Source organism: Myotis myotis, unplaced genomic scaffold (assembly GCF_014108235.1).
Source record: "Myotis myotis isolate mMyoMyo1 unplaced genomic scaffold, mMyoMyo1.p scaffold_m19_p_8, whole genome shotgun sequence".
In the NCBI taxonomy this organism is placed as follows: Eukaryota; Metazoa; Chordata; class Mammalia; order Chiroptera; family Vespertilionidae; genus Myotis; species Myotis myotis.
In genome coordinates this window covers 27,959,002-28,103,180 of record NW_023416390.1, presented here as the reverse complement: position 1 = coordinate 28,103,180, position 144,179 = coordinate 27,959,002, and the positions used below count along the sequence as shown (strand labels likewise).

At 43.5% G+C, this 144,179-nt stretch overlaps 2 protein-coding genes across 10 annotated transcripts in view; one reads left to right on the top strand and one right to left on the bottom strand.

The window, feature by feature from the left end:
• The window catches only part of COL4A4 (collagen type IV alpha 4 chain), a 112,602-nt gene extending 91,514 nt beyond the window's left edge, over positions 1 to 21,088 (top strand). For 2 of the 4 annotated variants that reach the window (XM_036320241.1, XM_036320239.1), the window contains 11 exons: positions 26 to 97; positions 2,773 to 2,901; positions 2,993 to 3,106; positions 4,405 to 4,560; positions 5,334 to 5,441; positions 6,727 to 6,735; positions 9,348 to 9,473; positions 14,052 to 14,168; positions 16,198 to 16,386; positions 17,871 to 18,157; positions 18,529 to 21,088. In XM_036320241.1, coding sequence (XP_036176134.1) covers positions 26 to 97; positions 2,773 to 2,901; positions 2,993 to 3,106; positions 4,405 to 4,560; positions 5,334 to 5,441; positions 6,727 to 6,735; positions 9,348 to 9,473; positions 14,052 to 14,168; positions 16,198 to 16,386; positions 17,871 to 18,157; positions 18,529 to 18,792 — 1,571 coding nt within the window. In that variant the 3' untranslated portion in view covers positions 18,793 to 21,088. Of the gene's footprint in view, positions 1 to 25; positions 98 to 2,772; positions 2,902 to 2,992; positions 3,107 to 4,404; positions 4,561 to 5,333; positions 5,442 to 6,726; positions 6,736 to 9,347; positions 9,474 to 14,051; positions 14,169 to 16,197; positions 16,387 to 17,870; positions 18,158 to 18,528 lie in introns of those variants that run through there. The other 2 variants (XM_036320240.1, XM_036320242.1) reach the window with 2 other exon arrangements.
• A 7,997-nt stretch (positions 21,089 to 29,085) lies between these two features.
• RHBDD1 (rhomboid domain containing 1) lies at positions 29,086 to 130,418 on the bottom strand. 6 transcript variants are annotated; one of them, XM_036319799.1, is made up of 7 exons: positions 130,394 to 130,418; positions 107,726 to 108,221; positions 106,340 to 106,472; positions 77,239 to 77,327; positions 74,170 to 74,226; positions 66,540 to 66,683; positions 29,086 to 30,410 (listed from the first exon to the last, which is right to left on the bottom strand). In XM_036319799.1, the coding sequence occupies exons 2-7, from the start codon at positions 108,156 to 108,158 to the stop codon at positions 30,316 to 30,318; spliced, it is 951 nt and encodes a 316-aa protein (XP_036175692.1). In that variant the 5' UTR covers positions 108,159 to 108,221; positions 130,394 to 130,418; the 3' UTR covers positions 29,086 to 30,315. The 6 variants fall into 6 exon arrangements, with proteins under 6 accessions (XP_036175692.1, XP_036175693.1, XP_036175691.1 ...); XM_036319800.1 differs by lacking the exon at positions 130,394 to 130,418 and adding an exon at positions 110,985 to 111,009; XM_036319798.1 differs by lacking the exon at positions 130,394 to 130,418 and adding an exon at positions 113,840 to 113,996 and having other exon boundaries at positions 29,088 to 30,410.
• Between the last annotated feature and the right edge of the window lie 13,761 nt (positions 130,419 to 144,179).

The following is a 144,179-nucleotide window of genomic DNA, read 5'->3' as shown; positions in this document are numbered from 1 at the left end:
GTCACAGGCCTGTGATGTGTTGCAGGTCCCCCCGGGTTACCCGGCCTGAATGGCTTGCACGGTTTAAAGGGTCAGAAAGGAACCAAAGGAGCTTCAGGTAAGAGGAAACCCTCCATGAGAGACTTACCTGCAATCAGTGGACCTCTGGTAGGTATCTCCTCACTTCTCACAATGTGGGTTGTGACACAAGGAAACTGGCTTAGCACAGAGACACAATATGGGACTCATTTTAGTGCTGAAGATGACTTATATGAAAAGGACACTTGAGAAAACCCAAAGTAAGAGGGGATGGTTGGTAACAGTGCCTTTTGTTGATGTTGCTTAGGATGATCTCTCTACTAAAATACACTGGGTAATTGCTTAGGTGGGGCAAGATTTCACAATGTTATGAAGAACAAATAAATAGTCCAGATTTCTTTTTGTCTTGTTTTGTTTTAGGTGAAGTATTGCCAAGTACAACCATGTGGGTCTCATTAGCACTTTTAGCATCTCTCAAACAGCCTGCTGCTGAAACAAATTACCTGAACAAATTACTGTTACTTTTGACATAGCAAATAGATAATTATCAACAACTGCATTTTAGTTTGTTCTGGTATCTTACCTAATAATAGACAAACATGTAAATTGACCATCCTTCTGATACATTCACCAGCCAATCAGGAGAGTATGTGAATTAACCCAACAAAGATGGCCGTTAATTTGCATACATAGGTGCCCAGTGGCCTGGGTCCCAGGAACATCATCAGCACCCAGGTCACTCCGAGGTAGGCCCCGTGTGGGCCCTGAGCAGTGTAGGAAGGGCCTGAGCCAGGGGGCTCCTGGGCAGGGGCAGAGCCAGCCATTGGAGCTGCGGGGGGGGGGGGGGGGGGGTCCTGCCCAAGCCTAAAGCCTTAGCCAGAGGCGTTAGGCCTGGGTGGGGGGGGAGCCGGCAATCGGAGGGGTCTGGGGGTCCCCTGCCCAGGCCTGACGCCTCTGGCCGAGGCGTCAGGCCTGGGCGAGGGGCCGATCCGGCAATTGGAGGGTGATGGGGGTTGACACCTTTGGCTGAGGCGTCAGGCCTGGGTGGGGCACTGAGCTGGTGATCGGGGGGAGATGGGGGTCCCCTGCCCAGGCCTGATGCCTCTGGCTGAGGCATCAGGCCTGGGCAATTGGAGGATGATGGGGGTCAACACCTCTGGCTGAGGCATCAGGCCTGGGCAATTGGAGGATGATGGGGGTCAACACCTCTGGCCGAGGCATCAGGCCTGGGCGAGGGGCAGAGCCGGCGATCAGAGGGTGATGGGGGTCGACACCTCTGGCTGAGGCATCTGGCCTGGGCAGGGGGGCCAAGCTGGCAATCGGTGTGAACTACAGAGGAAACACCTGTTCTGACCGCTCATTGGCTAAGCTCCCTGTTTGCCACTGGTAATATTCTTAGTAACTTGGGTAATAAGAATCCAAAAAGGTGATCTAGGGTTTTTCACCACACTCCTGGTGAAAAAAATAAAGTCTGCTGCTGGAGGGCTAAGAAATGTCATATCCTGCCCTAGCCGGTTTGGCTCAGTGGATAATGCCTCAGCCTGCTGACCACAGGGTCTGGGTTCAATTCTGGCCAAGGGCATGCACCTAGGTTGCAGGTTCCTCCCTGGCCAGGGCCCAGGTCAGGGCTCATGCAGGAGGCAACCAATCAAAGTGTCCCTCTCACACTGATGTTTCTCTCTGTCTTTCCCTTTCTCTTCCACATTCTCTAAAAATTAATGGAAACATATCCTCAGGTGAGGATAAAAGAAAAATAATAAAGAAATGTCATATCCTATGAAAGACTCATCTTGAAAATACCTAAAGAAAGTTGTCATTTTTTCATGGTGAAGGGACTGGAGTCCATGTTGATGAAAAAACCTTGGTGGCTGAGGTGACTGGCAGTGGCTGCAGCAGTGGGGTGATGGGGATGGTGCCTTCCCCTGATCAGCCCGGTCACCTCCCACAAAGGGAGGCCAGACTGCGGCTTAGACCCTCTCCCCAAGGGGAGCAGGGAGCAGGCCTAAGCCATCACTAGGACATTCCCTGAGGGCTCCCAGTATGTGAGAGGGGGCAGTCTGGGCTGAGGGACACCTCCCCCATGCACGAATTTCGTGTACCGGGCCCCTAGTTTTAATATAATGCACATTTGTTGCATGACTTTCTCAGAAAAATAGCTTACCATCAGACAAGGTAGCTGGAGTCAGACACACAGATTTGAGGGACTGTGGGAAAAGGGTTGAATTGCTGTGCTGCTAGATTTGAGTCTGTTGAATCTTTATACAGTTTAGAAGGCCAAGAAGTAAAATTTGGGCCATGTAGGATTCATTTAGTGGCTGTTCTAAATAGTCTGATAATATGTGTCCCCTCCAAACAACCAATGATGCTCTGTCTTTTCAATGTGAAAGTTTACAATAATTCTATTTACATGTCAGTTTCCACCTTCCATTTCAACCCAGTTTATTCATAATTGCGCATTGTTGGATCTCATCTGTTTTTACCCTTTCCATTGTAGAGGTTAGACAATTGGTATTGGCACTGGGTTGTTTTTTTAAATATGGAAAATAATTATAAAGTAATAATTATAAAGCCTATGGTTGACCAGTATGATGGGTTTTAAGAGAGTAGATGGTCACCTGGGAAACGTATGCAGCCATTTGGGTCACCATTGAAGCTGAGGTTGGTCTCAGCAGAACCAGCTGCTTCCCGGTCACACCCCGACCACTGGGACAAACAGGGAGAAGACACAGTGCTAATGCTGTCTTCTACATTAAGGTTTGAATGAAATGGGCCCACCCGGCCCAATGGGAATGCCTGGGCTGAAAGGGGAGACAGGTGACCCCGGGAACCCAGGAATTTCTCCTCCAGGCCTTTTTGGAGAAAAAGGTCCGCCAGGCCCTCCAGGTAAGAAGCAGAATGCTTTGACCCCCGCCCCCCTCCTGAATCAAAATTTCCAAATATGATGAGGCTCACATCTGGACATGTCCATCCTCAGGGAGACCTGGACCTCCTGGTCCTGCAGGTGCCACAGGAGGACCTCCTAAGTGTGATTTTCCTGACCCCGGTCCGCCTGGAGATCAAGGACCTCCTGGCCCCGATGGTCCAAGAGGTACGGGAAAATCCTGGCAAAGGTTGGTGATGCCCCTTTCCTGAGATGCTGCCAGCTCTGTAGGGAGGGAGGACCAGAGGATGGCAGAGGAGAAGCCCCTTAGCAGCCCCGTTATTTGGGCAGATGGAAAGGTGGGGGGGAGGGGGCAGCGGTGGGCTGGCAGGACCATACCCAGGAGAGCCCAGGCCCCTCACTCTTCTATGACACCCCATCAGACCACCTCTCTGTGAGTACAAACTCTGAGTCAGAGCAAGCCCTTCCCATCACCAGCCCGACGTTGTGTGCAAGGCTGTAGCAGGGGTAGGGATCTCATCCTGCCTGTGGGTGTCTGCACCTGCCCCCTAAACCTCTGCCACTGGCCCAGAGTGACAGGGCCCAGGCCTGGCGTACACACAAAGACAGAGCTCTCCCTGTGCTGCCCACAGTCCATTTAGCTCCTCTCATCACTTCCCAGGGACAAACTCCAGCAAGGCCATATTTAACCAATGAGTGGACCAGAGCTGGGCAGGGAATGGGGGAAGAGCGTGGCTCAGTGCAGTGTTTTGCTAAATGCAGATCATCACATTCCTCCTAATCAAAGAGAGACACAAACCACCATCTTTAAGTGTTAAACATTTTAGTAAAGGTGGGGTTACAGTATTATATAATTCTATTTTACTACAAAATAAAACTGCTTAAAACAGCATAGTTTTAGTAGAATAAAATTTGGGCTCAATTATTATGTGTAGACACTTGTTTTCAAATATGATTATAACTGAGTGAACATTTCTTTCACATCAGCCAGATTTTCTCATAAGTATATCATTTATTCATCTGTGTATCTATCTATCTATCTATCTATCTATCTATCTATCTATCTATCTATCCATCCATCCATCTCTCTATGTAATCTACATACTTACCTACCTACCTGCCCACTCACCTATCTATCATCTACATCTATCTATCTATCTATCTATCTATCTATCTATCTATCTATCCACCCACCCACCTATCCTCTACCATATTAAAGCAATGGGATAGCAACGCAAACAAAAGGAATGGCTCGGAAGGAAAGGAAGGCTTTGCTTGGGTTCATTTTGTCCAACAGCCACTAACAGACTACTTACACCATTTCTCAGGCTCCACGAGACCTACTTTCTGTTTCACTTCTGACGCTATTGATTTTCTTATTTTTCTAATTCCTTCCATCCCTTGCTTGCAAACCATTAAATTACTTCCCTTCGGAAGCTCTCAGGCAGCCAGCACCCAGGCTTATCTTTGACTGAAAGAATCTCTTGCCTCCTCCCTGTGGCCAGGACCCCCCGGGCCTCCAGGGCCCCCTGGGAGCATTGACCTTCCGCAAGGGGATCCAGGAGACTGTGGTCTGCCGGGGCCTCCAGGTCCCCGGGGCCCGCCAGGCCCTCCGGGACCCAAAGGCCTCCCAGGATGTGATGGAAACGATGGCCAGAAAGGTATGAACGCGAGTTGTTCCTTAAGTAGTACGTGAAGGCTTCTGCTATCTTGCCATTGAGGGTCTGGAGTACTGGACCACCATGACCTAATTCTTACTTTCTGTTGAATCAGTGGCTGTATTGCCCAATTGTCCTTCCTTTCCAGAGAGTCCTAAAGTTCAGGTAATTGTTGGACAAGTAAAATGAGAAATACAAGTTCATCTTTAGCCCCTAAAAGCATACTTGGTAATCTCTTAGACCAGAACTGAACAACAGAAATATAATGCCGGCTACATGTAATTAAAGACGTAGGGGGAGGTGAGCTTGATTAAGCCGTGCAGGATGAGCAGGACTTCGTGGGCGGGAGGAGGAGCTGAGGCAGCACGTGCCCGGCACCGAGTGGCTGGTGGGGGAAACTGAGAGTGAGAAGGAGAGTGGTGGGGACTCAGGTCTGGGAGTCTGTTCCCCAGGTAGCGCAGCGTCTTCCCTAATTTTCCTTCACTTGCAGTCCTTTGACTGTCTCCAGAGGAAGTTCAGGATTGCAGGGCCTCTCGCTCTCATTTAGTTTTGTCTTGATCATGGGATCATTTCCCTGAGTCCCTTTGATGGATTCTGGGGTTTCCCTCACACATAGGCAGTTCTCAGCTTTACAAGAGAAAGTGAGAGACTGCTCTCCACCCTGAGCGAGCTTTGCCCAGCATTTGTTGGCGTGAGCCTCTGAATCCAGTCCATCAAACTGTCATCGCCTGGTATTGCTCCGTTCCACTGCCCTTGTTTTTATATGTTCCTTTTAGGACCAATGGGGTTCCCGGGGCCACAGGGGCCACATGGACTTCCAGGGTCACCTGGAGAGAAGGGTGTACCTGGCCCTCCAGGCAGACAAGGGCCCCGTGGGCCTGCAGGTGAGCTTCTGATGCCTCCTCTTCTCCACCCAGCAGCCCACACAGGGCGCTTCGCCTGAACACTTCCTCTGACAGTCATCTTTCAGAAGCAATTCTTCTGAAGGCAGCAAATTCTTCTGAGTTCAGTCCTTTTGAAATAAACGTTGTGTTTACTTCAGGCTGCACTACAAAGTCTCCTGCTTGGTAAACTAATATTTATTATTAAAACGGGTAAGTTGGAACATTAGGGGTGGATTTTACACATACTATCTCAACCACGGATCAATCTGTGTTCCCTCACCCAAGAGGCAAAGACTGAGTTGGTTATTGTTCTGTGAGGATTGCATAATCAGTTCCTATCCCTGGCTTCCCATTGGTTTTGCTAGATGTTTTATTTAATGTTTTCTGTAAAGTGCATTAATGCCTATGAAGTTGAAAGGCTATTTAATTTAAACCCCATAGACAACACGTTTTCATCACAGTGTCAAAATAAGCCAAGGGATTGTTGAAAGGGCAAACAGACGTGTGTATCTGAGATGGGCAGAAGTAATATCTCTCAAGATCTTAAATCAATATTATGATAATGTGGTGTCAGTTCAGAATATTTGGCAATCTCCTAAATTAGCACTCTAGTCCAAAGAATAAATAAACTGCACTGCTCTATAGTGGATCATAGTTCAGCATGACAGAGAGCTTATACTCTGATTCATCTCATATTTCCTTTCTTTACATAACCTATAAAACTTGGCAAATTAATATGGAATTTTCAGAAGCCTTCAAAATAGGCAGAACTTCTAAATACATTAAATTGGGGCATATTTTCCATTAAAAAATCAACTCAAATTTTATGTTGCGCAAAAGAGTTTCATTTCAGGTTTTTCTAGATATGAAAACTCCATTACTAAATCGTAGCTATTCTGGTCAGTAACACTATGGGCTATTTTTTTATGTTTATTGATTTTAGAGAGAGAAGAAAGGAGAGAGAGAGGGAAACATCGATTGGTTGCCTCCCTTACATGCCCTAACCAGAGGTCGAACCCGCAACCTAGGTATGTGCCCTGACTGGGAATCGAATCTGCCACCTTTTGGTTTATGGGACGATGCTCCAACCAACTGCGCCACTCGACCAGGACACACTATATGGACTTTTTAATGTCATGCTGCTTGCCTTCAACGCTGTCTTCAACTTACTGTTTATGTTCTCAAACAATCTATTTCATGTTTGTCCTAATTCATGATTTAAAATCTCTTTCTACCATATGAAAATCATTGTGTGGCCTTGGATTTCGCCTTTGGATCTCTCCAGGTAAGAGAGGTAAGCATTGCTATAAAATGAATAATTTCCTCTAAATCTTATTTCCAGCCATCTCTATACTTCCATTTTTCACTGCATTTGGGAGTCAAACTTGTTACATATTTATATGCGGGCGTCCTGTAATTATATTAGGTTTTAATGCCTTTGCTTGCTCGTTACAGATATAGTAACCCCATATTAGCCTATCCTCTGCTGAGCCTCATTGCAGGTTGTCAGGGACTGTGCAAACGCAGCTTCCATAGTTTCAATTCAGGCACAGAGTGTGCGGCTTTCTCTGTCAGATGCCACGGTACCCACCAACAGAAGCTTCTTTTATAAACTCCACAGTGGAAATGCCTAGAACACCCCTAAAATCAGCGGTATTAGCAGCATGAAAAGACGGGTCCTTAACACCCAGTAAGGGGCTGCGACAAGCCTTTCCTGGGGTACCAGAAGGCCATTTTCAAGGAGCAAATTTCTTTGTGTGTTAAAATGAAAATGCTATTATTCCTTTAAACTGAGTGTTCGTTTAACCCCCCACAATGCAAAAGCAACATGTTATTTTCTGTCTGGCATTTTCAAAGAGAATGGAGTTTCTCAAAAGAAGGAAAGCAAAGCTGTGAACGCTCGCATTTCTTCCTTCCTGGCACCTGGTATTAACCCCCATGAAAGTTGCCCTGGATACAGGTGCCGTATATTATCTCTACGGTGCATAAAAGAGATGTCTTGGCCTCTGTCTTTCAGCTTGTGGTTTGTTAAAAAATAAAGAAAAGCAAAATCATAATTTTAAAAGGTCCTGCTCTTTTAAATGTTGATGTTTAAAAATTACAGTTATATATTTAATGAGTTTTCACTCCAACCCTTTTACTGTCTCTCCCTGACTGTCTGTATCAACTCATTTGAAGAAACATTAAAATCCTAAATCTGAAGCCCCAGCCAAATGCATCCCCACCCCCACTCCCCTTCCCCGCTTCCTCCATGCCTTCACCACTGGTGAGCGACCGGATGACGCAGGGAACATGGGACATAGTCACCTGCATTTCTCTCAAGTTGCTCCCAATGGAAGAGACAAGTTTTATGTTCAGTTCTCCATACAGTAAAAACAGTAAAAACACATGCAGCTCTGTGTTGCTGTGGTTTCATACAATATACAAAAGAGGCTAAATTCCAATGTCCTTTTGGGTTCAAATTTGATCTGCACAGGCACATTAACCACTGGGTAGACTAAAATGATGTGATTGTGGCATTTTCTTGCTGCTTTATCATTGCTGTTCTTAAAATTATTTTGCACGTTTGTATGAATTTTAAGAAAACCTGTAAACAGGTTTTAAAATATGCTGCATTCCTTGGCATTTACCATACAGATGTTAAGAGCTCTTAAGGCAATATGGTGTGGCCGGGAAGAACACAGGTTTGGAGCCGGAGCATACTGGATTCTAATCTAGACCCTGCCACGTGCTAGTTCAGATACGTCACCCATTTAGCTGAGCCTGGGCTTTCTTTCCGGTGACACCCTAGTAACAGCAGCACATATACACAGGCTGGGAGCATGCAATTGTAAAGCACTGAGCACAGGGCCTTCAGTGCATGTTAGCTATTCCCATTATTGCTTAGGGTCATTCTTTCTTCTTCCTTGTGGATTGTTTGCAGGGAGATTGAATGAAGCTTTAGAAAAAAAATGCCTTAAAGATGTGAATGTAACCAAGAAGAAAGACATCTCAAACCTTTAGAACAGTGGTTCTCAAAATGAGAACCCAGGGGGCACCACTGGCCTCATGGGAACATGTTAGACGTGCCGTGGTTGGGCCCGCCCGGCCCTGCTGCCTCAATGCTCTGGACTCTAACAGTCTGGCCAGGTGATCCAGATGTGCTAAAGTCAGAACTGCAGCTTTGCCCTGGTGCTTCACAGTCCTGGCCCACACTGGAATCATCTGGAGAAAAATTACTGGTAGCTGGGCTCCATCCCCAGAAATTCCTGTTTAATAATTCTAGGTGGGTCCCAGCACCAGTACTTTTTAAAAACTCCCCAGCTGGGTTTATTGGGCAACCCAGCTTGCAGGCACTGCCCAGGCCACATCTGTACCACTTCAACCAGAATTTCTGGGGCGGGATACAGACATCAGTATTTTATAACTGCCCTGGATAATTCCACTGTGAACTCAGGGTTAAAAGTCATGCTTTAGCACCTATATTAACCCGAAGGTTTCTCTCTCTGAGCAGCAGACACGATGGAACGCCTCCTGGCTGCAATGTAGAGTAATGAATTAGACAGATGTTAAGCTGAGTGTTAGGAATACACCAGTACCTCTCCCACCACCACCTGTGGCTGGGTCCCCAGTAAAAAGTGGCCTAAAGATTGAAAATCCTGTGAAGTTCATCAAATTATTGCTGATTCAACCAACTTTCATTATTTCATACTTTTTTTTTTTTTTTTTTTGCTTCCTAGGAGGTCCCATTCACTTAATTATTCAGTCAGTCAGTCATTGGACAAAATGCTTTCTGGAGCTTACAAGGGCTGTCAGACATTCTCGATAAGTGTAGTGTCAGGAGCCCGTCTGTCTAACTTGAGATGGCAGAAGGAGCTTGTTCATAAGCATTTGAATTCATCACAAAAGTGGCGATTCCAATTTCAGGTGAACAGGGGCCACCTGCAGATTTGGATGCCTGCCCCCGAATCCCGGGGCTTCCTGGGGTACCAGGCCCCAGAGGACCAGAAGGAGCCATGGGGCCCCCCGGAAGGAGAGGCCCTCCAGGAGCAGGTAGGAGCCTGACACTGATTGTTCATTATTGATATATACTAGTACATATTGCTGACGTGAAAACTCAGTGTTTTGCCATGTAGGGTTTGTTTGTTTGTTTTTTGAGCCTAAACAACTAGTGAGGACGAAGTAATGAAAATTTCCTTCCCCTTGTATATCTTTTTCTACATTTATCCCAAGGTTTAATCATATACTAACTGGATCGTCCTGCCCCTTCCATTTCTATGTTGAAATTCTACTTAAGTCTTCTATATTTGGGCAGCTTGTGGACATGAGGTTTTGAAACTTCTTAGCACAAAAGAGTAGATGCTCTGTTCAATGTCATTAATAGCTGCTGACTTGATTTTTCAATGAAGAACAACTGAATTTGGGCTCCCTGGAGCAGAAACAGTGTACAAGCAGAGAGAAGGAGGTGCGTCCTCGGAGGAGCAAGAGGGAGAAATGAGGGAGGTTCATTCTAATTATGGCAATGACTGCATTGTTTATTTAATTGATTTGAGCATTGCTCAGTCCTTGTCGGGGCAGCAGGATCCTTCTTTAAGGATTTAAACTAAACCATTCCTTTGAAAAGTGTCCTCCAAATCATTCATTTTCTCTTCTCATATCTCCACGGCACTGGGTAATTTACTTAGTGGTTAGGGAGTCTGGGCTGGTCCTCTGGTGGTCACTGATCTTTTCGGACCAATCGGCAGTGCCCCTGATTCTAGAAACCTGTGTGCAAATGATCCTAAGAGACACAAGGCCATGACAATCTCATTTCCCCCACCGCCCAGCTGTGGTTTTAGCTCTTTTCGGTTTAGGGCCAAAGGAATTGGGAGCAGGAATTTTGCACCACCTGCTTTTCTCCCAGGTAGTGGAGGGCCCCCGGATGTCTCCTCCGCTGGAGTCTGAGTAGTTCTTGGGCTGTGTCAGCTTCGGACCCCTCCTGGAAGTGGTGGTGGTGGGGCTGTTGTTTGTACTTGCTGCGTTGCATCTGTGTTTGTGCACCAGGTTAACTGGCGTCCACTGGAGCCACTTTCTCTGACAGCCCACAAGCCCTGGGAATTGGCAGTCGCTTTCCCTCTTTGCTTTGGCTCTCAGCACAAGGATAAAGCTCTTAGTCAGGCAGGGTAACTCATCTCTCAAACTGCTTTTAAAACCAAGCTGCCTTGTTGTATATATTTTTTCAGAAATGAGAGCTGCCCTCCCCCCAAACTTTACAAAATAACTTCCAAGCAGAAGGTATAGCCTACAATGGGGTTCTACAAATTCAGTTCATGTAATGCTTCCAGACTCTTTCTACTCTTCAGAAAGTAGTAGGTGTGGGAAGTACAGATGTGGGTAAGATGTTCTTTCCTGCCCCCGCCCAGGGTCTCAGAGCCTCAGGGCAGACATGGCCAGCAGAGCATAAGTCATGCTCAACGATGGGAGATAATACTTTGTGTTTTAAAGGAGTTTCAAGGAAAAGGCATTATGAGAGTGATACCAGGAGTGGTGAATTCTGTGTGGAGATTGTAGAGCTGCTAAGACCCCAGCAAGGGGTGGCATTTGAGTGGAGCCTTTGAGAAAAGATTGGGCTTAGAGGAACCGGAATTGTCCAACAGGGAGACGCAGGAGCACAGATAGGGGCAGGTTGGCCTAATAACCTGGTAACAAAGAGCCAGCTCCATCCTTTCCACTCAAAGTATGGTCATGCCCCAGACCTACTGAATTACTAGTAGAATCTGAATTTTAACAAGATCTCCAAAATATTGCAAGTATGTTCAAGTTTGAGAAACCCTAACTATATTATATGAATGCTGTCCTTGAAATTCAGTTAAGAGTGACACCTTCCCTCATGGCTCACAGTCCTAGCTGTAGGTTAAAGTCACCTACTGGGGCTTGCAAAAGGCTGATGTCTGGGCTTCATCCCAGACCAATAAAATGCAGAGGGAAGCAGAGCCCGGGTGTCAGGGTTTTAAGGAAGCTCTCCAGATGGCCATGGCAGGCAGCCAAGGTTGAGACCCACTGCTTCATGGTGGCTTTGGAAAATAACCAAGGAATGTAACTGAGAAGAAAAAAAATCATCTGGGCAAATTCTGTACACTCTAACTTAGTCGCGATCTTGGGCATATACGAGATTCTCTCTTCATAGTGAGCTTCTGACCGGCCGACAGCCTCTGGGCCCAGGTGTGCTCACCTGTTATCTCCGATTCCGCCCGATGTGGGGTCAGATGGGCTCATCCAGCTGCAGGTGGCCACAGAGGTCCTTCTCTGGCTTCCTGTGCCCGCCCCTTATTGATGCCACTGACCCTGCCTACTGGCCGGGGGAATTCCCCGAGGTCACAGCTTTGCCACAGAATGTGATGATGTTAAATCAGGGCTGCCCCACTCCATAGCCCAGCTTCCTCCTGTGTACCCACTTACAAGCCATGCTTTCTTCTGGGCTCCCCTTCTTTGATGGGTGCCCCTGACCACTATTATAAAGGACCCCTCTTTTCCTTGGTCCCCTCTTCCTCTTCTTCCTGCTGACCACCTTGGATCCATTGGTCATACTGTCCAGTTGCTAAAAAGTAAGGAGTCTATTCTGAGGGTCTGAAGTGGCCCGGCCCTGACTGACCTGGGTCATCTGCAGGTGGGAGGGGCTGCAAACACCCCCCCACCCCCACAAGGTTGGCTGTGAAGGATCAGCTGCCACTAGGAAGTCCCACCTCTACTTTACAATGACATTGTTAGTTTCCTCCTGTTTTCCCTTCACAATCTTTCTCATTGCTGAGCTGATGAAACCAGGCACATAACCAAGTGTTGCAGCTGAGATCTACATAGGAAAAAGCCTGCCTGCTCTTTCCTGCCCCAGTGAGCGTGCGTCACAGCCACGCTCAGCATCACTCGGGTCTGTTGAGGGGCCTCCACCACGGAAAGTCTAGAGCTTTTCTCTTCACACGTCTCTGATCTACAGCCTCTCCTTCCCGGGTGGCTTCAAAGGCTGAGGCTCCCGGTGACAAATACCAGGCAGTTTCCATTGTGGTTGGGGCTGTTACTGCCTAATGGACGTGCCCACATCCTGTTGAGGTGTGTTTCTCTTCAAGTCACATGGGACCCTCTCAGTGGAGGTCATCCGTCGAACACTGGCGGGCTCTCAGATGTCATTTTATTTTTTAAAGCAAGTTCCAGGTAGAGAGTAAGTCCAGGTAGTGGGAAGCTCTGGGCACACAACTCGGGCTAGCAAAAGCCTTCCTTCCCATCTTCGGAAATGTCACCCACCTGACTATTACTCTCTCTTCCCTAATGGGAGCAAAGCCACATGATAATGTCTGGTGAGAGAACTCTTCTCCCAGATCCACAGAGATCTCCCCACTCGACATCTCAGGGGGATGCCCTTGATCTCTTCCATGAGAAGCCTGGTCACTGGCTTCTCTTATCAGCACATAGGCAGCCCCTTCCAGAGAGCACAGTGGCCACTTGTTGGAATCATCTCGTTGGGTGGAGAGAGAAAGGATGCTCTGAGTTCAATAGGGTTATTGTTAGGGTTAGGGTTAGGGTTGGGGCCCTGTGTCCCCCCAACCCCCCACAATAACAGATATGTTATTTGAAGATAGCTGATTTGTGGCAGAGAGAGAGGACAGAGAAGGAGAGAGAAGAAAAGAGAGGGAGAAAAGTAGGGAGGTAGAGAGGTTGAGAGAGAATGAGAGGGCGAGGAAAAGAAGAAGGGAGAATAATAACTAAAGACTGGAAGCCTTGAGAGGGCTAGTAAATTGGGGAACTAGGGCTATTGGCAATACACTGCTTCACAGCAAGGACCATGTCTGCTACTCTGAGCAAAGGGCATTGTGGCAATGAACTGATGTCTTGGCCCAAAGTAAGCAAACACTTAAAGAACCCTTTGAGTACCAATGTGACCGTGCCTGGTCCCCCAGCGCACACCCGCCAAGGAGTGCACCTGAGCTCTGTGCTTGTCATGAAGCAGGTGGCTGAGGTACAGCCTCTGGACTCGGCCAACCTGGGCCCCTTTCCTGTCCACGTGTGACCGGCTCTGCAGCAGGTCTGAGCCTCAGTCTCCCCACCGGTAGTCTGGCACATGAGAGTACCTGGGCACATGACTGCTGTCAAGGCTGAATTAGATCATCCACCCAACAGGATTGTTGTGGTACTTAGCACTTTATAAACATTCAAAAAAGCCTATGCAAAAAAATCGCTGTTCTTATCTGGCTCCAAATTTAACTTGACCTTTAGCTGAATCCTATTAAATTTATTCATTCCTTCATCCTGGCTTTTTAAAAAATCAGTATTAGGATAATATTTAATGGTAAAACCCATACATGTTTAATGTAAAAAAAAGTAAAAGGTCAGATATATAAGAATATGAAGAACATGTGAAAACCTCTCAACACTTCCTGGTCTGGCTTCAGATCCTGCCTCTGCCCCTTATTGGCTCTTTGGCCTTGATTAGCAAGTTGATTGGCCTCTCAGAGCCTCAGTCACCCCAGTGCCAAGTGGAGACAGTATTCACTGGAGAGTGAAATGGGCTGCTCAGTTCAGGTGGAACAGGTGTACACACAGCAAGTGCTGCGGCCAGCAGGTGTCACACGGCCTCACACTGCTATCGTGGACTTTGTGCAGGGTGCAAAGGAGAGCCCGGGCTGGATGGCAGGAGGGGCGAGGATGGCATCCCAGGGCCTCCTGGGCCTCCAGGACACAGAGGTGACATGGGAGAAGCCGGCTGCCCTGGAGCACCAGGTAAAGAGTTTCAGTTTCTTGTCTTTCCTCTGACAAGCAGATCTGAGAACTGGGTACGGGATCCCCAGCTTTCCAAGCTGATCTGTGAAAAGCATTGGCCTTAGACACCAACTCTCCAGGTGTCAGGGAGATGGAAACAGCAAGAACAAACCAGGCGGTATCCCCACGTTGTGACTCTCACCCACCCTACAAAGGAGTCAAGGCCCTGTCTCCAGTCCAGTCTTTTCCCAAAGCACTGCACCTTATCACAAGAGGCTCAGCCATCTCAGAGGCCCCATGTGCCAAGGCAAGCCTGGCACCTGCCGTGTGACCACCTTTGAGAGGCTGTGCTGAGGATCCTGGGATGATGGAGGGTTCTCACCCTCGATTCACCCGGCCTCTGGTTTTCTGAGTTTACTTCATCCGAGTGTACAGCCATCGGTAAATGTATATAGCATGCACGGCTCCTTCCTAAGGAAAACGTTTGGGAGCGGGCATTGTGTGAGGGGAGAGAGAAGACTCTTCTGGACAGAAATGTGAAATATAAGGCACCAGGATAAATGTTAGGCTCCAGGGACCTAAAGACCACAGGGGTGAGGAGGGCTGGGCGGGCTCTGCAGCCAGAAGGAGCCCCGCCTGAATCCGCAGCTCAGCCTGGGCCTGTGGTTGCCATGTGGACATGCAGCCCCCTGTCCCCTACACTCTGCTTTTCAAGCCCAAGACCTCACCTTGGAAACCCTGATTGGGTCAAACAAAACCCGGCAGCAGGCCTGATCCAGTCCACAGCTATGACTTTGCAAACTCTGGTGTGCAATGCAAATGGCTCGGAGAGACTGGGGGTCTTCCAGAAACAAGTTAAAACAAAAGCCTTTTGATTGTAAAGTCAAACTTCCCCTTTTGCTCTTGGCAATTAGAAATCACCATAGGCTTCTTCAGTCGGTCAGTCCCTGAAGGACGCCAGAGGGGACAGGCCCTGCTCGCATGCTGCAGGCCTCATTATTTCCCACCTGCCACTGAGAATTTTGGTACTAGGCCTTCCTCCCACGCCCCCCCTTATAAAAGATCAAAAGTCCAACATGTGGCTCCCAAGCCTTTGTCCTTCTTAGAATGGGCCTGACACTCTGCCAGAACCATGAGACAGGGTCTGATAGTTGGGAAAGACCAACTTTCCCCCGCCCAAATATAAGCAAAAGTATATTTAGAAAGTCACAGAATGTGAGCAGTGAGGAAGTGAGCCAGCTGGGCTGCATGGGCACAGGAAACAAGTTAAAGAGACAAAAGAAGGGCCCTTGGAGCTTAAGAGAAAGCAAAGAGGCACACATGCCTAAAGGGAGAAGGTGCAGGTCCCTCTAGAGCAGTGGTTCTCAACCTTCTGGCCCTTTAAATACAGTTCCTCATGTTGTGACCCAACCATAAAATTATTTTCGTTGCTAATTCATAACTGTAATGTTGTTACTGCTATGAATCGTAATGTAAATATCTGATATGCAGGATGGTCTTAGGCGATCCCTGTGAAAGGGTCATTTGACCGCCAAAGGGGTCGCGACCCACAGGTTGAGAACCGCTACTCTAGAGAGAGAGAGAGTGTGAGAGCAGGCCAGGGAGACCAACTTTGAGAACCACCTTTTTGGCCGGGCAGGTGCCCTGTCCAGGCTGGAACAGCTGGAAGATCACACATAGGTGTGCCATTACCCTGTTCTAGTTCTTAGCGCCCATCACTTTCTAACATATTTCACACTTTACCTCTTTATATTGCGTATTGTTTGTCATTTCTCCAGGTAGAGTGTAAGCGCCAGGAGGGCAGGGCGTTTTGTCTGTTTTGTTTTTATGCTAACACAGCCCAGTGCCTGGAGGTTGGTTGGAGTACACGTTTGCTGAGTGAGCAGTGTGCACAGATCGCAGGGGTGTAAGGGAGCACTCTGGCAGTGGGCCCTGCTGTGCTCCTCTCTCTGGTCTGAGTGCTTAGCGATGCACCGGACAGAGGTGCTCAGAAATGTTTGTGAAACTGACCCCCCTAAATGGCCTTCATTGTTTTCCTTTATTCCTCCAGGCCCTCCTGGGCCCATTGGGGATCCTGGGCCCAAAGGGCTCGGCCCTGGATACCTCAGTGGCTTCCTCCTGGTTCTCCACAGTCAGACGGATGGAGAGCCCACCTGCCCCATGGGCATGCCCAGGCTCTGGACGGGCTACAGTCTGCTCTACGTGGAAGGACAGGAGAGGGCACACAATCAGGACCTCGGTACGTACAGAGCATTGGATGCCCATATGCATTGCCTAAAAGTAAAACTGTTGGGTTAATTTTATGAATTCGAAAACATCAAGTGATTACTCATCTTCTTTGGGATTCTTTTCTCTATTTATACTGCCATGTTAATCCTCAGTGAAGACTATTAAATCTGTGATCCTGTGACGTGCCAAAGGGATCATTCTAGCTACCATTATTATTATTATCTGGCTGGTTATTAGTTTTTAAAAATTTATACTTAGTGAGTTGTAACTCTGATATAAAAGGGGATTTTTCACTTCCCCGTGTAAATTATTTGAATGTAAAAGGTGTATTGGCAGCATCCCGATGCTTACATGGTGTGGCATTCCCCAGCACCAACTCCCTGCCCACTCCCACTGAGTTTGAGGCATCCTTGGTACGTCTTGTCAGTTTTCAATAGCAGATTTATGAGACTGACTTCAAGCCAAGAGTTTAGGCACCCAGGTGCTGGCAAACACTGTCATTCCCAGATAATGAAGGTTCTGGGGGGTGGGGGGGAGAGGAGGGAGATGCCTGCAGGGATGGGTGACGGGGTGAGGGGGGGGTGAGTTTTGTCACTGCTTTCACTGGGCCTGACCCCTCAGTGGGCTATTATGGTCAAAGGGTGCAGGCCTGGAGGTGGCAGCTACTGACATGTGCCTCTCTATCTCTCCCTGGGGTTCAGCCATGGCCTTTCCCATCAGAGGGGCCAGGGGAGAGGAAGTACGTTCATATCTGACTGTGCTTGCTTCTCTTCTCTCCTTTTTGTTGCCAGTCTTTCTTGCCTGGCCTCGCCAGCAATCTCACTTCTCCGTCCTGGTCGAGCCAGAGCGCACATCACAAAGCTCTGCAGAGCTAATGGGGTAAAATCCAAGCCCCTTAACCGGACAGACAGCCCACATGCTGTCTGGTTGACCTCTGGTTGAGAGAGAGACACACGCAGACCTCCTCTCCCACCTCTCCGCCCTGAACGCCTGAGATCCCCGAGCTCCATGCTCCCTCAGTATCTTGACCTTGTTTACTCTGCATCTTCTTTGAATAGTCTTCACCATCTCCAAACCTTCGTCTTTCAGGTCCTAGCTTCAATCTGGTTAGCCTTCCCGTAAATCCCAGCCCACAGTTCTCATCCATAGGGCTGGTCACGCTGCATTTTCATGGCCTGTGTGCTCCTCCAGCCTCCCCCCAGGCCAGGCCAGGAGCCTGGGGAAGAGAGGGGTGCTGTGGCTCTTCCTCCCGCACCTGGCTGTGTGCTCGGCTCAGGGGTGATGTGTGGCTGTGGGAATGAGGGCTGGCCCACGGGACCAGGGAGGTGTCAGAAATGGTCAGGCCCATACCCACTTCCGCCAGCACAGAAGTAGACTTTGTCCAGGGCCTCCGTGTGCCCAGACCATATGTCTATACACGGCACATGCAGGAGGGTCGCTGGGCACACCGGGACAGGTGGCTCAGATGCCAAGCTATCTCTTCTCTTTCCCAAGGTCTGGCGGGGTCTTGCCTCCCGGTGTTTAGCACACTGCCCTTTGCCTACTGCAACATCCACCAAGTGTGCCACTACGCCCGGAGAAACGACAGGTCCTACTGGCTGGCCAGCGCCGCGCCCCTGCCCATGATGCCGCTGTCGGAGGAGGACATCCGCCCCTACATCAGCCGCTGTGCCGTGTGCGAGGCCCCGGCTCAGGCGGTGGCGCTGCACAGCCAGGACCAGTCCGTGCCCCCGTGCCCGCGGGCGTGGCGGAGCCTCTGGATCGGGTACTCCTTCCTCATGGTGAGTCCCCGCACCCCGCGGTCTCGTCACAGCCTCTGCTGTCCCCTCTGCACAGTAATTCTGTGAACTCCGGGCACATGGGCACAGCAGGGCATGCGGTCATTTTCCCTCCCTGTCAATTAGGTTGTTTTTTTAATTCTACTTGGGTAGCATTTAGAAGCTGGAGATGATTCAGGCATCGGTGAGAGTGGTTGAATTTTGTGTGCACCCAACTGGTCTCCACTGCACTTGCCCTCAGCAGAGCTAGTCTGGTTTTCGTGGAACCATTTCAGGAAAAATGAGAAAGTCAGGCCCAGATCTCGGCATGTCCCCGACTGGGTCTGGGGTTGTCTGTGTGTGTCTGAGCCCTAATTCTCTTGTTGTCCTGGCAGCACACAGGCGCTGGGGACCAAGGAGGAGGGCAGGCCCTCATGTCACCCGGCAGCTGCCTGGAAGATTTCCGAGCAGCTCCCTTCCTCGAATGCCAAGGCCGGCAGGGAACTTGCCACTTCTTTGCAAACAAGTACAGCTTCTGGCTGACGGCGGTCAAACCACACTTGCAATTTTCCGCAGCACCTTCGCCAGAAACCTTAAAGGAAAGCCAGGCCCAGCGCCAGAAAATCAGCAGGTGTCAGGTCTGCATGAAGGTTAGCTAGAGAACCCAGGACTCACCCACGTGCCACTGAGAGACACTCCCCAGGGGCTCAGTGGTCCCGGGCCGTGCTGGGATTTAATGGTGCTCATTTCCGACTCCTGTGATAGCAGTTTGTTCTGTTGGATTGCGTTTATTCCCACAGTACTGTATTTCTCTGTTCTGGACAGATTAAGCAAATGCTATGTGTATGGATATGGTTGGACCCACCAATCTAGATGAAACCCAGATCTCCTTATTTTATTGAGGAGGATAGAAGAGCTAGCTTTATCATTTTTAAAAAAATGCACAGAAAGGCAAATAGGTGATAAAGGCCAGATGGCAAGCTACATTACTGAAAACTCCATTCATTGCTTAATAGCACCTCAAACAATTAAAGTCAGTTACTCTGGAGTACAGGGGGGCTTTGGGATGGGTTTTACAGGAAAAAAATACATAGGCCAACAAATGAAACTGGAAAGTAGAGATTTCCAACATTTCAAAACGATTTCCTCTGTAATCTATTTTTTCATGTACTTTAAATAATGGTAAAACCATGACCCAACGAGACTTAAACACAAAAAATCCACACAGCCAGCGTGAACAGCTCATTTCAAAGCACACTGAATTGCTGTGCCAGAAAGGACCACGCGGCCGTATTCTGGAGACGTAGCATTAGCATAAACACACTGCAGATGAACGTAAAACATTATGTTCTCTGCTGCATCTGTCAGAGAATGGAGATGCCTACTCTGGCAACCCGTTTGAAAAGCAGCAATTATGGAAAAAATATATTCAATGAGGGATTAAGAGCCTAAAAGCTGTTAATGAATATTAAGACAGTGATTCACAAAAATTGACTTCCATGGCAGCGAACTTCCAAACAGGCAGCTTTTCCCCAGTCGGGGTCCAGCTTGTCTTCAGTGCGTGCGTGCTAATGGGACGGGAGCCACCTGGGACTTCCTTGGGCAGCACGCGGCTCATACAAAGCATCGCGCTCGGGTCCCCAGCGGCCCCTGCAGAGCTGGCTCGCAGCCCACAGTGGACACTCCGCTCCCTGCACATAATAGCATCTCACCCAGGAAGTGACAGAGCTATTATTATGCACTTCCAAGAAAATGAAGGGCCGACTTCATTAAACCTAGGTAAGAAGATTCATTTAAGTCACGGTCACCCCACCAGGAAGAAGAAAGAACAGTATTATCTTGAAATGCAACAAAGACAGCCTACAATTTGAATTTTATGTTCTTGTTATTCATTTTCATAGGATCATCCTGGTTTCCCAATTTTAAGAACATTCTTATATGTTCTATCAGTATTATACCAAGGCAGCAGTTTGACATTTGGTATTAACATTTTCTACAAAAGTTTTAGGAGTTATGTCCATTTATAAGGAGTAGTTTTCTGAATAGCAAAGGCTATGTTTTCTGTTTTGGCAGGATTTCAGTGGTCTAGTCACAAATATCAAAAGGCTTGTTGAAAAATATTTTTAGGAAACTTGCCTTTCTCATTTAAAAAAAAGTCACTTTAGAGAAAATGAAAGACATTTCTCATGAGAGAGTGACACTCATTTTAGTGCTATTTCAATGCACTTAAAAATAATTGAGAGAAGGAAAACTCAATTAAAAGTTTGTTTATAAGAAATAGTTTCCTGGCCAAACATTGATTAGGAATGTGCCCTTATACGCAGAACACATTTCAAATGAGTCTTGTATGAGGTGTCCCTGAATGATAATTTATTTTAAGAATACTTTCTGGTAAAAATAGAAAATATGTGCATTTTAAGATGAAACACTTTCTTGAGTTCATTTGACCCATTCATTGATGTTCTTAAACTATGGTATGGCATAGTACATATTTTTAAGCACCTGAAATTTAAGCCAATTTCAACCTTATTTATACTTACAATTTTCTGTCTCCAAAAGCTTTATCATATATTACCAAAACTCAAGCACTCTAAAAATTTGTCTTGTTCATTCATGAGCTTGGTCTGAGAACATTTTCTGAGAAGAGGTAAGGGTGAAAAAGGAAACATGAGAAACATATTTAAAACACTTTAACTTCGGTAGCATCAACTTTAATAAGCTTGCCAAGTAAACTTTGTAAAAAATAGTTTGCTCCACGGTGAGCCTGGGATGTTTTGAATAATCTGAGATTGTTCAAAATACTGGTTTCATACATAAGAGCCCTTTCTAAATGTAACAAAATGCTGCCTTCTGATTTTCAATATATATATATTTATTGATTTCAGAGAGGGAAGGAGAGGGAGGGAGAGATAGAAACATCAATGATGAGAGAGAATCATTGAATGGCTGCCTCCTGCATGCCCCCAACCGGGGATCGAGCCCACAACCCAGGCATGTGCCCTTGACCGGAATCAAACCTGAAATCCTTCAGTCCGCAGGCTGACACTCTATCCACTGAGCCAAACTGGCTAGGGATGCTTTCTGATTTTTTTTTTTTTGGGGGGGGGAGCATTTTAAATTATCTAGATGGAAAAATAACTTCTTGGAAGAGAAGACCGAGTTGTTTTAAGCCATTACTTTCTCCTCCTGGTCATATATCAATGCACTTTGAAATGTCCTTTCTCTGTGAAGGATGGACAAAGCTCTCAGGCTATTCTAATCCATCATAGATGGTTATCAGTACCAAAACCTCCTTCCCAAGAACCCCTCTCCCGCTTGGCTGGTTGGACCGAGTCTGGGTTGCCCAGTGGGAATTGCTCTGGGTCACTAGCTGGGGACTGCAGGTTTCCTTTGCGGTTTATGTCCAGGCTGTGAGTGGTGGCTCATTTCCTGCTGCTCTCATATTCCAAAGGCCTGAGCTTCGTCACCACCCCTTGTGGGTGCACCCTTCCTCTCCAGCCTCATTGTACCTGCCTAACAGCCTTGTCTTTCACCTACACTCTTGCGGTAGACACCCGCCACTGATGCCTCTGTGTGCCCATCCCAGTTGTCGTTTATCTAAGATGCAAATGTGATTGTTATTCTTTGGCTTAAAACCTCTTCCAAGACTGCCCTGCCTATGGAGTGCAATGACTTCCCACGGGGTGCAGGGGCCTGCAGGGGCTGTCTGGGTTGCCTCTGTGCTCACCAGAGAGATGGGTTCTGATCGCTGTGACTTTCTTTGCTCCTGCTCTTTCCACCAGCCCCAGAAGTTGACCTGCCAGACAACTCCTTACCTATAAAGACTGAATGAGTTGAGGAGATTATGTGAATTTCCCCAGAGAGACTAGGACCTGTCCACTCTCCCCTGTTCCCACATGGCTCCTGTATAGTCTCATCACACTTCCTGCCTTCTCTTGCTAAAACGGAGGGCAGGACCAGGCTCCACTCATCTTTGCACGCCCAGTGTCTCCACAGAGCTGACACATTATTGACATAATTCTTTTTTCAATGACAACTCAACAAGCGTCATCAGGCATTAGATGTTTCACTCTGCATATGGGGTTCCTTTTTTTTAATGGGCAATGACATCTATTTTTAAATGTTTTTTAATTGAATTCATTGGGGTGACATTGATTAATAAAATTATATAGGTTTCAGATGTACAAGTCTATCAATTGGCTTCCGGTGAATAATTGTAAGAAGAGATTGTGGGTGTGCACATATGTTGTGAGAGTAATTTTAACCATCACTCCCTCCTGAAGAATAGCTGCTTTCCCAAAAATTGAAATTTCAGAAGTAAGATTTGAGAGATTTGGCTGAGAGAAGACTCTTCATTGAAATGTCACGTGACTTGACTTGGGCTGAAATCTCTGTTCCCTGGTGATGTGAGATCTTCCCGGCACAAGGTCGCCTCTAACAAACTTACACATGTTCTCGGTGCTTAGGAAAATAGTCAATGGAATGGTGCACAAAACTGGATTTTATCAAAGATTTTGAGCCTCTGATTATAATAAAGCAGATCATTCTATATGTTCCAGGAAAGTACATTAGATTTGTGTTTTTATTAGCTCAGCAGAGTAATTTGATAATTGTTAACTTTTATGGCTGCAGTATGGCTGCAAGAACAGTGGAAAAATGTGGACTTTAGAGTTGGTTGAACCCAGGTTTGAATCTGGTTGGGTCACTTTTTGCTATTACTTTGGGTGAGTTACACCAATTCCCTGAGCCCCAATTTTCTCATTTATAACATGGGACATAACATATAACATATACTCTGGCATTGGAAATTAAGTTTGGTTATAAACCTAATACATAGCAGCCACGGTGCACTGATTATGGTCACATGTTCTATTTAAAACAAACCATTTAATATGAAAAATATATTTTTATATATAATTATATTATGATTCTCACAGGCATACAAATTACTAATTAGAATTACTTAAACCTGGTCAATTTCTAATGTCTGGGAATGCTATTTTATTTCAATTCTAAAAGCTACCATACCACACCAAAAAAGTCACGATTTCCAACAGGGACATTATCAGGAAGTTCTGCAGGGAACAAAACAATTGACATTAAAAATCAGTACTCTGCAATAGTCACTGTTATTATCTGCCAGAGACTCTGCATAATGCATTTTAAACCGCCGAGGCTGGCTGCCACACCAACATGAGATGCTTGAATTTTATGGTGCTTAAATATTTAATGGTTCATAGGAAAAATGTGAAACGGGTCCAATAAATTGCATCCTTTTCTCTAACCTATGGTTGTAAAGTTAAAGACTTTTGAAATGTACCATTTGCAAGGTGCCTGGTCTGTTACTGACAATTCAGTCTTTGTTGTATTACAGGTTATAATTTCATTTATTATGTATAAAATTCTGTGATGACATCCCCAAACAACTGTGATGTATCTGGTGCATTTATTTTCTTTCAAGCCAACGTGAGTTCACTTTCTTACCTACCTCGGAATGCTGCCTCCCTTGCAGCTGGCTCAGTGGGGCAAACAGGAGAGAACACAAGGCAGAAATGGGAGCAGCCAATGGGAAGAGCATGGGCACCCTAAAACATGATCCCCTTTCCCCGGGGAAAGGATGGGATTCTGGGGCTCCGGGCAGCACTGTCCTGTGCATGGTGATGGGCTGGAGGATGGATGGGAAACCAGGCCTCAGGGTCAGGGGTCTACATCAACCTGCTGAGTTGCTTGGGCAGTGGGCTGGGGTGCAGACCCTGTGGGTTGAAGTTGCCCCATTAATTGAAGGAGAATGAGACCACCTGCTTCACAGGGTGGTTCTGAGGATTTAAAGTGAGAGATACAACTACAGAGAGATTAAGTGAAAGTGAGGTACGGTTACTGATAACCATGGTAACTGGAAGGTAGGGGTCAGGCAGGGATGACAGTCTCCCGCAGCAGAGCGCAGGGCAGGCGAGGTGCAGGCATTCAGTGACTGTGTCAAGGAGCCACTCTTGTTAATTAGAGGGGACCTTCAGTGGTCCTTGGGTCCCCCTCTCACCTGGTGGAGATTTGAGGATATTTAACCTTTCTTGAGCTGTGTGTTAGGGGACAGGAGCTGAATTAACCCTGCTGCTGTGCTCCTTCTCAACCTCTCCACTGTCCTATTTTGCAGGTAAGGAGGCTGAGGTTTAGACAGAGTAAGCGGCTTGATCGGCTTGATCGAAGGGACACAATCAGGACCCCGTAGAATCTAAAGCCTGCTCTGTCACTGAAGATTGTGCCTTTACCTACACCATTGCCTCCCAAGGGCTTCCCCATGTGTGGTGGCTTAGAAAACAGAGGGCCCCTGGGGCTGTCACTCGGGGCCTGAACGGATGCTATTCCTGCAAGGCCCATCATGAGTCCTCAGACCCCCACCCAGCTTGGCTCAGAGACAGTCTGAAGATGCACTTGTTGGGAAGGGGGCAGGGAACCCATGAGGTCAGAGCGACCTGGGAGACTCCAGAAGGCCTGTATTGCAGGGTCCAATGCAAACCAATCAGGCCTCTGGAGCCCCCTGATGTCCAAGGTCAGCAAATCAGAACTACCCTGAGCTGGAGAAAGAAGTATCTGGAGGCCCTTACCTGGCGGCCCAGCCATGGCAGGGCCGGCTGACCTAGACATTTTCATTGTCCCACTTGCCAGCAAGGCACTTCCTGTCCTAGGGGGTGGCTTGCCTCCTTTATGATTATATACTTTGGGCATAATTTTACCAGCCTAACACAAACTTTTCCATCAGTAATCAGTTGGAATCCACGTGTCTGGAAAACTAGGGAAAACTTTAAAATCAAGAGTAAGAAGTTCCTCTGCTCACAAAGCAGTCAGTCTGCTCTACAACACACACAGTGAAAGGTGTCCAACCTGCGACACTGTGTGTGGGTTGGATCCCCCATTTACTCTGCTCTGGCAATGCAGGAGGAGTAACTATGGCAACTCCCACACCTGGTCCCCGGGGCCAGCCCATTTCTGCTGTGCACAGCTGCTGGTCACAGCCGGGGATTGGAATCTTCTTTGTAGGAGGAATGTGTGCAGCCCCAGGTAAGCTGTTCTTTACACTTATTCCTTCTGCTGCGATCAGGTGCTCCTCTCTGCTCAGCACAACAGAAACAGGAGGCGCTGCCCTACTGTGTGCTGGTGGTCTTGGAGCCCTGAGTTCCCCTCTCTGAGCCTCCGTGACTATATTGAAACAAGGCTATGTGTTTTTGTTTTTTTATTTATCTTTATTGTTGAAAGTATTATGTGTCCCCTTTCCCCCCCCCACATTGACCCTCTCCACCCGTACTCCCCCCCCCCCTTCACGCACTATTATCTGTGCCCATGGGTTATGCATGTATGCATATAAGCTCTTTGGTTAATCTCTCCCCACCCCATTCTCCCCTCTTCCCTCTGTGATTCATCTACACATGGAGTACTACGCAGCTGCAAAAAAGAAGGATCTCTTACCCTTTGAGACAGCCTGGAGGCACCTAAAGAGTATTATGCCAAATGAAATAAGCCAGTCAGAGAACGACAATTATCACCTGAAACAGGGCTATTTTTGATAGGACGATTATTACAACCCTAGCAGATAAGTGGTGGGGTCATCTTAAAATGCATTTATGCACCTGAAATTTGAGCAGGACTCTGGTGACTATAAACCACTTCAGATCAGTTTTCTTTGATTTTTCTTCTACATCCATGTTCTTGTTTCTTTCCCCCTGTGGTGAGAACACTTGAGGTTTACCCTTTTAGTAAATTTCAGTCTACAATACAGCATTAACTAGAGCAGTGGTTCTCAACCTTGGCTGCACATTCGAATCACCTGGGAATCTTTTTAAAATCCTGATTTCTGGGCCTCATCCTCTGAGATTCCCAGGTGATTCTAATGTGCAGCCAAGGTTGAGAACCACTGAACTAGAGTCTCTGTGCTGTACATTGGATGCCAGGCAGAATTCATTCATCTTCTCACTGGAAGTTTGTACTCTTTGGCCAACATCTCCCCATTTCCCCCCACCCCCTGGCAACCACCATATTCTATTGCTTCTAGGAGTTTGACTTATTTTTTAGATTCCATATATCTGAGAGAGGTCATCTGGGATTTGTCCGACTTATTTCACTCAGCGTAAGGGCCTCTGCTTCCATCCATGTTGCTGTAAACAGCAGGATTTCCGCTGTCTCATGGACTCTCCGTAAGATTCCATGGTATCACTACAGCCTCGTGCACACGTGGGACCTTGGAAATGGGCCTGGGGCAGGAGTCTGAATCCCCAGCCACTCCTGGGTGCTGCTGGCCACTGCCCCGGGCCCACACTCTGAGCAGCAGGGAGTTTGGCCTTGGAGCTGTTCTTGACTAGAGATTCGGAGGCCTTGCTCAGTTGTTTTAATAATGATCTGCGGCTAAGGCTGTGCAAGCTCATTTTCATTGTTGGGGGAGAGAATCTTATCAAGGGGCAGCTTCTCGAGATTAAAGTTGGGCAGAAACTTTTAAGGACCTCAAGTAAATTCCAAGAATCTGTGGTGTCACATACTTTTTGGTTGTTTGATTTGTTTTTAGCACTTCCCTCCAGGCACCACACGAGGTTTTTTAAGGGGAAATAGAGTGAGAGACAGAAAGAACTTCACGGCTTCCGGGCAGAAACCCTGGCCTGCAGGCAAGCAGCTCTTGTCAATACTTAATAAGGACCTAGGCCAGGTCCCGCACAGGGCATGTGGCAGGGATTGTTTTCAGGTTTTGCTTGGGTGTGCTCTGATACTGAGGTTATGGCACCATTCTCTCCCTAAGAAGCAATCCATACTACCAGCAAATTGAATGATTTCTATGAGCAATGTTCCAGTTTTCCTTCATAAGGTATAAATTGTATTTTCAAATCTGCCAGCTCATTCCTGCTATCTGAACACAATGTCAAGATAACTCTCTCCGTGCCCTTCAATTCCACAGAAGAAGGAAAAATGTTAGCACAGACACATCAAACGCATACCTGCAGAAGTGCAGTGGCCACCTGGATATGCTGGACTCGCAGCTGTGTTCTGGGTCACAGCATTCAGTGAGGTGGGGGGTGTCTTAGTGACACAGGTTGGTGATATCTCCCCACCATCTCATCAGTAGGCCTGTCATCCTATGAAGACTTGGGGAAGACCCCAGTTTCTATTTCTATGGGCAAATGCTTTCTTTCCAGTTACCCTTCCCTTGATGTGATCCAAGGGGGTCCAGGGGGCATACAACAATATTAATAAGCAACAGGCACATCTTTTCACACCTTCCCGTGGTGACAGTATAAATGAGCTGCTCTGTTTCAGTCCACACGGTTGTTGGTTCTGATGGTCCAGACAAAGCCTTGTTCAGAGTACAGAGATACACAGAAACAGTCATGGTCCCTGCCCTAGAGAGACAGCCTCTCCTGGTGGATAATCAGCCATTCCAGTAGGCTGTGGACACTGTGAGGACGGCCCAGCGGGCGCAGTGGATCTGATGGGGGCGAGATCAGGTGGGGCTGAGGTGTCTGGGACAGGTCAGGGAGGCTCTGATGGGCAGAGGGAGAAGAAAAGGCTGCTCCATGTGAAAGTGCATCACAAATTAAGTCACAGGTTAAGGCGGTGAGCTGGTCAACACAGACTCATGGATAAATGGGGATAAGGCCCAGGGCTGGGTGGCACCTGCAGGGTCAAGGCTAATGAGTTTGACCTTTATCCTTTGGCAACAGAGACAATAAGAGGTAGGAGATAACAAGTGCCATTACAAGAGTCGATTTTGGAAGATTAATGGGCAGAGCTACGTAGAACTGAGTGCAGGGGTATTATTACAAGTATTAAGCAGAGCAAGGGATTGAGAGATTTTTAAGGTCATTCTTTGCAGAGTCTGAGATTCTAAAATGAAAGATGATGGGCAAAAAAATATAAGAAATTGTTTCAATAATCCATGGGAAGGGGAAGGAAGAGGTGATAAGTTTTTAAAAATGACTCATTGGATACAATTCTTCACTGAATACTGAATCTGTTGAGAGAAACTAAGACTGGGAACAAGAAGGCCTGGTCGGACACACCCTCTGTCTCCCAGTTTGGTTGGTGTCAGATCTCACCCCTTTAGCTAACTCACTCCCCAGGCAGTAGAACAGATGCCAAATATGTAGCCTGGCCCTGGTCCTGCGAAAACCAGACACTGACGGCTCAGTCTGCGCCTCAGCAGCCGACGAAACGATGGGGGAGGCTTGAACAGCCATGTACAACTTTGTGATCACAGGCAATACTTTCAAGGTCATTCAGAGGAATGACCAGTCCTTTATCTTGAGAACCAAGATTCTGAATTAAGAGGTCTCATAAGTAGACTGACCACAACCAAACTGGGAAATGGCTGTTGAATAGACAATCAAGAAATTGCTCTCAAGCAAAGACATCAAATTTAAAAACCAGCTCTATGTGCTTATTCCCTATTAGAGATAATTTTTCCAATACACTTATTTTTGTTGGCATAATTTTAGGGATTCCTTATTGTAGGAAACAAATGAAAACAGATGGACATGGGAAATAATAAACCCTGGTTACAGGCAAACTTATTAACAGAATGAAGTAAGTATAATAATTTCCAGAACATCTTTACTGTTGTGCTAAGATAACTGGTTTATATTTATAACTAAAATGACCTTTCCTCCTCTCTATAGCTTAGCGATGTTCCAGTCCATAAATAAAGAAGGTGTGCATATTACAGTTCCATCATCTCAAATCCAACTCCAGAGTCTTTGTATCTGACCAGTCAAATACAGCCAGGAGCTACTATTCTTGGACTCAACAGCAACCCCCCCCCCCCCCAGTAAAAAAACAACCAAAAACCCAACAAACAATACTTTCCCATATAAAGTTATTAGGCTTAATGCATTGAAAAAAACAATTTGCTTGATTATTTTCTTGATTATATATTTCTTGATTTATTATTATATAAATCAGTTTTCTTATTGCAAAAGTGATACACACACATATATATAAATACATGTTTAAAAGAGCAATATAAAATTATAAAAATCAGAAAGCAAAATCCTTTTTGCTCCGCTCCCCAAAATAACCTCTGTTAACATGTGGCTTATCTTCTTCCATAACATGTTTGCTTTATCCATATACAAGGGACATGTATATTACTTTCATAATCAGAAAACTTTATACAAATCTTAGATAAATTGAAATAGATATTTTTCTGCTTCCAACTCTTAAAAAATAAATATCTCAGTGACTAAGACATCAGTGGTATCGACTGTCCTTTTCACAAAACAGAAGCACCAGGAAGCACTTAACTGATTGGCCAGACAGCAGGGGAGTGTCTTGGACACTTGAGTAGACAAGTGGCTACTGCAGTGGCCAATGAAAAGGCACTTTGATGAGAAAAGGCTTCCTCCTGTGCGATTTCTCAGTGAACACACCGCCGACACCCTGGCTCTGCTCTGCATGTGGCACCTGCTGCTTTGCTGACGGGTTAAATACCAGTCCCATCCCAGGCACGCAGACGGCCACTAGAGAGGCTGCCCCAGGCTGGTGCCTCCTGATGTCCATTGAGTGCGCTTTCCCCACCTGATCTCACTAAAGCTTTTCTGTCAGACACACTGTAAGGCCGAGCAATATGAGACCAAACAAGTGCACTGCCAGCACCACCCAGATGCAGGGGCCCAAGGAGCTGGGGATCCTGCACAAGGAGATAGGAACACAGTGCAGTGGGAGCCACATCCTGGTCCTGGGAAGTCGCCATGGCAACATGCCAGGAGGCACGACTCCTAACTTCCTGCAAAGTCAAACATGGAGCAGGCCAGGTGGAATAAAGCCCCATCTTAGGAGCTGGAGCTGGTGGAGACAAATCTGATGAAGGTCAGAGTCCTCAAAAACAAAACAAGGCAGAGGAGCCGTGGAGTCAACAGCGAGAGAAAGGAGTGTGGAAACTGGTCCTTACATGGAGGCACTGACCTTGTCTGTGAGAAAGCAAGGCCAGAAGAAAGGCCGCTTGCTGTTGAGCAAGGCTGGTTTCAGGGCAACCAGCCTGTCTGGGACTCTAGGCTCCTGGGGCCACGAGAGACAGACGGGCAAGGCAGATCTGAGCTGTCTGGACCATAACCCGCTCTCTGCTTCTGTTTACAGTCATCAGGGTTTGGGGGGGAACCACATGGGGAGTAATTACACCACCGCTGTTTGCCGGGATGCTGCGCGCATCCTCACTGGCGGTCGAATCTGTGAAGCCGTGTTCTCCTCATTTCTTCTTCTGGTGGCAGCTGGAACCCATAGGACGGGGAGGTGTTCCTGCTGTTGCCTGTCATGAGAAAGCACAGGGAAAAATCACACACAGCCCGTCTACTGCTCGGACGTTTACAGGGCACCGCACCCTGGGACTCCAAAGGGGAAAATGGCCTGGGCATCATCTTATTGTAGCACGAAACAGAAATAGAACAACATATTTCAATGTTAGCTGTCAATACTACATTTCAACATCCAGCAAATATTTTTAGTGTGGTCCAGCCTATGAACCTAATTTGACTCATTCTGAAGCTTCCTAACCGTCTTCTGATTTTAATTATTCCTTCCACCGTGCTCCATCATTTACATCATGTAATATCCCTAATGTCTCAAGGGCTTGGTTTATTTATTTTTTAATGCTCAGAAATAACTTGTCACCGTCTGTGTCTTCCCACCAGGTGCACTGGTTGGTTTCTCTTGATCAGCCTCTGCAGTCCTCTCTTTTCCTCCCTCTAACCGGTGCCTCCTGCCCCTCCCAGCCTGAAATGCACAAGCTCTCCGGGGCATCATGGGCCACGGCGCAGGGACTGCATTACCATAATGACCAACATCTGGGCAGGCAGACAAATGTGCAGGCATAATATGTGAAGGTCATATGAAGGATAATGGAGATCATTACTACAAAGGGTTTCTTGGGGCTGCAAACATACCAAAAATATAGTTCACAATGATAGAAGCATTTCAATCACCACACACACACACACACACACACACACACACACACACACGAAAACACTTTTTCAGGCATTAGGGGAGTAATGAAGGAATAAAAATAGGCAGTCATTGACTTCGGCACCAGCAGCCTAAATCTACTAAGAGATTCAACAGTCTCCATGAGGCAGCCATGCAGGGCACCACCCATAGATATGGGGAAGCAGCAGGTTTACTTTTAAGCACGTGGACCTAAAAGGTTGTACCTTCCACTCCTGTGACCATGCTAACCCTGTTAACTCGCTCTGAAAGGCTCACTTCCATTGCCTACATCGACCAGGTGTCTCACTCACTTTCCCCTGCCCCATCTGAACCCACTGCCTCCTGGCACTCCTGATGGGAGAGTCCTCTCCCAACTCTAGCTCTTCAGCTTCCAGCACCTTCCTCTTGGTGGTCCTCATGCAACCTGCCAGTGAGGGCAGCCACTGTTCACGTCTGTTCTCTCTTCTACCAGGATCCTAAGCTTTAAATGGCAGGTGACATCTCTGACCGTTCTCTCTGCTCCCCAGTGCCCGGTACAGTCCTGGACACACAGAAGCTGCTCAATAAACATACAGGCTTGACTCAGCGGCACCTGCCTGGGACCTCCAAGAGTATGTTACAGCCAGACAAAACGACATTCAACATTGCCCACCAGGGTTCTGACAGGACTGACTAAGGGGGCACGGGTGGGGTAAATACTCTCCCCACCACTGGCCCAGCTGGGAAGGGTGGGCAAGGGGTTCCAGCCAGGAGGGAAAACAAGTGAACAGCGGATCCCAACTGCTTACTCTGTAAGTGTGGCACCTCGTCAAAGATGTTTGCAGGTAACATACGGACATGTAAAGATGGTTAGACAAGGAGAGATTTCTAGAAGATGGTCAAAAGTGCCTCCTTCGTATGTCTGCTTTCCCATATTTCTGGGTCTCCCTTCCCTCCGAGACCACCGGAGAATCACCCCTGCTGACCCCTGGAGCCCTTCCTGGCTGGCACACCGGAGTGAACAGGGCAGGCCTGGGCCCATCATTCCTGCTGGGGAGATGTCACCTCAGGTTTTTCCACTCCAATGAATGAGCGGGTGAGGCAAAAGTAGGTTTACAGCTGTGAATATGCAAAACACAGAGTTTATTCTTGTATTATTATTATTTATGCATTATTGTGTTATTTTCCATTCTAACACCTGTAAACCTACTTTTGCCCCACCCTATATCTGTCAATGTATCAACTTTCATTAAAGATGATATCCAAACATATAGGCTTAAGACTTTCACCATACAGATTTTATGACTGCTGTAAGGTTCAAAGTTTTACTGGATATGGCTCTTGCCATACACATCTGTAAAGGAATTTCTCTTTGTTCAAAGTGGTAAATGCTTTGAAATTACATTGAAACTCATGAATCCAATTACCATTAGTTTACTTCTTAGATGTTATAAAACCCAAGTCCTGCTTTGCCTTTAACAGTTGTGTTTAACAAGACTATTCTTAATTGAACTCATGAGCGCGGGCAGAAAACGATGAGACCCCGCTGCGGGCAGAGCTGGAAGCAAGTTCGGCTTGGCATGTTAACTCTGAGCCTCAGGGCGCCGACCTGTGGAGGCTCAGACACCTACAGGGAATCCCAGCATCCAAAGGAAAGAGCCTGACAGTTAATGTCTCCATGATGGGAAAGGCCAGGAGGAGTGAGAGAGCCCAGCGGTGGAGGTTTCTGGGCTCCAGCTCTCATAGTGAGCAACCAGCACAAAGGCTCACTGGACCCCTTCGCAGGGCATTCGAGGAGAAACAGGCGGAGCCAACAGAAGAAACGCCACATGTCAAAGTAGGGAACTCATACCGTGAGAGGGACAATAACCACTCTTTTGCTCATAGAGCCCTGTTACGGTCCCCTATTTCAATAGAAATGAACCAGACGGGCCTCAGCTGGGTGGACAGAGGAGAGGCCGCCCCCTGGGTGCACTGGAAAAGTGTTGATAGGGAACCGGGAGGGCACCCTGCAGGCCTTCACCTGGGCAGGCGCATGTCGGGTCACTGTGAGGAGATGCTGCTGAAGAGGTCACTACCAGGAACTGTCCTGGGACCCTGGAGTTTGATGACCTGGATTAAATCACAACTTCTCTCCTTTTTAGCCACACATCTTCGAGCAAGCAGGTTACCTGAACCTGGCCCCAGTTTCCTTACCTATAAAATGGGAACAGTGAGAGCAGACACTTTGCTGGGCTGTTGGGAGGGTCAGAAGAGTTGAAATCCATAAAATGCATGCAGAAACACCTGCCACGCACTGGATGCTTGGTTATTAACCTCTAACGTCATCACGAGTTGTGTGTTAAATGTCTACTTGTTAGAGAGATACAAGATAAAATGTATAAGCCAACTGCAAAGTAAAATGATGAAAACAGTGACTTTTTAAAAGACAGAGCCCAGTTCGGTTTGAAGACCATTTGGCAGGGTTTTATGAAGTTGCTAGTTACTAAACATCTGCCTTCAAAGAAATAGAGACAAAAAGGTAACTGGCCCCCTCCAGTCAGTGGCACAGTTCTGTGACGTGGAGGAGCCACGGGGAAACTGGAGGCCCAGCGAGACCTTTCCCTGCTGCGCGAGGTCAGGCACGGAACAGCTATGGTCTGGGAGGAATGGCCTGGGATGAGGTGGGTACAGAATACTGGTACTGACGAGCCTTGCCTCTGCGTTCTTGTAAATGCCGGTGAGCCCTTAATTTTACTCAAAGCAACAGTGAGCATGCCTCTAAGAACCTCAGGATCTGCGCCCAGTTTGAGATGATTGGGCTCAATTACAACACCAGTAGTGAGATCATAAAATTTATTGATCCGTGGTTCCTGATGGGAGCATGTTCAGTTCTCTACCCTTATGTATAATGCAGAAACCTCTGCGTTTTACATCTAAGGGAGGAGAAGCAATTTCATCCCAGTAGGAATTGCCAAAACGAACACCGTGCGTTGATGGCCATCTGCCCCACTGTCCACCACCCTTGTACGTAGAGATGGTTAATTTGCTGGTGTTCATGGACCTGCTCATGATCTGATGAGCACTCCATACCATCATTATACTCAAGTGAAGTCGCAGGACAGCACATCTTTCCCTTAAATTGGGGAGCTAAAGAGGCAATCACTTTTTTCATATGAATTTTCTAAAAATCAGGAACCCTCAAGTAAATCAGTGGTCTCTGAGATTTCGCTTGTCAAAAGAGGGCAGCAGCCTGGGACCCACATCCTTTCTTTGAAATGTTACTTTATTAGAATTCCATAAATTACAAAGCTTCCAAAATTCCTTCTAAAAAGATGGTTGTTAAGTCATTACTGATAAAGACGGAGAAAGCATGGAAGGAAGCCCAAGTCCAACCTACTCCTTGAAAAGGAGAGGTGTTTAAGGACAGCAAGGCCACTGTACTTTTTGAGTCACTAAGTATAATTATCTATCTATCCATCTATATCCATATATCTCTTTAAAAATAGTTTGACATGCACCTAAAACTTTATAACTTTCGTACAAATGGAAGTTAATTATGGTTTACAAGAAAAGTCACATTTAGATGTGACTGGAGAGAGAAAAGTTCACATATCCACTCCTCCGCCTATCAAGCCAGCAACAGTGGGGATTTCGTTGTTATAAAACACAGTCTGGAGTCTTAAAAAGGAAGAGCTTTGAAACGGAGCTCACATTAGTTGCAACTTTACCTGTTGTACTTTTCTTCCTCCTGTGGTTGGTTAATTTGGGGGATCTCTAAGGACCACAACTGACTTGAAATCTGACCTGCATTTAAAAATCCACCAGGACCTTGGACAAGTCCCTCTCCTCCCTGGGCCCCAGGCTCCTCACCTCTGAGCTCAGGGGCTGGACTAGACACTTTATACCTCTGCACAGAGGGGCAAGATTCCCCGACTGTTTTCCTGGTGAGATGTCAGGGTCGGCTGACTGGAGATGGGAGAGTGCCAATGGTACACAGCAACCTGCCTCCTCTCCGTCCCTTGGCTGGGTGGCTGCTCTGGGGACCCTGCTGCCGGGGCTCCCAGTCTGGCTGTGACTCCTGGTATCTGGGTAGGAACCGTGGCTCCTTGGTAACGCCCTCAAACTCATTTGGTCTAATTCAGTGCCCCTCATTCTTACATTTTAATTTCTAATAAACTTTTAAGTTTGGGATAATTTGAGGTATAAAGTTATAAAGATAACACAGACAATTCAATTTCCCTGTGTCAACATCTTGCATTCTCATGGAGTAACTGTCAACCAAGAAACCACTGGCAGAGACAGTCCGTTACTAGTAACTACATTCCAGACTTTATTGGGATTCCGCCAGTTTTTCCACCAATTCCCCTTCTCTGTTCCAGGATCCAACAGCAGTTAGCTGCCATGACTCCTTCATCTCCGTGGGCTGTGGCCGTTTCCCGTGACCCTGACATCTTGGAGGGCCAGCCCGGCAGTCTGGAGGATGTCCCTGGATTTGGTTGGCCTCTTGTCTTTCTCAGGATGAATCTGGGGATGTGGGTTTGGGGAAGACCACAGGGGTGAGGTGCCCTTCCCTCCCCATCATATCAGGGTCACGCTATCAGCAGGGCTCCTCACTGGCACTGCCACCGGGAACACTGGCTTACATAGAGATTGCCAGGTTCTCCCATTTTAAAGTTTTGATGAGTTCTGAGGGGATAAAGCTTTAACCGGCACCACCAAGGGTTACAGGATAAACTGGAAGAAGAAGGAGTGTGTACCTCCAGCGGGCTTTGTCACTCCCTTGTTTGGGGATGAGTAGAACATGTGGGGTCATCCCTGACCTCCAGGTGCTGAATTCCAGGTGATAATTCTCTAACGCCGGTGTGATGAATTGTTTGAGAGGGTTTCCCACTCAGAGGGCTTGGCATAGAGCCCCGGCCGCTGTATTTATAATGCACTCCCAGGCGATTCTGACCTGCGGCAGCTTTTGGAAAGCACTAAGCTACATACGGTGTATAGCTCAGATTTTTCTTTCAACTGAAAAGATCCACGCTGGGTCTCATTGCAGTCCCTACACTTGCCAGCAGGTGGAACCAGAGGCCCAGGACGCTGAATCTGTGGGAGAAAATGAGGACAAATTCCAGCCAACAAAGCATTCCACCTCCAAAGCACAATTAGGGTTGTTTTGAAACAGATGGTCTCCACAGAAGCTGCCGCAGCCAATGTTACGGAGCTGTTTATTGTCTGGATGCTCTGAAACCTGGGTAGTATTTGCCAGCGTCTAGCAGCTCCTACGTCATACCGGGTTTCTCCCAGCGCAGAGACGACGGGCAGGCAGTGTGAGAGGGAGACAGGCTGGGCATGGCCGTGGATGCCGATATTTTAACCAGTTCTACGCCCAGGATTCACTCTTGCTAAGGCGCACACGGCCCTGCCCAGCGGAGGCTTTAGCTGGAATGATCTGTGTCGCTCTAACTCCACATTAGAAGAGACACACAGATACAATCTGTGCAAACCCTGGATGCAGTAATACTAAAATAGATTTCTTTTGAACCTAAGCAAAGTGGCTGTTTACCAGTTCATATTCTCACCCACTGACACCTGCCCCCATCCTCTTTCCTGCTGCCCCTTCCTGAACCAGCCCAGCGGAAGGCAGGAGGAGGAAGTGAGGCTGAGAAGGGCGTCAGTGTTCGTGGGGATGTGCCTGGGGGTATAGAGGAGCACAGCTGATGACATTTAGACCTTTTTTGTTTGTTTTTTTCTCAATTGAGTTTCAAATCAGAGACAGCCCAATTTCCAGCTCTTTAAGCAAAGGCCCAAGATAATGTTTTCACTACTTTTGAAACCATGGGCCATTTGAAATTGACACATCTTTCTCTCAGGAATCTCAATCTTCTGAAAACACCCTTTAACATCTGGGCATGAAAAAACAAGTGAACACCATCCCAAGAAATCAAGGGATAAGGAAAATGATGGAGAGTCCATAGGAGACTTTTGAAAAAGCACAAAGAAAACTTAGGTTGGAAACGGCTGATGAAAGGGACCACTCAGGGGACAAGTCCAGGTCCCACTGGATGCAGGTAACCGCACATCAGGGGAACCGATGGCCTTGAGGCAGGAAGGGACAGCTGACCCTTAGGCTTGGTGATGGACTGACTAGCAGCAAATACGGTGAACCAGGTAACAGGTCCCACCTGTTGCGTCCTTGTCTCAATCCTGCACAAACACGACATGTGAGGCTCTGAACACTGCACACTGATTCAGAGCAGCCATGCCCAAACTCTCAGGAGGGGCGACGGGGAGAGGCAGGTTCACAGTGATGGCGAACCTTTTGAGCTCGGCGTGTCAGCCTTTTGAAAAGCCCTAACTTAACTCTGGTGCCGTGTCACATATAGAAATTTTCTGATATTTGCAACCACGGTAAAACAAAGACTTATATTTTTGATATTCATTTTATATATTTAAATGCCATTTAACAAAGAAAAATCAACCAAAAAAATGAGTTCGCGTGTCACCTCTGACATGCGTGTCATAGGTTCGCCATCACTGTGTTCTAGGATCTAATGTGGGAGAGTCCAGATCAACGTCTGGTGAGGCCCAGGAATTTGCCTTTTCTTTTTTTAGAAAATATTTTTATTGATTTCAGAGAGAAAGGGAGAGGGAGAGAGGGATAGAAACACCAATGATGAGAGAGAATCATTGATCGGCTGCCTCCTGCACACCCCCTACTGGGGACCGAGCTCACAACCTGGGCATGTGCCCTGACTGGAATCAAACCCAGGACCCTTCAGTCCGCAGGCCGACACTCTATCCACTGAGCCAAATGGCTAGGGCAGGAATCTGCCTTTTCCACAGGTACCTCTGTGAGTCTGGCGCTACCAGCCCGCCTTAGGGACACTGGGACTGGATGAATGCAGCCATGTGCTCTGGGGTTTTGTGCGGCTTTGACCGTCATCGGCACCAGCCTGCCGTCTTGCTCTGTCAGAGCCAGTCTTCTGTCCTGAGCCGAGACCCTGGTGGTTTCCCAGGTCATGCCGGGATGTCCCACTGCAGACGCCACAATTTTAAAGGTAAGATAGCAGCAAAGCAGCCCCCTCTCCTGGGGAACAGAGCATCCAGTTACAGGAGCGCTCTGGAGATGCTGGTCACAACGCCAGAGGCGAGGCAACTGGCCCAGAAGCGCTCGATCCCAGGAACCAAGGGATTCATCTCTGGATCCGGTGCCCAGCACATGGTGGGTGCATCATACATGTCTGCTGGGTAAACAAAGAACCGACTAACATGCATCAGGGCTGGGCAGGGAGGGGGAAAAGAGGACCAGGCCAGGACAACAGGCTGAGAGCACAGAGAGATGCAGGTCATGGTGGAAGGTAGGAAATCTCAAGGTGGGGGAATCTGGAGAGGTTTCTGGCCGTGGCCACTAACCAGCTACCACGTCCTGAGAGATAAATGCTGAGAGGAGGCTACCTTGTTTGTTTCCTCTACGAAACGTAGGAAGTTTGCCTGGGCTCTGGGGTTCCAGATACTTAAGAGAACTTTCAGTCGCTAGAAACAGGCCAATATATGAGATGTATTCTGTACCTCTAAGCTGAATGCTATCTTAACAAGTTTAAAAATTCAAATTATTTTTACTTTTCAAATGCACCAGCCTGATTAGTACGTAACTACATGTCCAGGGGTGCTGATATCGGCAGCTAATTACCAAAACAGTCCCTGGCCCAGGAAACTGTCCCTGAGACTGTAACTGGTTCAAAGCTGTTTCACAGGCGCCGAAAGCCGCTGGGCATCCTTCTCTCGCGGGTGGAATGACAGGAAGACCAACTGTTCTGAGAAAACCCTGCCGTGAGGGGGCATCTCAGCCAGTCTTGAAGGTACCCAAACTGGTGGGGGACAGGCTGGGGGCCTCCCGCCCAACCCCACCACAAAAACATAGAGCAGCTGGAGGACTGCAGCCAGATGTGCACGTGGCGGGTTAAACACAAAGGCAGGAGAGGGAGGGGGTGAAAATAAGTCAAGAAGAAGGACCTCCTTGTCAAAAGCATAGAGCCGTGAATTTGAATGGCTGCAGCCAGTGTTCTCAGAATCGGGGTGGGCTCCTCCACCGAGGCCTCGATAACTCGGAAGGTGAGGACGACTCGACCTTTAGTTCTCTCAGAGGGGATAAGCCCTGCGAGATAAGTGGCAGCGAGGGGCCATCTGGGGAAAATACAAACAAGCAGGACCTTGCTCTTTGCACCTAAGAACTGAGAGGTTCTGTATGTGGGTCAGTGTGAGCATGGAAGGGGCGGAATTCAGAGGTGTGATACACCTCCTGGAATCTGCTAGTCATTTTAAAAACATGTTTGTGTCTGTATTTCATGGTGTTCAACCCAACCCTGAACCTAATTACCACTTATTATGTGTTCTTTCAGGTCTGATTAACTCACTCTCACTTATACCAAGTTCTGATCCTGAGCCCCATTTGGGGGGGAGGGGGATGCTTGTGCGAGGGCATGCATTCGTGTGTTAACTTACACACACACACACACACACACACACACACATCTCTAACACACAAGCTCTCCCAGCCTCAGGCAGACCTGGGGGCCTTCTCCAGACTGTTCACCCCCTTCAGACAGCCTGCCTCTACCTGGCTCAAGTTGACCTAGAATTGCTAAGAAATGATTCTAAAACGGACATATATCTGTCCATCTGCTATGGGCAGATATTCAAAACAACAGAACTGACTTATTCTTACACGCCTGTTAGTCATTTCTAGTAAAACAAAACTTACTTTATGACCAGAAAGGGAGACCTCAGAACTTATTTCTGGACTTCAAATTCCACATTAGAAATCTGGAATTCGGCTTACCTTGGATAACTGAGGATTTAGATCAGGGGGAGGAACAGGTTGCCTCTGAGCCTCTGGGAAAATCTGCCTGTGTGCTGTGGCCATGAAAGCTGGCACTGAGGGCCCAGCTATAGTTTTAAGAAAGAAGCTTCAAAGATTTGCTTAAGCCTGGAATGAGATTCTGTGTGAGGTGCATCCTTCCATCATAAAAATCATGGATATTCCAAGCAGGGAAGGGAGCTCTCAGGACAGTGACATCCAAACTGCTCCCATCGGAGATGGGAAATGAACACCCAGGGGAAGAGGCCTTCCCGCTGTGCACAGCCCAGAGGGCAGGACCAGAGCGAGGCCTCTCGGTGGTCTGTTCCCATCGCCTGGCTTCCTGTTCTCTCTTTCAGCCACTGTATCCCGCATCACCCAACCCTCCTGTCAGGTTTGGAGTGGGCATTACAGTTTTACACGCGTGCCCCTCTGTGCCCTGGCTCTGGCTCAGTGTGGATACTGGCTCTGCCCCTTTTTCTGTGCCCTTGGACAGGTTGGTACTTGATTCACTGACCCTCAATTTTCTTATCTGTGTGGTGCGGAGACCTACGTCACAGGTGTGCTCTGAAATAAATGAATGAAAGGATGTCAGCACCTGGCTCACAGTGAAAAGTGATCAAGGGTCAGTGGTACCTGTTATTCTAATAATCCCTTTCCAGGCTGTCCCATCCTGCGGACGTCCTCACCATACATCCGGTTAGTCACACATGCCGAGACCCTAGACTCATCCTCACCTGCCCCTTTTCAACCCACCACCAACTCCTGCCTTTCTAACCTGAACACTCCCTAAACTCATCTATTCCTCTTCACCTGCCTCCCACCAGTGCTGCATGTGCCTGCCTGGGGAGCCAGGACTGGTGGCGGAGCCCCTGAACGATCTCCCATTCTCTCTGGTCCTCCTACCAGCCCTTCCTCACATGGTAATGACAGCTCTTCAAAAGCACACATCTCCTGATCAACTTTATCCTCTGCCGAAACCATCCAAAGATTCCTTTCATTTAAGAATAAAGATCAACATTCGCAACCCGCCCAGTAAGCCTGCCCTCCCTCAACTCCAACTCCCCAGTTATCCCTCCTCCTCTCCCCTCTCCTCCTGCAGTGCTCAGCTCAAACACGGAATCCTCAGGAGGGACCGCGTCCCCCCTTTGCCCTCAGCCCTCACAAGATCACATCCTATCAAAGCACATGAAACCGCAGATAGTGACGACGCATGACTCCAATTATTTCAGTAACGCACGGTGCCAGAACAGGGAGGGTCTGTGTTCACACTCTGTCCCCAGGGATGAATGAATGGGAGGGAGGGAGGTGGGTGTGGGCACTGTCCTCATTTCACAGAGGGCCAAACTGAGGCTCCAGGAAGGTGTGTGATTTCCTGAGGTCTCACAGCCAGCAAATAATACGCCTGGACACCAAGGGGCTGGATCAAAGCCAGTGTTCTTCCTACCACTCTGGAAGCCAGCACCCACATCTATCCCTTGACCATCCAACCTTTCTTCATTTTAACCATTGACTCAGCAAAAAGAAAAAAAAAAGGTAGTGTTTTTGTTTTGTTTTAAATGGAGGATAAGAGGCGATGGAAGGGGTTATAACTGGTTCATAAAGAAAAAAAAAATCCAAGTTGATACAGTGGATATTTTGAGTTAAAAAAAAAAAAAAGATGACCATGAAAAAGCACAACATTTGTTGCTGTTTAGACGCAGTATAACAACATTTCCAGAATTGTTTCTATGGATCTGAAGATAGTAGATTAAGGGCAACTGACTTGGCAAAAGGCCTAGACTGTTTTCAGACAATTCTCTTAGGGTAGAAAAAATAAGGGCAGCAAACGCCCCACCGACAGGACGGATTTAAATGGAACACATTTCTATGAGTCATTTGTAGCTTTAAATACTATAGAAAAAGAATTTATAAAACATGCCCAAACAGTCTCTCTTTGATGTGGGGAACTCTTTCAAACCACATTGTTCGAATTTAAGTTGAAACGCAAACCCTTCGTGTTTACAATGGTTCTCTTGGAGGAATGCAATATAAAGTACAACTGTTACATTTCAAAGACAAGACTTGTAACCTCAGAACAATAGGGCATTCCCAGTGCGAATTTATGAGCTGTTAAACCTCAAAAGGTTTCTTTAATTAGCAATGAAGGCTCTTGACGCACTCCAGCCTGAGAGAGGGGCTGCTCTTGATATAATTTGGGGTGCACTGCTTTTATCGGAACTTTTCCTTACTTTTATTGACCTCGGACGACGACTGTTGTCTCTCTCTCTGCACGGGGTTTGATCCTGCTAATTATGCTGAGGGGCCGCAGGCATTCCAGGGTTTACCCCTGCTCCTGGGGCGCGCTACAAATTACACATAATGCATTGCATTGTAATTGCCGCACTGTGAACTTGGCTCGCCTTTCCAACAGAAAACACCGATATCCAAGTCGTTTTATTATTTAAAAAAAAAAAAAAAAAAAACCCATAAGGGATTCTTTTGGATTATAAACATCTGAAGACATAACATTCTCATGAATTCCAGCCGGCTATTTCGGACACACAGGGGGCAGGCAAGGCTGAGGAGCAAAGCAAATTTATTTCATATTCACGTTTACCGAGAAAAAGGGGAGGCAGTCATGAAGACAAGACCATGCTGAACGCAAACCAGACGCAGCGGGGCCGGCAGGAGTGCAGACAAAGGTCCAGACTGTGGCCCTCGGAGCACAGGTCCCTGGCCTCGCTGGGCCCCAAGCACCTCATTTATTAAACAAGGGCTCAGCACCCAATGACCACGCAGGTCCCCTTCCACGCAGGCAGGAGCCTCGGGAGGGCAGTGGCTGGTTTTCCACCGGATCTGCCGGGCCGTCTGTCACAGCATTAGTAACCTGTGTTTTATACCAAAGAGGAGGCTGCTCGCCCTCGCCCTGTTGGTTTGAAGCCTCTTAGAAAAAGCTGACGCTGCTTTAAAGGACACAGGCAGGATAGACAAAGCCACATGTTTCACATAAGCAGCCCCTCCACGTGGAAAACAAATCACAAGAACAGTACTGCCAAGGTGGCTGATTGGCACAGTCCTTTGTGCCTGCAGGCTTCAGGAGTGGCACCCTGCCTATCCCGTGTGGATCAGGGCTTAAGAGCGTCAGCCCATGCACCAAAGGGTCACGGGTTCTATTCCTGATCAAGAGCACATGCCTGGGTTGCAGATTCATCCCTGACCCTGGTTGGGGAGCATGTGGAAGGCAACCAATCAATGTGCCTCTCCCACATCTCACATCGATGTGTCTCTCTCCCTTTCACTCTCTCTAAAAATCGATGGGGGGAAAATATCCTTGGGTGAGGATTAACCAAAAAATTAATAAAAGATAGAAATGGAGTCCTTCTCACCTCTCCTCATAATGACAGAGAACCTGATATATGAATTCACACTGGGCTCTTTCCACTTCCTCTCAGGGAAACAAATGTTCTCAAGGAGCTAAAGGTGGGAGCGGCTCTCGGTCTAAAGGGAGGAGGGAGCTGGGGGGCTGTGTGTGGAGGTGAAGGGATTGAGAAGCAGATTGGTAGTTACACAAGCGTCACAGGGATGTGAAGTGCAGCATAGGGAATATAGTCAATAATACTGCTATATGTCCTAGCCAGTTTGGTTCAGTGGATAGAGCGTCGGCCTGCGGACTGAAAGGTCCTGGGTTCGATTCTGGTCAAGGACACATGCCCAGGTTGCGGGCTCGATCCCCAGTAGGGAGCGTGCAGGAGGCAGCTGATCAATGATTCTCTCATCATTAATGTTTCTATCTCTCTCTCTCTCTCCCTTCCTGCAATAACTATGTATGGTACCAGGTGGGTACTTGAATTATGGGGGAATCACTTTGTAATGTGTATGGTTGCTATACACCTGAAACCGATACAAAATAGTACTGAAAGTAGGCTGCAATTAGGGGGAGAAAGAAAAAGAGGGCGGAAGGAGGAGGGAGGGCCGAGGCTGGGTGTGGTGTGGGTGGGTAAGGCTAACACATCTTATAATTTACAACACATCCTTGCTGTCCTGACACTGCTCCCTGGACGTGCTACGTGTCAACTTGGCTGAAGCGAAAGTCGTGCTTTGGACTCGGGAAGTCACTGACTAGGCCTCCTCCCTCTGTCTCTGTCTTCTGGTGGATTAGGTTGTGGGTGGGGTGGGGCATGATATCGCCAAGATCCAGGAGGAGCAGATGGTACAGACTGAGGACCAGGTGAGGAGGCACAGGAGGCTGCAGGAGGCCTGCGCTGCCCGCCTCCCCCCCACACTCCCCACCCCGCCCTGCCCATGGCCACCGGGCCCTGCCTGGAAGCACGGTTTGGACTTCTCCCGAGGAAAGAGCAGCCTGTGCTGACACATCTTCATGCCTTTGTAGTGTCCCTGGGGCCACTGACATGGGGGGCTGCATGCCTGCTCCAATCCACACTGCACGGAGTCTCCAAACAAGAACACAGGGACTGTGACCAGACAGTACGGCTATGCCAGTGGGAACAGGAGGACAGACTATTTTAAACTGGGACACCAGTGGTCTGCCCCCTTGCATTTTGTCTGTTGCTCAGACTAGATTCATAATACAAGACCCGGGGAAGTTTCTACAAGCGTCACCATAACTTACTGTGCAGTACACCAGGCAGTGTGGAAGGAGGGGAATGGAAATGAGTGTGGACATTCTCAGCTGATGGCTTCTCCAGGTTTCTTCTTCACACAGAAGTAGCTGCATTCCCGTGCCCTCTGCACAAGACCGTGACAGTGTCTTTGCTCCCAAGCAGACTTCCCTGCTCCACACCTGACTGCCCTCTCGTTGGGGGGCTGCACTACAGTTTCTGGGATGTAGGTAGGACAGCCTGGCTTCCAGCGGCCGAGGGGGAGTGAGAAGGGTCAGGAGCATCGGGAAGTGGCCTCACCACCCTCGGAGGCCAGCAAGGTGTCCTTGAGCGAGGGCCTCAGGGCATCGGCTCCAGGGGCTGCACCGTGGTCCTACAAAAAGGGCTTCTCTTTCTTCTCTGTGATCGTCCTGGCACCACACTCACCCTTGGGAGACTCCATAAAAGTTCAGATCTGAACATTATATGTTAGAAACGGAGCTACTGATGAAGGGAAGGACTAGCTCACGGCTTTAAACACAATGTCCTGGCCACCACCAAGAGACCCGATCCTCCCAGGCCCTCAACGCAGTCCCTGCGTGAGTCAGAGCAGCTGGTGCCCATGTGGCCCTCTGAGCGGAGAGTCTGGGCCTCCCCAGCCACAGAGCACAGCCTGGAAGAGACGCCCGGCCTGCAATCAGGGGCAGCAGCAGCAGGACGCCCAGGATGGGCCGGGCTCCTTACCGGCGAGACCTCCAGTTCTCCCATCGTACCCTCAGCTCCAGAAGGGTCATCCCCTCTCAGCTGCAGGCAGGCAGGCCTCCACTCTGCCCCCAGGATGGGCACCAGAAACCAGGGAGTATCCTGGTGCCTGGAGAGCCCTAGGCAAATCACCGCCAGGTGAAACTCCTGTTTATCTTTCAGCCAACTGGAAAAATCAAATAGCCGCTTTTGTGCATCTTTGTTTAATGTACAAGAGACCCAACAGAAGTTTCCACCTGGACACTCAGGACTCAGAAAAGCAACACATACACCACTGTGAGGCCAAGTCCCTGCTCAGCTTAGCCACAGCCCTGTGCCGAGCACGGATGCCCCCGTGGCAGGGTACCCCAGTCCAATGTGAAGTCCAGGAAAATTTGGTGGAAAGTCTGTATGTTCTCAAACTCTAGTTCTACTGAGTGACGATGCACCTAGTTTGACAATCCGTGGTTAACTGGAAGGCTCATCTTCTTCGTCCTACTTAATGAAAGCTGGCATTTCGGTGCGTGCTTCCTGTGTGTCGGGTGTGGGGTTAGGCACTCGCTGGGCACGGGCTGACGCACTTCCCGAACAATTAGGGACAAGAGCCAGTCTTCCTTACCAGGAACAGCCTGGGGGAGAGCATGGCTAATTTTCTCGTTGTCATCTCTCCAGCCTCTTTGTGTTGGTTTACAACTTGTAATTTCTCATTCCACGGAATTTTCTGAGATTGTTTTTAATTTTTAGCAACTTGCTGCCTCTCCCCTCTTTCCTTAATTAAACAACCAATATTAATTGAAAACAGTTATTGTGTGTCAGGCCAGACTGAGGGGATATAAGGACGGGTAAGGCACAGTTTCTTCTCTTGAAAAGCTTACTGAAGCCTAAGATGAATATAAATCTGTGGTTTAAATGAGTGCATATATTCACACCCATGAGACCAGTGCAATGAGACTAGTATTAAATGTTGGCAGAATTTCTAAGTGAGCTAGGCCTTGGAGATGACCTAGACAGCCCTTGTCTTACAGATGCCGAGACAGATTCAGGCAAGTTAAGGAATTTACCCCGGTCCCTCGGCAGCTGTGTTCCCTTTGGAACTGGACTCTCTCTCTCACTCCCTGACATGGTGATGTACCTGAGATTCGGAACATGGAACAAGGTTTCAAGCAAAAGGGGTCCCTGCCACGGCCCAGCGGCCTCAGGCATCGTCAGCCTGGCATCCAGGTACCGTGAGAGCCGTGGCTCTGCTTTGAAGCCAGGCCACACTTACTCAAATGAGCACTGGTGCGCGGTTAACCTGCCATCAAAGAAGTCTGTGTGCCTCAGCTGACTTCTCTTCCCACCTGGCTCAAGAGTGCGCACATGGTCCAGCTGATTTCAGACCAAATTTCAGACCTGTACTTGATGGCAAATTATGCTCAGAATGTTGAGTGTGGCACTGAAGGGTCAGAGTCCTAATACGTGGTTAGACTGTCACACCCAGCCAGGGCTGTGTAAGAGGAATCCTGGGTGAGAAACACTGGTGGTCCGTCAGGGCCTATGAAATGGGGCACGGAATCCAGACTGAGGCAAGGCTGGGGGCAGCGCAGGCCTTCTCCCCCAGCCCCTGGGGCCATCATAGGAGAGGCAGCTATTCTGCTACCAACTGGTCCATGGGAACAGAGGGGTGCTCTCAGGAGAGAGCAGCCAGGAGGATACACAGCCAGGATGACAGCTTTAGGATGGATACACTCACTTGTTGGCCTTGGAGTTGTTCTAAGGCTCAATGCAAAGGAGAAAGGATAACTGTAGCTTTGTCAGTGAGGGGGCAGGTCCATGCTCCTCCCATTTGGCCATCATTCCTTAACACAATGATAACAGGGATAATCAGAGCCCTGGCATTTCCAAGGATGACAGTCTCTAGAACTGCTAGACTTGTCAGTCTGTTAACCTTCTTCTCTAAAACGAAAATACCTCAAATATGAAGTATCGGAGAAGTCCTTGCTGAAAGCTGGGCAGGCAAGGAGAGTGAGTTTGAGAGATTACATTGAGGAACTGTTTTCTGAAATACTCCTAAGGCAACAGAGCTTTACTCTAAATAAACAAATACCAGTCTTCGAGTTGGGTAAACGTCAAAGCATGAGGAAGCAGAGTGGAAAAGGGAACATAAAAATACCACCTTCCCAATTTCTTTAGATGAGCAGGCCAGGCATCTCCCCTGGCACTCACTTCATGGCACCAACATCTCCAGCACAAGACACCATCTCACAGTTTCCTTAAACTGATACCAGGCAAATCTTGTTCTTTCTTTGGAGAGACTGAATTTTGGAATTCATTCAATTAAATGGTCTAGATGAGAGATGAATTTAGAAAAAGATCATTTAAGGAATGTGTGTGTGTGTAAATACTGACAGTGAGTGAGTCCCTCCCTGGGGTGAAGTCCCGAGGGCACAAAACAAACTCAGGAAAGGCTCAGCATCTCTCTATTTGAAGTCAGGGAATTTATAAAAGAAATGCAGAAAAAATAGTATAGCCGTGAAGAAACTGATGTTTCACATGCCCAGTTTTATGCTATAGGCTTCCCCCCAACTTTGTAAGCAGAAAGAGTCAATGTTATGAATATACAAAGCTACTCATGCATACACATATAATCCTACCAAAAAAAAAAATGAAAAATATAAACCCAAGCCATTTCAAACATACTTCAAGAAAGGCACCCCAAGGAGCACAATTTTGACCAGTGTATGAACAGAGAGACCTCTGGACTCCAGGGATGTCTGTCCTGGCCACTGTGGTATCCCCGGTCCGGAGGGCAAATATATATTTAGTGAATGACTGAATCCCTAGAAATGTTCATGGATGGAGGGCGAGTCCCACCATTGCCATCTCCTGCCCTGACCCAGAAACTCAGCCCATCAAGCAGCACTGCAGGCTGTGAGCTTGGCCAGGTATGCCTGGGAGGCATTCAGTGGAGTCTGTTACTGCCTCTCAGGTCAGGGGTCCAGGTGAGCCTGGAGGAGCAACACTCCCAAGATCATTTCCATATGAAGAGTGTGCACCCCTTTCCTAGAGGTGAAATCAGGCTGAGGAAGAAAAGGATAGCTCTTCCCTTTAGAAAACCCTTCTCTCTCCTCTCCCCTCCCTACCCCTCCCCTCCCCTCCCCTCCCCTCCTGTCCTCTCCTCTCCTCCCTCCCTCCCCTCCCCTCCCCTCCCCTCCCGTCCTCTCCTCTCCTCTCCTCTCCTCTCCTCCTCTCCCTCCCCTCCCCTCCTGTCCTCTCCTCTCCTCTCCTCCCCTCCCCTCTCCTGTCCTCCCCTCCCCTCCCCTCCTCTCCTCTCCTCCCCTCCCCTCCTGTCCTCTCCCCTCCTCCCCTCCCCTCCCCTCCCTCCCGTCCTCTCCTCTCCTCTCCTCCCCTCCCCTCCTGTCCTCTCCTCTCCTCTCCTCCTCTCCCCTCCCCTCCCCTCCCCTCCTGTCCTCTCCTCTCCTCTCCTCTCCTCCTCTCCCCTCCCCATCCCTCCCCTCCCCTCCCCTCCTGTCCTCTCCTCTCCTCCCCTCCCCTCCCCTCTCCTGTCCTCCCCTCCCCTCCCCTCCTCTCCTCTCCTCCCCTCCCCTCCTGTCCTCTCCTCTCCTCTCCTCTCCTCCTCTCCACTCCCCTCCCCTCCCCTCCTGTCCTCTCCTCTCCTCCCCTCCCCTCCTCTCCCCTCCCCATCCCTCCCCTCCCCTCCCCTCCTGTCCTCTCCTCTCCTCCCCTCCCCTCCCCTCCCCTCCTCTCCTCTAGTCCCTTGGTATTTCCTTCTTTCCCAAGATAGGTGTGAGGGACACAAGACTGAGGGCAAACAAGAGGCTTTATTGCTGTAGGAACAGTGCTCAGGGGCTATGAGTTTCTTAAAGATGCTGAAAATGTTTGAGACCCCAAGACCATGGTCGGCAAACTGCAGCTCATGAGCCACACGTGGCTCTTTGGCCCCTTGAGTGTGGCTCTTCCTAAGCCTTAGGAGTACCCTAATTAAGTTAATAACAATGTACTTACCTATATAGCTTAAGTTTAAAAAATTTAGCTATCAAAAGAAATTTCAATCGTTGTACTGTTGATATTTGGCTCTGTTGGCTAATGAGTTCGCCAACCACTGCCCCAAGATAACTAATTTGCTCCTAAGTGGAAAGGAAACTATAAAACGGAAAATGTTTTTCATTAAATGTCTAGGAAATGTACTATATCAACCATTTTTAACTCAACTCATGTATATGGTGTATCATATATATTCATTTCCTTTAATATATATTTGCATGCTAAGGATGGGACTGCATATGTTTAGATGGGGGGTAGGGCTTCCAAAGTAAAAGCCCATACAGGTCCTCAGCTGTCCCCGTTGGATGGATAGGACATGCCTGCTCTCCTGGAACTGACAGCCTAGTGGAGACAGGCACACACAAACAGCCACAACAACCTGAAATAACTAGGAGAGTAAACTCTAATGAAAAAAACAACCAACCGAAAACAAGAAACCATAGTCTTTAGGACTATTTTGAGGATCAAATTTTTTTTTTTTAAAAAAAAGAGAAAGTGTTTCATAAGCTCAAATAGATGAGAAGCAAAAGTGTTAACCTCTTAAATCTTTGTTCCTCCAGGTGGTAAATGTCTCTTCCTATGTTTGAGGCTACACCTGCTGCCTACATAGGACCCGGTGCTCTGAGCGGATGAACACTGACCTCACCCTGAAAGCAAGGCTGCTCTGGTGCCTTCTGTGGCCAACAGACGCTCCCAATGGATAGACAAACATCAACCAGGAGGCTTCGTGTACGATAAAACATGGTCCATATCATGCTATTCCAGAGAGGCAGAGATTTAAAATAAAAGCTATTTTAGTAAAAAATAAAACCATTTTTCAATTAGCTTCAGTCCTGAGCAGACAGCATCTATTTGCCCTAATTATGAGAAGCTGTAGACTGCTCCCAAATTAAATGTTACTTCCCTCTTCTGTGGGCATTTTACGAAACACCTTAATTCTCCCAGCAGGCAATGCTCATAGGTAAAAGGGAAAACAACTTAGTTTGGAAAGGGAATCACATGGCAGAGCACAGAATTATATCCCAGGGGGCGATTTGGCCCTGCTTTTCTCCTTTATCTCTTTTCTCTATTCTTCTTCATAGGCACCCTCTTGGGCTCAGGATACAGCATGAAAAGTTGAAGAAGGACAAATTATAAACTCCTGCAAATAGAAACTGGCTGCTTCAAATAGGTTAGACTACCCTCTCCTCTGGCTTCAAGATTTCCTTCATGTCTCACCGCAGGATGTATGCTAAGATGATATACAGGGCGTTTAAGTAAAACAAGACAACACACCAGGAAAAATTTAGCATTGTGAAGAAGGAAAGTCTCCTAAAATACTTCACCATGACTTCAAAATGAAGTCACATTTACAAAATAACAGTCTAGTGACTTGGGCATAACTGACTCGGGACATATGGATTAAATTTCCTTCAAAAGTCATGTGGCTTTAGAGAAGAGGCAAAACTTGCTTGGCAACACGAGCTTGGTTAGCAGAGCTCAGCTCGCAAACAAAAAGAGAAGAGAAGTTTGTCAATTGCACTGAGGTCGGCATCCCTTTTCTGGCGCTTCCTTCGGTGACTGAGTCAACTCAACTGGTTACAGCGGCCCTTACCTAAGAAACTTGGAACAATTTTCTTGGAAATGGCTTAACTTTCCTTTCCTATTTAGGCAATGTATTCAATCAGCACATGATAAATGACTCTTCCCTCACCCCTAACACCCCAAGCATCAAACACAGAGGACTGCTTCTGTAAGAAATGTGGAGTGCCTTGGGCCCTTGGCTACTGCAATCTTTGTGGCAGCTGAGGACAGCTGCATGTGTAGGGACGTTTTCATTTCCTCTTCATCCATTTGGAACTGACTTTACAAGAATACTACCATTTTTCCAAATTAAAGATGCAAATTTTAGACAAAGCGCACAACAATCAAGCTGCTTTACCTACCTGGCCTTTTTTGTGTATGGGTTGTTTGTTTTTTCATCACACACAATGCGCCCACGGACGCCACCACCACCGCCATTGCTATAAAACACTCAAGCATTTACTGTGTTTACTGCTTCCCAGATGTACCCTCAACATCAACTCATTTCAGCATCCGGGTTTCAGCAGGCCCTGCAGGTGATTCCGCTGCACACGGAAGAGAATGTTTCCGTGTGTTGAGAGCGGGGCCCAACCTCAGAGTTCCTGATTTAGTGAGTCTGTGATGGGGTCTGAGAATCTGCTTTTCTAACAAGTTCCCAGATGATGCTCTGAGGCTGGTCTGGAATCACTTTGAGAACCTGATGTAGAAGGAGGACCACCTTTTTGCAAGGTGCCCCCAAATCCCTGACAGTGAATTCCATAAATGAAATTATTATAAGTATTTTCTGAAGATATCCTAAAGGTACCCTAAGCACACGAAAATCTATCTAGCTGTTTTCTCATGATCCAGTAACAAACGGAGCCTGGCTCATAGAAGGGCTCCTAAAGGGTTTGCTGAATGCAGAGAAATTTATATAATTAGCCCAGATAAACCATCTAAAGTTAAAAACTCTTATCCCGCCCCCAACTTTCTGCTGCTGATGGCTTTTTGGCATTCAGGATAACCTATTAGATTTCCAATTTTCTGACCCATAATTCTGCAACTTGTTTTAGGAGAAGTCATTATTGGAATAATTTTTTACTCTGTATCTTGATAATTGTTAATCCTTGATCAGAGATAGGTATAGCAGGCCTCCCCAGGGGGCACTGGGAAATGTCTACGGAAGAGCTTTAGGCTGTCACAATGACAGGTGCCCTATGTGTTCCAGCTCTTGTACCTCTCCATCTTCATCTCCTGCGTCCAGTCATGAATGGCCATGATTCAGACTACTGGGCATGGAGAGAAGTGGAAGGGTTTGAGACATTTTTTGAGTTAGCATCCAGAGGACCTGGTGATTGACAACATCTAGGAGGAAACACTTGCTGAAGAACAAGTTGGGAAGGTGGAAAGGTATTACAAATTCAGTTTTGTGCATGTTGCATTTGAGATGCCTTTGAGTAGGTTTCAGTATAATTTCAGAAGCTCAAAAAGAGATCTGGGATGAGGAGGTACATTTGGAAGGTGCTGGAATATAAATAGTAACTAAAGCCGCGGGAGAAGAACAGAGGACCTAGAATGAAGTCACCAGGAAAGTCGAGGACAGGTGAGGTGTTGACGTGCATTTATAACGGGCTCAGTCTGCTCTGCTGGGCCAGGATCTCTAATCAAGGTCAGCTGCCAGATGCAGGGTCTGAGAATCCTGGTGGCTGGGTTCACCCCAGTCCGAGGTTTTCCAGGTAGGTGGAAGGGCTGGGCAGGAAGGACATGGAAAGTATTTGTAAAATAGTAACTGAAACAGAAGACTAGAGATCTAAGCAGGATAGGAAGGAAAGACAAGAAGGGGAGGAATTAATTAACTTAAAAAAAGGGCAAAGAGCACCTGGAACTGAGTACTCAAAACTTAAAGGTCACTGAAAAGTGGTCAAAACCTTAAATATTAAATCCACGAATGTCAAGAGCCCATGCATCCAACATGAGGAGCAAAGGGGTTGTAGATACAGCTACTCCACAGTTAATTAATTCCTTCCTTCTACTCTACTTTTTATCAACAAGGACCCCCTGGGACACTGAAAGGCAAGAGGAAGGTATAGGCACACCTTGCTTTACTGTGCTTCACTTCATTGTGCCTCACAGGTGTTGCATTTTTTACAAATTGAAGGCGAGATCCCCCAAGCAAAAGGATCAGAACTTGCTTTATTGCAATAGAATCGAATCAAACCTGCAATATCTCCAAGGTCTGCCTGTACTGCGATTCAAGAAATATCGTTACAAATCTGGATTTTGTGCCACTAAATTACTTCTAAATGATGTGCTTTATTGATTTGGCTAAAGCTGAATTAATGTGTCTACATATGTTTTACCTGATTCTTTTCTTATCTGAAGTTACTCTCTAGCACAGTGGTTCTCAACCGGGGTTGGTTCTGTCCCCCAAGGGATGACTGGCAATGTCTGGAGATATCTGGCTGTCACTCCCAAAGGAAGGGTGCACTAGCGGCTAGTGGGTGGAGGCCAGATGCTACTCAACACCTAGCAGTGCACAGCGCAGCCCCACCCACCTCACCAAGGCATGACCCAGCCCAACACGTCAATAATGCTAAGATTGAAAAACTCGGCTACAGAACCAAGGGCCCTGAAAAAGTGGGCTATTTATATCAGAGAGAAGAAAGTCAAACTGGGATCAAAGTAACAAACAAGCTTCACATTTTCTTTCTTTTTTTTTAAATCCTCACTTGAGGATATCTTTTCATTGTTTTTTAGGAAGAGTGGAAGAGAGAAGGAAAGACAGAGAGAAACATAGATGTGAGAGAAATACATCAACTGGTTGCCTCTTGCATGAGCCCCGACCAGGACCCGGACTGGGGAGGAGCCTGCAACCAGAATAGAACTTGGAACCCTTTAGTCCGCAGGCTGACACTCTATTCACGGAGCCAAACTGGCTAGGGCCAAGCTTCACATTTTCTATGCCATGCACATACCAATAGCCTGAATAAAATTATGTTAGCTTTCGGAAAGGGGTAAAAATAAGTGCACAAAAAGGTATAAGGTTTAGATATGTAAGAACGCACATGGACAGGCTGACTTCTTCCCCCCGCCCTCCCTCCTTCCTCCCCTGGTTTTCCCGTTCTTTTGTTTATTTCTCTCCAGAAAGCTGTTTGTTCTTCAGTTCCTGCACTCTGGAAAATTAAGTTCCAATGAGGAATTAATTTTGACAAAGTTTCCTTACCAGCAGTAAATGTGAAGGCCTGAAGAATTCAGGAAGATGGCCTTTTGCTCACATACAGACATGATGAAAGACTAGAAGACTGTGATTAACTTCTAAGCAGAGTAACATAATTAGTGGATTTATGAATGGGTCTTCCTTTCACAGTTCCACTGTCAGGACTAATTACTTCTATTAATTAGAACTGTCAACACATGAATATGCTTGTTGAAGCTGCTTCCTATAGTAAAACATGGGACTTGTAAATATCAAGATGCTTGAAAAGAGGCAAAGACTTTCATTTATTGGAACTCTGAGTGATGGAGAAGCACTGACTGCACAGTGAGCCTCGGGCTGACTGTGACTAGATCCCTGGTTAATGAATTTGCTATCTGTTCTTCCTTGTGTAGGCATTCGTCTTGGGTGAGCCTTTGGGAGAAATACCCAGTGCATCACTACTTCGGAGGAACTGCAGAAAGGATAAGAAAAAAATCCTGCAAGTTACTGGAAGACTGGAAAGAGCAGCCAGATGGTTGGGGTGAGCAGGAAAGAGTTCCTGTCTCTCTTTTGATTATACTGAGCTCTACCATAAAAGAAGTTTTAAGAACTGCTTAAGAGATGGGGGAAAGACTGCCGGGGGATTAAGAAGCAGAGTGGGAATGCCAGTTTTAACTCCATGTGACCCTGGGTAAGTGGAAAAGTCCTTCAGCCTCTCTGTGCCTGGTTTCCACACCTGAAAAAGGGATTCCAAAAACGGGATAGCAATAGAACTTGCAAACGGTGTGGTGAGCCTAGATACAAGTTCTTATGAGAACTAAAGGGAAAAATGCATGAAATGTACTTGCTATGCCTGGTACATAAAAAAGGATTGCTAAATGTTGGTGATTAAGTGTTTATTTATACTTTTATTCTCTTTTCTTTTTTTTTAGAAATCTCTGAAATTGATTAAAATGGATGTAAAAAGGAAAATTTTAGTCAGTGACCTAGGTATGTGGAGACAGAGAACATAGGAGAGAGAAAGGGAAATGAAGAGGCGAGAAGAGGAACTGATTCACATGCCTTCTCTGTGCCAGGTGTCTTTCAGCTCCTGCCTCAGGTGGCCATCATTGCAGCCCCTTGGGGAAGGTGTCATTCTCTAGTCACAAAGTCCCCACACACCCCTAGTTACCTTGTCCACTGGTGAAGGAAACCCAGCTTGGACACCAGCTGGGCTTTGCCGTGGTGAGGTGTGAAAGCAAGGCTTCGAAGTCTTCATCGCACACTAACGGGCACAGGGTCTAAGCCCTTCTACCTACTTATTTTTTCTTTTCCATTTACATATATTTAAAAACACAGTAATGAAACTTTGGATAGGCAGCCGCTGTTCTGGACAGCTAGCTAAACTTCTTCTGATAACTACCGTACAATGACTACCATAAAACAATTTTTAAATCAAGGTCATTTAATCAAGCCATTTCAATCTTAATCCCCTGAAGTACCAACTTGGCAACAGTCCACAAAAGACAGAATTACTCTCGTTCTATGTTTCAGTTTACAAGGTCCTTCCGGACTCATATTTCTGAAGCATGAAGATGGCCCGTCTCACGGGTTCTGCAGGGAACAGAGGCCAGGAGCGCAGAGCATCTGCTAAGGTCCCTCCCAATGCAAAGATCGAACATTCCTGAACACAGCAACAGGTCAATAGTAGAACTGATATCCACTGAAAATCCATTTCTGCATAAAATTATAAAACTAAACAACTAATAAAATATGAGAAGTCGATGACCCCAATTTTGTCTTGAAAATCAAGCAACACCTTACAGATTCATCTGGTCAAAATTCCTTACAAATTCATCCGGTCAAAAGTTTACAACATCAAAACAATCTAAAATAATAATAGAGGGATATGCAAATTAGCCAGGATGCAGTAATGTCACCACCAATCTACAAGCATCGGAGAGCTACAGGAGGGTGGGGCAGCGAGTGATGAGCAGTGGAGAGCTACCAGTGGTGGTGGGTGGGGTGGCCAGCTGAGGCAAGCAGCAGCGAGCTACTCACTAGTCAATCCATAAAAAGAAAATCTAGGTGGAGGATGTTCTGGATCCTTTCACAAGAAAGCTCAGTTAAAAATACAAGGTGACAGAAAATCTACCGGAGGTCATAAAGACACACTAGAAAGCAAGCCAGTTCAAGTTGATCACTGGAACCCATGAAAACCTGTTAACATGTATCTTCTCGCCTCGACTCAAGTTGCCACCGAATACAGCCATATCTAGTTTTATTGCACTTTGCTTTATTGAACTCACAGGTGTTCTGTTTTTTTACAAAGGGAAGGTAAGGCTCTCCACCAGCTAAAAGATTACCACTAGCTTTGTTGCGATACTCACCTACAACTTCTCTGATTGACGCCTGTACTCCTCAAAGCGAAAGTGGGTACTGAAGGATCCTGCTGACCACCCTCTAAGGTAGTGTGGAATCTTCAGCAATGATCAGTATAGGCATTATCTCTCTTTGAAAAATTCAGCTTATTTTTTGATTGCGTATTTTGCATGAAACAGAACTGGGGTGATATGTAGAATAGCTCTAAATGGGAGTGTAATGATGCAGAACCTAGGACAAGCTCAGGGATGAGATTTCATATTCCCTGGACTTTAACGGGTACCTACTAAGGGCCTTGAAAACACTCCATTATTAAGTCTGCAGTAGAAATTCCCACAGGAAGCTTAAAGGTGACCAGGAAGACATTAATAACCTCTACTTGAATAACTCAACTTGAAATTTCTTTATGACTATCTTACAGAAAGCTAATTCACAAAAATTTCTAATTTCATTTCAATAGAAATGAGTATGAATCTAAAAAGAGCTTACTATTAGTAAATTATTAAAATCATTTATAATAGAACACTAAAATAGTATTATTAACTATATATTAATTAAACAATGATGATGATGATGATGACCTTACAAATACAATAGAAAGGCCAAATAATGGAATGGTTAAGCCCATACCAGCGGTGGGCAAACTACGGCCCGCGGGCCAGATCCGGCCCATTTGAAATGAATAAAACTAAAAAAAAAAAAAAAAACCGTACCCTTTTATGTAATGATGTTTACTTTGAATTTATATTAGTTCACACAAACACTCCATCCATGCTTTTGTTCCGGCCCTCCGGCCCAGTTTAAGAACCCATTGTGGCCCTCAAGTAAAAAAGTTTGCCCACCCCTGCCATAGACTCTGGAACCAAGACCGCTCCCATCTCAACTCTATCACTTACTGGCTATGGGACCTCAGCTAGCAGTCCTGTGGTCTAGCCTCCTCTTTTCTGAAATGGGTGAATAGTAAAACTCACCCCATTGGTTGTTGTTGGAGGAAGTGAACACATATACACATACACACTCATGTGCACACATGTAAACACGCATGCATAAGCATATAGAGGTCATTTACAACAGTGCCTGGTGTGCTGATTCACACTTTATCTCTCCCCCTGCAACACACCCTCACCCAGAGCAGAGTGATCTTAAAATCCACATCTGATCTTCTTGCTCCCTGCTTAAAATTCTCAAAGCTTCCACTGTCCCCAGGGTCAAGTAAAAAACCTTTAGACACAGCATACTGGGCCTTTCACAACTTGATTCCCAGCCATCTTGCCTTTTAGACCCACACACTGAAAAATGTTTTGCAGACACAATGAATTTAACTCCTCCAGTAGCCATCCCCCCATCCTGGGGCCCTGATCCATTTTCCCTGCTCACCTCACTCCTCAGTTCACACTCTTCACTAGCTTCTCATCACATCCAAGGGAAAGCCAAAACCCTTAAATGGGTCATGGCCTGAAACCCACTAACTCAAATTTAGGATCAGTTCCCACATTGCCCAAACTTAGATACTATACCTTCATTCAGAGGGGAAGGAATGCTCACAGCCTGAACATTTTGTCCACCAGTGTTGAAGACAATTAAGGCTATAGCAGATGTCCTGCTGTCATGGCAGTCACTGGGGGAAAATCCGTGTTTAGAGTAAATGGCCTCCTGTTTATACACCTCCCTCTTCTGTTTGCTATAGGAGCAATTTTAATTTATTTTCATGTTAAGCAATTGTTTGTCTATTCATGTATCTGTAGAGAGCAGAGAAAGACCCACTTTTCAGAAAACACAGGCCTGGGTATTTTTAAGGACAGTGCTCATTTGATCTCATTATTCTGCCGGTTAATTGACAGGAAAGAACGTCCTAATTGCTCATTAACTCTGAAGACGTCCCTGGCCTGGTGTCAAGGTCTGGGCTGTCTCATTGCTGCTGCTCGAGGGGGACAAAGCACGGGGCCCACACAGCTGAAAGACGGCGCACGTTTTGATTTGGGGTTTGAACAATCCCATCCATAGTACGGTAGAGTTTGGTGGTGAGTTATTTTCTCCTTGGGCTAATAAGATGAGCCACACTGCTGATTAAACATTTTCTGGGGCTGTATGGTTTTTCAGCCACTGTTATGGAAATCATTCTCGGCTAGATTGTAACCTGCCAGAAAGGCAACTGATTTTAAAGGCAGGTCAAGAAAGGCGTTCTGTGGTGCCACCCAGCCCTGTGCCTGCAGGACTGTGATGAGCGAAAGTATAACAAACAAGCCATCAACACAGGCCCCGTTCAACAACTGCCCAGCCCTTCCTCACAGCACACAACGAACCCCAGCATTCCACTAACTGGCTCTGCCCACGGACCAGGAGGCCCTGTCTACATGGGTCTGTGATAGATAAAACACCAAACTGCTAATAGCAAATCATTAGGGTCACCCGGGGGTAGGAAATGTTACCATAAGCTGACACGTGCCATAGTGTCAGACTTAAGTTCAGAATGGGCTTCGCTGGACCTGAGCTAAGTGAGCCACCTCACCTCCACATGTCCCACCCAAAAGCACCCTGTGCACGGTGGTGAAGTACTCGGGGTTTAAAATCTGTCTTTGCTACAGCTCAGTGTGCCAAAAGGGGGCTCCGCTAACCCCAGGGACCAGGGACGCCGCTTACTTAAAGTGATAATGCAGACAGCAGGTGTCCTCTACAGATACACTTCTAGAAGACACTTATTAAACACTGAGCTCCCTTAATGTTCATGGGTGTTCTACTTTTTATTTCAGCATCACCCTCATCAAAAGCAAACTGTTTCCTTTCCGTCTCACTGAGCTGAAAATGAAAAACGACTGGGTTTTGGGCTGTTTCGGTTGGTTTGTACAGCATCCTGAATGCAGCAATTCAAGAGTCATCCCACCCTGTTTTCTAGCAACACATCTGTATTTTGCAATACATAAATGCTCCTCCACCGAAAGTGTGCCAGACGCCTCCTTTCCGTGGGTCCCAGACCTCCGAGTTCCAACCACCACACACAACCTTTCATCGAGATGAAAGGGGACAGATCTGAAAGGACTTTACTGGATAAGCTGCCCAGAGCTTTAAACCCTGTACACGGTAAGGTAAATAGAGCTGCCTGGTACCGTGGCTCCTAAATGGTGTGCTAAAGCAGCCTCAGGATACGACAGGATCGTGTGTTCCGAAACCCTTGAGAAAGAAGTCATGGCAGTGGCCAAGGAGAGCTAGCCCCTCACAACAGGAGCAGTTGGCCTTCTTGCCTGAAATGTGGGGGCAGCTTTAGCCTGGAAGGTTTCCCATAGAGATGAGAAGGGAATGAAGGGAATACGCACAAAGAAAAGGGGAGACAGGATCTGGAGAGAGGCTAGTCCAGACACTCAGCTCTGTTCACCATTCTGATTGTCCATACACAGCCTACAGAGGCTGGAGGTGGATGCACTGAGGTACGGCTTTCAGTGCGTTTCTCCACTGATGCCTTAAATGGGATGGGATTGTGAATCAGGGAAGAGCAAGGCTAATATTGAATATGTTTAGCAGTGCACAGGTTTATTTTAATTTTTTTTTTATAAAGGCTCTACATGATTTTGCAGAAGTCTTAGAAAATGGAGTAAAGCCAAAACAAGAAAATAAAAGTCACCGTAATCTTATTCCAGGGAAATAAGGACGACTGGCATTGTTAAGTGTTATCCCGACATTTTTACAGCAGTTATTTGGTCTTACAAAGAAATGAGTTTGTGAGTAGGAATACTGCTGCAGCCTGCCTCTCATCTGGCACACTCTGAACTCGCCTCTCTTTTTAATGGCTGAGTATTATTCTATATCATGATTTATTTAATCAGTCTCCTATCACAGCACGCTGAGGCCATTTCCAGTTTTCCTAAAGTGTATGCTTACAATATAATTTTAATCAGCTTAATGTGTATACTAGTCTCACTAACTGCCCAATTCTGGTCCTTTGTTAAAACAGAACCGGCTTTAAACAACACAAACATGACACAGGAAGATCTCTGGCCTCCGACTGAGACTCATACATATTATGCATGACTCTCGCATCTGATTCTCTGTAAGGAAGTGCAGCAGAATTAGAAATAGCTTTGAATCCCTGGAAGACTGCCATGTGATGAAACTAGACCACTCTGAAAGCTATTGTGGTTCTATAATGAATGGAAACCAACATATGACTCTTGATTTTTCTCACCAGCAACACAACACAACGAAATGGATAAGACAAAGTGTGCAGGTCTGGGAGAGACTGCTTGAAGAGGCAGAGCAGACAACAGTGAGAAGTCTCATGTGAGTAATTCCCATTAGCAGGTAGCTGGAGCCATGGCTAATAACTCAACGGAGTCATGTGTAATAACTCAACAGAAAATTCTGATGTCTTAAGGCACACTTAATGTGAGTAAATTTGTTCTTATTTTTGTTATGAATCATTTATTTTCTAAAACTATTGAAGAATAATTGAGTCCTATTTAAATTAGCAATGCAAATATCCTTAATTGAAATGTGTCCATAGTAAAGCAATATTTTAAAACTCATATGCTAAAATTTTTGGTAGAAATAAGTAACAGCCCAGTAGGTTACTTAGAATTGTCCATAGTAAACATTTTTTTGGTGGGGAGGGAGGGTCTACCCTATGAGATATCTGCAATTTCCCTATACAAGCTATTTTTAACTCCTGCTAGAAATTTTTACTTAAAAAAAAAAAAAGGAATTTAGCCAGTCCTATATCCAAGAGAAGACAACAGTGAGGAAAATGCCACTGCTAATCTATAACAATACAGTCTTTCACATTTAGCTGAGACTTATAGTGGCTCCACCTACCTGAATGTCAGTTTCCCAAATTCAGGAAGATGCCAGGAAAATAGGCAAGTATGACCTTTTCTGGTGTTAATCACTTAAGAGTGAGGAACTTTTTTTTCTGCCAAGGGCCATTTGAATACTTATAACATCATTCCTGGGCCATATAAAATTATCAACTTAAAAGTTCGCCTGCTATATTTGGTCAGACATTTAATTAACTCACCCCTAATGCCTTGGCAGGGCCAGACCAAATGACTTCTCAGGCCTGATATGGACCAAGGGCCAGATGTTCCCCACCCCAGACTTGGAACATGACCCTGGGCAAGTCACTTAATTTCTCTGCACCTCTGCTTCACAATGTGAAATAAAAGTGATAGTCACAAATGCTTGTTCTGCAGGATTCTGTGTGGGTATGTGAGCTTTCCTAGTACAGTACAGTAGCCTACAGGAAAGAGGCACTTTATGCTCAATCAGCTAGAAAACATTTCTCCAAAACATGCAGTGTTTTTTCTGGTGCCTGTATTACAGGTTGCTGCAAGGGTGCACCTCAAATGTTATGTGATTCTTCTCTGTGTGGTGGGATTATGAATTATTTTTTGTCTTCTTTTTGTTGATGTACATTTTCCATGGTGAATATGGATTTTTTTAAGGGGTTCAGAATAGGCGTCCCCAATAATTATTACCAAAAATAACATTTTATGTCCCATCTATAGGGAAGGACAAATCTAATTGCTGAACAGTTGCTCTTCTTATCGTCCTGCTATGACCTTCCTCCCTCTGAAGCCCCAGGCGCCTTCCCTCATTGTGGCTCAGATTGCCACATAAACTTCATTTTCCCTTTCTGCCTCTGCGCCTCTCGTGCATGCGGGTGTCTGACTCTCTCATGTACATGAGGTTCTCATACAAACGTATGTAATTAAATTTATTTTTTGTTTGTTTGCTTTTGTTAATCTGTCTCATTTTGATTTAATTATTAGACCAGCCAGAGGACCTAGAAGGATAAAGACACCGCCCCCCCCCCCCCCCCAAATTACTTTTAAAACCAGAACAACAAATGCTACCCAAATCTAAAAGACCATAATAGATGAGCTCCGGCAACCATCCTTACCTGTCTCAGGCTCTCAGCACAGTACACCTCAGAACATCTACAATTCAGATAGGATTTCTGGAAAAGGAGTTGAGAGCTGTCCATTCCCATGGAAAAACAAAAGCAGAACTACGCAGCAATCACAGCACACACCTAGCAGGTGTTAACACATACATCCGCACCCTCTCTCACAAGACTGAAGCTCAGGCCACTGAGGTGCCCTCCTTTTCTCTGTGGGCCACACCATGAATGACTAAAAGAACATGGACATAATTTATTCCATTTTCTCAAAAGTTTCTACACAATAATAAAACAACAAGACAAATGCTGCATTTAGATACCTTGGTGCAGCTTCAGTAGAAAGAAAATGTACAACTTAGTTGAAATAAATTCTGTCTTTTTACTTAAAATGTATCTCAGTTGTTCCCATGCACTCGCTACCTGTAAACAGGATTCAAAGGTATCGTCAAATGATCTGTTAATAACAAAAGAACTAGATATTAATTTGAAACCTAAATACTTTTTTCCAGTACGGCTTCCTGGTAATTTTGCATCTCAGGACTGTGACACTAGGCCGCAACCAGTTCCAGTCTGCTGCCACCAAGACCTCTGCAGTTTCCTCCCCCATGGCACCCACATGGCTCACCGGTGTCCCCGACTGTACAGTGTGGGGAGGGGATGACAGCTGCTTGATCCACACAGTCGAGTGCGATTGGGCCATTTGCCTTTCAGAAGAGTCTAGGACTAGAAGCAGAGTTACTCCACGTGTCAGCAAGCAGTTCCAGCTGTAACCAGCACACATGTGCCGGGCTGGCAGACAGAAGCTGAAAAGGACACAGCTTTGTACCCAGCCACCAGCTGAACTTGGTGGCAGGCTATTAAAAACAAAAAGGGCACAAATTATACATGGAAGGATGGAGTGGGGTGGGGGCACAGTAAATGCAATGAGCTAGTGCTCCTAGCTGGCATCTGCCTTTTGACTCAAAGAGATGGCCCTTTTCCAAAACTGTTCTATTATTGTGGTATCAGCTGCCTCTTGGACTGGTTTATAAAAGCTGAAACTGCCGACAAAATGAGACAAGATTTTACTAAGAGTAGTAATGTACGAGCCCCTTGAAATAAGAGGGGTCTCACTATTTCTTCTGCAGAGGCTACCTTGGTACTATGAGTCCCAGCATGAGCCCTAGGATGCATATAATCAAAAATATGACAGCAGCCAGTCTGAGGTTACAAAGGTGCTGCTTTGATTCTTTAATTTACTCTTCTAATATATTTAACTGAAGAACAGTTTGAACCTAATTGGTTCTGGATGTTTCTTGCTAGAATGGCATTCTACAAAATGAATTCTGTTAGTTGGCCCTTTCAAATCTCAGTATTGTTGGTTGACTATTACATTAACTTCTTATTGTAAAAACTTGGAATCAAAGACAAAAAAGTAAGCATTTACCCAGCCTTTTTTAAAAGGACTATAGATTCTACCTACATCATGGGGGAGAGATCTTTATAAAATAAACAAACAACAACAACAAAAAAAAAACCCTAGTAAATTACTGTACTAGGAATGATAGATTCAAGACCTGGTGAAGAATAAGGGCTGCTCCCAGCTTCCCCTGCGGATGGAGAAAGCTGAAAAAGCATCACTTCCATCCTCCTAATAAACATAAAGGCTGGACATTCTGAAAATGACTAACTTTTCCTGAACCCATCAGATAGCTGAGACATGGGGCACCCAACTAAACATAAGTCTAAAACGGTAGAGGGGCACTTGCTTACCTAGAAGACACTGCTGGCACTAACAAGATGTTAGCCCAAACTGTTAACAAATCGCTCAAGTGTGAGCTAGCAAGAGAACAGGATCTATTCACAGACTATGTAACACAGAATATATTCGGAGCTGCAATATAAAGGAATTCACAGGGTCCTCACCTAAGAGATGGGTAAGAGTCCAGAGAAACTCTTCATGGGGAGAGAACTCAGCCACTGCAGGAAAGGTTTATATCCGGGGCGGCCTAGATCCTTCTCCAGTCCTCCTTACTGCACAGAATCCTTAAATGCCTAAACAAAACAAAACACCATCTCTATAGCTAGGGAGGGTCAGGAACACTGAGAAGGCTACACCTCCAAACCAGAGACAGTTACTGACTCAGACCAAGACTTAATGTTGAATCACTGTGTTCTTTCACCTGAAACATGATATTGTATGCCAACTATAATTCAATGTTTTTAAACATAGCTTATTCTATATAGAAAGAGAACATCAATATTGGATGGAGGGGGGATGGCAGCATACCCCCACTTGCCTCCCACCACCAGACTAAAAAGCAGTCAGAGTGTACCCCTGGGCGACAAGAGTGGACAGAGAAGCTGGCCAAGTTCCGGTGCGAAGGAAAGACATGGAATTGAAGTGCAAGCAGACACTCGGGTAAATCAGCCCTCACCCAAAAACAAGATCACACTAGAGGAGCTGGAAACCTTGGTGCACTGAGGGTACCCAGAGCAGCAATATGTGTTCAGTATCACTCCAGAGAATTCTGTGCAAGTAAAAATACAGTATTCAACAGAACAAGTAGACAGGCAATCAGTAGGATACAGAAGACCTGAGCAACTCCATCAACTGAGTTAATTTTATTACCAGTTATAGAACCCGTCGCCCAGCTAGAGCAGAACACACGTTCTTTTCAGGTGCATACAGCATTGACGCCAGGAGGGGCCATAAAATATCACAGCCAGGTGATATTCCTCCTGGGGTACAAACCTGCTTCAACTTTGAAAATCAAAATAATTTCGTATGTCAACAGGCCAAAGAAGAAAAAGTATATGATAATCTCAAAAAATATAGAACTTTTCTACAAGCACTATTTATAATGTATCATAGTTCTCTGTCTACAAAAAGAAAGAGATTGTTAGGTATACACTTAAGAAAATATATAAAGGACAACATGCTCAAAATGCAGTGGTATGAAAATATGATTACAACATAATATTGAATGAAAAAAAGTAAGGTACAAAATAGTTTGTACTATATGGTCAGAATTTTATAAAATAAACTCAAACCAAATATTTTGCCACAGAGAAAAGGACTAAAATATAATACAGGTCTTTCAAAAATGTCTCCTTGATGTCTCATTCTTAACAAGGCAATCACAAAGTGTTTTAAGAAAAAGAAAGTTGAAATTAATATAAACTATTGGTTACACGTTGCTGTCATCAATTACTACCTAATGCACTTTAAGAAGTCTCTTTCGATCAGTTTCCTTGAAACTAGATGCATATGTCCCTAAAATCATCCACTGAAAATAAAGTTCTGTGGTCAAACATGTTGGGGAAGCATTAGTTATAAAATTGGCATCTTGGTTGCATAGCTAATTTGGGTCGTCTGTATACGAGTGTTAATCAGGATCTTCAAGGAGGTATAGTTTGCAGAGTTTCACAAATTCATGTGTATATAGAACTTGTGAAGGGAGGAGCAAAAGAGGGAGAACGAGGCAAAGAGAGAGGAGAAAGTTGTTTTAGCTGACCTTTGAAAGCAGGTTACCGACATCATATTATTTTGCTTCTAAATACTTCAGTGTGTTCCTCCCAGGAATAAAGGACATTCTGCTACTTAACCACAATATCACTGTCACATCAAAGAAAGCTAGCTTATTTCCCTAATAGTATCTAATATCTAGTGAAAATACAAAAGTCCCCAGTTTTCTAAAAAAAAAAAAAAGTCTTTTATATAAGTCAGTTTTCAAGGTTCTCATGTTACATTTGATTATTTCCTTTTAATAGAAAACCACATCCTGCTCTTTTCATGACATTTTTCCCCAGGAGACTAGCCTCATTGAATTGTAGAAATCCCATGTTTTTCCTGGTTATTTCTCAATGGCATTACTCAGCTTGTTCTGCTAGTCCCTGCATTTCCTGTGTAGTGACACTCACATTTGATGACTTAATTAGGGTCAGTGTAAACATTTTTAGCAAGAATATGTCATAGGTGGTGCTGCATTGCTCATCCTGCATCATATCACGAGACATACGATGTCAGGCCATCCCACCCTTTTTTTTTTACAGTTTCTTGACTTTAATGCCACAGTGCTGAGTGCAGCAGGCCTATAAAAAGACCCACTACAACACATACATAGTCTGGCACCTCAGGAGCCTAGGTAGCTTGGAATATGGCATCACACCCCATTCTCTGTAATCACAATGTGCACACATTTTCCTATCTACATATCCTTTTCACAAACTATTTAAAGTTTCCATTGTTAGGCCATCTCACCATGTGAGGTATGATTTAAAGGAAGTGAAGGGTGCAAGATTCCTACCTCGGTCCCAGAGGCTGGCTCTCAGTGCTCTCTCCAGCTGTTCCTCCTCACTCAGTCCTGCTGTGTAGGCATCATAGTTTCTGCGTACGTCTTCCTGGTAACCGGGCCTGCCATATGGGTAATAATCCTGATATCCAGAGTAGCCTACAGACATAATGAGAAGGTTATAGAACACTGTCATGGAGTGTTTTTTCAAATGTCCTATTTTGTAAGCAGAGACAATAAAACAATTCATGTCATTGTTCTGAGCATAATAATCATCCTCAAAATAAGAAAAGATGACAACTGGAGAATTCCTCCATGAGGGTGGGCAACGATTGTCTTGTCACTGTAGTATCCACATGGGGCCAGACATGAGCGAGTCATTATGGCTGAAGAGGAACAAGATATTAATTTAGAAGGTAGTCAGTGATACTGGAGAGGGGACCCAAATGGGCTAATGACATATAAACTAATTCTCTCCGCTTAGAACTATTTAATACTTGGTGAATTTTCAGTGAGGTCCTGACAGGAGTCAAGGGAATGGTTGAAATGATAGTTGATAAAGCCTTACTGTCCAGTGGCCCTATGTAATGAGAGACAAATCAACATATACTACAGATTTCTGTGCTGTAATACATATGTTGAGATAATCAAACCAATGTCTCTGTAATTATAATTTCATATCAGAGATCATAGTTTGTATTGACAGTACTTTTAAGAAACCAGTTACTAGATAAGAGAGAAAAGACAAAGGTCAGTTACAGAGAAAGTTCACTTTTGCAAGGTATTCCCATCACTCTTTTAAAGTCAGTTTGAGTTTACTCTTTATATTTTCTTTAATCCCCCACTTTTATGGAATTTGCTTAGGAGAGATTTTTTTCCCCATCGAAAATTACTTATCTAATTCTGGTTTAGTGAGAGGTAAGTAATAGTCCTTTTAATATTTTTCCTTCTTTTATACCCTTTGAAGACGATGTTTCAAAAGTTTAATTTGTATGTTTTTTGCTGTTGATGAAAATTCCTACCCATTACTATGAGTCTTGTGTCATATATTTCCTTATCAACCAACATCACACTACTTGCCTGGGTTTAAGCTTCTTATTGCTTTAATAAGATTATGTGGGGTCGGGGGGAGAACTCACAATCAAGCCAAAAAGAGGAAGATTGTAGGGTAGGGTCATATTCAGAATTTTTGATAATTGGTCCTGAAACTATTTTAAAATTTACTTTTTGTGTTGGTTATGAATAAAAGGCTTTTCTAGTATATAAGATGGGGGGGGGGGGCAGGTTAACTATTTTCCATAAGAATTTTCAGGCACTCTAAAAGTCTTTATTTTCATATAAACACTGAAATGACAATAAAACACACTAATCTAGTATCAGTTGACATTCTAATGTAATTAAATATATTATAAAAATATTTTTCATATAAAGTATTTATATCTATTAGTTACATGCAACAGCAGCTTTATTGAGATATAAATGACATCTTACACAATTCACCATTTAAAGTATGTAACTCTGGCTTTTAGTATATTCATAGAGTTGTGCCTTTATCACCACAATCAATTTTAGAACATTTTTATCACCCTCCAAAAGATACCACCCCCTTTAAATATCTCCCCCTCCAGGCCTCCCAGCCCTATGTAACACTGACTACTTTCTGTTTCTATATCTATGCCTATTTATTTCACTTAGCATAATGTTTTCAAGGTTCACCCATGTTGTAGCATTAAGTAGTATTTCATTCATTTTCATGGCTCAGTAATATTTCATTGTATGAATATACATTTGGTTTATTCATTCATCAGCTGGTAAACTATTGGGTTATTTCCACCTTTTAACTATTGTGAATAATGCTGCTATAAACATTTGTGTACAAGTTATTGTGTGGACACACGTTTTCACTTCTCTTGGCTACAAACCTAGAAGTGAAACTGTTGGGTCATATAGCAGTTCTGTTTAACCACTCAAAACTCACAGGGTGTTTTCCAAAGCAGTTGCACCATTTTACATTCACACAGAAATGTAGATGGATTCAGAATTCTCCCCATCCTTGTCAACACGTGTTATAATTTGTCTTTTTAATTATGGCCATCCTAGTGGGTATTAAATGGTACCTCACTATGGTTTTTATAATAATGATGTGGACCATCTTTGCATGTGCTTATTGACCATTTGTGCATCTTCTTTAGAGAAATGTCTATTCAGAGCCTTTGTCCACTTTTACTGATTACTTGGTACTACATTATTGAATGTCCTTGAAAGCCACAAAAATGAATGACTTAAATAAAAATTAAAGAAAATAGCTCAGGACTTTGGGGAGGAGCTAATTCTGACGAGCCTTGCTAATTACCGCCAATAACCCAACTTCCACATTCTCTCACATGTTTCCCACGTAAAAATATAAACATTATAATATCTAAAACAGAAGAAGGATATAAGTTAATTTCCCAAATCCTCATAATGGTTTAGGGCTGAAGTGGGACCTGGACACACTTTTAAATATGGATGCCCTTCCTCATTGGTCTCTACTCAATAGAACTATCAAAAAAATTCAGCTTCCACTGCTATGGGAAACACCCATCAGTGATTTTCATATCCTGAGAGGAAAAGAGTGTGGCACAGCTACAAATCTTGCTTTTATACTTTACACACACACACACACACACACACACACACACACACACACACAACTTCACATAAGGACAAATAGTCAAAACACAATCAATATATCTACTTCACAAAGAACAAAAGAGAGGGGCATTCTAAAACATACTAGAATATTTATGGATAAGTCACTGAATAGAATGGGATACTTCAGCAAGCCCTGAATAAGAGACTGTCCAATTCCCTAAGAGTGCCAATTATTTTAATGCAACAAAAATGCATATTGGGCACTTTCCCATATGGCTTATTACCACTTTCAAACGCCTGTGGAAAGTCATTCTGTTACAGAAAGTCTAAGCAGCATTTCTATCTATTTATCCTTGAACACGTTCAGTTAATTCCAAATCTAAAATAACTCAAAAGTGCGGAATACCCATTTTATCAGATACCAGAAATACCACATACATCTATAGAGTTTTAATTTCTAAGCAAGTTTGCTATAATTTGAGGCAACATTTTTCATGTTATTTCCTTAAAAAAAAAAACCACCCAGCCTTAATGAAATAAAGCCTACAACTCTAAACATCTGAATATTATAAAATCTAATTTGGTACTAGTCAGACAAAACATGGGGAGAGGGAAAGAGAAAGTTTTAGTGCCTTAAGTCAAAAGGATTCATGTGGTTAAAGGTTCTATATCATCAGTCATAAATCACCAACAAGAACAAAAATCTCATCCATGTCTGTTATAATGAAAACAGGTCTCCTAGGACCATAAATTTTCTACAGCTGTTCCGCTGGCCCAATCAGACATTTTTAAATCTTCATAATAAACATGGCTGGAAAAACCTAACAATCAAACACTTATATGAATGAGTTTAAATTATATCCTGCGATGAATGCTAGTTTAATATTCCTTTGTAGCTATAGACTTTGGCTCTGCAGTAAAAGAAATTCTGGTTATCGTTATTTCATTAACTACTCCTCCATCTGTTCCTTATACACATACCAGGACTTCATGGCAAAAGAGATCAAGAAACACCACCAAGATTAGAAAAATTGGTAGCAGCTTTTTAAACATTCATGAGGTTCTTTGACCTATAAAGACTTTTGCAGCTAAGGAGGGCCATAGTAAGAATAAATCATTACTTATAGGAGATACATATGCTCTCGCAAAAGTTCCCTCGATGACCATTAGCCCAGCCACCTGGCCTATGGAGCTCAGCCTTTGAAGAAACCCAACTCCTTCAGAGGAAGGAGTACAAATATGGCAATCTCACAGCGGTAAGAACGGTAAAGGGGCTTTTATTTTTGCCTTTAATTCCCTAGTCTATGTATCTGCTGTACTTATGCCTCTTCCATATGAAGCAAGAAAGAAGCAAGCCTACCCCCACCCCCCTGTAAATAACTGCAATAAAAAGGGGAGGAAAAGACAATAAGGGGGACCGCTCTGTTTTGTAAGATTAAAGCAGCAGAACTCTAGGGGCTAGGAATCAGTGGCCGACATTTTTAGTCCTGGTTCTATCACTAACAACCTGTTTGACTTTAGCCCAATTACTTAACATTTCCAAGCTGTCACACAAGGTCAGGACTAGGTAATCTATGATAGTTTAAGCCATGTCTGTGCACAGATATGTTCTTATTCCTTTTGTCCAGAGGAACATTCCTGTTTCTTTGGGGAATTTTAAAAAATGAACCAGGAGAGAAGCCCTCTTTCCTCTAGCAACATCAAGGTGTCAGTGGCCATGTGGCCTGTCCAGGGGAGAGAATAGTCACTGGGAAGAGAGAAATCACCATGGGAGGTAGAACCAAAGTGGTCTTCCTGTCCAACCCAGTTCTTCCCAGTCATATAGGCCAACAAAGTCCTACTATACTCAAGTCAGTATAGACCAGTGGTTCTCAACCTTGGCTGCACATTAGAATCACCTGGGAATCTTTTTAAAATCCTGATTTCTGGGCCTCATCCTCCGGAAATTCTGTTTCTTTGTTATGGGGTGGGGCCACAACATTAGTAACAAAGGAACAGAATTTCCGGAGGATGAGGCCCAGAAATCAGGATTTTAAAAAGATTCCCAGGTGATTCTAATGTGCAGCCAAGGGTGAGAACCACTGGTATAGAGTCCAGAGGTCCTCAAACTTTTTAAACAGGGGGCCAGTTCACTGTCCCTCAGACATTCCACACATGCGCACTGCGGGCCCGGGATGAGTCGGCTGCTAAGCAGGACAGGTAGCGGCAGGGTGTTTATTAAACACCCGGCGGGCTGGATAAATGTTTTCAGCGGGCCACACGTGGCCCATAGGCCGTAGTTTGAGGACCCCTGGTAGACTGTTCTCCATACCCAATAACCACAGGACCCAATGCTCTTCCAAATGGCTATACAGTTGACCCTTGAACAATGTTCAAGTTAGGGACACTGACCCCCTCCCCCATGTATTAAAAAATCTGCATATGACTTTTGACTCCCCCAAAATTTAACTACTAATAGCCTCCTGCTGACCAGAAGCTTCCGTTAACATAAACAGTTGATTAACACATATTTTGGATGTTATATGTATTACATACTGTATTTTTACAATAAACTAAGTTAGAGAGAAGAAAATGTTAAGAAAATGTTAACAAAGAGAAAATACATTTATAGTACTGTATGTGTTTATTGAAAAGTCCACATATAAGTGGACTTACGCAGTTCATGCCTATGTTGTTCAAGGGTCAGCTGTATCTAGTAATTGTCTTGGTCACTAATCATTGCGCTTCCTCTCCTCAGGTGGGTCCACAGACAGTGGCAGGTGAGCTGACGCTGTCCAGCAACTATCCCTCTTCTGCATGGAGGCTGCATTTCTAGGATGTTAATTGTACACATCACTAGCCCAGGAAGCCTCCGAAGTGCAGCCTCTTCTTGGCATAGCGACAGTCTCCACCCCTGTGGTCCCCACACCTAGGCAACCCCCATCTGCTAAGCCTATGCTTTTCCATACTGATCCCCTTAGAATAATCTAGGAAGCTTTTTAAAAAGAGTCCAAGTCCCTGTCTCCACCCCTATTCAGACCTAGCTGATGTGAGTGAATTCAAGGCATGGATATGTTGTACCAGCTCCTCAGTTGATTCATATAGACAGCCAAGACTGAGACTCATGATCCCAGTCTTTAGAACTACATCAAAAACATAGCTTGAATGTAACTCCAATAGAACCACTCTTCTGATTAAATCCTTCAGTGGCATGCCAGCACGTTCTGGATAATTCCAAACAGGCCTTTTCACAAAGGCCTGGAGCCCTTTCTGCTATTGTTTTCCTTAACTTCTCCTCATTGATGGAGACACAGCCTTCCTCCAGGTAACCTCTAGGAACTCAAATCTCTGCTCCCACAGGCCGAGCACTGAACACACTAGGTTCCAGGTGCTGACGGGCTTCTCCTACCAGGAGGAAGGAATGGGGTTGCACTAGCTCAAGTCCATGATCAAGTAGAAGACTGGAGAAGATACGTGAAACAAAAGTTTTCAGGCTGCATAATAGGCAGCACAGGATTTTGAACCTTTAGAGAAAGGAAGTAAAGGAAATGGGCTTGAGGCACTTTCCAGATGGCAGTACAGGGATGGGGAACACAAGCAGCCACAGCAGGCTCCTGTATTACGTAGGAATTTACAGGGCCAAGTGTAGCCAAGGAGAAAATTGTATGTCAGAGAAACATCCAGAAATCTGCATGGAGTCCCCCTGAGACTTGCTGACTATTACGCCACGTGTGCACAGGTGAACTTTCACGAGACCATTCAGGAGCGATCCCAGAACAGACACCTCAATAGTAGTGCAGAAATAACCCTAAAAAATTACTTTAGATCCACCCTAAATAACTGTAAAACAAGCCCCAGAAGGATCAAACTAGTCATCACAGAACTTAACCGGGTACTGGCAAAGTCCTTCTTCTTAGAAGAAGGTAAACTCCGGCGCTCAGCACCACACCATATGGAATGTCTAGCATCCAATCACATCTTATTAGATACGCAAAAACTGTGACCCACAACCAGGAAAAAAATCAATCTAATAAAACAGATACAAAAAAGCATATATAGAGAGAGGGCAGAATTAGCAATCAGGGACTTCAAGACAGCTATTATAACTATCTACGCACATGACTGAAAGAAAAACAGGAATATCATGCGGAGAGAATGGGAGGCTATGAGCCAGGGGTCAAGAAGCCACAATGTGTGGTTCCCGATCAACCCCCTGCCTACTTTTGTAAATAAGATGCTATTGGAACACGGCTACACCCATTTGTTTTATTAATTGTCTATGGCTGCTTTGGGAACAGGCTGACTAGTTGTGACAGTGACCATATGGCCAATAGGGCCCTTAGAATCTAAATCATTAGCTACCTGGCCCTTCACATAAAAGACTGCAGGCCCCAGAGTTAAGCTACAGTGGTTTTCAATGGGCATGATTACAAGACACCCAGTGCTTCGGTGGCCTATGGCTTCTTTAAGACCCGCTGCCACTACTGGTCTAGGATATTACCGAGAGGCCTCCCCAGGCTGGCCTGTCAGGGCCTTAGCCTAAAACAGGTCACCTGCTTTAACCAGAAGTCCTTTTTACCTATTTACACAGACATAGAAAGTCCCATGGTATTAACTATCAGAGGAATGTCTATCTTAGGATAAGCATGATTCTTCCTGAATATGCAGTTAGGGTGGATTAGCGAGAATTGTGTATCTGAAACTAACTTCTCATGCTTAGCCAGTGGTATGTTTTCTTATGCTGAGAATAAAGGGACCTGTCTAGTATGAATCTTATCATGACTGAGAAACCTCATATTAATCGTATAATATTTTCACGTCATTGTTATCTCCTTTCCTGGTCTTCCCTACCAACCCACCCAGATGGGCTCCCAGGCTACCCCTCCATTGAGCTTTCAGGCATGTTGGAGCCACAATTACACAATGTGTGAACTCCACAACAGCATAAACTAGCATTGCCTAAAAGTGGCTCCACAGTGGCGAACACCATAATTTTTAAATTATCATGTATTAAATAAAATAAAGTGCTTACCTGAATTATTAAAGTAGTATTGCTGTCCTGGGTAGCCATTATTGGAGGAAAAAATGCCTAAATATAAAGAAAACAGACATTTTAATAGTAGCCATAAGGCTTTTTTTGAGGTATAACCGACAAATGAAAAATTGTATATATTTAGGTTGTGCAATGTGATCTTTAAAGCTGCACATGTGATGATTTAATATACATATACATTATGAAATGACTGCCACAATTAACACATCAATCACCTCACAGTTACCATATTCTGTGTACGTGTGAGAATTCTTAAGGTCTACTCTCTCAGTAAACTTCAAGTATATAACCTAGTATTAACTATAGTCACCATGCTGTACACTAGTATCCTCAGAACACACTCATCCTCTAACTGGAAGCTTATACCCTTTGACCAACATCTCCCTGCTTCCCCCAGCCTCTGGCTACCACTGTTCTACTCTCTGGTTTAGATTCCACATACAAGTGAAATCATACAGTATTTGTCTTTCTCTTTCTGGCTTAATTCACTTAGTGTAAAGTCATTACCTTCCTCTATTTTGTTGCAAATAGCAGGATTTCCTTCTTTGATGCTTGTATAATATTTCATTGTGTAGATATACACTGAGTGGCCAGATTATTATGACCACCTGACGTTTGTAGGCAAATTCGCTATAATTTCACGCTGAAGTTGCTAGAGGGCCAGACCATTATAAATAGGGAAGCAGGTTGTTTACCACGACAGTAGAAGTGATATTTTTCTGAAGATATGGGTAAACAACACGATTTAACAGCCTTTGAATGTGGGAGATACACACACACACACACTGAGTGGCCAGATTATTATGACCACCCCATCAGTACTTTGTTGGCCACCTTTTGCCTTCAACACTGCGGCGATTCTTCCTGGCATTGACTCCACGAGATGTTGAAAGGTGATGCGAGGAACCTGACACCATGCCTGATGAATAGCACTGTCCAATTCTGAGATTTGATGGTTGTGGAACAAGCTGCCTGATGGCTCTTTTAACTTCGTCCCACAAATGCTCAATTGGATTGAGATCTGGTGATTGTGGGGGCCACCTAAGCAAGGTAAAGTCTCTCTCGTGTTCTTGAAACCACTCCTGCACAATACGAGCACCGTGGCATGGCGCATTGTCTTGTTGGAAGAAGCCATCTCCATTGGGATACGCCATCAACATGATAGGATGGACTTGATCAGCAATGATACTTGGGTATGTTGTACTGTTCAGACATTGTCCTACACGAATTAAAGGGCCCAAATCATCCCAGGAAAACATGCCCCAAACCATAACACTGCCCTCACCAGCTTGAAGGGTTGTACTCATGCATGTGGGGTGCATGCTTTCATGCTGTTTCCGCCAAATTCTCACTCTGCTATCTGCATGATGCAACTGGAAATGTGATTCATCAGACCACATGACTTTTTTCCAGTGCTCGACTGTCCAATCCTTGTGTTCCTGTGCAAATTGGAGAAGTTTTATCTTGGTAACTGCAGACAGCTAAGGTGTTCGAACAGGCCTTTGGCTTCCATATCCCATATGATGCAGCATACGGCTAATTTGCCTACAAATGTCAGGTGGTCATAATAATCTGGCCACTCAGTGTGTGTGTGTGTGTGTGTGTGTGTGTATGTGTATATATATATATCTCCCACATTCAAAGGCTGTTAAATCGTGTTGTTTACCCACATCTTCAGAAAAATATCACTTCTACTGTCGTGGTAAACAACCTGCTTCCCTATTTATAATGGTCTGGCCCTCTAGCAACTACAGCGCAAAATTATAGCTAATTTGCCTACAAACGTCAGGTGGTCATAATAATTTGGTCATTCAGTGTATATCATACATATGTGAGATGTCTATGTCTCTATCTACCTATTATGATTGCGGGGGAAATCACCTTTACATACATAATACTTGCCTACATTTTGTAATGTGTGCAAAAAGCATTACTAACCACTGAATCTTCAGACACACATAGAAAAATGAAACAAAACATTAAACTCCTGAGAATAAATTTTTTTCTTTTATCCATATTGATAGTATTTGGGCAACAAAGCTCATTACTAGGTTTCCATTATTAAATTGCATCAAAAAATATAATAAAAGTGAACTTTTTATGAAGCTCCCACTGTCTCCTCCAAGCACATACACTGGAAACACGGTCATGAGCAAATATAGGAAAATGCTTAGATGCATCTGCTTAGATGCAATACAGCCTGTAAAATCATCCAGAGCGAACACAACCTGCTAACAGAGGCAACAGTGCGAGGCCCAGAAAGCTCTCTAATACCATGAATATTATATGATTCTCAAGAACACCAGCCATCGCCACAAACTGTGAAAACAAATTATTTGCAGTTCAAGAAAAGGTAAAATAGTCTCCGAAGATTTCCCATGAATAAAAGATGAAATATTGGAACTCATAAGGCCTTTAAAGAAGTGTTTGCAAAATAGTGTCCTTAGAAGTCATAACCAATGTAGATTTTAAATTGAGGCCTAAAAGAATTCATATATTTCTAAATAAAATGAAGTTTTTTCATTGAGCATCAATTTGAAGGAAACAAAAAGAAAAAAATAATTGTTAAAGCAGGAGCCACGCTTTAAGGAATAACAGCTCTGGTTTGGCCCTGCATGAATATGTCTCTCTCTCTCCAAGGACCTAGTGGTCACTCTGAATTCTTTGTACTTCAGTACAGATTTTTCTTTGTCAACTTTGCCTTGCACATATATGAAATCATGGAATATTGTAGAATAATGCATCATTTTAAACCTACATTCATTCCCTACATTTTCAAGAACACCGTGGTTTTCTGTGAGTAACATTAACATTGAGGGTATACATATAAACCACTCTCTGTCCACAGGAAGCATTAGGTTGAGAATTAGGGTTTGCAGCCTCTCTGGAGCCATGTGAGGAGCTGTACCAGCTCCTATACTTCTTGTTTTAAGAAGAGACTATTGGGAATTCCTAAGCAGACCCACAGGGTAACTTGGGGCTGCTTCTGACCCTATTAAAACTAAGATGACCTTCCAACGTGTCATGCCGAAGACGTTTGCTCTGTACCTGCACATGTTTCCATGATTTTCTTCAGAGGCCCGTGAATGTACATGAGTCCAACGAGGATCCCGGCCAGGTGCCCGGCGAAGGAGGTCCTAGGGGAGAAGGAGACCCTCTATGAGTGTGCGCTCTGCCCCTGATTACAGGCAGCCCACCTTCTCGCTAGCCCAGAGCATGTCAATTAGTCAGGCTTTGTTCCACACCACGTCTTTTATGCTGAGCAGCACGGCACTCAGTCCAAAGAACATTTCCTACCTTAAAGGGAGTGGGGAGTGCATGAATAACAACCACCGCATGTTTAAAATTCAATCTCCCTCCCTGACCAAGAGAAGTGGGCTGGCTCCTTCAGGGCAGTGGAAGCATTTTGTCAAGACAACCCACTAGACTTCTTCCAGTTTTTCTCTGAGGTTCTTATCACAAAATGTAAATGACAACAGTTTTCTCTGAATTAACTCTTAAATCATGCAGTCATGGTTCAGGCGGTATCTACCTGTGTTTGCAGAGAGCTGTGTTTTTATACATCACTAACCAGTGAAGCTGAGAGCAAGAGACACTCGATGGATGAGATGGAGATGTTCACACGCCCACCCCAAAGTCGCCTCCCTCTGTCATCTTCATATGTTGCTCAGCGAAGACACATAAATGTAAACTTTAAGCTTGAAAGATGAGTAAGTGCATTAAATTGGCTCTGCTCTTCCTAAGCATCTAACACTGACAATCATTTATACTTATGAAGTCAAGGCAAGCCCCAGGTAACTATGTGTGAACAAATAGAAGAATAAATGAAAGAGAACTGGCCAGCAGATCTCCCTGCCTCCAGCTCTTGCTCGTTCCGCATCCCACACACCGCCATCAGTGGCCCTTCTGAAACAGAGGGCAAGTCATGCCCATGCCTCTTGGTGAAACTCAGACTTTTCTGCAGCCTGCAGTCACAGCCCTCCAACACTGGGCCTTGCCCATCCTAGGTGGAAGGGTTCTTCCACCTTCACTGTCCATTAAATCCATCCCTCCACCCACACCTAGACCCTCCAAGCGCTGACCAGGGACCACAAGGCTAAGCCAAACAGTACCCCCGTCATAACCCAGGCCCCAGCTGGAGACTGGCTCTTTCCTCCCACTGCCTTCCTTCCTATAGAACAGGCCCAGCCTTCTGGGGAGCGAAGGGGTTTACATGCTTTCCTGTCTGTCTCTCTCTTACAAACCCCCTGAGGACAGGCTGATTCATCTGTATGCTAAACTGGGAGGTAAAAGAAACCCAACAACCAAAAAAGGTCAAGTAGGTGAATACATTTCCCTGGTTTGGGGAAATGGCCCCTCACTCCACAAGAGGGGTACCTGCAAGTTATCAAGGAGCCAATGTAACCTCCAGGAGCAGCGTGATTTTTGTGATTTTCACACACCTATCACACACACCTAGGACAGTGCTTGACACAGGACAGACACTCCAGTATGTGTTGAATGAATGGCTTGAGAGTCCCAAGATGGTTTCATCAAGACCACCAGTAGGCAAGTTAAAAACACTAGATCTGCAACTTAGAGGGCTCGCTGAGCCATGGCAGTGACGAGGCTGAGGTTCACACACAAGACCTAGAATCAAAACCACATGGCACCTACCACAGCAGCAACTGACAGAAGAAAGGGGCCCTGGGGTACAGGCAAGGCAGCAACAAGAACTTTCCATTGTCTCAGGGCTGGTGAAAGACTTGTGGGCTCCCAGGGAGAAGAACAGGCAGAGAAAAGAGGAAAGGAAGCCTTCTGTAGACAGTATTGCACTGGAGCTCGTCCCCATTAGCCAATTCAATCACGCCATTGCCCAACCCCTGCATATGCCACACACACACTGAAAGACATGAGCACACGTGTACATGTGCGCACACGCACACACACACGTGTACACACACTACACACACAAGCATTCCTTCAGGAGAGCTATTATTTTCATCAAATATAGGTACCTACCTCCTAGGATGTGTAATCTGATAATAAAAATACAAGATCAGACACTTGGTTTTCCATTTCCAAAGAAGAGCATAAATTGTGCTTCTCTTTAGCTTTTCCAAAAAATAAAATAGAGCTTATTTTATTCTACTTTTAGGCTAAATAATACACTCCAACTAGTTCTAGGAATGGCAAAGAAAGTGGTAGTTTGAGGGATACAAGGAAAAAAAAAAAGGCCAGAATCAATTTTTAAAATAGTAACCTCAATTTAACTGAAAAGAATAAAATAACATCAATATTTTTGAAACTTTCTAAACCAATCTTTATGGTGAATCAAATAGCTCTAAAAATAACATGGAAGAAAATTTCATTTTAAAACCCCAACCTATCAAACAATCAATCTTGAATTTCATTTACAATTTAGAGTACAATACAGTTCAGTGAATTCTTCATCTCTCTACATGGGTTTGTAGAAGTTTTAGCTGTAACCTAATTGTTCTAATATAATCGTGAATAATTTGGAAAGGGAAGCTGACAGGCCAGAGACCATATTGCATTATCCTCCAATATTCAGCATTTGTCACAAAAGTCCCTTCTCAAAACTCTAGCTGTCCGTATTTCATGCTGTTACCATTGTAATTAGCTAGTTATTAATAATAGAAAAACAAAAGGGAGGCCAGACATTATAAGCAGGGCCATCTGGGCAGCTTCACCAGGAAGCTGCAACTTTGCCCAGATCTGCTTCCTGCAGATCACTGGGGGAAGGGGTACAACAACGGGAAGATGGACGAATGCACGGTAAAGTCGGGGTGACATGGGGAAGGTGCCTGTCAGTCTAACCTGGAAACAAAGATCATTGGCTAGAGGGGTGGAGCCAATGCAAGCCGGTGAAATTTGGGAATACATAATCCACAGACAAAGGAATTCTCTCTCTCTTGGCTCTCTGGCTTCGCTCCTGCTTCCATGCATTCGCCTGTGTTTCCTCCATAGCCACGTGGCCCTAGAAGTCACATGACCCAGACCATGATGACCCCCATGCAATGGACTATAGCTGGGAACACAAACTAAGCTAACCTGATACAGGACTGGACTGTGCTCCAGCACAGAAGGAAACTCTGGGCATTGGCTTTAATCCTAGCTCTGCTGAAGACACAGCTGGACTTCTCCCATGGAGGGACAGAGGAAGAGGAAACCTTGGAAACTCAGGGGTTTACTTCCATGCAAATAAATGTCACTCATTCTCCCTGTGAGCCTCAGAAAATTCCCTTTCTTGTGACATTGCAAGAAGCCCACTTCCACTGGCAACAGGTGGGGATGTGGAAAGCTCTCAACTGATAACATTTTTAGCTCTATACTAGTAAAAAGTATTCTTTTTTTAAAAAAATAATAGTATGAAGAGAATATGATCTTATTCAATCAAAACTGAGAATATCTTGATATTACACAAAAAAGGGTGAGGATCCCACCAATGAAAAAAGGAAGCATATGCTAACTTCAAGAAGTATATTAACTTTGTCCATGCCACTGGTAACCACTTGACAAAGGAGCTCCCTTTGCCCTCTACGAGATACCTTTTACCCTTGTCCTAGGAGAGGAAATGGACCTGCAGAGAGAAGATGGAAATGGGACTGGGGACTATCTTCTCCCAGCAGCACTGGGATCAGGGCACTTCATCCTTGCCTCTGGCCGCGCTGTGGAGGTACAAGGAGGCCCTGGGGAAGAAGCCATCTGCGTCCTCTAATCAGTGGCTGGGATCTACCTTCAAATGTAACAGCTTTAGAAACAGATTGTGTTCTTATGATCATAAGTATACATGCAAAACAGACATTTTGATGTTTGAGATGTCTGAGGAAACCTGTGTGTTCACAGCAGCCTTCCTGAAGATGTGGGCTAAACTCTGTTCTAGGTTCTGCCTGGAGGATGACACCTTAAGGGACAGGCAGGGAAAACCCTCCTCTTAGAAACAGCTTCCTTTAGACCAGGGGTGGGCAAACTTTTTGACTCGAGGGCCACAATGGGTTCTTAAACTGGACTGGAGGGCCGGAACAAAAGCATGAATGGAGTGTTTGTGTGAACTAATATAAATTCAAAGTAAACATCATTACGTAAAAGGGTACGGTCTTTTTTTTCAATAGTTTTATTCATTTCAAACGGGCTGGATCCGGCCCGCGGGCCGTAGTTTGCCCACGGCTGCTTTAGACCTTACTAGGTCCTGGGCCAAGACTGAAGATTTGGTTACATCCTGCCAGCCTCTATCCTAAGTCAGAGTAATTCCTCAGGGACAGTACCACCATATTCAACTTTATATTCGTGACCACACTTGACGCAGTAAATAGCCTGACAATAACAATAAATAACTACTGAACGGGTGGAGGAATGGAATTAAAATTACACACAGAAGGCACATATCTAACATACATTATAATTGTGTTACAAAATCCCAAGTTGCACATGGTCTCCATAGTTGCATTAATATCAAATTTCACTGGGAGAGGTAATAATTGAACTACTCCCCTCCCCTTAAACAATGTATGACACAAAACATGTGCTCAACAAAACAATAGCACCAGACCTATTATTATCCCTAAAATCGGTCACATAGAAGAGCTTTATTTCTTTTGATAGCTCAATAGTAACTCCCTCTAGAAAATCATAACAGCTATAATCAAATACTGACTGTGATGGTGAGATACAAGAATAAGGGCCAGATACATCACCACTTTGTATAGCCACACAGATTGTGCACTGCACAGACAAACCACAATGAGAAGTAATTTATCCAGGGCCTCAATAGTTCCACAAATATAGGACATATCCACTATTCAAATTTAGGTAATCAAATCTCAACTTCAGAGTGACTATTGATATAATTTCATTTATTAGAGGACAATACTTAATCCAGTAGTTCTTTTTTTAGTTAATCCTCACCCAAGGATATTTTTTTTCATTGATTTTTAGAGAGAGTGCAAGGGAGGGAGAGGGGAAAGAGAGAGAAAAAAACATCAATGTGAGAGAGACACATCAATCGGTTGCCTCCTGCACACGTGGCCCTTGACCAGGAATTGAACCCAGACCCATTGGTCTGTGGGATGATGCTCTAACCACTGAGCAAACTGGCCAGGACACCCTAGTAGTTCTTAAACTTATTCAGGTTCTGAGCCTCTTTAAATGCCGATGAAAGCTATGAATACTGTCTGCAGAAAAACTTCCCAGACACAAAATAATTTTAAGTTCACAGATGGCTTGAATTCTATCCATGGACCTCTGGTTAAATACCCTGAAGTGAAAATAATCATTCCAGACAGAAGAATTTCACATTAAGCACCAAGTCTAAGTAGTTATATACTCAATTGGAAAAACATTCCATTTGTACTCAAATCCGAACACAGAGGCAGTCATTTATTTAGATTATTTAAGTTTATTAACATGTCCAGTTTCTTTGTTGTGCCATTGCTCTGGAATGGTGTAACCTACTTCTGAGTTCACTTCCCTTTTTGCTAGAATCCCACTTTCAGTCATTCTTTCAGTTAGAGGCTAAGGGTAGAAAACTCTGCTGGTCTTTGTATGTCCAAAAAGGTCTTTATTTCTGTTTCCTATTTTGATAATAAGTACAGGCTTTACTGGTGCTGCTGAGAAATGCCAACCAGTCTTTCTTCTGTAGGCAATTTATTTGTCTTTTCTCTCAGCTTTTAAGATGTTCTCTTTATTTTGGATATACTGTCATTACACAACAATCATTCCAGTTGTCGGTTCATTTCATTTCCCCTCCTTGACATTTGCTGTGCTTTTTCTATCTGAGGTCTCATGTCCTTCTACACTTCTGAAAAACTATGGAAAGCCATTACTCGTGTCTCTCTAGCTATGTAGCAGTCACACACTTTCTGACACAGAGAGGGGTTCACTATGTGTTTATGGCAAAAAAAAGAAAAAAAAGAAAAAAGGAAAGTTAAAATCTAATCAACGTTGCTATACACTACTTCTAAAGGATAGTGATGGGGAAAGGGTAATTTGGGAACAAAACTAAGATTAAGGTATGTCGATTATATCTCAAAGCTGGAAAAAAAAAGATAGTGTGGGTTTCAGTTATGCAAATTGTATGCAGATATTAACACTAACACACAGTGTTCTTTCCTATTATGCCAGCATAAAGTGATCCTCACTCCTCTGAGAGGCAATTTGTAAGGCTGAGCTAAGTGATTATGCAAAATGTTCCCATGCTACTGTTAAAGGATCAAAAGCTAAAGCTATGACTGAAAGCTGTGACAGGCTATAAAGGTCCTCCTCTGTTAAATGGCAAATTCTTTCCACAGTTGAAGAGGCTGCCCTCTCAGGCATAGCTCAGGGAGCAGGAAATGTATTACCCTAAGACATAATCTCCCAGTGTGTACTGAATGACCTCATTAAGGATGCAACTTGATGGAGACACAGTGTTGGACAAGGGAAGAGAACAGGTGAGGTAAGACACAGTCAGCTAGATGTGGCCTACTGTATTGTACATTTCACCATTTCCTCCTGTAAAAGCAGTTACTACCAGCGGGGGATTGAGCTGATCAGGAGTTCTGGGTCTTGGACGTTACAGCACCAAGAGGTGGTGAGAACTTTTCAGGTCAATGAACATTAATGCCATTGGGGAAGATCTCGATAGGATTGCTTCTTCCCTAGATAAACTGCTCTTAAACTGTTTTCTACCCTTGATGCTTTCTTCAACCACCATGGTAGCACGTGTCTTTGGCAAAGGCAATTTGGAGAGATTTGGTCTATATGTCCTTTCTCTTTACCAATATTATATTTGCCCAAAGGTAGCTACATTGGCAATGCAACCTCTACTATCCATGTTGATTTACTGAACATGGCACCAACCTCAGGCATTGGGCTGGGAGCTAACCACTGACATTTACTTAAGTCCCAGACAAACACAATCTAGACAAAAACAAGGATACTGCAAAGGTAGAAGCCCCTTTACAAAAGAACTGGCTAGATCAAAGGTGATGCCTCATCCTTGGCTCTCAATTCCATGAAGTCCAGGTGAAGACTGATGGCAGCTTAGAAGACGGTGGTGGTAACAGAGGTGGTGAGAGTGGCTTGGTGTCTATTTTGTTGGCAGAGATAAAAGGACTTGCTGATGGATTCATTGTGGAGGAGGGAAAGGGAGAAGCAGGCTTCTGACTCATGCAACGGTAGGGATGACGGAACCACCTACTTGGTGGGAAGAGGATTCAAGAGATCAGTTTTGGTGTATTCACTTTGAGAGGCCTGCAACACAACTAGAGATATCTGATAGAGTAGTCAGTAGGTAGCTGGATACCAACTTGGAAACTCAGAGGAAGAATGGTTCAAAATATGCCTCCCATATTTCACTTGACTCCTAGAATATTTGTATACACTTTAACTAAAATGGTCTATCTGTCTACCTATAATGTAGAACACATTATACACACACAAATATATATATTGAAAAACAAGATTTAAAAGAAATACATAAACACAGTAACAGATAATATGAGGGGGGTAACATTCCCCCTTCTATTTTTCAAACTTCTTGTAATAGTGTTTAAGGCATTTCATTATATTATTTCTTCTATCAGAACAGCAACTGAGAAAGGCTCTCATGTAAGAACAGACTTTCTCTCACCAATGTGGTGGAGAAATCTAAGTATTTCCGTTGTTGGGTAAATTGTTAAGAACACTTTCCCTTATGTGGCACGTGCACGTGTTTTTAAATAGCACTCAGATGAAAATCATAATCGCTAGTTCTGTGGTATTTACCAAGTTTCTTTAGAATCTGTGTTATTCAAATCTCCTTCAAAACAAGATGAAAGGTTGTGCCAAATTAAATGAAAACACAGGTAAGTGAATGATACACAAATGAACAAGAATCTCCCCACACATATGCTTAATGGGGGCACAGATGTTAAAGACTCAGCACAACACTGTGGGTGAGGCCTGTGTTCTTTTCTTCATCAGACACTTCACACAACTAGACACATCCTGGAGTTCCCTTTCCCATACCTTCCATATTCACTATTGACTGAATTCCACTTGCCATGACTCTCACCTGCTCTGCACCACCCGGCTCCCACCCCAGCTCTTGGGACTATCTAGGAAAGTGGTTGTGAGCACAGGTACTGGACTTAGACTGTCCAGGACTGAATGCTGGGTCCGACCTTCGGAATCGATGTGAGCTTCACCAGCTCTCATCACTTCCAACACCTTAGCCAGGCTTCTTTCTGGCTTGGTCAACCTTGCCCTGCTCTGGTCAACACTGGGACAAACAAGCCTGTGCTCTAACAAGCAAGCCTGATACCAATCCATATGCCTTTGGGTAACTCGCCAGTGTTTCCAGAATAAAACACAAGCCAGGCTTGTTATACCCATCACGCCCCTCTGCCTGCCTCTTTAACCTTCTCTCTACTGCCAGCCCCCAGCGCTATGCCACCCCAAGTTTGAGCCATCCACAAAAGCCATGCGTCCTCCCTTCATGACTTTGTATGCACCAAGCCCTCTGCTCTCCACATCACCCGCTAAGCCCTAGCCAAACAGCCCTCCTGATCACCCTGGGCCCTGCTTGCCCTGCAGACGAGCGGGGCTGCTCCTTGGCTCCTGTGGTATCTTGTGTTCCTCACATTCGGCTCCATCCTCATTTGCTGATTTGTCTGCTATCACCCCACTGCTTAATCTAGTGGCCTCAACCCTATCATCCCAAGGCCTCCTTAAACCCAAATATCTTGTAATGCTTTCTCTACCTTCTTGAAATGGAATAAATAAGACACCTACACACATACTTTTAAAAACACAGACGCATCCACATGTACAATCTCAGCTCAACATTGTAGGAGTAACATAAGAAAGTACTATGAATTATAAATGCTCAGGCACAGCACCAGCAGAAGGCTGTGATGTGGCCCTCCGCCTGCTGCTATGTATGTAATCTGCATGAAGGTGAGAATAACAAATGCAGGAGGACAGAGATGGGCTTTGCGTGACTCAAACACCATCTGCAGGGCTCCACCGGCAACATGATTTTATGGAGGGTAAGTAACTTTTGACTCCAAATAAAGCAAAGTAAAATTCTCCCTTAAGTTGCATTTACAGATCAATTTACCATTTTCCTGGAAAAGTCACTGTAAATTAAATCCATGCCAAAAACAGAAAATCTTTGTGTGCATATGAAAAACACAACTAGGTTTTAGGCTCGGATAATCATAAACAGCACTTTCGCCTACATAAATGTCCTTTCAACAGACTGGGGGGTGTGGGGAGGGTGTATGTGTAGGACCATTCTTGGTATAGGGACTGTCTTGCACACTGTAGGACAGCTGGTACCACTGTCCCCTGCTCACCAAATGCCAGTAGCACCCTCCCCCCCTCCCCACTATCATTAATCATTATAACTAAAAACAACCCTGCCATTTTCCAAAGTCCTTCCTGGGGACCAAGCCACTTATCCCAGTGGAGAAACCACAGTGAATGTTTGTTGAATTGATGACCTTTAATCATTAGGCCTCAAGAATATTTCTTTTAAAAGTATTTCTCATGTGACTACACTATGCACAAATTCCACAAATTCCAAGTAAATCTACAACATCTTGAACTGATATGCAAGAAAACTTCCCACCACAACTGAGATGCACATGGGGAGTTGGAATATTTGAAAGAAGCCGTGATCACTTCCACATTGCACTGTGGTAGAATAAATGCAACTTGGCACGTGAAGAACGCTCCGCCATCTGCTATTACTATAGACGAAAATATTTCTGGATACCACATGAATGACTATTTGCATATCACCTCCAAAAAGTAAATGTAAAATGAAAGAGAAGTTGGATTGTTTATAGCCTGATTTTAACAAGCGCTGGTGCTATGAAGCAAATAGATGTTCCTATGCTTAGCCTTTAAAGAAATTTACAGAAGCAATATCATACCGGAAAAATCCCCAGATAACGGGGCTCTCTGAGGTTGCAGTCACTTAAGCCTGGCTTAGGTGACCTTGATGAATGGGAGCTCATTATAAGGATACACAAGGAAGAAAGGACAGCAGGGAACAGTCTCAATTGTGAACTATGCAAATGAATTCTAAACTTGCCCTGTACCCATAATAACATTAATGAACTGGCTGCCCTTTGCCAGACTGTAGTCTTGACCCACTGGTTCTCCATGCTGGCTGTGATTAGAATCTTGTAAAGAAGTTTTTAAAATTACAGTTCCTTGGACTCTACTCCTAGAAATTCTGCAAATATTGTTCTGGGATGAGACAGACCCTGGCATTGTTTTGTTTGGTTGGTTATTTTTCTGTTTGCTTTTAATTCCCCAATAAATTTTAATGTGTTGATTGATCTTAAGCCAAAGTTCAAATCTAATGGTGAGATTTTAGTTGCCATAGTAGGCCAATAAGAAAAAACATTTTTGAGTGTAGGCAACACTCTTCACCCTACAAATTACCCAACAGAAGGGACATCTGTTTCCCTTCTTGGTAAATTGGTCTTAATATATTCTACTGTAATGCTGCAAGAGAGTAAGTATAGCTTTGAAAACTCATGCAAGGAAATACATGAACTTACTTCAAAAGATTTACAAGTTCTTTGGACCTATAAAAACCTGATACTTCAGCTAGTGTGTATCATATCCAAGAAAGTCATATACACATGGCCAAAGATGAGAATAGTAAAGAGTTAGGGTAATCCCTGAATCCCCAGATCCAACACAAAGACTGGGAAACAAATCTGGATCATAAAGTTAGCCTGTAGTTTCAGAAAAATTAAGTTCTACTTGTGGTTAAATCTGGTCTGAATCAAACTTCTGACTATGAATGCCCCACCTATGGTATGACTCAGACCTGGGCCTGCACTGACATCACATGCTGCTTCTGCAGCAGCTTTGTTGATATGCCTGGAAGGCACAGTTCATGTTAAACAAGGGCACAGAACCACCAGCTACACAGTTCTGAAAACTGCCCAATAGAGCAGAATCTGTTCATGCAATGCAACCTGCTAGGCTGAACATCTGTGAACAAAAGTAACCCTACCGAAGCCACGAGACCCATATGGACTCATTTCAGCACTGTCACCTTCAAAGAAACAATCCCAATGCCAATAGAGGCCCAATGGCAGCTGGGGCACAGGCACAGGACCTGCACTTGGCCAATGGGGTACACCGTGTATTTAATCTTTAGGTTCTAGAGATGGGAGCCCTAAGAGGCAGTGGTAACAAATGTGCGTCCAGCTCTCACAGGTTTTCCAGCCCAGTACTACTTCAGTATTCTCAGCAATTTTTAAAGCAACCCGATACCCTTCCAGTAAATCCTTTGTGTTTAAGCTTGCCAGAGTTCACTTCTACTATTTTCAACCAAGAATCCCAACTGATAGGGTACAGATACATATAAGGATGCTGCAGAAATAACTCAATTTTCTCTAGACTTGCTCTCCTTGGGATGATGCAAGATAGGAGATACTAGTCCACTCTGTCACCAGGTGTAAAAAATGTTCCTGAGAATGAAGCTGTAGTGGACAGATTCTAAGAGGGGCCCTGATTACCCCTGATCCCTGGTATTCATGCTCTTCCTAATCCTTTCTCCCTGAGCCTGGTCAGAACCTGTGATTTACTTCTAACCACTAGAATATAGCATGCCACTTCCACAATTATGTTTCATAAAACTATAATTTCTGCCTTGCTAGTGAACTCTTCCTCACTGGCTCTGATGAAGGAAGCTGCTAAACTGTGAGCTAATATATGGAGAGATTCAAGAGGCCTGACAGCTGACAGCAAGGCTCTCAGTCAAATAACCCACCAAGAACTGAGTTCTTTCAAAACCACAGAAGCTTGGCAGCATGTCCTTCCCCAGGCAAGCTTTCAGATGAAACCTCAGTGCTGCCTAACACTTCTGTTGTAATCTTTGTTGAGAAAGCCTGAAGACAGAGACCCAGGTCAACTGTGCCCAACCTCCTGACCCACAAATACCATGAGATCATACGTATGTGTAGTTTTAAGACATGACATTTGATATAATTTGTCACATAGCAATAGATGACTAATATGAAGTCAACACAGGAAAAAAAAAATAGAGCCAGGATATAGAGACAGAATCCTGATGACATTGTTTGAGTCCCTGAATCCCACATGAGAAGTCTTTGGAACCCTGAAATGCACCACTGAAAATTTTAATGATATAAGCCAATAGTGATCCTTTTCTTTGATTAAATAGGTTTAAATGGGGTTTCTTTCCATTGTAAGCAAAAGAATCTTGACTCAGATATCTAAAGATGACAGAGGCATATGGAATTAACAGATCTCTGTCTTGAGGAGAATTCTGTTGTGCACTATTTCAGCTCCAGGTGGGATGGAAAACTTGAGGATTCAAATGTTACCACACTGAAGAAATATCAACCCAGTGTTCAGATCATTGAGTTAATTTCCAAAACCTATACCCATATAGTAGATACAGCTCTATTCCTCATGTGTGGGAGACAATAAAAATATTATTGTGAGTGTTCCATATAATGCCTGATACAGATATTAAACAAAATGTGAGTAGAAATCCAAGTATCTTAGATTTTAAAACTGAGAAATGCTACTTTTAAGTATTCATTTACTTTCTCTATTAAAGTGGTTTTTAAATCCATAGATACTTTATTCAGTAAGTTGTCAGCAAATACATCCAAGGAGATGGTTCTGAAGGACTTTGACATGCTCACTGGCTTGGGCTTTATCAGCCATTCTTCTTGTACTCACAGAGGACAACTCATGGGTACTAAAATGTTGGTAGCTCTTCCAATAAGCCCATCACCGATTTCTGGACTTTCCTTGTGTTAACTTTTTAATCCTCCCAACAAGCCCATGAAATGGGTACTATTATTGGCCCCATTTTACAGATAAAGAACTGAGGCTTAGAGAAAGAAATAAAACCAAGGGCTAGGATTATGAAATGGAAATCTAGGAGAACATGGGAATACATCATCCCTAGTACTCCCTCACTGATGGATATACTACCCTGCCTTCGCTCAGCATCTGTACATCGGGAAAAGTAGAATTAGGATATATAATCTGCAAATGAGGAATATGAGAACAAGATTCTAAAAGTGACTAGGAGGAATAAAATTGCTCATGTAACACAGTCTAACAACACAATGGATCATGTTTGGACCGACAAAACACTTCCAAATAATGAAATAATCTACTCTGATTTCTAATTTGTATTCCTCAACAAAATTTTTCAAAAAACAGTATGTGGCTTCTTCAAATCTACTAAAAGATGTTGTTTCACTACATGGTTTTAATCTCCTTTACTGTTTTCTAAGATTTTTAGCTGCCCTTGCCTCATTCAATCCTCGTTTTATTATAGAGTCTTTGGTGAACCTTAAGAAAAGTAAATTGAAACTAAAATGCAAAAGTCTACAAAATTTAGATCAAAAAGGGACCTGAAGTCATCATTAAAAATGAAGATCTCTGAGGAGGAACTTGGAGAATATGGAGCGCATATGGAATACCGCTCTCATTAGCTGGGCAGGCCACCACCTCGATCAGCAACACTAACTCTGCTGAGTCTTCTCAGATGGACTATGCAGAATGGGTCAGCTCTACAATGCCATTACAAACAATGTGTGTACAGTGCATAATCAGCACACTCAGACCACAGATAGCATTCACATTCAGTGTATGCAGAGGGACACCAGAGTGGAATTTATGAATTTTAAATGAGCCTTTACCATTTCTTAAGGAAAATATTTAAAATGAGTGCTACAATGCAAAAAGCTGTCAACCTAATGTGCCAAGACAAGTGTTTTCACCTTCCCTGTGTCTGTCTAACTATAATCCTCCAATTACTGTGGCTGTGACTTCAGTCATTCCCCAAACCTTGCAAACACACCATAAGTCTTTTGCCATGAAAGCTACTAATGCCTAACTCTGAGAGTCTCAGATTAGAGATTTGATAAATGTACAACATGACTAATACCACTATTGCTAGTGTAAGGCACTGACTGAGGAAAACAAAACCCAGTAATAGTCATAAAGATGATGATGGTGATGAAGAAAATTTTTTTCTACCTTCAGAAAAACCACCACTCTTTATTGGCAGGAAGAAGAACTGTATACAGTGCTATGCATTCCACTTAGCCGTGGCACATACATACATTTTCCTCAGTCACTCCTTAAGAAACCGGGAATAAGATCAGGAGAAAAATGAGAGTCTCAAGTAATGAGTCAATGAGAAATTTGGCCAAGACTCATAATAATCTATGAATCAGAGTCTTGTATTAGGATGGAGACTCTTATTATTCCACAGTGCTGCTCACCATCTCACTATGGACTGGATGGGCAAGTTCCGAGGCCTCGAACACTCATTCGAAGTGAACTATCTCCCATGCCCACCCTGTCCTCACTTCTCATTCAGCTGCACATGGGAGGGAAGAAAAGGGAAGGAGGCTGCCAGGAGTCAGCCATCAAGTTAGATAAACCAGACAGGTCTTGATACCAGAAACCAATTTCACCATAAGTGCACCTGTAGCATCTATGTTGAAATGACTTCAAGACAATTCTCTAATGGGAAAATGCAAAAAGAAAACATTAGTAACGGAATTTCATCACCACTACACTGGTTATTACTAAAAAGATGGATCGGAACAGTGTTCATTTTTAATTCATAGACTCGACTTGTATATTCAGTACAAAAGAGCACAGCAGGTTTATAAAGTCACTTTTCTGCTGCCTGCTTAGTACTGAATTATTTAAAACTCATTTTAAAACACACACACACACCTGACAGCTTTTAAAATACTGTTTGACAACAGCATTTTCAACATCTATAAAAATATGTGCTAGAAAGGCAGGCTCTGTATGCACTGTCTTTCATTAGCAAGCCCGCGAGTATTTTTACCCACTGGTGCCTCACACGTCACAGGATCACTCGTGAGGAATAGGAAGTGTGACCCTTTGTTCAGAGTTAAGAGAACTTGGAATATATCATCCAGTGGATTCATACCACCCTCAAAGTACAGTTAACCCGTTCATCAAAAATCTGCACAATGCCAGTTACACTGAAGTTACCCCTCAAAAGTTACAGGGTCATAAGTCCTCCACAAACTGACACTATAACAGTGTTCTCCAGGTAGGAACTGAGTGAATGCTGCACTCCTGATACTAATACAAAATAATATTGAATGTAAAAGAATAAAAAATAAAAAAACCTGAGAGATAAACTCTACAACTTCTGATGCAATAGTGATGCAGCAGTTGGAATACATCAGGGAAATATAAAAGACTTTTTAAAAAATACATAAATATTGTTTGGATCACAAAATGTCCATGTTTTCTTTTAAAAAGAAAATTTGGTTTTAATAAATTAATCCAAGTTTTAACATACACACACACACACACACACACACACACACACACTCACAAATGGTTTTCTCTTAAAACAGAAGAAGATACCCTCTCAAAATATACAACCTTCTAGTAGTTGATGTAGGTTGCCGTATTTCTATGTTTACATCTTCTTTTTAATATCTACTGCTTCAAGTTTCCCTTGTAATAATCGTAATTCAATTTGCCACAAGCTTCCTACTTTATTTGCCTTTTCAAAGATATGGTTCTTCAAGGATCAATTCTATCATTTTTTTTCTTTTTAAGTTTATTAAATTTTGTTTTTATCAGTATCAATTCCACTTCCTCTAATCTTTTGTTACTTCTCCAGCCTCTTAAGTTGAGGGCTTAAACTATTTCCTTTTAAACTTTCTTGCTATATTATAAAAAGCATTTAAGAGTTTGCCATAGCCCACAGGTTAGATATGGAGTGTTCTTACCATTCATTTTATTTTATTTATTTGCTGCAAAAAGCTTTATTGTTTCATTTGGTCCAATGGCATCCTGAGTTTTGCCCTACTCATCCTGGGGAGGCTTCAGCACATCCTGGAAGAGAATGCAGCCACCGTGCTGGCTTTTTAACTTTAAGAGACGCTCAGTGCCTCCGTGCTTCTCCACCAACTCCAGGAAGAAGTGGTCCATGCCCTCCAGAGCCACAGCATCATGGTGGAAATAGAAGCCCAGAGAGAGGTAGGTGTGGGAGGCCCGCAGATGCAGGTTGGCCAGGTGGTTGACTGCCACCTCCACCTCGGTGGAATAATTCTGACAAACGTGGGAGCTCATAGGTGATCAGCAAGAGACAGATTCGGGACCGCCAAGAGCACTGCCATTTTTATGTATTTTATATATTTCTTCCCAACTCAATAATTGAACATTTTCTCTCACACATTCTTAGACATTTTATAGAGATTATATTTATGTCTCCTAAACGTAAACTATTAAAAATTTGTTTTGGAGTATAGTGAGGTAAAGCTCTATCTTTACTTTCTTCCAAATGATTAGAACATTCACATACCATTTAACTAAATAACCCTATGTTCCCTACTGATTTTTCTTATTATCTTTACTATGTTAGTGGCCTATTTATTTATTATTATGTTTGTGATCTATTTTATCTTTAAAAATGTAGAAAAAAGTGTTTTAGAGTCAAAGAACTAGGATAACACAAATAGTAGAAGAGACATATACTGCTAGAAGTAAAACGTGTTATTTATTTGACCTGTGTTATAAATGACTACAAAATTAAAATGCTCTTCTCTTGAATCCAGAGGGGAACAATGTCCACTTAAAGAGAGATAAATTAGCATCAAATTATTTCATGTCTTCTGTATGCTAATGAGAAGCCAACTTTAAATGGAAGAAGTGTTCAGCAGTCTGCAGCCTGTCCTCAGCTGGTTATCACAGAATAATTGATATACTAATGATTTCAACTCATAGCACAGACTGTCTGCATTTTGCATAATTTGAACCAAATCTGAATGTAAATGGAAAACAGTCCTCTTGCCTATTTAACTCTCCTGACTTTTAACTAAAAGTCACTTAATTCTGCAGAAGAGGAAGGGGAAAATTAGCAAATATAAAGAACTTTCTATTTAAAAACATTCCTCCTTAGACTGAAATGGGAAGAATTAAGTAAATGCATCTGAAATCTCCAGAGATGTGATTTATCATCTTATTAGTTGAGAGTGAATATTTAATTGTGTAACATTTATCTCCAATAGTGTCTCCTTGAAAAAAAATCCAAATAGGCCAAAGTGCATATTCTAAATACTCCAAAGGGAAATAAATGTGCTTCACAGGGTTCATTATTTTTTAATGAAACAATATTAGTAGAAAAAGAATCAAGTCAAAATAATTGCTCCATTTGGTAATTAACTTTTGAGATTAAAAACACCCTTTTTCTGTAAAACACATTATACAGCTCTTCAATTTAATACGATGCACTTACTGACATCACCTTTTAACCCAGAAAAATGACTTTGTTCAAATTAAAAAAAAAAAAAAAAAAGAAGTATCTTTTAAAAATAACATTCAGTCATCCTTACCTGGGACATCCAATATAGTAAACCCAAATCTTGTACCTGTCACCAAGTCACCAGAATTGATCATTAACAAGCCTAGTTAGTTAAGTACAGATTAGATAGGTGTTACCATCCACACACCGGCAATTACATCACAGCATGATGGCCAATTAGTTTCAACCTGGGTAGTGAACCTTATTCCTGACAACTCTGTGTTCAACTGAAAAACAGATGCTTCCTTATTTCCACCCACTGCTCTTCTCTTTTATTCAGCGCCAGCCAATTGGGCAAAGCAGGCCCTAAAGAAGGTCTGACTGATTTAAAGACAGCAGGGGTGCTTGCTGGTTGTGATGGAAATTTCTCATATCTACCTCTGAGTATGACATATACATCTCAAAGTGGAACCACAGCAGGACTGTCCAATTACAGAAAACAACATGTGTTCAGACACCTAAATTAGCACTTGCTTAGAAATCAGGTTATGTGGCTAATTGAACACTGCTTCTGAATCACATGAGGACAAATGAGAGGAAGTTAACTCTCATTCACAGACATTCAAAAATAATATTTTGTATGAATAATAAAACCAAAATAAAGCGAACTGTCACAAGGAAGAGAAGCTGCACTGAACTGTGTCCCCATCCAAATTCCTATGCTGAAGCCCTAATTCCTAATGTGATTGTAGGTGGAGGTGGGGCCTTTGGGAGATAATTAGGTTTAGATGAGGCCATAGGGCAGGGCCCTGCTGATGGCATCAGTGCTCTTATAAAGAGACACCAGAGAGCACAATCGCTCTCCTCTCATGCTTTCGCTCCCTGCTACATGAGGACACGATGAGAACTCTGCAAACCAGGAAGAGAGTCCTCACTGGAAACTGACCAGGCTGGCGCCTTGAACTTGGACTTGTAGCCTCTAGAACTGGGAGAAAATAAACTTCTGTTATTTAAGCCACACTTATTATTATTTTGTATTTTTGTACGGACAGCCCAAGCTATGACAGGAGTCTAAAGAGATATGAAGAATAAATGTTATGTGTCATACCGGATGAGATCCTGGAACAGAAACACTAGGGAAATTTGAATGGTGTAGTTAATAATAATGTGTCGATATTGGCATGTTAATTATAACAAATGTACCATACTAATGTTAAGATAATAATGTGGTGAGACTGGGTGCAGGTTATATGGGAGCTTCCTGTATATTGCCCCAACTTTTCTGTAAACCTAAAATAATTGTAAAAAATAAAATGTATTTAAAATACATACATAAATAAAACCTATGTCTTCGCTCTCCCTCCAAACAATACATCTTATCATTTCTTTATTTTCAGTGTAAAAGACTTTCTGTTCTTAGGTACAGTTGAGAATAAATCATTATCTATTAACAACAGCAAAAAAAAAAAAAAATCCCATAAGCATTGTCTTAGCTATTATTTATAGGATCTGAAATTGTACTATATACTTAAGGTCTCTTAGTTTACATAATCTAATAAGAAAGGCCTCTTGGAATTTAATATAAACCATCCTTAACACTAAACAATTACAGCTTCTTGAAAATACACAGAGAACACAAACAGACAAACCATATACAGGGAAAAACAACTTACTTAAAAAAAAGTTATCCCATTTCACTAATAAAAGAATTGTAAATAACAGCAATAAAATAATTCTGTTACATACAAAATTTCTTAAAACATCAGAATGGCCAGAAAGTGAGGAAGTGGACACTTTCATATGCTGTTGGCAGTACAAATTAAGAGCCATGAAAATAGTTCAAACTCTTAACCCCTGATTCCATGTCTGGGAATCTACTCCAAGGACATATTCGGGCCTGGGAGCCAAGATAATGCTCTGACAGAAATCCTCACTTGTAAGTTGAATGATTCAGTAGTAAAATTAGTGAAAGAGATAATAAACTAAAGGAAGTACAACAGACACCATTATGTAGCCATTAAAACTGAAGCTTTTGAAGAACTGTGCTTATAACAAGTTAAATGAAAGTGTAGAAGATATAACTCTGCATGAGGGTAGGGGTGTTTGATAGCAGAATTCTAATAGTAATTTTCTCTGGGTAGGAGATGATGGAAAATTTGTTTTTTTCATCATACATTTATATGCTTTCAACTCTTCTATAAAAAATATTTTGTTCTTTCAATTAGGAACAGGGAAATTATGTTAAACATTCATTTAGCTACTACTCTCTTTTCAGTTTAACTATTTATGTAGTTTAACCATTGTCTTAAAAAACTTTGTTATACTAAATCTCCCATAAGAAAGTATCTGAAGAAAAATCAGTATTGAGATAAACTTGTCTTTTCTGTTCTCCATGCACTTCCTGTTCACCTCAAAATTCTTCCTAAAACCATCAAGGATGATCACTTTGTCCAGATATCCAAGACAAGGCTGGGTCCTCTAGACCTCTTTCCACAGGCTTGGACTCCAGAGCCAAAAAGATGACTTACCCTTTCCCTCACAGTTCCAATTCTAGTGGGAGGGAAAAGTTCCCTGCCTCAAAATTTCTCATTCTCATCTCATAAAATCAAACTCCAGGGCATCTTAGCTTTGGTTAAATACTGCTCTCACCTTGAATCCTGTTCAACTCTAAGCCCTCGTGGGAGACAAAGTAACTCTTTATAAGACACACAACTCTCCTTTATGGGAGCCTGCAAAGACAGGAGGGAGTAAATGTACAAATGGACATCCGAGAAATGCCGTAAAGAAATTCCCCCTACTTCACAAAATCTGCTCCGGACAGTCCTGGAATGTTCTTTCAAACTGAACTCTTTAACAGGCTCCAAAAATATGTTTCCATGAAATAAAACAGAGGGTGAGTATCAATTCTATATATATATTTTTATCTAAGCTTAGGAGAAAAATGCAACAGTCCCAGTACATAAAAAAAAAAAAAAGATGTGATTGTGCAATATAAACAGAAACCCAATGCTTCAAAAAATGCTCATTCTCGACAATAAATAAATAAATAAATGTATTTATAAATGCACACACATTCATATATACACACATATGCACACCGAACAACTTGGTGATATCATATTATCAAACTAAAACTAAAAAAAGTTTGTGATTTTTTTTTTTTAGAGAGAGAGAAAAAGGGAGAGGGAGAGAGCAAAACATTGATGTGAGAGTGAAACATCGATCAGCTGTTTGCCCCTACTGGGGACAGAACTCACAACCCCAGGCATGTGCTCTGACCAGGAATTGAACCAATGACCTCTCAGTGCATAGGACGATGCCCAACCACACCAGCCAGGGCAATTCAACTTTGATGGTATGGTAGGCTGAATATGACCCCTTGCCCCCCCCAAAATAAGAAAGATATCCATATCCTAATATCTGGAACTGGTGAATGGTACCTTATATGGCAAGGACTCTCCAAGTGTAGTTAAGGATCTTGAGATGGGGCAGTTACACTAGACTACCAGGGTGAGTCCTAAATGCAATAACAAATTATATGTGTGTGTGTGTGTGTGTGTGTGTGTGTGTGTATAAAAGAAGTAATATGCAAATGAGGTTGAGACTCCATCATGGTCACGACCAGCTCAGGAGAAGGGGCCGGGCTCGGCCAAGCCTGAGAGATCAACACAGAGGAGCACCTGCTTCAAGCCTCCTCGGCGCAGGACCCCAGCGGGGACACACACACACATACACATGGGGCACCTGCTCCGCGCCTCCACAGCCAGACTGTGGCTTAGGCCCACACCCCATGGACATCCCCTGAGGACTCCCAGACTGTGAAGGGAGCAGGGGGCAGGCTGGGCTGAGGGACCCCCACCCTTCAGTGCACAAATTTCGTGCACCAGGTCTCTAGTGTCTTTATAAAGGAGAGGCAGAGAAAGATTTGACAGAGATTGGAGAGGGGAGAGCAATGTGACCTTGAAGGCTGAATGACCTTCTCTTCTACCATTCCTCAGTTTCACACCACCACAGACCTGCTCTGAACCATGTCACCAGTAAAACAAACTCCAGCATCCTGTTTCCTGGTACCAGTTCCTATCCACACAATTCTCTCGGTTTTCAAACTTGACAAAACCTCCACTCTTCATCCCTTCTTTTGCCCACAGTCTATAGGCCTCTTCAGTTTCATTTCTTTCCCTTCCCCATGGTCATCACTGGGACAGTCCTCAACAGAAGCCACAAGTAGAATTGGCCAGGAAGCTCACAAAGCATAAGGCCTCCCCCTTGCCAGGGACCCTTCACAGCTGTGGGAGGGGAGCAAACAACATGTTCACAAGGTCACATGTTTTATAAAATTTGTGAAAGTGAGATATCTTAACCACAATCACTAAAACTGCTATCTCTTTCCACTCCAACTTCCTCTCTATCACACTTCCCCCCAGGTCAGGTGCCCCTGGGGTGGGCACAGATATGTTTCAGATTTAACTAGAGGGAAGCCAAATTGAAGATACATTAAGCTCGAGTTCAGTGGGGCTTATTTATGGGGTTCACAGTCATCTCAGTGCAGGGTTAGGTCACTGTTAGTCACTGCTGTATAGAAACAGCTTCCAGAAATACTCTTAATACCCTCTGTGCATCCTTGGCTATAATTCTAACTGGGGCACAGGAGTAGAAATCCCACAGCTCTCTCGGGCGACCAGCCATTGTGCTGAAGTCAGAACCCAGAGTCTGGAAAATTCTTCCAATCACCAACCAGGCAAAACTGTAAGTGGAGGATTCAGTTCCCATTACTACATAGTTAAAACAGAAATTCAGCAGTTCTCTGTCAGGGATATGCTGAATAATGTAGTGCATGAAATTCTAAATGCACCATCACCTTTCCCTTTCTTTTTTGAGAATCATGCAAAATAAACTTTATCAGAATCCCTGTGTTTGTAGCTATCAAACAAAAATATTTTTAAATTATATCAAAAGCTGTAATAAATTCTTGGATTTCTGGTAACCTAATTAATAAAGGAGAGTGAATCATAAAAATATTAGTACTAATATTACTTGTTGAAACAGCACAAAGCATTGACGTCCATGAAGAAAAAATAAATCTCGAACTATGCCAATAAAGATCACTGACAAGCCTGGCTGGTGTGATTCAATGGTTAGCATTGATCCATGAACCAGGAGGTCATGGTTCAATTCCTGGTAAGGGCACATGCCCGGGTTGTGGACTCGATCCCCAGTAGGAGGCAGCTGATCAATGGTTCTCTCTCATCATTGATGTTTCTATCTTGTCCTCTCTCTGAAGTCAATAAAAAACAAACAAAAACATATTTAAAGAATATATCAGATGACATTCAAATCAATTCAAAGAACAGTCAAGAAACTTGAAAAGAAAGCTGCACAAGAAAACTTGAAAAGCCCTGAGATTTTACAGCTTGTATGTAAAAATATCTTGATAGAAGTTTCCCCAAATCTGACAAGAATTCTAAAAATTTAGATGAGTTGAGAAAACTTTTCTAAACTCTCAATAATAATAAAAACTGACTTTGTTGCACCATGCTATTCCCTCTACAGAAACACTATTACCAAATTAATATCATATGATGAAGAGATCAGAATATGCAAGCAAAACCTGTGGGAGATGCCAGGGAGTTAACATAATATTACATTTATGGATTTTGTAATGTTTATAGTATTTTTCAGCTCTTAAAAATTTGTCAATTGTTGTACTTTCTTTTCTCACTTAAAATTTTTACTTTTTTTGTTTCTAATTTTATATTTCCTTCTTAAGGAGGACCCACAAAATTGAATAAGCTTCAAGCCTGTAAAACTAAGATTTGCCTTTAACAGAACACTCACCTTTCTCAATTCTTTGCCTCTGGCTATGAACTTCCAAGCCCAGATTAACCCCATACAGTAAATGTACAAGGAATGATAGAATCAGGAAGTCATCCTTCAGGACTCACCATGAAATAACCAATTCAGACAAGGATCACGATTAATAGTCATAAACCTTAAGGAGGAGGGTTACTGACTACCATCCTCTAGTATGGTCACCAAGCGGCTGTCTTACTCTGGATAACCTTCAGGGCTCTGAGCTTCAGTTTTCAGACTAGACAACCTTAAACTCATAGAGAAACTGCAGAAGTTCATAATTTGGGCTAGTACTGGGGGCTAGAAAGTAACATGAGGCATCAGATCCCCCTTCTTTCCATCAACAGAAGGTGGCTGGGGTTAGAGGTGGGCAAGGGCACAGCCACGCCTGGGAGGAGGCAGCATGCATACCGCCCTCCTGTGTCACTCATGAGCAGAGGCACTATGTCAGACACAGTCCCCTCCCAGGGTCCCAGGACATACAGAGGAATAAAAAGACCACATGAGGCAGTGCAATCACTGAAACGAGGCACACACAAGTACTGTGAAAAGCAAAAGCACCCCCAAAGGACTGAATGTGAGTACTTCAACATGCTGGTCAAGTCCACACCCCTCACAATGCCTAATGGCTGGCTGTTTGGAGAGGCTTCCCGCCATAAAACTAGGGGAAATTACTAATTCCATGGCTTTCATAAAATTCAGAGGTCCACCGAATGTTTGCTTGGGAGATTTTTTTTTTTCCTCCCAAAGGGCAGCTCATTAAGTCCAACAATAAAGCAGGCTCTGTCCTGAACATTTATAGTGTTTTCCCAATGAAAATTACAATTGACAACTACCAGAAGAACAATGCAGAGCAAAGAGCTCTGGTTTCTCCCACTTTTCCAAGATCCATCTCAAAGAAGCACTTGCTTCTCAGGTTTCCTGGACCAGTGTTTAGCTCAGTCATTATTTGGACGCATGCATAAGTAGATGCGTAGCTATCAGAAGTTTATCATTCAAAGTAGTCAAATCTTAAAAACCAAAAGATCTATTCTTTCAAACCTCAAAGGGAAGAAATCTCATTTAATTTCCAGGTTCCTCCACCCATAATAAGCATATTACATAAAAATACAACTATGCCTTGTCCACGTAAGAAAGGGACACTAAAAAAAAATAAAATGTGTGGTGAGAGTCTTCAGAAATAGCTGAATGAGCATATTAAAGGCACTGCTATTCAAAGGGTTCATTATAGAATAAAAGTTCCAGCACCACTGGGAGTGATTTTCATATGAATGTTGGGTGTTGCTGTCACAGACAAGTCTCTGGTCTACACAGAGAAGCGAGTCATGTCAAGTGAGTAAGGGAGCTGTGAGTGACAAGGTGGAAAGAGGGTTGTTCAGATAAGGGGCAGACATTACAGAACCCTTTTTTCAAAGAAAACTTTGAAGATTTTGTTCAGCTTTCTTCCAGGAACTGTCACAAAATAACAATACAGTTGCAAATGAGTGGTGCTCAGTGGCCACGCACTGCTTTTTTACAGGCCAGCTGGCTGGGATGGAAATTAGCATTAAAGAAAGACTCAGGGTTACTGGGCTCACATACAACAGCCCAAGGAGAATATTCCCAAATGAAGGAGGACACTCAACACAGACGTACAAACAAAACTCAAGTTAAAAACAACACTGCTCTCTGAAAGGAACAGCAGAGAGAAAAAAAAATCCTCCTCACTTCTTTCTGAACTTTCCTAAATCAGCCCATTCTCCAATCAGTGTCCAGGTCCCCACAGTAAAAGTCAACAAACAAGCCATGGGTTTTCAGCTGCACTATAAGATTAAGAGAAATGAGGCTGGTGGAAGAAGGGGGAAAATAGCACAATTCACCCCCTTTTTTCTACCCAGAAAGCAGAGAAAGGGACCCAAGTGGAAAAGCCCAGTACCCCAGACAGAATCAGGGGACCAGCAGTCAAAGGCCTGAATCCTAACTAGTCCTGGAGTCTACCAGGAGTCATTTGATGGGTCCCTTAACTTCCTGAATGTCCTTGTCCTCATCAGTATAAAACATTGAGACTTCAGTGGTTCTCAAACTGTGCTCCTTGGAACCCTAGGGTTCTGTGGAGATGCCTTTGAGGCAGCCACAGTAACACAGGGGTAAGGCAAAAAGGAATGGGGTCTCTTGCTTCCTCTCAACCCCAAAGAGTGAAAAGTTGATCCATTTTATATATCAAGTTTGTGAGTAAAGACTTTTGTTTAAAGAGTGTCAAGATAAGAAGCATTTAAACTTGTGGTGATTTTTTTGGTGAGTTTATTTCAGCCAAACAGCGGACAATTGTCAGGAAACAAAATCTCAAGGGACTAAGAGAATGCTCCAGAGAATGGCCGTCTTGCACCATATTTTATATAATACAATTAAAAAAGAAGATGCAGAGTCTGTTCCATTCTTCTATGTCTCTGGATCTATTTTGTTCATCAGTTTATTTTGCTCATTAGATTCCACGTATGAATGAGATTGTGTGATACGTATCTTTCTCAGACTGGCTTATTTCACTTAGCATAATACTCTCTGGGTCCATCCAAAGACTTTCGCACCATTAGTGATGCATCTCTTAACTCAGAGAGTAAAATCAACACAATCCAGAGATAAAAACGAGACCTCCGGAGGAGCAACTAAGATGGCGGCATAGGTAAACACCGGGAAATTATTGCCTCACACAACAATTGAAAATTACCGCAAAGGACTGAGCAAACATCATCCAGAACAACAGGAAGGCTGGCTGAGTGTAAATTCCACAACTAGAAGGAAAGAAAAGCACGCTGAGAGCCAGAGGCGCTGCGGAGGTGAAGTGCAGAGGTACGGCGGCTCGCGCGCGCGAGGAAAGGGGGTGGCGCCTGAGGACGCGGCTGTCTTTTTGAATCACAAACTCCCGACGGCTCTGAACTCCGGTTCCGGGAAGTCTCTGGGGACCCAGGTCTCATACGGGGAGAGGCTGGTCTGTCCAGCAGCGAGCGAACTTGAGGGCGGCTTTCCCTCAGAGGTGCTTGCAGCCGTTACCGGAACACTGAGATGCGCGACTCCGGGCGGAGAATCGGCCATGGCCGCTTTCTCCGCCCTCTGACTCCCTGAGACCCCGCCCCACCCAGGCTGCAGCAGAGGCTTTTGCATGTGAATGTACCTAACTGCAGCCGAACCAGGCAGACCTGGAACTTCCAAGAGAAGGCCCAAGGCCCCGCAGCGGCTTGCATTGCTTCACAGCTGAGCCTCTTCGTGGCTCCTGCTGTGTGGCCTCAGGCAGAGGCTGAATTAGCACCTCCTTAGATCCAGGAGCCACTGTACCCAGTGGTCAGAGGGGGTCCATCCAGACTGCAACTCCTCAGATCCATAAGGGACGCACTCAGGGAGCAGACTCAGTGAGCACCAAAGCCCCACTGAAGCAAGTCTTGCCCCAGAAGGGTGTCTTCAGCACAGAAGTTCTCCCACTTTAGACACAGCTGATTCTCACAGCCAATTGGCCTGGAGGTCAATTCCTCCCAGTGATTCTACAACAACCAAGGCACCAAGAATGCACCAAGAGTGTCCATCCCAGGTAACTGGGGAGGCTGAGCTACTGGGCCCTACAGGACACCTGGCGCACAGGGCCACTCTATCAACACAGGGAAGCTGCCAAAATGCGGAGACAAAGAAACAGGTCACAAATGGCAGAAATGGAGGAAAGCAAACGATTGGATATAGAGTTTAAGGCCACGGTTATAAGGTTTTTCAAGAATTTTATGGAAACCGCCGATAAATTTAATGAATCCCTCAATAAGTATAGGGAGACCATGGAGGACATGAAAAAGGACCAACTAGAAATTAAGCATACACTGACTGAAATAAAGAATAATTTACAGAGATCCAGCAGCAGAAAAGAGGATCCCAAGAATCAAGTCAAAGATTTGAAATACAAAGAAACAAAAAATACCCAACCGAAAAAGAAAAAAGAAAAGAGATTCCAAAAATATGAAGATAGTGTAAGGAACCTCTGGGACAACTTCAAGCGTACCAACATCAGAATTATAGGGGTACCAGAAGGAGAGAGAGGGCAAGATATTGAAAACCTTTTTGAAGAAATAATGACAGAAAACTTCCCCTACCTGGTGAAAGAAATGGACTTACAAGTCCAGGAAGCGCAGAGAACCCCAAACAAAAGGAATCCAAGGAGGACCACACCAAGACACATCATAATTAAAATGCCAAGAGCAAAAGATAAAGAGAGAATCTTAAAAGCAGCAAGAGAAAGACAGTCAGTTACCTACAAGGGAGTACCCATACGACTGTCAGCTGATTTCTCAACAGAAACCATGCAGGCCAGAAGAGAGTGGCAAGAAATATTCAAAGTGATGAATAGCAAGAACCTGCAACCAAGATTACTTTATCCATCAAAGCTATCATTCAGAATAGAAGGTCAGATAAAGAGCTTCACGGATAAGAAAAAGCTAAAGGAGTTCATCACCACCAAACCAGCATTATATGAAATGCTGAAAGGTATTCTTTAAGAAGAGGAAGAAGAAAAAGGAACTCTTACCATTTGCCACAGCATGGATGGAACTTGAGAGCGGATAAATACCACAGGATCTCACTCATTTGTGGAATATAATGAACAACATAAGCTGATGAACAAGGACTGATCCAGAGACGGAGAGGCATTGATTGGACTGTCGGGACTTGGAGGGAAGGTAGGGGAGGGTGGGGGTAAGGGGGAAAGATCAACCAAAGGACTTATATGCAAGCATATAGGCCTAACCAATGGACATGGACAACGGGGGGGTGAGGGCATGAGCGGGGGTGGGGGGGGTGGGGGGTAGAGGGTAACGTGGGGACAAGGACACATATGTAATATCTTAATCAATAAAAAATATATTAAAAAAAAAAAAAGAAGATGCAAATGGATACAAGAAATCCATTGGTGATAGATTAGGGAGGTGGGAGAAAGCAATAAAGGGAAACCTCTGTTATTGGATGAAAAGTAAAATGATAGACACATACATCTTTTACATAGGTGGTTATGGGAATCCTACATAGTCAACAATTAACGTGATAACAAAAACAATGAGAGGATTTAAGGTCTCCACCCTGGTGCACTGGTTGTGCCCTGAGGGGTCTGAAGAAAGGGGAGTTACCCTGACATTGTGACGGAATGTTATGGTAGATGCAAAAGACAATAGACAGAAGAAAAAAAAAGACAATAGACAGGTTGGTTAAGGTATTTAACTTTTCTCAGGGAAGATTCTAGCCTACGACATGAGCTATAAACTGCTTTTAGTTAAAAAGTTTTCATTTCAGAGCATCCTTTGTGGTTACTATAAGTCTCTGAGTTTGCAAGATTGCCATGCAGGCCTTCCCTGAGCTGGTTAGCATGTAGCCCCTTTTGGTCCACAAGAGTTTATTACCAAGACAATTCACAACTAAAATGGTATAAAAGCATTGAACCAACATACCTTGTTGTTGTTGTTTTTCAATCTTTATAATTATGTGCCTCTTTGAATTATTGTTGTTTGAGTTACTGGATTGAAAGGCTGGTTAAAGTCAACCCTCAAATCTGTATATCAGGTTCTATTATCTATATATACAAAAGGCTAATATGCAAAGTGTCCCCTCAGGAGTTCGACCGTGAGTTAGATTGCTCGCTATGACGTGTGCTGACCACCAGGGTGTGGTGTGGAATGAAGAAAGGCCCCGGCCAGCAGCTGGAAAGTTCCAATTGGCCCTGATCACCAGCCAAGCCTAGAGACCATACCCATGCAGGAATTTCGTGCACTGGGCTTCTAGTTCCTACATAAAAGGTGAGGACACCAAACCTCAGATAATTCAAGTACACCAAAATCACACAGCTCAGACAGTGACAGGATTCAAACTCAGGAATGCCTGACACTGATTCTATTCTTATAGTTAAAGAATAAACTTCACTGAACAATTAGTTACTTCATTATTATTCTAATTTCTTTTCCATAGAACATGAGGTTCTTCATTTGTATTTTCTAAGAGTAAATAAATACTTACCCTGGAGTGATTAAATGAATAGCCACAAGTTCTGCCCAACAACTAAATTTGTGGGGTACAGGAAAGCCCAAAACGTTGACAAAGCCTCCAGGGAAATAATGGTTGTTAAGAACTTTCAAAGCAAACAAAACTCCTAAAAGAGAAGAAAGAGCATACAAATATTAACAATCCAAATGTGGAGATAATCAACGTTTACAAAGAAAACTAGTTGAAAGTGAAAATGATTATTCCACTACATCAACTTCTTGCTTTGAAACATACTTTAACTGCTTACAAGTCAACCCAGAGCGCAGTAGAAAGACAATGTACAAAGTAATAATTCTTGTGATGTTTCTTAACACAGAAGTTAATACTGATTTTCCGCATGCTACTAAATACGTAACACATAAAATGAGGTTATAAAACACCAGCAATGGCACTAAATGCCACTGAAATGTACACTTCAAAATCATTCATTTTATGCCATGTGAATTTTAACTCAATAGAAAATAAGTATGTTAAGTCACATGTATTTTTCTAACCTCAATGGAAAGATGCTGAAGGAAGGACATTTTTCTTTCTTCTCCCACAATTAGATGCAAGAGGGTGCATCTTAGACGGAGGGGGAGCAACAGCAGGGGAAGTACAGGGTTAGATTTCCTTTGTTTCAGGATCATTTCCTTCCTCCCCTTCACTTTCTTATTTACAGAACACCTAATTTATGCCCTGATGGCCATTTAAGTCCTATGACATATATATATAAAAAAGAACCAGTAAAGGTTAAAGGGAGAGGTAAGGCAACGCATGAGTAAAGTCATGCAGCATGGTTCAAATCTCAGCTGCCCACCTACTAGGTGTGTAACCTTGAGCAAGTTTTTGGAAGTTCTTTACTTCTCTGAGTCTTAGCTTCCTCATCTACAAAACCAAGACAATGCCAGCTCCCTATGAACCTGTTATATGAATATTAATTAGTGAGTTATATAGAGCGATTTATCTTGGCTCCTAAAACATGGTGAGCATGCCATGGTAAGCATGATGCATTTATTTGAATGAAGTTATTAAGAGGCATACTCATCTTTTTACAGAACTCCCCATCACAAATACACTTGTGGGTCTCTCCCTGGTCCCACCATCAAGGAGCCAGTGAAGATATCAGTATTGCGTCTCCTACAAAACCACCTTTGAACAGACTGTAGTCCAAATTGTCCAAGAGTAAATGATCCAGAGCCAAATCTATGTCCCTCCTGTGGTCCAATGAGCCCCCCCCTCCAAAATACAGCCTCTGGCAGCCCTTACCCACTCAATATGTATTTCCTTCATCAAGTATGGCCCACGCTTCATAAAAGACAGCAGCCCACCTGCCTTACTGTCTCTATGCATGCCCCCCTAGAAACCTGTCGGCCTTACCTGAGAAACCTACAGCACAACTCCTTTTGAAGTCAGGCTCACCCATACACTCTGCAAAAGCAAATTCCAAGAAAAGGTACACCACGCCAGTGAGTAGGGAGAACGTGGTGATAACATAGGCAAACCATCGGCTTCCTAGTCTTCTTTCCAGATGTATTCCTTTCCATAGCATGGACACCATATTGAAATACAGATGCCAGTCGTCCGCGTGGTGAAAGGGGGAGAGCAGCAAGCGCTGCCAGTCTTTCTCCTGGTAACATTTCTCCACGCTAAGGCAGGAGCTATACACTGGCTTCAAAGGACTCAGGAAGAACCAGATGTTGACAGCCAAAGTAGCCAGGGTGACAGGTGGAATATTATTGATGCCAACATGGAAGATTTGAGAAAGGAGCAGAATAAGCCCAGCATTCAGTCCTCTTGGTCTCCGTTGCATGGTTAGATGCCAACCCAGTGAGGGGGAAATGTGGGATCCAGGAAGGTATACAGACAGCTGAACCTAAAACAAAAAATAAAATGCACATGAACATCCATCAATGAAGAATGAATGCAATATATACTACTCACTTAAAGATGAGCTTGCATTGTGTACCCCATCTCTCATCTACCAGCAGCATTTATTTCAGTGTCTTCCAGACATTGGATGATGTCCTTCCTTCATATCACATTCTAAAATAGAGACTTTTCTCCCAAATCCCAATGGACCAGTGAATGGGTGGGTATGCTTTCTCTGATAAATATGCTATGAAAATATGACTTGTCTTCCTTTTGGGCAAACTTGTAACCTAATTTTAAAAAAAAACCTACAAAGATAGTACATAAATATTTAATAATGATTTCTACTCAATGCTAATAAGGATTCTTCACCCCCTTCATTTTCACAAAGAAATAGTCAATTTTGATATTTTAGATAGAGTCTGCTCCAAAGTGTTTAAACATCAATAAGCCAGATTTAAAAGGTAAGCATATATTATCTTCTAATCCACTTTGGAAGGTATCAACTCCCGGAATACTTTATTTTCACAGAAACTTTAGCTTTTAAACATTACCTAGTAGGAGCTAAATCCTGGATTGCAACACTGTTTTTAAGGAGCTCATATTCCACTAAGAAGTAAATTGACAAGTGCCACACAATGTTCTAAACACAGTGACAGAGGGAACCGAGACGCTAGGCACACACTTCAGCCCGAGGCGGTGATGCGCCTCCCGTCTCAAGAGTGGACAGGAATTAGTGACACAGGGGAGTGCCAGGGTCCAGCAGTCTGCTTCTGCATCCCGGGTCCTGGCTGACCTTGTGACTGCCTTCAGTTGACAGGATGCAGAGGAATCGAGGCCTTAAGATGATCTGCAGGCTTCTGCTCTCTCTTGAAACCCTCCCACACACGTGGACAAGTTCAAGATGGCCAGCCACCCTGATGGTCCCAGCCACCAACCAGCTAAAGCCCAGAAGCAAGGTTGTCTAGGTGACCAACAGCTTCCCACAAAATGGGTGAGTCCAGCTGAGCCCAGACTAACTTGCTGACCCACAGAACCGTGACCCACATAAACTATTTACTTTACTTCACGGAGTTTTGGAGGGGTTTGTTAATACAGCAATTACTGACCAAAACGGAAGGCAATTGCTTTGGTGAGGGACTGATTTATGCTCATGGGAAGAAGCTTGTGAAGAAAGAGACACAGACTAACAATTCAAGAGATAAACAAAAAAAAGTCAAGTCCTTAAAGGGAAGAGCCTTGTTCGTTGTGGCATTTATGCCATCAATAAATGCAGATATGGGTCAGTAGGCAGATTAGGAGACAGGACTCTGAAAAAGTGCTCATTGGGGGGGGGCTCTGTTTTCCCTGTGGAGCCTTCTTGGCTTCCACCCAAACAGGAAACACACTCTGATACACTAAAGACTCTCATTAAGAGGGCACGTCGGAACATACACAGGCTTTGGAGCAAAAAAGGGCAGGATTCTCCTATGTACTAACCCTATGACCCAGGGCAAAGTACTGAACTCTCTGAACTTCAATTTCTTCACTTTCAGTTAGGAATAACATCTCCTTCCCAGGATGACTGTAACATGTCTGGAACAAAGTAGGTGCTGAATAAACGGTAGCTACTTTTTCATTATGAAAAGGTAACCTCGTTTTGGTGAAAAATCCTTTGCAAATGGAAGCATCCTGATAAGGCTCAAAGGTACTTCCCATCCCCCCATATAAATTCTTATCAACATCACCCCCAAAAGAAATGCCCAAGAAAAAACTCTGTGTGCCTATGTGTGTGCATATCCTCATTACTAGCACAACCCCAGTTTCTTTATTGCGTGGGCTTATTATTATAGCTCTGTAGCACTCTCATAAAATTTCAACTGAAAAGTTCCCAAATAATTTTGGAGAAATGGTCTCTATTTTTCACATTGGCCTTCAGGATGATTTTCTTCTTCAACTACTGTGACTTTCTTACAATCCTCCCATATAATCACATGTATTAAAACATCATTACCTGTAATCAGAGCAATGAAAAAATATGGCCTTGATCATTAACTAACAAATAAACCCTTCAGTACCAGTACAAACAGTGTACTATGGAGGCCAGGCTATGAACAGGAGAAAATAAAAACTAATTATGTCTTTGCTTAAGAGAAAGTTCTCCCTTGATTGGAATTGTTAGTGATGAAAACTATAAACAAAAGAATAGAATGTCCCCAATCATTTTTCACACTGTACACCCAGGCTCTCATTATATTTGCTTTACTTCTGCCCAAATCTACAGGTCCCTTTCTGTCCGCCTCCCTCCTCACCTCTCAGCTCTGCTGCTGAGGGCTCCTGCTTCCCAGGACACTGTGCTTTCCCCGCCTTCACCCTCCTCCGATTTTCACTTCCCGCCTATCCTTAGTCTTTCCACACACTCATGGAATTCCACTCTCATGCTTTCTATCATTCTTTTCCTTAGAATGATTCCCACATTTATATTTTTCAGCCCTGATTTCTCAGTAGGTTCCAAGGATATAATCTTATAGGAAGTATATAGTCTGCCTGATCTCTTTGGTTTCTGGAAACTAAATTGACCCTCTTCACACAGAATGACTACTCAGCATTCTTTCCATCACTCATTTATTTAATAAATATCAGGCGCCAAATGCATGCCAGTCACTAGAGGCACAGCAAAGAACAAAATACAACTCTAGTCCCTAAATGGCCCGTTTCTACTTGCTGAAGGAAACAAAAATTCTGGCTGCAGAAAATCAGAAGATGAATAAAATAAATATATACTTACTGCGAAGGCAGATATAAGCACAGTCAATGTGAGAAGGGCACAATATGCTGGGCCCCGCTTTCATAGAGGCCACTAGAGTGTCAGTGTAGGTAGAACCTAAGTTTGAGTTTTAAGTAGCAAAGATTAATTGGCACCATTTCATACCAGCTCCCTTAGTAGTTTAATAAGTCAGCCACCCAACGCGAAGGATGAAGCTGGTGACAAGGTAATAGAAAACCCAACTGGTGCATGTGAAGACCAAATCTGTAACTTGACCTTGTGGGCTAGGAACACCAAAGACAAAGACAACAGATGGAAGTAAGCAAGTGTTGACAATAAAATGAATATTGCTTTGTCCCACCCATCAAATACACAGAGATTTTTACAGTGCTGAATTGTAAGAGAGACCACAGAGGCATGATCGATTATAGCAATTTATCTATGAGCTAGAAACTGGTACAATGTGTTTGGGAAGTGATTTCTTTATTCTAATTTGTATCCAGACCATAAACTAGTCACTGCAGCTCAAAGAAAAAAGCAGGCTAGTCTCTGTACATCCCACCTGAGAAACACATCCTCCCGCACACTAAACATGCCCAAAACAACACGAGGTCATCCCTTCTAAGTCTGTCCTCCCACCCATGTTTCCCATCTCATGACATGGAGTCCCCAGGCAACCAGTTCAAGTCAGTGATGTAAAAAACACCCTTTACACATCCTTGGCCCTCATCACCTCACTATCTCAAACACCCATCCATATAAGACTCAGTTAATCCTTCCAGTTTGTTACCCATTTACATGCTTCTAACTCTAGGGCCACTACTGTAGTCTAAGCCCGGATGACAACAAATTCCCTAGCAGGATTCCTTGTTTCTCTTCTTACACCTACCAACTTCTTACACCATTCTACTGCTGCTCAGAGCAATATTCAAAAAACTACAGTTGGATTCCCCTGCAGTAAGCCTCCAGTAGCTTATCATTACAGTTGGAATGAAGACCAAACTCATCACCATAACTCAACACTTGTGCTTACTAGTGCCCTGACCACTTCTCTGGTCTCATCTCACACTGGTCTCTGCCTTGGTCACTAGCCTCCAGCCACATGGGGGCTCCCACACCAGGAGCTCCAGGATTACAGCATAAATAGCCAAGGGCAGAACTGTCTTATCCATTTTGATCACCACTGAATACCCATAGCCTAGCCCAGTGACTGGCATATAGTCAGTGCTTAGTAAGTATTTGACCAATGACTCAGGATTAGTATTTTTTATTACATCTTGATTATACAATAAGTGGACTGAAAAGTTCTGAATACTGATGAGATGTTTATCTCTAAGAATTTGTCCTACAATTGTAGAAACCTTCCCCAGAACACTATATTGTTCCACTTGCCATTTTTAGTTCCAGAAGTGTTTATAACATTTATCTCAACTTTACAGAAATTAACCTTTGATCCATTTAAAATGTATTAATAGGCTATTTTGCTAGTACTAGTTGATTTTTTAAAATGGCATTTTAATTATGTAGTAATACACACCAAAGTTGTGACAGATAGAAAATGAAAGGCTTCTTGAAATATTGATAGGAAAATTATCCATATTTACTTTTAATGAGAAATTAAAAATTTAACAGGTATGTAATAAGAAAAACTAAATGGCTGGAACAAACAAAAGAAACTGAATTCATAACTTGGGAAACCAATGTGTCTCAAGGGGGAGAGAAAGGAGTTCTATAAAAAAGGAAAAGAAACTAATTGTGGTGATTTTCAACTCTACTTACAAAGTAGGACATATTTCATCATTATCATTTAATAGGGAGGTATATATCTCAACTTTCAGATTAAATGTTCAAGAACAATTTAGAGCATTAACTTGCAAGAATATACAACAGTTATAAATTATATATCCAATTTGGCATTGGATAGTAACCAAATTAATTTCACAAGAAAGAAAGAAATGATAGAGTCTTAATGGGAATAATAAAATGCTATTCTGAAAAACAGCCTTCCATATCACTAAAAGTGCAACAACTCTTACAATTACTCACTGATTTTTTTTTAATTGTGTGTTTTTCTTTAAGACTCAAGAAAAGGCCAATCACTACATATGTGAGATTAATTAATGCTATTGCCATTACTACTATTTTCATGCATGTGGTAAATTTCATTTAATAATAGTACCATATATTTTAAGTATATTACCTAAAAATGTCATAGAGGAGAGAGTAGGTTTGTTCAACTCATTTGGCAAGTACTTATCAAAGGCTTACTATCTCTCAGGCTCAGTACTTTGCTAATGCCTGATTTTCTAGATGCTTAAGCTTTGTTTTTTAAAAAAATTGAGATATATAAATCACATACCATGAAATTCACTCTTACCGTGTATGATTCAGTGTTTTTCAGTATATTCACAGGTTGTAAAATCAACACCACTATCTATTCCAGACCATTCTCATTGCCCCAAAATGAAACTCTGTACCCATTAGCAGTCACTTCCTGCTCTCCTCTCTATCCCAGTTCCTGGCAATCACTAATCTACTTTCTGTCTCTATGGATTTGCCTATTCTAAACATTTCATATAAACTGAATCATACAGCATGTGGCCTTTTGTGTCTGGCTGCTTTCATTTGGCATGTTTTCAATGTTTATCTCTGTGTTGTATCATGTATTAATAATATAGTAGTTCCTTTTTTATGACAGAATGACATTTCATTATAGAGAGATACAACACTGACTTGTCCATACATCAGATGATGGACATCTTGGTTGTTTCACTTTTCGGCTATAGTGAATAGTGCTGCTATGAGCATTCATAAACAGTTGTTTGTTTTTTTTTATAGAAACATAGATTCTGTTTTCAGTTCTCTTGGGCACATACCTAGGAGTAGAATTGCTGGCTTATTTGTTAACTTTTTGAGGAACTGCCCAACTGTTTTCCAAATTTCTGTACTCTTTTACATTTCGCAGTGTCAGAGATCTCCAATTTCTCATCTTCAACAATCCTTGTTTTTATCCAGTTTTTAATCATAGTCATCCTAGTGGGAGTGAAGCGGTATTGATTTATATTTCCATAATGACTACTGATGAGCAAATGCTAAAACTTTCATTGCTTAAAACATAATATAAACACACATGCTCACAGGTACACAGAACCATACAGACAAGCTCTCTCTCTCTCGCTCGCTCTCGCTCTCGCTCTCGCTCTGTCTCTCTTTCTGAAACAGTTTAACAAGCTCCGGTCAAACGAATGCTTCAGAAAGAAAAATGAAACTACAAAGACATTGTTCAGGTTCAACTGCAAGGATGTCAGCACTTCCCTCCCCTGTGATGTGCTGCGTTGAATGGGAATGTAGTCCAATAGCAGGGGCAGGGACCAACACATTCAACTACCAATACTGTAAAATCGCTTTTGAAAGAAACAGAGGGCTAGTGTGCTTTATTGCTTCAAACAAAGCAAATATGCTATAGAAATAGCAGACTCTTTATGCTAAACATAAAAACTCCCTCTGCTTTTTAAATTACAAGAGTTGGACAAGAAATCAGTGCATCAAAAATACCACATGAACTTGGTCAAACTATACACACTAGATCCTTTTTTCTGTCTCTCTCATTCTGTTTCAAGACAGTCTATTCTCTCTAGGAATGAGTTGAACTGACCAATTCTTCTCCTGTAACTCTCTCAGGAGTCTTATCATTAATGGCTTTCAAATCCTAACATAACAAATTATTTTCTCAGCTTGTTACTATAGGACCAATAAGTGAGAACTTTTTAGTCCAGCACCATAATAAAATTCTGTTTTTCCAATAAAATTGCTAAGCATAATTTTTTCTCCTACTTAGTGTAATTCTTTTCCTACATAGCATATTTTTTCCCTAAAAGGCATTAGCTTCCTTAGGCCCCAAGAGAACCTAACTACAAAATGCAGATTTCAAGATAGTTTTTGAAAATAAGAAAATTGTATAGTATAATATGTATTTGCATTTAATGAACAAGAATTTATTAATGAAAGACTTCAAAGTAACTTGTTTCCACTTTTGAAATACATGAATGTATTTCAAAAAGCTTATAGCTTATGTGCAATACATAATTGGTATATGCGATACATAGCTGTATGTATAACATGTAAATTATGATTTTAAAACTTAATATTTAAATATTAAATGCAGCAGCTTCACATCACTACACTGTGTTCAGTTTATCACAACACATCAGCTACCTGAGTTGATTGGTCAATGGGGATCCTGGGAGTGCAGGGAGGAATCTCCATCCGAGGACCATAAGAGGCCCTGTGCTCATGGAAGACAATCAAATGAATGAAAACTGACTTTATAAATAAAAAATGAAAACTGGAATCCAATTATATGAAGAAGGTAATGGGAATCTAGTCTTTATGAATATTGTGCCACTCTCAGTAATTACATTCCAGCATGTAGTCACAGAACTATCTACAACTGGGACTCTGTTCCAAGAGAAATTGAGAATTGAGAGCACTTTCCTCTTTTGAGGGTTGCTGAGACCCCCATTTATACAGTAGTTCTCCACACTCATACACTTCATCGTTATAACTACATGAGAAATTGTCTCATTTGGCTCCACATAACCATTAACTATCTCCCTAATGCCAACTGGCTAAATCCCTCTAATTTTACACTACCAGATTTAGAGTTCTTAAGATACAAGACTTCCTTTCTTTCCCTCCCCCCCCCCCCCCGCCCATCATATATCATCTCCCCAAATGAAAACAAATAAAAGTTTCCTTACCTTAGTGAGACACTGTCCAACTGTCCTTTAAAATAGCCTGCCTTAAATATAAATGCCATCCACGTGGAAGGCAGAATACCTGACCGCTGGTGAGTTAGAATTTAAGACCACTAAAGTAATAGAAGTAGAAGAATGTTCCAGGCAAGTAAGCAACCACTATTAAGGGCATATGTTATGTGGTGACAAACCTCACTAAAGACCATGCCCTATCTCCTAACAGTCTTCCCTCAGTCGACTTTATACAATACCTCACTTGATTTGATTTAAATCCAATCTCATCATGTTATCCCCTGCCCCAATCCATCATGCTTTCTCACCTATAACAGCTTTCTGTACTTCATCATGAGATTGAACAGTGTTATGGTTAATAGAATGAACTCTGGAGCCAAGAGGCCTGAGTTTGATTCCTGGCTCAATTGCTTGGGTATAACTTTGGGCAAGTTCTCAATCAATTTATGCTTAAGTGTCTTCATTTATAAAACAGATGCTAAATAATAATAAACCTGCTTCATGGAGTTGATGCGTTAGCATATGTAAAACATAATAAGCACTGTATAAGTATTAGCTGATGTTAACTCTTTATCATCTGATCAACTTCAAGGCTTTCAGTCCAGGATCCAATGTCTTATAACATTTATGTACCTTCCCAATAATAACATATATGTGAAATTATTGATAGTTTACAAAGGAGTTGTGTCATTTGTTTCATTTAATTCTCACAATCCTGTGAAGACAATATTAGTTCCACATTATCTACTAGCTGGTCTACAAAGCACTTGCCAAGAAAATCATTCCCTGCCCTGCCATCTCTCCTGAAGGATGCCCATGTGAGAAGAAGCTCAATGGAGCTTCTGCCCTGGAGACTTTCCAGGGATTCAAATTTCAGCCCTCAGCTTTCTCTGTCCAAGGTGCTTAATTAAGTGAAGCCATCTCCTCAGATAGGCAGCCACGTGGGGTACTCTTACCACCAAAGGTCACCAAAGTGAACTTCACACACATCCCCTATCTTATATTGTAAGTCTGACCATTCCAAACATAACTGCCCCATTTGGTGGAAATCCTTTCTGCAGTTTTGGTGTGGAACCGTAAAAGAAAGACCAAAATTGCATGTGTCTTATATAGATAATTACTGAGGCAAAACTAAGGTGGTAGCTGTGAAAACATAAGTTTAAATTAAATACAGGAAAGTGGTTTCAAATGATACAATCACTTATTCTAAGCCATAGAAATACCTCCCCAAGGCAATAAATGGAATCTCCAAAAGAAATGGTCAAGTCAGGCCTTGGTAATCAGCTCTATCCTAGAGTCTAACAATATCCAGGAAGTGATAAGATCGATCGACTGCTGCTGGAAAACGCTAGATCAATTTCACCAGGAGGAACTGTGGCGCAGTACAAAGTACACAAGGCTAAACACAAGACTTCAGCTTATACCTGGCCCTGCCACCAAGAAGGGGGTAGAAAGGTGTGAGAACTAAAAGATAAAACAAGAAAACAAAAAGCCATCAACACTATTAGCACCAAGACCAAGCTTTGCTACTATACTGAGGACTGGCTTCTAAGGGTAAGAAATCTTAAGGAATAATGAGCTGGTCTCAGGTAAAGGCAGAGGACTCAGGAAAGGAATGGCACATTTAGGAAATGCTCTGAACTAGTTTCAACAACAACTGTCTGTGTGTGTCAGCTTAATGCCAGTTAACTTACACAGGGCAAAGGAAATGAAGATCCACAATTCATTCATTCCAAGGGACTGGGGTTTTGCCAAAGTGAAAGGAAAGGACGAGGCTGTGGTAGTGGTGAGCAGTCTACGGGCAACTCCTGGCAATTTGAAAACTTTAGGTAAAAAGCACAAAGAGTTGATTAAAATGAACTGGGCAGATTATTCCCCAGTAAGTCAGCACTTCCTCCCAGCTGGTTCTGCTCCTAGCTTGGGGGTCCTGAATGTCCAAGATCATCAAACACTTACATGGTCTATTTCTTCAGGTTCAGTTCGGTTAAGTTGCTCTGCACCACAAAAAGCTCAGAAATCTGAAGTAGAGTCTAAAGACTGAAATGTCCTCCCTAAACACAGAGACTGGGATATAGATGGAGAAAAAGACAGAGAGATGCAGAAGGGAAGAGAGAGAGACCAGGAGGAAAACATCTATCAATTCTGCCTGGTGAAAGAAAGTTTAACTTCTCTCAGGATTAGAAGAGGCTAAACTTTAACAAGGTCACCAATATAATCAGACAACAAAGTAACACACTGACCATCTATTAGGCCAGGTAGTTTTTAGGCTCGGAGGGGAAAAAGGACAAAGTGCACACAACTGCTGCTGTTTGTTTAATATATTTTTATTGATTTCAGAGAGGAAGGGAGAGGGAGAGAGATAGAAACATCAATGATGAGAGAGAATCATTGATCAGTTGCCTCCTGCTCTCCCCCTACTGGGGATCGAGCCCACAACCCAGCACGTGCCCTTGATGGGAATCGAACCTGGGACCTTTCAGTCCACAGGCCAACGCTCTATCCACTGAGCCAAACCAGTTAGGGCAACTGCTGCTGTTTTAAAGGAGTTTAGAAGTTGCTTTGATTATTTCCTGCACATCATTGGAGAGGCAGCCATGCTTAACCCTACCCGCCCCCGTCCCCCTAGGGTGACAAAGGGTGTAGATTCAGAGACAGAACTGCCTCAGCTTATCTTCTAAGTCACCAGAAAAGTTTGACAGAAGATTCTGCAGTTAATAGGAGCTCTTTTGTGCACACACATACTTTTATTCATTTACTAGAGGCCCGGTGCACAAAATTTGTGTGTGGGGGGTGTGTCCCTCAGCCCAGCCTGCACCCTCCCGTTTAGGTGGGCCTAAATGGGCAGTCAGACATCCCTCTCACAATTCAGGACTACTGGCTCCCAACCGTTTGCCTGCCTGCTTGCCTGATTGCCCCTAACCGCTTCTGCCTGCCAGCCTGATCACCCCCTAACCACTCCCCTGCTAGCCTGATCGACGCCTATCTGCTCCCCTGCCAGCCCAATTGCCCCTAACTGCCCTCTGCTGCCAGCCTGGTCACCCCTAACTGCCCTCCCCTGCTGGCCCGGTCACCCCTAACTTCCCTCCCCTGCTGGTCATCTTGTGGCAGCCTTCTTGTGTCCACATGGGGGCGGCCATCTTGTGTGTTGGAATGATGGTCAATTTGCATATTACTCTTTTATTAGATAGGAGGATTGTGGCCCATTTGCTGCATAGCTTTCAAGCATCCTCCCTGGGATCAGGGAGCATTCAGAAAAGGACACACAGGCGCAGGACCTCTAATGTCACCTCACCTTGGATTTCCCAGGGATAAGAACACCAGGAAAGGGGGTCCTGTAAAGGTTCCCTGCCCTGTAGACTCTGCCTAGAACAGTGATGGCGAACCTATGACACGCGTGTCAGAGGTGACACGCGAACTCATTTTTTTGGTTGATTTTTCTTTGTTAAATGGCATTTAAATATATAAAATGAATATCAAAAATATAAGTCTTTGTTTTACTATGATTGCAAATATCAAATTTCTATATGTGACATGGCACCAGAGTTAAGTTAGGGTTTTTCAAAATGCTGACACACCGAGCTCAAAAGGTTCGCCATCACTGGCCTAGAATCATACACATCCACATGCGAGACCAGGGTGACAGCACCTTAGAAAGGTGGCCAGGCCTCGCTCCTCTCTGCACTTTGGGATGTGCATGATTAACTTTGGGAAAAATACTGAAGTGCAAATGTCCAAATTAGGTGTGAACATTCCATTTTCATACCCCCAACCCAAGCAGCTGCTTTAAAAACAAACACCTTTTATAATCGCAGAATAGGAGACATTGCTAAAAGGCCCCTTGAAGCCCCAGTAATTAAATTGAAAACATTGAGTACTTAACCTTATTTTCTATTACTAACCTATGTCTAGTTTCCCAATCAGATCGTGTTTGCCTCTGAGTCTTCGCTCAGTGCTAAGTGGTGGCAAACATGGCTGGTCTATTTATTAGCTGTGTGACTTATCTTAGGCAAATTCATCAAGCCATGTCTGTTCCCCCATCTTCAAATGGGTTAGTATGAGGATTCCATCAGCACACTCTTGATGAATGTAGCTACTTGTTATTATTATACATCAATGTTATAGTTTAGGCTTCTCCCGGAAGCAGACTCTGAGACAAAGGTCTCTGTGCAACTAATTTATTTGGAAGGTGACAAATACCTTGACAGGGTCATGGAGAAGCAAGATAGGGAAGGCAAGAGCCAAAAATGTATGCATCGTTAAGCCAGCCATCACTGTGATTACTGGCGCATAATCCCACCGGGAACCCTGGGAACTAGTAGAGTTATGCCTCAGTGCTATCCCCAAGACTAGGGGTCCGCCTTAACTCCCGTCCCTGTGGCTTGCCATAGCAGGCAAAACAGGTGTCAGGGGCCAGAGAAAGCACTCAGGCAAAGAACTTACAGCACTGCCAGCACCACTCCCTGACCGGGCTCCGTCACTTCTGCTGCAGTACTTAAAACAAGCAAATTTGTCAACTGTAATTAATATACAGTATCAGGGAACAATTTGAGCATAATGCATATTTCGCTTTTGATTGTATTTCATCAGCAAGAAATACCAGGTGGATGCAGAAAAGTATACTCAGCTGAAGCAAGCTTCATGGAAATCCTCAAAATGTACACATTTGCACACCTCAATCCAGCTACATCAAGTTCACAGATTGTATTATGAGCTACACCCATCAATGTCTGCCATCCAATTCCAGATAACCCTCCTTCCTCCGCTGACAATAATTCACAAGTTGCTACCACTTCCACAGCAAAATTTAGGACTTTTTGAAGGGAGCAGGCTGTATTTATGGTAGGACTTGTATATTTTTTATTATATAAGGCGTAGAATTGTGCTACTATTTTATTAGGTTCCTATCTCTCTTTTTTATTAATCCTCACCTGAGGATTTTTTTTTTTTTTAGAGAGATTGGAGGGGAGCAAGGAGTGGGAGAGAGAGGGAGAATAGATGTGAGAGACATATTGATTGGTTGCCAGGGGATCGAGCCTGCAACCGAGGTTTGTGCCCTGACCGGGACCTGTTGGTCCATAGGCCGACGCTCTAACCACTGAGTCAAACCAGCCAGGGCCTATCTCTTCTTTTTAATGTACCACTGACAAAGTTTTGGGGTGTTTTGCTCCTAATACCATGTGCTCCATAAGCCCTGTGGTTTTTACTGCCTGATTGTGCTCAGAATGGTGAGTTTAGGAATGCGTATGTCATATTCTAGCAGAGCTGACTCTACCCCTAGTAGAAAGTGTGCAGGACAGAGGACGGTCTACACCCAGGAACCACTGCTGCTTAGTCCTTATTATCCCACTTCCCCTCCATGTTTACCACCATCATCCCATTCTTCAACCAAATCCACCAAAGTTAGAGGCTCTCATCACTCAAATACTGAAAATACCATGTGCTCTGAACTTTCTCGGACAAATTGGAATAGGAGGGGAAAAATTCTCTCAACTTATCAAATATGCCCCTATTGTTACGTCTTCTCTACCAAAAGTTGTTTTGCCATCCTTCACATGGAACTTAAAAACAAGATTCATTTAATTCAGGGCATTTGTTTATTTGACTATACATCCTAAATGTGCCAGGTTTCCCATCTGATTGTAATTACTCAATGACACAGACATCTGTGTTTGGCCCGATGCTTTTACGAAGAGAATTCAGTGTAATATTCTGTTTGAGAATACCAATTTCCTCAAAGCAGCACAGAGTAGAAATGAGAAGCCAAGATCAGATGCTCCGACCACACATGCAGCACAGTCAACACACTGCATTTACATGCATTGTGCACGTCTCGCTTCTAGACAGCACACAAGGTCAAACCCCTAACTGTCAGTTACAATAAGCTTCCAAACTTCTGGTCAATTACCTGGCTAATAATAAAAGACAAGGCTATGACATCATTACAGTTATAATTAATTTACACAGGTCAGCTTCCTGTTAATCAAATACATCTTTAAAAGCATTTAATTATTGTTCACCTAGAAAGCGACACCCCAGCTCTGGTAAATGAAAAAGCAACCTTGCTGGATTCAGCATGAAAGGCTGCCAGGCTGCTCTAAGGCACACAGGACAACAGGCTTCACAGAGCACACCCTGCACCGCGGGAAGGGCTGCCATGTTCACAGCAAACAAGCACAGGTGACGGGCAATTCGACACATCTGAAGACTTTCCGAACACAAAGAAGTTGTCAGGAAGCTCGGGTAAACAGACAGGCTCTGGGAAAAGACATGTCCCAATGCTTTTTGTCACAATGATGCACAGGGCTGGCAATATTAACGTCTGCAGAGTATAGGACAATGTTTGAGGGCATGGTCTTTTTGGTAAGATCTCTACAATACACGACTTATGTGACCTTAGGGAAGTCACTTAACTGCCATTTCCCATCTGTAAAAGGAAATAATGAAGGCGTATTTAGTGTTGTGAGAATTAAATGAGATTATATTGAGATTATTTATGTTTATAAACTTAGAAATGACAGTAATTTTAACCCATATAAACAAATAAAGTAAAATAAGACATCAACAATTTTAAATAGCTTTACAGTATTTTTATAACTTAGTAACCAATTAGCATTTTCTGGGTTTTCTATGATTCCACTTTTTTAAAAAAAGTATGTTTTTATTGATTTCAGAGAGAGGAAGGGAGAGGGAGAGATAGAAACATCAATGATGAGAATCATTGATCAGCTGCCTCCTGCACACTCCCTACCAGGGATTCAGCCAGTAACCCAGGCATGTGCCATGAGAATGGAATCATGACCTTCTGGTTCATAGGTCGACACTCATACTGAGCCACACTGGCCAGGCCCACTTTCTTTTTTTAATCTTCACCAGAGGATATGTTTTTATTGATTTTTAGAGAGAGCAGAGGGAGGGAAAGAGAGAGAGAGAGGAAGAGAGAGAGCTTGCCTCCCTCATGTGCTCCAACCAGGGATCAAACCCCCAACCTAGGTATGAGCCCTGACCTAGAACTGAACCTGCAACCTTTTGGTTTCTCAACCTTCCTAATGCCGCGACCCTTTAATACAGTTCCTCATGTTGTGGTGACCCCCCAACCATAAAATTATTTTTGTTGCTACTTCATAACTGTAATTTTGTTACTGTTATGAGTCGTAATGTAAATATCTGATATGCAGGATGTATTTTCAGGGGTCGCGACCCACAGGTTGAGAACTGCTGATTTAGAGGATGATGCTCCAACCAACTCAGCCACCTGGTCAGGGCTATGATCCCACATTTTTAAACCTTTTCATGCGATTCAATTACACACACATTATTTTAAACAATATGATGGGTGTTAGGAAGACACATGAAAATAGAAGTGATTCTCTAATTAAAATACATTTTATAATAAAATGTCAAACCACAATTTTTGTCAAAATTGTCTTTAAATCATCATTACATTTGAAAATTTAATGATCCTCCATTTCAGGATTAAAAAAAAAATCTCAATATGTCAGATGGCCAAATTTTTATTTTTCCCTCCTTTTTAAAGTGTTACTGTCTTAACAAAAATGATTAGATTATCTTTATACATGAAAAATGAAACTACTGGATTTTGTACATAGTCCTGACTTTTGCTCCACAGCAAGGTGAATTAGTGCCAACTCCAATTTTGATCCATCACCACGTATGATTTCCAATATCAATCATAAGCCAGTTCCTTCTCTCACAGACTACAAGCTTTAGTGTAATGAGGGCTCATTAAAGTTCTTCCACTGACAGCCCATCAGACATAGGGCCTAAACCAGCAGACACAGGGAGCAGCAATGCCAACATCCCACCATCTCTCCCTTCAAGAGGATTTAAGTAATTCCACTCTCCCAGTTGCTCCACGCTAGATTTCTTTGTCTACCTAAAATCAATGAAAAAGTGATAGTCACCACACCCTTTAAATTAATGTGTGTAAGGACTGTTGGTAAATTATTTATGTAACCGAAATCTGCCCAGCATAAGAAATAGTCAAGACTTCAGAGATGTAGTTTCTGCTCCCAGAAAGCACACAGGACGTCCACTAATTACTAGGTGATAGGGACAGCGTGAGGATTTTGCCTGCCCAGCATCAATACCTCATTCTTTCAGTAATAGGAATCTACCTCAGACCTCCACTGGATGTGGTCCTGAGGGGACCGGCAATCAAGAGGGCCAGTGACCAGAATTGGAGTAACAACTCTCTCCCTGGAATCTAAAACTTGTGTAGAGACACTAATACCAACGACTCCTGGAGTTGACAACTCAGAGCATTACTAGTAACTTAAAGAATTTTCCAACCTTAGCTGGTTTGGCTCAGTGGATAGAGCATCGGTCTGCAGACCTGAAGGGTCCTGGATTTAATTCTGGACAAGGGCACATGCCCAGGTTGCGGCTCCATCCCCAGTAGGGGGTGTGCAGGGGGCAGCCGATCAATGATTCTCTCTCATCATTGATGTTTCTAACTTTCTCACCCTCTCCCTTCCTCTCGGAAATCAATAAACATATATTTTTTAATAAAAGAATTTTCTTATCTACTAGGTCTATGCAAACCTTGAGACCCCACCAAGCTACTGTCCCATAGCCTGGTGGTTTGGCTTTTCTGTCAGCTCTCTGAGCTTACCCATACACTTCCAATATCTTGCTCTTGAGTTATCTGGATGAGCTTTAACTTAGTTTTGTTGTTTGCTGTCAAAGAACCCTACCCAGAATACTATGGCATTTGCCAAGGACTGGCAAGCAAATCCTAGTTTACCTCAAGCATTACCAGCTCTCATTTTCTACTGCGTACAATATTCTAGCCCCTAGGGTATAAAGCAGTATCTCAAAGGTCTGCTCCAGGCATGCCCTAAAGAGAAAAGAGAGCACAGTGCAAGCATGTGAGTAAGGCAAAGACCTCTCAAAGTCATATAGTTAGTGCATAAACTTGGACACCGGGTGAAGAGTATCACCAGGCCTCTAGTTTAATAATATCTGCACATCCACTAAGGGACAAGCACTGTTCTTTGAAGCAACCACAGCCTAGGACGAGAAGCAAACACACAAACAGCAACAATATAGTGTGATAAAGAACCATAATAGAACTGTATATAAAAGTGCATGGAATGTTTACAAAGTAGCAAAATTAAAGTTTTGTATGATGTGTCGGTGGAGAATAAAGAAAATACTGGGGCAGGCATTATCCTGTGGGCAATGGGGAAGGAGATGAAGTGACCAATGAAATTCACAGTCAAAAGTTGTGGAGCAATTTCACAAAAATAAAAGGATTTAAGTCATCACTTGGTGGATATTCTTGTATAGCTACAAGCTGGAAATTTAGAAATCTATAAGGTTTTGTACTAATACAAAATTAACACACCTTGAAAGAAAGGAGGAAATCTTGAAAACTTTGGTATGAAGGCAGGGACTTCTGCTACAGGGCAATATGCATATATATTTATTCCTCTATTTTTTTCAAACTTAGAATCACAACTGATTCATTATAACACATAATTGCAAATCGCTGGTATTTGTAACATAAAAACTGTATCAAAACTTCTTTCGGTGTTGCCCAAGAGACTTTTCTCGAGGAGAAAAAAATCCAAAATTAGTAGCTGTCAACTCTCTCCCTATATATTATGAATATAGAATAGATGTAATATGTATATAAATTTTACTCATAACTCTCCTGATATTGACACTTTGAATTAAAAATGCAAAAGCAAGTTAACACCATGGAGAAACAGCTGTAATTCTTATGACAACACTCTTGGAGCTGAAGCCAGATTTGCAGTCAAATCTGGATGCCATTGCTTACTGGTACGTGACTGCAGGCAAATCATATAATCAATCCTGCTGAGCTTCTTTATCCAGAGATGAGAAAAACTTCCCTTACTTCCTGGAGTCATTGTGAAGACTCGATGAAAGAGCATATTATGCGAAAACAAGAAGCACACCCCCAAAATTTATTTTCCATTCTCCCTTCCTCTCCATAAAGTAATGAGCCTTTTCCCCCCATGGATCTAAGCTTTATTGCTTTATAACTATTATGTGCATGTACTAGTAACAATGTCCAAGAAAGTAGATGGTAACTAACACCAACATGGAAACCTGAATGCATGCGTGGTTAGTTGGCTATCATCTAGATCCCAAAGGGCTCTTGCACACTATCTATTGCTTCCCAGAAATTCGATACATTTTCTTTTCTGAATACAGCCAAAATTATCCACAGGCTTTGAAATGCCACCATCAGGATGCTGCACAGAGCAGCTGGTTGATTGAAAGTGACTGCCCCTCCCCCACACTCCAGCTGTCACCAGGAAACCCTCAATGTGTAAAAAAAGACAAAGCAATATTACTTCCCCTATTAATAACAATCTGATTCTTAGCATTCATTTGAAATTATTTTTCTTATGAAAGCTCACTATTAACTAAAAATTAACTCTAAGAAAAATCCTTTATCATATAAATGCAAACCAGTTTCTTCCATAAACAAAAAATCCCAGGGGCAGTAAACACAAGTAATGTATTTCCATGGACTCCTTGTTTCTTTTTCCTTGAGTCATTTGTAATGCTAAACAACAGCCAGTTAAAATATTAAATAGCTTTAACAGTGATACAGCTGCCATACTTGAGGGATTAAAAAAAAAAAGCTTAGATGATTTCTCAAAGAAAAATGTGCATAGACACCTCTCTATTTTTATAAAATATGGGTCAGACTAAAGGTTGGATTTTGTTTTAAGTAATCACTCCTCTGCATGAGAAGCTATACTACTTGTTTAACATTGCTGAAAACCTTGGGCATTGTTTTCAGAACACATCTGTGATTCCCACCCACAAGAATTCTTCCTGCCATGACTTTCTTAGGTGTAGTTCATCTCCTGAGGATTCTTATCCCTCAGACAGAGTTTCAGACCAGTGACCTGGACTCCTAGGTCCCAGGGACATGCCTCAGGTGTGTCCCTGCTGAGGCCCCGTGCCTTTCATTAAAGCCTCTCATCTCCTGAGCGCTACAGGTGAGATTCTGCTAAATAGGGTTCCCTGCTTTTAAAAATATCTGATGCCCAATGCTTGGATGACAACTGCAGCCTAAAAGGAAATCGTTTTAAAGCATCATTTCTATCTTTTTAAAAGACTGTTTACATAAACATGCACATATCTAACTTTAGATGAATTGTATAGATTTACCCCATCCCCATATTACAAGTAATTATGACCTGGTATGAATCTTTCAAGTATTTTCCATGCTCATATATTTATTTATATATATATGAGGCGCAGTACACAAAATTCATGCACTCGGGGGGGGGGGGGGTCCCTCAGTCCGGCCTGCGCCCTCTCACAGTCCAGGAGCCCTTGGGAAATGTCCAACTGACAGCTTAGGGCCACTCTCCACAGGGAATGGAATAAGCTGGCAGTCGGACATCCTTAGCGCTGCCGCAAAGGTGGGAGAAGCTCCCACCACCGCCGCTGAGCTCACCAGCTGTGAGCCTGGCTTCTGGCTGAGCGGCTACCAGGGGACAACTCCTGCATTGAGAGGGATTGGGCCAAAACCTGCTCTCCAACATGCCCCGAGGGGTCCTAGATTATGAGAGTGTGCAGACCAGGCCCAGGGACCACACTGGTGCACAATCGAGGCCGGGGAGGGACATGGGAGGTTGGTGGTGAGTGCATGTCATAGCAAGCAGTGAGTGGCTTTAGCATATCATTAGCATATTACGCTTTGGTTGACTAGACAAATGGATGACTGGACACTTAGCATTATTAGGCTTTTATTATATAGGATATATGTACACACACACACACATATAAACTTCTATTACTTTGAAAAAATTGAACAAAGATTTTCACTTTGCTATCATTAAGCATCCATATTAAAAAACAATATCAGAACTAATAGTACTTTCTTATACTTTGGTGCATATTTTTATTGAGTTCTCATCTCCTCTAACATAGTGTCCCCTTCTATAACTGACTGTCCCTATTAACTAATTGAAGAAACTTAAATATTAATCACCCCTGACCTTCAGCTTCCAGTAAGCACCCCAAAAAGTCTTATGGAAGTTGCTCTGGATGGTGATAAAACTACAGTGTTTTTCTACCATGTTTAGAGTTTTAACTTTCTCCAAGTGTTGGCTTTCTTTTGTTCACTATAATGTGAAAGGTTTGACTTTTCACTTCAGCATCTTTGATCATTTAAGAAAAGCAGTGCAGTTAGGTGATAAAACTACCTCATTCATAAGAGGAAATGAATGGGATAAAGTTAGGTTTGAGGTGGTAACTACCTTTTTCTACTGTCTACCATGCAGTAGTGATTGAGCTTCTCTGCCTAACACCTGGTGGACATGTTTTGCACTTCATTTCATTTCATCCAATGTCCGGAGGCAATCACACACCATGACCCTATCTGCTGGGAGAGGAAATCAAGGTTGGGAGGATGTTAACTTGTCTAATGGATACAATCAGTATGTAGCCGAGGCAGGGTTCAAAGCAGGGTCTTCCTGACCCCAAGCCCCTACTATAGATCTGCCTCTCTGAAACAGAGGACAAGAAAATATGGGGGCCTTTGGAAAAATGAATGCTTCATAATGGGGCAGCACTATCAAAATTATTTATAGCAGCTGATATCTGACGTGACTCCTGATTATCTGAAAACTCTCTCACCCACGATATCCAGGAGCCACGGCAAGGCCCTGGGATCAGTGTGCTCTAATCCAAGCCTCTGGTTAGGCTACAGGGTGGCACTGACCTTTCTCAACACTGGAATGAGTCTAGGCTTTAAGGCACCTGCTTCAAATCCTGAATACTTCTCTTTCTCCCCCAAAAGCCTCCCCCTGGAAAAGGAAGGGGAAAGTTGTGAGTAACACTGCAACTGATGATCTGCAAAAACCACAGGTGGCTGGCACTCCTACCTTAGCTCTTGTGATGCTCCCAGAAAACAGAGGCATGGAGAACGGGTGGGAGGAGGCCTTGCCTGCTATCTGGGCTGTACAGTCTGACATGTGGGAAAGAAAGATAAGGACGGAGACATCTCCAGCCTTGTCTTATGCTTGCAAGTCACTGCTCCATAATACTCCTCAGCCCGAAGGCTAATCTCTGCTCAGTTATCCACTCTACCTCCTTTACCAAATTCTGGGTCAAAAAGTGTAACTCAGCTGGAGACCAGAAGGCCAAAAATCTTTAAAGTACTTTTTAACAGTAACTTATGTGATTCTTAAAAATTCTCCAGCCACCACAGCACTGGTCTGAGATAGTACACATTACTGTAACTTTGAGCTGAATATCCTGCCTCCAATAAACAACCTTAATTCTGTAGAATATAACTGGGAAACCACAAATAAACAAATAAAATGCCATCTGAGCGGTCATCACAATATCCTACAACGCCTATCTAACCCAATGAAGAACCTTCCACCACAACCTATGTATAGATTGTATAGTCATAACGGGTATTAAGTCACACCTCATCTTTGAGTGTTTTCCACGTATGCTGGTGCACTTTCACACTGAAGACGTACAAGCCCTAGGAAGTAACCGTTCAGTAACTTGTCCAAGATCCTACACCCAGGAAAGGCCCTACATGGATCCCTTCCATTCTGTCAAATTCCACGGAGACTCCCAATGGTTATTCTTTATCGATATGCCAGTAATTCCCAAACTTTAGCACCCGGGTGCACTGGGACCAACCGGAAGGCTTGTTGAAATAGATTTCTGATTCTGGATGTCCCCCAAATTTACAATGCCAACAAGTTACAGACGGATGCCGATACTAGTAGTCCAGGGACAATTTAGGAAACCAACGCAGTGCTGCTCTTCGTAAGTAAGATGACCTCTTCCCAAGCCTTGCCATGCCGGCAGCACATGAGGTCTTTAAACGCTATTAGAAACTCTGACATATACATTTGAGACAGTAGACAGACTTTTAAGAAGACATTCCAAAGGGGAAAAATAGAAAAGAGCAGCAAAGTCCGGCTGTCACTGAGTGTCCTGCAAAGGGACCTACGCATATAGGTGGCTTAATCGTGACTAAGCGATGATTCCTTCTGCGAGCACCCGAGTCTGGGAAAGAGATGCTGATCCGGTTTGGGAGAGGCTTGGCAGGTCCGGGCGGAAAGGGCTAAAGGGGTGGGTGGATTTCCTCTGCCCTGCGGGAGAAACACCACTCCTCGGGTTGGGGAGGTGGGGTGCGGGTTAGGGGAGTGGGGTGCGCCTGCACACCGCCAGCTCCCAGAACAGAAAGTGACTGATCCAAGTGCACCTGAAAGTGAAAGCTGTTGCTGACGCAACGTCGCTGTAAGCTCCTGCCTTTAAAGACAATCCCTTAATGCTCCCCGGAGCTGCCCCCACCCTGAGAGTCCGGCAGGTCGTCCCCTGCGGTCGGCGCACAGGCGCGGGTGAAGAGCACCCCGGCAGGGTCGCTCTAGGGAACGCCCTCCGCGATCCCCTATCTCCGGGGCGCCTAGGCTGCGCCTCCAACCCGTATCCGCTCTGCCCCCATCCCCTCCCCTGCCCCCACCCCTGCCCCCTCCCCTCCCTTGTCCCCGGCCCTACGGGGACGCCGACAGTCGCCCCGCAGTCCCCGCCCCGCCGCCGGCGCCGCGGCCCCGGGAAACGTCTAAAAAAACCGCGCAGAACCCACGCCGCGAACGGGACCAAACAGACGCGGAAACTCACGCTCTCTACGGCCCGCCTGCGTCCTCACGTCTGCGCGCGCGCGCACGTGCGTCATCACGCACGGGCGACGTCGATCGACGCTCCTCTTCCCCGTGGCCAGGCTGGCGCGCGCGAGACAGTGGGTGATGGGGCGGCGCGCCTCGGGCGGCCCGGGTTGGGGAGGGAGAGGGGGCTGTAAAGCGGGCGGCCGTGACAGGGCGGTGGCTCCGAGGGCACCGTGTGGACTCATCCTGCGACTGCGAGTGGAAAGGGGGTGACCATTGTCTCCCCTGCCCTAAGGGACTGTCGTCCTCTGCCGCGCGTGCGTAGAGCAAAAGCAAACTAGCGACCTGCGTTGGAGGGACCAGACGTGGAGACCAGCAGCCAGTGGGCTGCGTGGGGGCCACGAAACTGTCCTTCCAGGGCCCGGCCTTGCTGCAGGCCCCCCACCTGCTGCCAGGGGTCCGATGCTGCTGGTGAAGTGGATGGTGTGAGAGACACTTACACCTTCATGAGTTGTCAGACAGCAGAGAGCTGCCTGTCTCAGGGCGGCATCCATGGTTACCAAGGACGCCCCCCAAACAAGGTCGTGGGTGTACTATTCACTCCCCAAAGCTTGGGTCTGCAGCTGCATTTCTCAGTCTGTGTGTCCATGTGAGGGCCTTAGGTGTTAAGTATTGCAGTGAACGTATTTGATGCAAACAAGTGGCTTGCGTTGGAGGGGCCAGATGGGGCATCCAGTGGGATATTCGTCTTTCTCAGTTTGGCTTATTTCACTTAGCATAATATTTTCCAGGTCCATCCATGCTGTCCCAAAGGGTAAGAGATCCCTCTTTTGTTACAGCTGCATAGCACTCCATAGTGTAAATGTCCCACAGCATTTGTATCCATTTATCTACTGATGGGCACTTGGGCTGTTTCCAAATCTTAGATATTGTAAATAACTCTGCTATGAACATAGGGGTGCATATATTCATTCTGATTGGTGTCTTGGAGTTTTTAGGATATATTCCCTAAAGTGGGATTGCTGGGTCAAAAGGGAGTTTGTTCTTATCTTAATACTAGTGGCCCTGTGCATGAAATTCAGGGTGTCCCTCAGCCCGGCCTGCACCCTCTTCAATCTGGGACCCCTCGGGGGATGTCCGACTGCTGGTTTAGGCCTCTCGCAATCCCGACTGCTGGCTCCTAACCACTCACCTGCCTGCCTGATCACCCCTAACCACTCTGCCTACCAGCCTGCTTGCCCCCCAACTGCCCCCCCCACCAGCCTTCTCACCCCCAACTGCCCCCCCCCCCCAGGCAGCCTGCTTGCCCCAACTGTCCCCACCCTGCTGGCCTGCTCACCCCCAACTGCCTCCTCCCCCTCCCTCACCTGCCTGCCCACCCTGCCAGGGCTCTGGGATCAATGGCAGAGCAGAGGCAGGCGTTTCCCACTTGGCCTGGGCTCCGCCATTAATCCCTGCCCACACGGAGACCCTGCCTGCCCTGTGATCAATTGCTGCCCACAAGGAGGCCCTACCTGCCCTGCCCACCCGCCAGGGCTCTGTGATCAATGCTGCACAGAGGGAGACCCTGCCCACCCGGCTGGGCTCTGTGATGGGCCCTCCCAGCCTTGGTGGCTTGCCCCCTCCCAGCCACGGCTTTGTCCAGAAGGTCCTCTGTAAGGTCTCCCAGTCTAATTAGCATATTACCCTTTTATTAGTATAGATATCAGATACAGAGGTGATTTTTTTTTGTTGTTTTTTTTTGTTTTTTTTGTTTTTTTTGTTTTTAATTAAATCTTTATTGTTCAGATTATTACATTTGTTCCTCTTTTTTTTCCCCCCATAACTCCCCTCCTCCCAGTTCCCGCCCCACCCTCCGCCCTCACTCCCCACCCACTGTCCTCATCCATAGGTGCACAATTTTTGTCCAGTCTCTTCCCGCATCTCCCACACCCCTTTCCCCACCCCAGGAATAGTCAGTCCATTCCCTTTCTATGTCCCTGATTCTATTATAATCAACAGTTCATTCTGTTCATCAGATTATTTATTCACTTGATTCTTAGATTCACTTGTTGATAGATGCATATTTGTTGTTCATAATTTGTATCTTTACCTTTTTCTTCCTCTTCCTCTTCTTAAAGGATACCTTTCAGCATTTCATATAATCCTGGTTTGGTGGTGATGAACTCCTTTAACTTTTCCTTATCTGTGAAGCTCTTTATCTGACCTTCAGTTCTGAATGATAGCTTTGCTGGATAAAGTAATCTTGGTTGTAGGTTCTTGGTATTCATCACTTTGACTATTTCTTGCCACTCCCTTCTGGCCTGCAAAGTTTCTGTTGAGAAATCAGCTGACAGTCGTATGGGTATTCCCTTGTAGGTAACTGAGTTTCTTTCTCTTGCTGTTTTTAAGATTCTCTCTTTGTCTTTTGCTCTTGGCATTTTAATTATGATGTGTCTTGGTGTGGTCCTCTTTGGATTCCTTTTGTTTGGGGTTCTCTGCGCTTCTTGGACCTGTAAGTCCATTTCTTTCACCAGGTGGGGGAAGTTTTCTGTCATTATTTCTTCAAATAGGTTTTCAATATCTTGCTCTCTCTCATCTTCTGGCACCCCTACAATTCTGATGTTGGTACGCTTGAAGCTGTCCCAGAGGCTCCTTACACTATCTTCATATTTTCGGATTCTTTTTTCATTTTGCTTTTCCGGTTGGGTGTTTTTTGCTTCCTCGCATTTCAAATCATTGACTTGATTCTTGCGCTCCTCTGGTCTGCTGTCGGGAGTCTGTATAATATTCGTTATTTCAGTCCGTGTATGCTTAATTTCTAGTTGGTTCCCCAATATAAGATCGAGGGTCTTATTAGTTTTCTTGTAGATCTCATTAAGTTTATCGGCGGCTTCTAAACAGTTCTTGAGAGACCTTAAAAGTGTGGTTCTGAACTCTATATCTTCCATTGACAATTTTGTCCTGTTTCTTTGTCTCCGCATTTTGTTATGCTTCCTTGGTGCACCCCCTAGTGGTCTTTGTTCGCAGTCTTATAGTTAAATCTTGATTGTTGTAGCTAATTCCAGGGAGGGTTTGACCTCCAGGCCAAGTGGCTATGAGAATCAGCTGTGTCAGCAGTGAGAGAACTTCTGTCCTCTAGGGAGGTGCTAATCTAGCCTTTGCCTGAGGCTATCCGGCAAATGCCTGTGTGCAGGGCTTGGGCGGGGTGGGTCGCACAGGATCAACAGGGTGGGCCGGAGAGAGCAGTTATGGCGGCTCTCAGTCCTGTCCCCAGGGGCTCTGCCTCTCTGAGTCCCAGCACCCGCTGCAAAGCTCAGAGAGAAAGCTGCACTCGCTCTGACCGAAGCCAGACAGTCCCGCTTCTCCCGTTTGAGTCTGGGTCCCTAGAGACTCGCCCGGATCTGGAGCTCAGAGTCTGCGACTCCCTCCCGATTGAAAACGCCAACCGCGCCCTCCGCCGCCAGCCCGCTCGCGCACTCCGCACCTCAGAATTTGACTTCAGCACTGCGCCTCCTCTGAGTGTCCGTATGCGTTTCTCTTTCCTCCTAGTTGTAGGGCTTCCACTCAGCCAGCGTTCCTGTGGTTCTGGGTGATGTCCCTTCCGTTTTTTGGTTTCACTTTTGAAGTAGTTGTTCAAAGCAGCAAACTCCGGCGTTAACCTATGCCGCCATCTTGGTTCTCCAGAGGTGATTTTAAGGGAGCTACAAATCAAGAAGCTGAATACAATAATCTCATAAAAATGTTATATATAAGGGTTAAGAACATACTTAGACAATTATATTTAATTTCAAATATTGAAAAAGTTCATAGACATTTGAGAGGACCGAAAAAGTCTACCTGATACTGAACTCAGGTCTGACTGCCAGCTGCTTTGAAAGCCAATACTTCAGAGACAGTATTTTAACAAAAATCAACAAACATTTATGGTAAAAACGCTCAAAAAAAGTAGGATTATAAGGAAACTTCCTTACTCTAATAAAGGGCATCCATGAAAAACCTACAGCTAACACTGAGTGCTTTCTCCTAGATTAAAAACATAAAAACAAAGTTGGCTGGCCGGCATGGCTCAGTGGTTGAGCATCCAACCAGTGAACCAGGAGTTCACATTTCGATTCCCAGGGCTGCAGGCTCGTTCCCCAGTGGGGGGCATGCAGGAGGCAGCCAATCAAAGATTCTCATCATTGATGTTTCTGTCTCCCTCTCCCTTCCTCTCTGAAATCAATAAAAATATATTTTAAAAAACTTTACTGGAAGTTTTAGCCTGTACAGTAGAGGAAACAAAAAAACTTAAAATACTTGTTAAGTAAGTTAATGAAAGTGCCAGGCACATAATAAATATTCAATACGTGTTAACTGTTTTGATAGCTACTGTAGCTGCCATTTGTTAAGTGTCTATTATATGCCAGGCACTTCACCTCCATTTTATAAATGAGGAAACTGAGGGTCAGAGAGTCCAAGTAATTTGCCAAAGCTCACAAAGCTAGTAGGGAGAAGGATTGATGGTTCACACTTTCTTTCTAATATATTATCTCTACCTCTGAATAGTAAATGTCTAGTACTGTGTGTCACTGGATGCATCATGGTCCATATACATGGTAATTTTTTTATTCATGTACATGTTTCATCAAGTTTTCATTGTTTCATTATCTAAATGACAAAAAACTGAAATGACAACTATTCACTATCCATTTCAGAATTATTTTGAATGACTGTGTTTCAATTTTCTACATTTTTCTATTTTAGGAAGTATTTTTTCTACTGAGTGTTTTAGGTAAGTCTTCCTTATTCTTGTTCTAACTCATTATGATTATTATCTAAAAATTAAACTGATTTTATAGATGTCCTATTGTTTTCAATTTTACAGGATAATAGGAATATAGTTTGAGAGCTCCTATTTCTTTCAAATAATAAATCCTAAATAAGCTGTTTATTTTCATAATCATTTTTAACAGCATTTTTCTTTTACATTTGCAAATGCCATTCTGTTTTTTTAATCAACTAAAATTCTGATACCTCCATGACTACAATGAATAATTTTACTCCAGCTGCCAAATCTCATTTTCTACATGCCATGTGAGGCCTCATAGGAGCCTTCCTAACCCACCACATCTCCTCAAATCTGGCACAATGTGTTTGTGCTTTATGAAAAACTAATTTAGATAATGAATTTTTAGAAAAGAAGAACTTAAGACTGTTCTTGGTAGGAAAAAGAAAAAACGTTCCAAAACGAACATGCATCAAAATATGGGAGATAAGGCTGTGAGGATGCAGTGCAGATGACAGGCATTTTGGCTAACATTCCTGTCAGCCCCTAGTCCATAGGGGATTTTAGGACCTCCTTTGGACATATAAGAATAGATACACACAGCAGTATCTCCACCACTGCTTGCTAATACTTAAAATCCCTTCAAAAAGACCTTTCCATCCGCAATTAGACAACATATTTAAAATGTAGGGCTGTTGAGGGAACCCTTAGGAGAGAATGAATTTCACTTAAAAGTCATGGGTCAATCTGTCCACCAGCAAGTGGCAATTCTGGGTGGTGATTGGAGGAAACTTGGAGGCAGAGGCATCTTGGGTGGAGGAAATCTGGGACAAAAGACAGTTGAAATTTTTGCAAAGCTCTATCCAATCCTATATAATAAAAGCACAGTATGCAAATTGTCCCCTCGACCAGGAGTTCATCCGGGAGTTCGACCAGGGGGCGGAGCCGGCGGGGGGAAGAGAGGGAGGCCCCGGCCCACAGCTGGCAGCCTCTAGGGACCTTACCAGTGCACAAATTTCGTGCACTTGGCCTCTAGTTTACAATAATAGTGGGAGGAAAAATAGAAGCCACAGGATGGTGTAGGGGGTGGGGAGAATTTTAAAATTACAGAGAGCTTCACCTCACAAAATTTAGATTTTTCTTGTCCTGTTATAATTTAACACACCTGACTTCTAACAGAAGTGAAAAGGTAGTTTTACAGCTCATTGTTTGTCTTAAGTTATGAGGATGCCAGTCTTTAAGTAAATGTCACATCACATTGCCAATTTTTAAAAAAATTATTTTCAAGTAATTTGACTTTATAGAATAATTACAAAAATAGTCCATAGAATTTCTATATATTCACAAAATGTTCTAAGTGTTAACATGTGTTTCTCCTAGTATGTCTATCCCTGCCTTCTCTTCTCATTATATGCACACACAGTTTTTTTCTGAGTCATTTTTTATAGCCAAGATTGCAGCCAAGATGCTCCTTTCCTTCCACATGCTCCTTTCCTTCCACGTTCATTTTCTTACACACACACACACACTCCAAGGGTTCATTTGGTTTCTTTTTTAAAAAAATGTTATTAATATTAAATTTCCAGAGTAAATCTAGCACACTATTCTATCCATTGTAACTTGCCAACATGCAAGTTGCATGGGCTCAGTTATGAGGAAATGTTGACAGCTATTCTATTCTAGACCACACATCCAAATATGAAGTAGAGCTTTTAAACAATAAAATTCAAATGACCCTTTGGGATGAACTGCCAACATGACTCAAACATTTCTTTCTTTATGTACACCAAGGAACAACTATTCCAACAAAGATAAATTCATTTGACTAAATAATAACCCAGAACCTTAATTGATTTAATGAATATAATATAAGCCATAAAGGAACAACTTATCAAGGATGAGGTGTGGGGCATGGTAATGGGTCTAATAGGCCATCGTGGATATTGTTGCATAGACCTTTAAAGCTATTTGGGGGCCTAATGATGGTTTTTGTTTCCTTTTTTTTTTTTTTTTTTTTTTTTTTTTTTTTTTTTTTTTTTTCTTATAATCAAGAAAGCATATAGAAAATTGGAAAGGGTGCAGAATATGATTTTTGGCTCTGCCACTAGCTACTTTATTGCCATTCAAACCCTCTGAAACTTAATTTTCTCAACTGTAAGATGAGGGACTCACAAAAATTATTTCCAAAGTCTCCTTCAACTCAAGTATTTTAATATTCTAAGATCTAGAAAAAAAAATAAATAGCATGTTAAAAAAAATCAAAGAAGACAGTAAGATATTGAAATGTGACTAGAAGAGTTGCAGAGCCAAAGAGAGATCTTGATAAAGAATCACCACCATAATCATATAACAATAAAATGTTTTATTTTTATTTTTATTTTTTTAATCTTTAATTTCTTCATTGGTTAAGGTATTACATGGAATAAAATGTTTTTAAGTAACTAAACAAAATCAACAACCATGGAACCAATTCAAGCAAAGAATAAGTTGATTATTTTTAATTTAAAAGAAAAATATAAAAACGTTATTCAGTGCCTTTAAAACAAAACAAAACAGAAAACATTATTAATGACTAGAGACCCGGCGCACGATATCGTGAGTGGGTTCAGTCCCTGGGCCTAGCCTGCGATCAGGGCCATCTTCCCAGCTGCCAGCAGCCGGCCCTGCCCCCTCCCCCCCACTCCCACCCACCACCACTACCCACCTCGGTTCCTCATTCCTCATCTGGAGATGGGAGCCTGGTGGCTGGGGGAGGGACTGTGAGGTTGGCCAGTTCTGCCTACTCACCAGCCCCACCCCTGCTGCTGGTCACCCTTTGTGGGGTGACAGGTGGGGCAGGGGACTTGGTCTGGCCCCACCCACATCCCCCGCCACCCACCCTGGTTCCCTATTCACCATTGGTGATCAGAGCCTGCCAGCCAGTGAAAGAGACCAAGAGGTGGTCAGTGCACCTCATAGTGACTGGTCGAGTGGTCGTTCTGGTTGTTCTGCCGTTATGGTCACTGGGCTGTTGTTATATAGGACTAGAGGCCTGTTGCATGAAGAGATTTGTGCAATAGGCCTTCCTTTCCCCTGGCTGCTGTCACCGGTTTGCCTCCAGCACCTGGGGCCCAGGCCTTCGTTCTGGCTGAGTTCTGGCCGGAGCCGGCCCCAGAAACATCAGGCTTCGCTGCTCCGCCGGCCCCAGAGCCATGAGGCCTCGCTGCTCCGCTGGGCCCGGGGCTGTGAGGCTTCACTCCACTGCTTGGGGCCTATGTATGCAAATTAACCGCCATCTTTGTTGGTGGTTAATTTGCATATCGTACTCATTAGCCTATGGGAGGCGTGGCGAAGGTACAGTCAATTACCATGTTTATCTATTATTAGATAGGATTATCGCATTTATAAGTAGCTTGAATTCAGACAAATCAAGCTTCAGTTCTAGCCCTACCCGAGGGAATTTGTGATTTCACCAGCCTCTTAAGTGGGGCAATGATTCTTCTGTGATTTCTTTTTCTTTTTTAAATACTAGTATGTTTTTTAATTTCTTTTAGAGAGAGAGGGAAGGGGGGAGATAGACATATCTATGAGAAACATCAATTGGATGCCTCCTGCACACCCTCTACTGGGGATTGAGCCCTGCAACCCGGGCATGTGCCCTGACAGGAATCAAACTGGTGACCTCTTGGTGCATGGGGTGACGCTCCATCCACTGAGCCACTCTAGCCAGACCATCTGTGACTTCTTGTCAACCTTGGTTGAGATAAGGCATAAAATGTATATCTTAGCGACTAGTCAATAGTAAGGGCTAAAAAAAAAATGTTAACTATAAATCCAAACTCTCCATCATTCATATTCAATTTTTTGCTTTGGGAAGGAAAAGCAAGAGCATGAGAAGCAAAGAAAAAAGAGGATGGGATACCAGATGACTAGAGGAAGAGCAGGAAAGATCATACTGATGCTGGGGTGCTGTGTGCCCATCTTGAATTGCCCCATTTCATTAACAGTGTTCTTTGGAATACCAGCTAACATTCTGGAAACTCATTTTTTGATGTGCTAATAGCTTTTGTGATCTTTTAGAGTAAAAGTTAATTTTTAAAAGAAATACTTACTTTTCTGTGGACTTTCTTAGAGTCTGTACCTGAGTATTATAAGATTCAGCAAGAGTCTTAGGAGTGATGACTAGCTATTAGCTTAAACAATGCTGTGTTATGGATACTATATTCATTGCCTTACCTTTTGTTGGCTGGATAAAGTTTCTTAAAATGAAATGGAAACAAGGGTGCACTGCTTACTTTTTTAGGAAGTTTTTCTTAGGTCCTATTAAATACTGTTTAGTCGAGAGAGAGAGAGAGAGAGAGAGAGAGAGAGAGAGAGAGAGAGAGAGAGAGAGAGAGAGAGAGAGAGGAAGAGAAAGAGAAAGAGAAAGAATGAATCACCCTCACTGGTTAAAATGAAGGCCATTCGTTTATTGAATCTCTGCCATGTACTTAGGCCATAAAACTGCATTTATTCTCTGAATGAGTCTATGAAATAGGATTTTTATCTTATTTTACAGATAAAGAACTCAGAAACAAAATCACACAGACAAAAAGTAAGAGGGTTGGAATGCAAACCCAAATCACCCGAATTCATCCACAGATCATTAGCTTTCCTGGCGAAAAAAGACACTTGAATTGCAGGAGAAAAATAATACCATAACATGTAGTTTTCAAAATTAAACCTCAACTTAATATTTTATTAGCAGATTTTTACCTTGAATTTTCTTGAGACTTGTTTTCAGGACACATGATCGGGGGAATAAAAATCAAAGGGAAAGGCTTATCTTTCCAGTGCCAGGTTATATTTAGTTTTTGGAAAGGGCAACCTGTTGTTCAATTTTCAAGCTCCTGCTAAGAAATAATATAAAATATTTTAACTACATTTTTTATGAAATATAGAATACGTCACCCATTGAATATTCTTGGGCTGTTAAATCTGAATGGCTGAAGGTAAGTTTTTTAGAATGGTTTTTAAACTATTATTTATTTATTTATTTTTTGGTAAAATACTGTAACCATCTGTGTTTTCTGAAAGACAGCAGTCTCTATAAGCAGTATATTTCCTTTTGCTGTACAAAATACGCTCAAAATAAAATATGCACATCCATTCAACATGGCAAATTGTGTAGCCTCTTAGAAAGACTTGAGCTAGATTGGGCCTCCTTTTGATTAATGGGCATTCTTTAAATGAATTAGCCCTGATTCTGCTCAGGAGCGTAGTCTGGCATCCCAGGGGAATTCAGTAGAACTGGTCTGAATGTGGAATATCTGTCTTCATCATCAAATGCTGTTCAAAAGCAATTGGTTTTGAAGTACCCTTAAGACAGGGTCACACACTCCAGTGCCTGGAGGAGCTAGGCAGGAGATACAAATGAGTCGCACGGGCTGGGTGGCAGGAAGCATCTGAAGCACCAGGTGACAAATGGCACCTGGCATTGGCCATGGTGTCAGGGAGATGACTTGGAGTCGTGGGATTACCGCAAAGTGGCCACCGAGAGGGGCAGCTATCTTTCCATTTTGGCTGACGGAGGCCAGGTGGGAATCAGGGCCCCATACTCTGATTTTTAAAGAGAAATTAGAATTTTAATTTTTGATGCATCATCTTCTAATGTTTAATGTTGACAATTTAAACATACTATTTGGGTAAAATTGAAAAACCACCCATGGACCCCATTGGCCAGCAGGATACAGTTTGCAACTTCTGGTTTAATGAAATAAGACAAATATTAATAGAAATAATACCTGAAAATGATGTCATAGTTTGGAAGTCTTATACCTCTATATTAGCCTATATATAACATTAAAACTGCATTTACGTTATACTTTACAAAAACAAACAGGAAAGCCCTGGCCAGATGGCTCAGTTAGTTGGAGTGTCACCCTGTACATCAAGCATGTCCAACTCAAAGGCTAACACGGGCCAAATAAACAAGGTTCAAGTTTACTAGTATGTGGTCCGCAAAAAAACAAAAGCTTCAATTTTCACAGAAACGTAGGTTTATTTTGACAGAGACATGCTGAATACAAAAGGCTGAATATAATTGAGTAATCATTAACATAAAGTAATAGAACATTTTAATAAAAATTAATGTTTTTCTTGAACATTAACTTACCAGACACTGAATAACTGCACAAATTAATAAGCGTAATGCAAATAAACCCATTTTTCTTATTCTCTGAAAGCAAAATATTTCCTGTTGCACACACCAAACAAGTCCATCCAAGACTAATGACATGGCAATTGGCTGCCAAAATACTAGTATTTGCTGCTAGTATTAGTGGAGAGAAATGGTGCACTTGCGTGCAAAGGCACATAAGGGAAATGAATGCAACACAATTATAGTAATCAGTCAGTAGCAAACGTAGTTATTAATCATTATGTATAACAGGATATTGTAAAAATTATGAAATTTTTATTAAAACGTTTGTTACATACCATTATTTTGGCTGGGCTGCAAAAATATTTGTTGTGGGCTGCGAGTTTGACATGCTTGCTGTACACCAAAATCTTGCAGGTTCAATTCCTAGCCAGGGCACATACCTAGGTTACAGGTTTGATCCCTGGTTGGAGTGCATACAGGAGGCAGCAAATCAATGTTTCTCTCTCACATCAATGCTTCTTTCTCTCTCTCCCCCTCCCTCCCTCTCTAAAATCAATAAAAACATATCTTCAGGTGAGGATTAAAAAAAACACAAAAAACAACAGGATAGGTCTAGAAATCTACCTGAAACCATAAGTTTGTTTATCAATATGTGAACTGCAAACCACCTACTTTGGAATTAACTAAAGAGCATATTTAAAATTTACATGTTGGATTTGCATGTGTTAAGTCTCAGGTGGCACCCAGGAGTCTGACTTTGTACAAGCACCCAGTCCTGAGATGGTTCTAATATAGCCATTAATGGGGTTCCACCCTTTGAGGATAGGCAATGTGGTCATTTCACAGCCAGACTTAACTTCTGTATCTTACCTATTCACCCAGGCAGAGAGAGGTCCAATTTAAAGTAGGTTTAGTTTTTGATTCCTTGGATCCATGTTTGGTTGGGCGACCCAGAACACATCTGTGCCTTTGGGTCATTCAATTCTGTGGTTACAGGTTGATGCTTCATAATGATAAATATCTACCTCATTAGTTTGCAGTTTATGGTTGCTCAGTATACATCTTCATTTAGCTAATGTCTTAGTGGGTTATTTCCTCTTGGCGCCCTACTGAGTATCAGTGTAATGTACCTGATCAGTGCCCAGTAAGTAATTTTTGATTGACTATTATAATACATTAATTAGAACATCATCAACTAGGCCTAGCAGATTGTCTGTGACTGAACTGAACAATCATTTACTTTAACCCACTAGGCATCTTAGTTAAGGCAATAATTTGACTAATTTTTAGCTCTCAGAAAATTATTTGATGACGTGTGACCAAGTGATCTTTGCCCCACGTAATTAATATAACTTCTGACCTTGCCTGCTCTTAAATTCAGGGAGTAAACATATTGTCAGGAGGATATAACTCATTATGCACTCTTACACAGAATAAAAATAGTATCATGTGAGTGGTATAGTCACAGCATTTAAACACTGGAAACATTAGCTGCAGAAAATGCTGATAGACTGACATGTTCAATGAACTACACATTTTAGCCCGTCTAGGGAAAACCACAATTGAAATGTAAATTGTTATTTTGCACCAGTGAAAAATGAGCCCAAATGCAAATTGTCTTTTAAAAACATTGAGATCAAGAAAAGGCATTAGATCTGTGTTTTCTAGCTGGTGTTCATACCCTGCAAACAACAGAATCTTAAATATGAGGCACAATTTAAGAGATTATTCATCCCTTAGCCTAGACTATAACTAGGTTGTTTCTTAAACTATTCCAACCATTGCTAGACAAAAGAAATGTATGACCTCTGAGGTAACCTTCTCCACAAGATAAACTGATAATTTCTTGCACAGCTTGTCTTTTTTCATCATTTTCATGCTACTCCAGTTAATGCAACCAGCCTTGCAGTTCATAATATTCAAATATGCTATTGGTTTTTGGGGCACAATGATGGGTCTTGAATTCACCCCCACAGAGGTGAAGTAACATTAAATTTGTCACTGCCTTGTCTAAGTCAGCAAGATGGCACTGTATAATACCTTTAGAAATACTAAGTCAAGAAGTCCCCGGGGACGAAGGTGAAAAGAAGGTCAGCTACTGACATAAAATCAGGCTCCAGATGTGATGATCCTTTGTCAGAGGCTTTGTAGCCTGCAAGTCAGCACAATGTTCAATAGAATCCACCTCCTAGCTGAAGCCAGACACGTTGACAGTCAGCCCCACCTGCACACCAATAGGTGAGCCATCAGCTTCACCTCTCTAACAAGAGACACAGAGCAGATCTTTTTATAAAAATAACTTAAAGCTCAAAATGGCCTCTTTTATGCTCTACTCCCCTCACCCCAAAGTGTTGACCTGTCTTGTAATGTCTGAAGAATCCATGAATATATTATAAGTTAGAGAGAAAAAATTAACCTTTGGTAGGCAGAGTACTGAAAACTTCATTTTGAAGAACACCAGAAAACTCAGTCTACCATTTCTTGAGAAACTGGGGTAAAAAACCCTTCAGTTTTCCTAGAAACAAACATAGTGACAACTCTTCAAATAACCTTTTTCCTCAATATAACATTTACTATAATTAGCTTAAACTAGAATGAATGAAGTGAAGCAGAAATTGGAACTTCTAACTTTACCTTTGCCTTCTGTTATGTAGGTAGAATTCATGGTACTAGAGTCAATCAATCTTGATATGCTTCAATTAATACAATATAAACATTTCCCAAAGACTTCCATGTTGCCTAGAGGAATTAAGACGTGAAACATTTAATGCATTTTTAAACCTTAGATGAAATGTATAGTAACTGTAATATCTGACACACTGGTCCTTATTTTAGAAAAGAGAATTCCCAAACTAGATAAGAAGTGGGATTCCAAAAGGCAGAATCTAGGAAATTGTTCATGATGAAATATTATGTTAGAAGTTAGAAAAATAA

What these genes read in the sequence shown, in the direction of transcription:
- RHBDD1 (XM_036319799.1), bottom strand. Translation starts at nt 108,158, where the DNA reads ATGCAACGGAGACCAAGAGGACTGAATGCTGGGCTTATTCTGCTCCTT. An exon ending in TTGTGCTGTAGGTTTCTCAG is followed by an intron (nt 106,473 to 107,725) that starts GTAAGGCCGACA and finishes CTTCTCTTTTAG; the next exon opens with GAGTTTTGTTTGCTTTGAAA. An exon ending in ATACTACTTTAATAATTCAG is followed by an intron (nt 66,684 to 74,169) that starts GTAAGCACTTTA and finishes TTATGTCTGTAG; the next exon opens with GCTACTCTGGATATCAGGAT.